At 41.5% G+C, this 144179-nt stretch overlaps 2 protein-coding genes across 5 annotated transcripts in view; both read right to left on the minus strand.

Annotated features, from left to right (window-relative positions):
• Positions 1–49888: 49888 nt before the first annotated feature.
• On the minus strand, positions 49889–107592 carry SMAD4 (SMAD family member 4). 3 transcript variants are annotated; one of them, XR_493336.3, is made up of 13 exons: positions 107180–107592; positions 89492–89867; positions 87933–88107; positions 87471–87500; positions 82124–82336; positions 79023–79142; positions 78810–78926; positions 77343–77393; positions 67598–67781; positions 66035–66203; positions 55048–55186; positions 54403–54515; positions 49889–53564 (listed from the first exon to the last, which is right to left on the minus strand). XR_493336.3 is itself a non-coding variant. In XM_007973983.3 (12 exons), exons 2-12 carry the CDS (start codon positions 89738–89740, stop codon positions 53353–53355), a joined length of 1659 nt encoding a protein of 552 aa, XP_007972174.1. In that variant the 5' UTR covers positions 89741–89867; positions 107180–107592; the 3' UTR covers positions 49889–53352. The 3 variants fall into 3 exon arrangements, 2 of the variants coding, with proteins under 2 accessions (XP_007972174.1, XP_007972175.1); XM_007973983.3 differs by lacking the exon at positions 54403–54515; XM_007973984.3 differs by lacking the exons at positions 54403–54515; positions 78810–78926; positions 79023–79142 and having other exon boundaries at positions 107180–107511.
• A 30908-nt stretch (positions 107593–138500) lies between these two features.
• Positions 138501–144179, minus strand: part of ELAC1 (elaC ribonuclease Z 1) — a 24393-nt gene continuing 18714 nt past the window's right edge. For both annotated transcript variants that reach the window (XM_073006288.1, XM_007973985.3), the window contains one exon: positions 138501–144179. This exon is cut by the window's right edge and continues 64 nt beyond it. In XM_073006288.1, coding sequence (XP_072862389.1) covers positions 143777–144179 — 403 coding nt within the window. In that variant the 3' untranslated portion in view covers positions 138501–143776.

Genomic DNA, 144179 nt, shown 5'->3' on the forward strand with positions numbered 1-144179 from the left:
TAGCAGTGTGAGAATGGACTCATACACCAATAGGATAGAGACGGATCTATGGCACATGCACACTTATGGAAAAGGCAGTTCTGCAGGGCAGTGGGAAAAGGGCACCCATTTCTATTCAATAGCTCCATGGATATCCACATGAAAAAGGAAAAGAAATGTGGCCCCACCGCACAACATACACAGCAATCAGTGTAGATGGTAGATCTAAAGATGAAAGGCAAAACAAGATGGCTTCCAGAAACTAATATAGGAAAATATCTTCATGCTGTCAGGATAGGAAAACTTAAACAGAACACAAAAAGTGCTGAACATAAAGGAAATGGTTGCTAAGTTTGAGTGCATTACATTTAGGAACTCCTGTTCATCAGAAGACACCACGAAGAGAATGAAAAGGCGAGCCGAGGAACTGGCAGTAATCATTGCTGCACATATTAAAGACCCCCATCTCTAGGATATAGAAAGCATTACCAAAAACTGACATCAAAAACCCAGTAGAAAAATAGACTAAAGTATTGAACAGGTTTTCAGTTTTAGCACCAGAGGACAAAGAGAAAAAAAAATTTAAATCGAACGGGCACTTCAGAAAAGATTTCCAAATGGCCAATAAACATGAAAATGTGCTAAACCTCATCAGTAATCAGCAAAATGCTAATTACAACTACAATGAGACACTATTACTCACCCACCCAGCAGCTAAAATTAAGAAGTCTCACAAGAATTGCTGAGTGTTGATAAGGAAGAGGATCAATGGAAGCTTCCAAAGACTGTGGTGGGAGTATACATTTGTACAACCACTTTGAATGACTGACATCATCTAGTAAAGTTAAATATGTGCATTCTTATGACCAGAAATTCCTCTCTCAGATATTTTTCTCAATGGCAATGTGTAACACCATGAGACTTGTACAAAAAGTTCATAATAGCCTCACTTATAATATTTTTTAAAAAAACTGTAAACAATGCAGCTATCCAACAATGAGAAAATAGTTAAATACATTATAATATATTCATACAATGGAATACTATATAGCACTGAAAATGAATAAACTGTACTCACTGAAAATGAATGAACTATATGCAACAACGTGGATTAATCTCCCAAGTTGCAGAAAAGTACTTATATTTCCATTTATTGAAAATGTAAAAATGCAAAATGAAAAATTAGCTTGTCCAGGCTGCAAACATATATGGTAAAAATAAAAGAAAAGTAGACTGATAAATACAGAATTCAGGGACATGGTTACCTCTGAAGGATAAGGGGCAGGGATGGCACTGGAGAGGGCTAACAGGGGACTTCAGAGAAAATAGTACTATGTTCTATTTCTTTGCCCAGGTGGTGAGTATATGAGTGTCTATTGTATCATAACTCTTCATACCTTACTTACATTTTATTGCTATTCTTTTATACATACTCAATATTTTATTTCGAAAATATTTTTTGAATAAGCTGTAAGCATTCACAAAAGGTGAAAATTGCCTATAATGACATTTTGGCCCGACCCCAGCATTAAATACTCTTCATGATCTGGCACTTTTCCAAATTTTGTTCTCTGTGCTCGACTAACATGTGTGTGTGTGTGTATGTGCATGTCTGTAGGTGTCTGTGTGTGTATTGGGTAAACTATACATTCATTTTCGCACAAGCAAACAAATGAGCATTCCCCAGATTTGGAGAACTAATGATAAGTTCCTATTAGGCACTTTTGGAGACAGAAACCCTACCCCAGAACCCATGCTAGCTGTGCAGGGGAGAAGGGGCTATTGGAAGATCAGGAGATTTGTAGGGAAGTTCCTCCTTGGGGACAAGATGCACATTTGTTTTTTAGTCGGCTTGCATTGTTGGTTTGTTTCATAATGCACTGAGTTGATTAAAAGGGCTCAGAGTCTGGTTGGGGAGATAGGCATTTATAAACAAACATCCAAGGATTCCTAGTAAATGAATGAACTCATTCACCAATGTTTGTTTGTATTTTTCTTTTTGAGACGGAGTCTTGCTCTGTTGCCCAGGCTGGAGTGCAGTGGCGTGATCTCGGCTCACTGCAAGCTCCACCTCCCGGGTTCAAGCCATTCTCCTGCCTCAGTCTCCCGAGTACCTGGGACTACAGGCGCGTGCCACCATGCCTGGCTAATTTGTTGTATTTTTTGGTAGAGACGGGATTTCACCATGTTAGCCAGGATGGTCTCAATCTCCTGACCTTGTGATCCACCCGCCTCGGCCTCCCAAAGTGCTAGAATTACAGATGTGAGCCACCGCGCCTGGCCTCACCAATGAATCTTAAAAGACAGCACAGGGCGGATGCGATAGTTCATGCCTGTAATCCCAGCACTTCGGGAGGCTGAAGTGGGCAGATGGCTTGAGCCCAGGAGTCCGAGACCAGCCTGGACAACACGGTGAAATCCCCTCTCTACAAAAAAATACAAAAATTAGCTGGGTCTGGTGGCATGTGCCTGTAGTTCCAGCTACTCTGGAGGCTGAGGTGGGAGCTTGAACTCGGGAGGTTGAGGCTGCAGTGAGCCATGATTGAGCTACTGCACTCCAGCCTGGGCCACCAAGCAAGACCCTGTCTCAAAAAAAAAAAAAAAAAAAAAAAAAAAAAAAAAAAAATCATTCTTCCCCTAGGTCACCCAGGAACACCTGCATGACAGGGCCTCACTTGACCACACCTGGATTGGAATGTCCCACACGTACCGGGCTCTGAAGAAACGTAAGGCGGCAGGACTGCTCCAGGGCCTCAGCTGGGATCCCCGCCCATCCCTGCCTTGAATGGAACTTGTAATAAACCTGATTTCCTAAAGCTCCCGGGGAGGCAGGATCAGTGGTTGAGAGCCAGGCTTTTGTGGCCGCGTTGAGTCCTAGACACAACTCGCCTGCTATGTGCACTTGGGCAAGTCACTTCATGGCAGCCTCTGCAAGCCTTCCGTTTCTCATCCATACAACAGGGAGCGGAAAGCCTCTCCTCCCAGGGTTGCTGTGAGGATTACATGATTCCAAGCATTGAACAATGCCCAGCATTCAGGGAGTCTTCATAAAGTTTTGGCTGTCACGCTCAGGGAAGAAAACCAAATCTAACTATGAAAAGCCAGTTTCCTCGGCGTAGCCTCATTGTGAGCTTTGGTGCCAAAGATGGACTCAGCTGAGTGGTGGCTTTTCTCCGTGAGCATCCTCTGGGCCTGAGAAAGGACAGCTAGAGGGACCTTTGGCCTAGGCCTCAGCCGACTCAGGTTTCGGCTGACATTCGGTGGCAACTTCCTGAAGAAGAGCCAGTAAGGCTTGTCACAAAGGTCAATGGTAAGCGAGGTCACCTACCCACACCGCTGAAGCTGCCATGGGCTGTGACCCCAGCGGAGGAACCACAGGCGGACCCAGGAGGTTCCTGCGCATGCGCTATGCTGCTCACTTCCCCACGTTGAGTCGCTGCACCCAGCCTCCCCTCCTGGCGGGGACCCTGAGCCCCAGACACAGCCACCGGCCTAGGCATGATTCAGTGTTCCAGCTTACTTAGGAGAGCCCAGGAGTTCATTTCAAAATGTCAAATGATCCTTGGTGACTAATGGCCCCTGCTGTGCTGAATATCTTCACAGAGGCTGTCCTTCCGCACCCCCAGGGCTCTGTACTCTGGGAACATCTATCTTGGTGTCTGTGGCAAGGAGCTGCCATGTCGTCAGATTGCCCAAAAAATCCAGGGAGCCACAGAACTGCCCAGATCCTGCTGGGGTGAGCACTGGGGAAGTCTTGGCCAGAAGGCATTCTCTAGGAATGGAGAAAGGGAACACATAAATTCAACCACCCAGAAAAAATAAGCAGAACATTGGACAAGTGATCTCACAGAGTGTACTCAGAAAACAACTGGATTATTTTATCATTTCCCCCTATAGTTTGCCCATTGAAACCTACTCTGTGAAGATAGCTCTGATCCCACCCATGCGTGAATTTCCAGCAGGTTCTGTACCTCTTCTGCTTACTCACAATTTTAAAAAGCCCTGTAGCCACTGTTTAAAATTTTTCATTATGGAAATTTTCACACATCACCAGTAAAAAAGACAATGGTATGGTGGATTGCCATGTAACCATTCACAGCCATGTTGTTATACGAATTCCCACCTCACCCCAATAAATTTTTTTTCTGGAACTTTTTTTTTTTTTTTTAATTGAGATGGAGTCTTGTGCTGTAACCAGGCTGGGGTGCGGTGGGGCGATCTCGGCTCACTGCAACCTCTGCCTCCCGGGTTCAAGCGATTACCCTGCTGAGTAGCTGGAACTACAGGCGCGCGCCACCATACCTGGCTAATTTTTGGTATTTTAGTGGAGGCAGGGTTTTACCATGTTGGCCAGGATGGTCTTGATCTGCTGACCTCATGATCCGCCCACCTCAGCCTCCCAAAGCGCCAGGATTACAGGCGTGAGTCACCACACCCAGCCTCTGGAATGTTTTAAAGCAAGCCCTCTGATTAATTTTAGAAACTCAAACTGCCTTAGTTCAGTAATGAGTAAATGCACCCCACAGAATGATCTAGGACTCTCAAACTTCATTTTCAGCTAAAGCTTATTCTCCCACCCGGGGCCAGGCTGCTGCAGCCTGGGAGCCTGCCTTTCTCCAGGGGGCCTGGGTGGGTGTTGCCTGCATTCCCCACCTCAAGTTTCTCTTCCTCACCCTCACAGCTGCCTATGGCTACTTCAGGGTCAACAGCAGTGGGATAGTGGCCCTGACCGGCTGGAGGGAGTGTCAGCTACAAGTCCCAGAGCAGGCTCTTACTCTCTGCTCCCTGGGTCTTAACTACTCAGAGCTGGCACCAGGGCTGACTGCTGGGCTGGACAACAGTACATACCTGGTAAGCTGAGCCCCGAATAAGGGGGTACTCTGATAGCTGATGGTGGAAATAGATACTGGAGTCCTCCCTTACCTGCAGGGGCTATGTTCCAAGCCCCCTAGCGGATGCTTGAAACCACAGATAGTATGAAACCCTACGATCCTATAGGGTAGGGTTACTACCCTGCTATCCTATAAGGTTTGTTTTTTCCTATACATACATACCTATGGTGAATGTTAATTTATAAATTAGCCACAGTAAGAGATTAACAATAACAATAATAAAATAGAACATTTATAACAGTATGCCAATGTCACTACTCTTGCACTTTTGGGGGCATTATTAAGTCAAAGAAGAATTACTGGGACACAAGCACTGCGATTCTGTGACAGTGGATCTGACAACTGAAGTGTCTCTAAGTGACTAACTTGGTGGGGAGTGTCTGCAGCATGGACATGCTGGAAAAGGGATGATTCACATCCCGGGCAGGACAGAGCAGGACGGCACAGTATTTCATCACGCTCATCACGCTACTCAGAACAGCCATGATTTAAAACTTACGAATTGTTTATTAGTGGAATTTCCATTTGGTGTTTTCGGACTGAGGCTAACCTCGGGTAATTGAAACCGTGCGTGGACTACTGATTGCTGGCCTGGACAGCAGTGTGTGCCAGGTAAGCTGAGCATGCTGTGGTGGTCCTTCACTATGAAGATTTTTTTTTTTTTTTTGGAGACAGCGTCTCGCTTTATCACCCAGGCTGGAGTGCAGTGACGCGGTCTCGGCTCACTGCAACCTCTGTCTCCTGGGTTCAAGTGACTCTTATGCCTCAGCCTCCCGAGTATCTGGGACTACAGACATGCACCACCACGCCAGGCTAATTTTTGTATTTCTAGTAGAGATGGGGTCTCAAACTCCTGACCTCAAATGATCCACCTCGGCCTCCCAAAGTGTTGGGATTACAGGCGTGAGCCACCGCGTGGGGCCCATGAAGACATGTTCTCAGTGGAAAGAAAAATGTGGCTGAGGGGCAGGTGGGGAGAATACAAACTGCTTTACCTACTCCGGGAGATGCAGGATTCTCTTCCCGCTTAGGTAATCTAGCGTCTCTCTTGAGAATGTGGCAATTGCTGGCACTTCTTGCCTTGGAACTGCACTTTCTGATATGGTAGCCACTAGCCACAGGTGGCCACAGAGCGCCTGAAATGTTCTGTGAGTGTAAGACACACACTGGAGTTCCAAAACTTGGGGTGAAAAAGTAATGTCAGATATCCCATTAATATGTTTATATTGATCACATATTGAACTGATATGTTTCTATGTTGCATTAAATAAAATGCATTAACATTAACTTTATTTATTTTTTATTTTTTAAATTTTTTTATATTTTTTTGAGACAGGATCTCTCTCTGTCACCCAGGCTGGCGTTCTGTGGCGTGATCTAACTCACTGCCACCTCTGCCTCCCAGCTTCAAGCAGTCCTCCCATCTCAGCCTCCTGAGTAGCTGGGACTACAGGCACGCACCACCACGCCCAGCTAATTTTTAATTTTTTAATGTGACTACTAGAAGATTTAAAATTACCTCTACAGTGCACTCTTAGAGACTCAGCTAAAACCATGAGTGAAGTTGTTACCTTTAGAAAAACTCCTTCCCCACCCCCCAAAATTGGTCTTGGAGCCAGTGAAGGTTGAGCTGGATGAGTGTCTAGTTGGACCCCTTCACGTTACAGATGATGGAACTGAGGACTAGAGAGGAATGACTTGCCCAGCTTGCAGTCACCCATGTGCAGGCACTTAAGCTATGTCAAGCTGTTGCTGAGAAACAGTGAAAAAGGTGGGTGACAAACTTGCAGAAAATCCTTAGTACATTTATATTTCAAAATGAAATCTTTCAGTGTCCCAGAGAATGACAGCTGTGGGGCGGGACGGCTGGTCTGCAGACCTTCCCCACGGCCTGTGGAAACAGCAGGCCCAGTGCCAGCCGGCACGTGGCTCCAAAGAGGTCTGGGTCTGAGGTCAGTGAACTGGCAGCCTGAGGCTGAAATCTGGCCCTCAGACCTGTTTTGATTGGCCCAAAGTGTTTGAAACTGTCTTGAATCATTTGCCAGCATTTAAACATTGAGAAATGTAAAAAAATAAATAAATAAATACAGGTTTCTGACTTCTCTTGAAAAGTTTGCCCTGCCGGCGAAAGCCTTGCTTTCCTGCCTGGCCATGACCTGCTGCTGCCCCTGGAAATGGCATCGCCCCCTCCGTCCCCACTGCCCATCCCCTGCCCGCACCGAGGCCCGAAGCAGTTGGCAGCTACAGTCAACTATACTCTCTAGTTTTCCTTAGAGCAGGATTGAGAAGGCAAGTGGTGTTTTTCATTCATATGTCTCTACCAAATGGCTAGGAAATCTAAGCGAAGCCAAAAGAGCTTCACGTTTCAAGAAAATAAATCTAGGAGTTCAAGACTAGCCTGGCCAACATGGCGAAACTCCATCTCTACTAAAAATAGAAAAAAATCAGCCAGGCGTGACGGCACGCACCTGTAATCTCAGCTACTGGGGAGGCTGAGACAGGAGAATCACTTGAACCCAGGAGTCAGAGGTTGCAGTGAGCCGAGATCGTGCCACTGCACTCCAGCCTGGGTGACAGAGCAAGACTCCGCCTCAGAAAAAAAAAAAAGAAAAAAGAAATCTATTCTCTTTTTAACCCAGCTGCCTTCCCCATTTGCTCATGGGAGGCACCTGAGTTTGCCATCCTGCTCTGACTTTTTTGTTGCATCCCATGATGAAAGGGAAGGCGGTTCTTGTACCCATCTCCCATGGGGAACCTGAGGCACTGAGACGTTGCCATCCACCAAACACAAGAACCTGGCTCTAGTGTGGTACCCAGGGTGGGGGTGTCCTGAGATCTGGGGCTTCTTCCCAGCTTTCTGATATTTCAGGGCCCAGTAACCAGGGTCTGCCCAGCCTAGGGAGCAGAATCCAGTCCAGTCAGCCACCTCATGGCTGTTTCCAGGAGCCACAACCAGGCCCAGAAAAGAAAGGGACACAGTTTAAGCTAAACCAATGACAGGAGACATTTGAGAGAGCAGTGGCCTCTGACAAATGTTCACCTGTTCCCTTTCCCGCTGCTGTGACATCCTCTGTCCCTGATGGCATCCTACCTTTGGGGTTCTGGAGTGCAGTTTTGTCTCCCAGGGTGTCTGGGGCCAGCCACACTCAGATGCTTCCAGCTCTCAGAACAGGGAAGGCAAGGTGCCACGCAAGGGTGGGACCCAGACTGGAACTGAGCAGCCTTCACAGCCAGAGGCGTCTCAGCTTTCCGCTGAAGGCCTTGGAAGCTCTTAATTGTCCCAAGAGAGTCAGGGATTTTATCTTATTTTGCAAATGGGCAGCCAGGACAGGGCAGGCTGGACAGGGCAGGCTACCTCTGCAGGGGAGGGAATTCGGCTTTAGTTATAACTAAGGCTGCCTATATTGTTAAAAATTAGTCCACTTCAAGAATTGTGGTTACAAGAGTGTGGGAAGGGTAAGGCAGAGGGGAGGGTAGAGAGAGATTGGTTAATGAATACAAAGTTGCAGTGAGATAAGAACAAGTTCTAATGTTCTATAGCACTGCAGGACGACTAGAATTAACAATAATTTATGTTTTCAAATAGCTAGGAAAGGATTTTGAATCTTTCCAACACAAAGAAATAATGGGTATTTGAGGTGATGGATGTGCTAAGTATGCTCATTTGTTCATTACACATTTTAGACATGTATGGAAGTATCACTCAGTACCCTGTGAACATGTGCAATTATTACATGTCGACTAAAATGTTTAAAGCAATAAGAAAAGAATCTTCTTTATTGGGAGGAAACAGGCCAGTAATTGACAAAGCAGAGCAGGAGATGCTCCTAGCTACTGACAGAAACCCATTGAGATCTGTTCCCAAAACTAACCAACATGGAACAGATACTTGCCTACTAGCCTGGACTGCAGATCAATGCTTGGTAAATGGCAAGGGACGCGAGCCTTTCATTTTACTAGGAGGTGAATGGGAAGACAGATTTAGGTTGAGGGAGGTGGCCGGGACCAGGTGAGCCTCTGCCTGCAGGATTCTCATTTGCCTGTTGTTTGGCAATCACAGCACTCACACATCTATTTGCTTATTTGTTTGGGATTTTTGCCTTTTTTTAAAAAAGTATTATGTACCGATACAAAAAGAAAAAGTAATAAAAAGGGGGGGATGGGCAAAAACTGCCTTGGGTATGCAGCGTTTATGTTCCAATGAGGAGAAATAATATTGTTCAGGGGCCGGGTGCAGTAGCTCATATCTGTAATCCCAGCACTTCAGGTGGCTGAGGGGGGAGGATTGCTTGAGCCCAGTAGTTTGAAACCAGCCTGGGAAATATAGTGAGACCCCCGTATCTACTTGTTAAAAAAAACGTAGCCAAGTGTGTGGCTGCACGTGCCTGTAGTCCCAGCTACTCTGGAGGCTGAGGCAGAACTATCACTTGAGCCCGGGAGGTTGAGGCTGCATGAAGCTGTGGTAGCACTACTGCACTCCAGACTGGGCAACAAAGTGAGACCTTGCCTCAAAAAAAAAAGCATATACATATACATATATATATATATATATATAGTTCAGGGTTGCTTATATTTGCATCAAGAAAATGCGGAAGGATGGCTGGGTATAGTGGCTCATACCTGTAATCCCAGCACCTTGGGAGGCCGAGGTGGGTAGATCACCTGAGCTCAGGAGTTTGAGACTAGCCTGGACAACATGGTGAAACTCTGTCTCTACAAAAAAATACAAAAATTAGCCAGCTATGGTGGCTTGCGCCTGTAATCCCAGCTACCTGGGAGGCTGAGACAGGAGAATTGCTTGAACCTGGGAGGTGGATGTTGCAGAGAGCTGAGATCGCGCCACTGCACTCCAGCCTGGGTGACAGAGCGAGACTCAGTCTCAAAAAAAAAAGGAAAGAAAAATGTGAAAGCGTGTCCAGAATTGGTGGGTTCTTGGTCTCGCTGACTTCAAGAATGAAGCCGGGGAACCTTGCAGTGAGTGTTACAGTTCTTAAAAGCAGCACATTTGCAGTTGTTTGCTCTTCCCCCTGGCTTCATGGTCTTGCTGGCTTCAGGAGTGAAACTGCAGACCTTCATAGTGAGTGTTACAGCTCATAAAGGCAGCATGAACCCAAACAGTGAGCAGCTGCAAGATTTATTGTAACAAGTGAAAGAATAACGCTCCCACAGTGTGGAAGGTGACTAAAGTGACGCTTGTTGTCGGCTGGCTTCGGCAGCCTGCTTTTATTCCCTTATCTGGCCCCACCCACATTCTGCTGATTGGTCCATTTTACAGAGAGCTGATTGGTCCATTTTACAGAGAGCTGATTGGTCCGTTTTGACAGAGTGCTGATTGGTGTGTTTACAATCCCTGAGCTAGACACAGAGGGCTAGACCGAAAAGTTCTCCAAGTCCCCACTAGTTAGCTAGATACAGAGTACCGATTGGTGTACTTACAAACCTTGAGCTAGACAGAGTACTGATTGGTATTTACAAATCCTGAGCTAGACACAGAGTGCTAATTGGTGTGTTTACAATCCCTTAGCTAGACATAAAAGTTCTCCAAGTCCCCACTAGACTCAGGAGCCCAGCTGGCTTCACCTAGTGGATCCTGTGCCAGGGCCACGGGTGGAGCTGCCTGCCAGTCCGTGCGGTGCACCTGCACTCCTCAGCCCCTGGGCGGTTGATGAGACTGGGCAACGCCGAGCAGGTCCTGAGCCCTGCCCCGCTGGGAGGCAGCTGAGGCCCAGCGAGAACTCCAGCGCAGCGCCCACCGGCCAGCAGTGCTGGGGGACTAGGCACACCTACCCTCTGCAGCTGGTGCCGTGGGTGCTAAGCCCCTCACTGCCCGGGGCTGGTGGCGCCTGCCAGCCACTCAGAGTGCAGGGCCACTGAGCCCACGCCCGCACCCACCGGAACTTGTGCTGGCCTGTGAGTGCTGGTTTCTGCTCGCACCTCTCCCTTCACACCTCCTGGCAAGCAAGGGAGCCGACTCCAGCCTTGGCCAGCCCAGAGAGGGGCTCCCACAGTGTAGTGGCTGTGGGGCTGAAGGGCTCCTCAAGCACCGCCAGACGGGACACTGAGGCCGAGGAGGCATAGAGAGTGAGGGCTGCTAGCACATTGTCACATCTCAGAAGGATATACAAGAAACTAACTAAAGTGGTTGTTGGGAACCAGGATATGGGGGCAGTTAGAATGTCTCAAGTTATACATTTAAAAACTAAAATAAAAAGTACCACAAGCAACTTCATGAATAGTTTGAAAAGCAAAAGAGGAAAACCTACCCTTAATCCTACTGCCATAAAAGCATGATACAGTGTGTTCATTTTGACATATTCTCTTTCTGTTTTTATCCAGATACTCGTATTTTATATATAGGTACAGACATGGAGCACATAAAACTGTCTCCTAATTGTTTCACTGACCATCCTAAGTATTTCCTACGTTATACTGGATTCATTTTGGCTGTCTGAATAAAATTCCATCGACTTTTTTGTTTTGTTTTGTTTTGTTTTGCGTCAGGTCTCCCTCTGTTTCCTAGGCTGGAATGCAGTGGCACAATCATAGCTCACTGCACCCTCGAATTCCTGGCCTTAAGCAATCCTTCTGCCTTAGCCTCCTGAGTAGCTAGGACCATAGGCGTGAGCCACTACACCGGGTGAACTTCTCATTTCAAAAGGCCAATAGTGCCTTTAAGACTCCTCCCCTATGCGAGGGATTACACATGCACCTGGAGGTGGGAGTATGGGCCTTTCTTTCCAACCTGAGCTCAGAGTGAGCAGGGAGACCTAGGTGGATGAGTCTGAAGGTTATCACTCAGCACAGTTATGGTTGCAACTGGAATTAATGGGAGAACAGAAAAGACCCTCTTCTCTCAGTGCACAGGCAGAAATAGAGCTAGCTGTCCCACCCTTCCCCCAGGGCAACTGGGATTTGGTCATTCACCTAGCACTGCCTGAGCCCCCACAGAATGGTAATTTCCCCCGAGGGCTAAGTGTTCTCCAGTATTTGTTTACTTTTTAGTTTGAAATAAATATAGACTGCAAGTTACAAAAATGGTATAGAGAGGTTCCATGTAACCTTCACCCCGATCTATGCCCAGTGGTTATGTCTTACATAAGTACGGTAAAACAGCATACCAGGAAATTGATATTGATACAATGTGTGTATAATGTTGTGCCATTTCCTCAGTGTGCAGCTTCCTGTACCCACCACTCATCAAGATAAAGAACTATTCCAGCTTACAAACATCTCCCGCACGCTACCCTGCCCACCCCTACCATCCCTAACCCCTAGCAATTCGTAATCTCTTCTCCCCCTAATTTTCTCATTTCAAGAATGTTATACAAATGGAATTATATAACTGTTATATAAATGTTATATAAATGTCACAATAGGTGACATTTTGAGATTGGCTTTTTGGGGACTATTACAAATGAAACTATTGTGAATGTTTGTGTTTAGGTTTTTGTGTGGATGTAAGCTTCCATTTCTCTGAGATAAATACCCAGGAATGGCATTGTTGAGTCATACAGGAAGTGTCTGCTTAGTTTTTTAAGAAACTGCCAAACTGTTTTCCTGAGTGTCAGTACCATTCTATATTCCTACCAATAACGGATGAGAGATCCAGCCTTTCCACATCCTTGCCAGCATTTGGTATTGAGCATATGACACACATGAGCCAATCAGAGCCTCCCCTGGACCTTTTTCTTGGCGGGGGGACAGGATCTCACTCTTTTACCCAGGCTGGAGTGCGGCGAAATGATCGTAACTCATTGCAGCCTCAAACTCCTGGGCTCAGCAATCCTCCTGCCTCAGTCTTCCAAATAGCTAGGACTACAGGGATGCACCACCACGTCGGGCTAATTTTTACAATTATACTATTTTATTCTAAGGGAATATTTCTGTGGTTTCTGCAAGGGGAAAACCTAAAAGTGGTTAAAAAACAAAAAATAAGAGAAAGGATGATTTAGATGTTTCTCTTTTTGTTTGTTTGATGTTTTTTCCCCCCTGGGGGAAAAAATGTAATTTTACACAATTTTCGTGAAATTAAAAAAGCAGTAATTGGACGCACACATCAACAACTACACTTATAAGAAATGACCAATAATTATCAATATTTTCTCTTATGAATAAATTCAGAGTTCTGGGCAATTCTGTGGACTAACATGCAAATGAAATCCTGATACAGTCATTTATCTGGGTATTGGTTGTTCTCAGTTAAAAGATACAAACTTTTTTTCTTTCTGATATTTCATAACAATTTACCTACTATGCTAACAATATTTGTTTTTTCATACCACTACAGAAGGGGAAAATGTTAGTGTTTATACAAACCATAAGATTTGTATAGGGGGGACTATTATACCTGCTGTTTCTGGATAGTCTATTGGCAGACTTATCAGGCAATCCAATTATTTGTCCTCCATATCAAACAAGGTACGGAAGTAAGAAGTTTTCCAGTCAGAAATGACAAACACAGATGGAACTAATCATACAGAATCAGGGCTTCTTTACTTCTTTCATACAGTTCTTGGTAATAAAAATGAGATTTTTTACCTACAGAAGGACAGAACCATCAGGCACAGAATGTCAAAAGGCCTACTTTTTCATTTTAATTTTACTTAAATGCCTTTTATTTGTTAAAAAAGAAATACATCTGTCACCCTCACCTAAAAAATGAGATATCCTGAAATATCTTTAAAGATTTAAATATTCTAAGAGGCTTTTTGACATCTCTCAATTTTATCATAGCATCAAATTAACCTTAGCTAAAGAAGTTCTGCAATTGGCAAACGTCATATAAAAGCTTCGAATCAAAATTTTGTGGGGAAGAAACTGAAAATGGAGATGAGGGAGATGGACTGATATCCCACACACACCTATGACTTGCAATCCTCATAGAACTACTGAAACAGCTAGAGTTTGGAATAATGCTGTAAGACCTGCTTATGGATATGCAAGACAATATCTTTGTATCCTCACCCCAGAATCCCTATTTTCAAGTTTCATGAGGCGATAAGGTTATCTTCCACATGCTTTGTATAGGAACCTACTAGGACCTTTTCTACCATAATTCAGATAGCTAAGTAATACCATGTCTTTGTGGAATCACTCACAGGTTTGCCAGGGTAAGGAAAGAGACTATTCTTTTTGAAATGACAAGGGCCTCCAGAAACTGGTGCAAAAGACAAAGAGGAACTATTTGGGAAGTAGGAAAGTAAAACAATGGGAGAAAAACTTCCATTGGGGAGAAAATGAAAATAAAGGGAGAACCCCCATTTCTGCATACCCCAGCTCAGGCTGTGAGACAGCAGAAATAAAGGCCCACACCCAGAGAAGTGGGCATTTTAGTAGGTTTCTACAACCACTTCAAGACACTTGGGGTCTGATGGGCTCCATGGATCTTCTGTGTGCATAGTTTGTGGAATATCATCCCCTTTACCTTACCCACATCGAGATCCACTGCTGAGAAGGCTTGACCCAGAAAATGAAAGGGACACATTACTGTTAACAGCATGAAGGTCATTTTCCCTGATGTGCGGGGCTCATAGCAAAAGTTTCTGTCTTTCACATGATTAGCTTGGCAGTGAAAATCAAAATCAATGAAGACCACTTCACTATCTTTGTTAACAAGTTGAGTATTTTTATTGGGTCTTCAAATCTGGCTTCCACAGTCCTCATTCGGTGTCACTCTTAGCTCTGTACTGAACTCTCCTCTGATTTTTATGCAGGGCTTGCCCAAGTAGCCTATTGCAGACCTCAGGCTAATTTTTAAAAAAAATTTTTTAGAGACGGGGTATCTCCTTGCTATGTTGCCCAGGCTGATCTTGAACTCCTGGCCTCAAGCAATCCTCCTGCCTCAGCCTCCCAAAGTGCTGGTGTGTCAGGAATTGGTGTGTTCTTGGTCTCTCTGACTTCAAGAATGAAGCCACGGACCCTCACAGTGAGTGTTATAGTTCTTAAAAATGCTATGTCCGGAGTTTCTTCCTTCGGATGTTCGGATGTGAACACAGTTTCTTCCTTCTGGTGGGTTCGTGGTCTTGCTGGCTTCAGGAGTGAAGCTGCAGACCTTCGCAGTGAGTGTTACAGTTCAAAAATGCAGCATGGACCCAAACAGCAGCAAGTTATTGTAAAGAGCAAATGAACAAAGCTGCCACAGTGGAAAGGGACCAAAGGGAGTTGCCACTGCTGACTCTGGCAGGCTGCTTTTATTCCCTTATCTGACCCCACCCACATCCTGCTGATTGGTCCATTTTACAGAGAGCTGATTGGTCCATTTTGACAGAGTGCTGATTGGTGAGTTTACAATCCCTTAGCTAGACACAGCGTGCTGATTGGTGCATTTACAATCCTTTAGCTAGACACAGAGTGCTAGACAGAAGAGTTCTCCAAGTCCCCACTAGATTAGCTAGATACAGAGCACTGAATGGTGCATTTACAAACCTTGAGCTAGACACAGGGTGCTGATAGGTGTGTTTACAAACCTTGAGCTAGACACAGAGTGCTGATTGGTGCATTTACAATCCCTTAGCTAGACATAAAGGTTCTCCAAGACTCAGGAACCCAGCTGGCTTGACCTAGTGGATCCCACACTTGGGCCGCAGGCAGAGCTGCCAGCCACTCCCATGCCGTGCCCCTGCACTCCTCAGCCCACCCCTCCTCCACACACACACACACACACACACACACACACACTCCTCAGCCCACCCCTCCACCCCACACACACACACACACACTCCTCAGCCCTTGGGCGGTTGATGGGACCAGGTCCTGCGGAGCAGGGGGCAGCACTCCTCGGGGAGGCTCTGGCCGCGCAGGAGCCCATGGCGGTGAGGTGAGGAGGCCCGGGCATGGTAGGCTGCAGGTCCCCAGCCTTGCCCCACGGGGAGGCAGCTGAGGCCCCACAAGAATTCGAGCACAGCGCAGGCGGGCCTGCAGTGCTAGGGGACCCGGCACACCCTCCGCAGCCTCTGGCCCGGGTTCTAAGTCCCTCACTGCCCAGGCGGCAGTGCTGGCTGGGCTCCCAGTGTGGGGGCCCACCCAGCCCACGCCCACCCGGAACTCGCACTGGCCCAGGAGTGCCCTGTGCAGCCCCGGTTCCCACCCTTGTCGCTCCCTCCACACCTCCCCACAAGCAGAGGGAGCCGGCTCCGGCCTCAGCCAGCTCAGAGAGGGGCTCCCACAGTGCAGCGGGCGGGCTGAAGTGCTCCTCAAGTGCGGCCAGAGTGGGCACTGAGGCCGAGCAGGCTCCGAGAGAGAGCGAGGGCTGCCAGCACGCTGTCACCTCTCACTGAGATTATAAGCGTGAGCCACCAGCCAAGAGAGGCAAGTTCTTTACTGAGGTGGCTAATTGTGAAGTGTGTTAAGTATGACTTTTTGTTTTGTATATTTTTGATACTTTGACATCTGGAGCCTTGCTGACCTTGAAGAGACTGCCCTCCCAGGGATAGCTAATTCCTAGAAATAGCAAAAGATTCTCCTGCTGGTGTGCCTTTCACATGCACATGAACCAGTCCAGACCCCGTACTCCCCAGCAGCCCCCTTTATTGGGCTTTCACACTCAGGACACTATCGACCTGCCCTGCTCATCCAGGCCCTGATGATACAAACAGGAGACAGGGAAATATTGGGTAGAAGAGGGCAGTTCCCCAGTGAAGGCCCCATCATTAAGCCTGGATAACCGTGGCCCTAAATGGAAACAGATATTCCTGTTTTCACGCCCAAAAAGTTGTCTTTTGGCCCACCATACCTTACTATCCTGTACCCATATAAACCCCAGACCCCAGGCTCCAAAAGGAGATGAGAAAACAAACAGAAGAATGGCAGAATGGTGTGACAGAGAGGAGAGAAGGAGCATCTGAACACCAAGAGGAGTTTGGCTGGGAGCAGTTAGAGAGGAGTTTAGCCACTGGATGACCAAAATCCAGATCATTTTCTGACTCCATCCCCTTTCTAGCTCCCCATCCATTCTGCTTAGAGCCACCTCTACCACCCAATAAAATCCCTGCATTCACCACCCTTCAAATTCATGTGTGACCTGATTCTTCCAGGACACTGGACAAGAGCTTGGGATATAGACACCTGTTACACTGGCCCTCCGCCCTTGTGAAAAGGCAGAGGGTCCACTGAACTAGTTAACACTTAAGCCATCTATGGAGGGCAAAGCTAAAAGAGCACACTGTAACACATGCTCCTGAGCCTGCCTGTCTGCATGCTCCCCCTCCCATAGGGGTTTCAGCGTACGGTGGCCAAACACACGAACCACACCCCTGTCACACATCCTCAAGAGGGGTCAGGGAACTCTTCCATTTCACAGACATCAGACATTTAGGGCAGCCTCTACATATTCAAGCTGGCCAATCCTACACCTGCTAAACCTGCTTACCTACCTTGGCCCTTCCTTCCCATGAAAACACAATGATGGCTCTTGCCCACATTTTCCCCTCACATCCTCTGCCTCCTAACCAACTCCTGCTTCCCCGGGTGGCCCTGTGTGATGCAGTGTGCCCCCTCCTCTTGGGAACTGTGGGTAACAGTCTCTTCAACGGCAGCTGTCTCCTGATCCGTCGGCCTCACCATACCTAAATACTAATGATAAAACCTGCATTTTATTTTATTATTTGTTTATTTATTTATTTATTTTTGAGATGGAGCCTCCTTCTGTCTCCAGGCGGAAATGCAGTGGCGCCATCTCCACACTCCAAGCTCTGTGGAGCTCCACTGAACCCTGCAAACCCTGCCTCTCGGGTTCAAGTGATTCTCCTGCCTCAGCCTCCCAAGTAGCTGCCACTACGGGCTACAGGTATGTGCCAATACGCCCAGCTAATTTTCGTATTTTTAGTAGAGACAGGGTTTCACCATGTTGGCCAGGATGGTTTCCATCTCTGGACCTTGTGATCCACCAGCCTTGGCCTCCCAAAGTGCTGCGATTACAGGCATGAGCCACCATGCCCAGCCAGAAAACCTGCATTTTAAAACACGAGGACCATGTAAGCCTGTAGTTGCTGGTGGCCACCTTACCCCACATGAAGAGAATGAACCCAAAGAATGCTGAGAATGAACCCAAAGAAACCTAGAGGATCTCAGCACTTTGGGAGGCTGAGGTGGGAGGATCCCTGGAGCCTAGGAGTTCAAGACCAGCCTGGACAACATGGTGAGATCCCATCTCTACAAAAAAATAAATAAATTTAGCTGAGTGTGGTGTGCATGCCTGTGGTCCCAGCTACTCAGGAGGCTGAGGTGGGAGTGACACTGAAATGCTGGGAAGGGAAGAGTGTGGTCCCTTTAAATGATACAGAAAAGGGGAAAGGAAGTGCTGGGTAGAGGAGGGCGTGGTCCCTGGCTAGGGCTCCACCCCCAGGGACCTAGGTGAGGACAAGCATTTTCTACCCAAATGTTGCATTCCCCAAGACCACCCTGGCCTGCCACGCCCCCATCCTGGGCCTATAAAAACCTGTGACCCCCTAGAGGGCAGACACAGAAGCAGCTGTAAGTCATGGGGAACACATTGAAGGAAGAAGACAAGCAGCTGGTGGTTGAGAGCCCACCGCCTGGCAGACCGGCCATTAACCAGTGGAAGGATGTGGAGTTTGGCCGGGGCAGTTGGAGAGGAGATGGGGCCGCTGAGCAGCCAGACTCCAAGTGAAAATCATCTCCCTTCTGGCTCCCCCGATGGCTGAGAGCTACTTCCACTCAGTAAAACTTTGTAGTCATTCTCCAAGCTCATGTGTGATCTGAATCTTTCAGTACACGGACGCGAGAACCCGGGATACAGAAAGCCTTCTGTCCTTGGGATAAGGTAGAGGGTCTAATTGAGCTGGTTAACACAAACCGCCTATAGAGGGCAAACTAAAAGACCCTGTAACGCACACCCACTGGGACTTCAGGAGCTGTAAACATTTACCCCTAGACACTGCAGTGGGGTTGGAGCCCCACAGCCTGCCCATCTGTATGCTCCCCTAGAGGTTTGAACAGCGAGGCACTGAAGAAGCGAGCCACTCCCCATGTCGCACACCCTGCCAGGGGCACAGGGGAACCTTTCCCGTTTCGGGAGGATCACTTGAGCCCAGGACTTCAAGGCTGCAGTGAGCCATGACTGTGCCACTGCACTCCAGCCTGGGTGACAGAGTGAGACCGTGTCAAGAAAGAAAAGAGAAGGAAAGGGAGGGAGGGAGGGAGGGAGAAATGGAGGGAAAAGAAGGAAAGAAATGAAGGGGAGAAAGGAAACACAGAAGAGACAGTGTCCTGATGGAGTCATTTCAGGTTCTGCCAGTCCCAGACGTCTTAGTTAAGGAACAAGTACATTTTTGGGGCGGGGAAGTTGGCTTAAACTATTTTGAGTTGGATTGTCTATCCCTAGCACCCTGACTGATGTGCAGCCAGCCTGTGCGGACTACCCAGGCGCTGCGCTGTGGTCAGACTCAGCCCCCAGCAGTGCTGTGGAACCCTCCTGACTGTGCCTCACCAGCAAAGAAAGGAGTGGGCAGCTGGGGACAGGAGGCCCTGGCGGGAGCGTCTACTCAGGTGTGGGTCGGGAGAGTAGCTCTCTGCGCTGTCTCCTCACCTTAAAGGGAAGCAGTCAGGCTGAATGTTCCCATGGGCTCTCCCTCTTCTCTTCCCTAATTTTCTGCAAGTTTTTATTTCGAAGAAAAAATAATACTAAAATAGAGCACTTACTACAAGTCAGGCACTGTGCTGAGTGATTCATACACAGCGATTCCTTGGAGCCTCATAACAACTCTGTGAGGGGTGATGGTCGTCCGGTTGCACAGATGGGGAGCCCGAAGCACCGATGGACAGAAGCCCAGCTTGCCTGGTGTTCCTGCTCATGGGCGCTGCAGAGCTGCTCGGCGTCCCTCTCCAGCGCTTCCATCTGCGGTAAATTCACCTGTAGTCTCATCCAAATCCTCATTTTCCTTCTTCCAGTCCTTCCTTCAGTCTTAACTCTCCCAGGCTTAATCATCAAAGAAAGCCTCTTTGGACTGTCCTCAAGAGTGTTAGCTTCCGTTATTTAAAACAGTTTCTCCCATTCCCCCTCATGTAATTCCAAACTGGGCATATGGCGGGGGACGTTCACGCTGGGGAACAGGTCAGGCAGAGGACCGCGGCAGTGGCACCTTACAGTGTTCCCAAAGGCCAGGCAGCAGGGCCTTGGGACAAGATGGCACTGGGAGGGCGGGGCTAGACTCTGGAATGATGCTGGGGCAGAGCGACTGAAGACCCAGGCGTCGAGGTTGCGTCTGTCTCCCGTTTGTGAATAGTCCCGTGATGGGTGTTCTTTTCATCCTCCCCTCAAACGCATGTAGCTTTCCTTCCCCACCATCAAGACCAACCACCAGCAGGCCGAGGCGGGAGGCTTGCGCGAGGCCGGGAGGTTGAGGCTGCAGTGAGCTGTGATTGCACCGCTGCACTCCAACCCATTAAATGCCATTTTTCTAATGTTCTTGTCCCCAGCGTGTCCAGAAATACATCCTCCTCAGCCCCCTGCACTTTGACTCTCACTATGAAATTTCTTCCATTTCCGTAACGATGTATCCCTGATGTGTTGAGGGGTTGAAAGCCTCCCTCCCGAGTCACAGGTCCTCTGCGCCCATTCACAGGCAGACTTCTAGGGCACTTCCCTTTCAAAACTGTTGATTTTCAGGAAACTGAGACCCAGAGAGACTTCAGATCTGTGTGCCTCACTTTCCTCAGTTGTAAAACAGTGATAGTATCCCCCCAAAGACTCTGAGAATGAAATGAGTAATGACATGTAAAGTACTTAGAACAGTGCCCGGCAAGGTTAGTGCTAAGTGTGAGCTGTTGCTGCTTTTAATTATTTTTGTCCCTCCTGGGCCTGGCTCTAGAGTTTCCCCTTTGGCTCCTGATGCTAGGGGCTCCCCCAGCCTTTCAGTAACAGGGTCTGTCAGGGAGCTGAGTCCGGGTGCGGGATGAGGACCGAGGAACAACTTTCCCAGCGATGCTCTGGGAGCTGCTCCCTGAGCACTGGGGGCCGCTGTCCCCTAGGCCCCTGGAGGGGACGGGGTCCAGGAGGCTTGAGGCCCGCAGGGTCGGGTGGGGCCTCTGTCCTGCGGAGGCAGACTCCGCCGCCTGCGGGTTCTGGGCGGGTGAGGCCCTGGCGTGGTCCCTCTGCAAGACCGAGGCTCTTGAGGCCCTAAATCGACAGCGGTCGCAGGACGTCTCCCGGAGGGCCCAGCACGTGGCAGCGACGATCCGGACTCCGCAGAATCCAGGTGCTGGGAGCGTCCGCGCGAGGCTGGGCCTGGCGGGCTTTCAGAAGGCAGCGGCCCGGGCCCACCTGGCCTCGGACTCTGCACAGGGCCGACCCCTCGGAGACCGCGGTGGGCGACTCCGGGCTGGGACCACTACGCCCACCTGGGTCCCGGGACATTGTCTAACCCGAAGGCGCTGGGAGGACCGAGGCGCCTCGGGAAATGCGCGCCCGCCCCCCTTCGCGGGGCAAGGGCGACACCCAGTGGTAGCCGCGGGAACCCGGGTGCGCGGCGTCCCCAGCGCGGGGCAGGCACCTGGGCCCTCCGACCCCACTGCCCTCTTCCTTCTCCTCCCTCCTGCCCGGCTGCCAGTACCCCGCCCGCCTCGCAGACCCTGGCCCAGGTCCAGGCTACCGTCAGCGCTGCCCGCCCCGACTCCCTCCGCCCCACAACTGGCAAACCCCGGCTCTTTCCCAGGGTCCACCGTCCAGGTCTCAGGAGGCCCTGAATACCAGGGACTGCTGCCCACCTTTAACTCCAGTCTCGCCCCGGGGTACGTGGCCCCGTTACCTGTGGGCCTTCGCAATCTACGCCACTCCTGCCAGCCCCTTCTCGCTGGGAAAATCCGCCGCCCCAGGGCATTGGGGGGACCTCGCGCTGTCACCTCGCAAAGGGCTCGCTCCACACCTAAAATCTGGAGCTCCCTCCACCCGCAGAGCCAGGACCACACCTGCCGCGGTGGTGAGCCTTAGAGGAGGCCACCATTCCCAGAGGACGCTGAACAGTCCCTCTGGGCCAAGTTTATGACCGGCTTGTCCACTTCAAAGGCCGCGGACATCTCCCAGACTTAACGTTTTTCCATTATGCCTCCCTTTCACTTTCGGTAGCGAGGCCTCAGGAATACCTTCCCAGGCTCCAGTCATATCGTTAAGAACGTTACGTACACTCTTCTCACTTTAAGCTCACGCCAAACCTAAGATGTTAGGTGTTTCCGTCAGTGTTTTACAAATAAAGATACAGAGACTTTCAAAGTTAAAAACGTTGTGAAGTTCCAACACGCAAAAACAGAGCTAAGATTTGACCTCGGGAGGGACGGAGGCCAGAGTCTCTTAATCTGACACCTGAACGTTCAGTTACTGATTCCTGTAAACCTGTGGGAAGATGTATTATTGTGGTAGTGTGGTCACCTGCGGCGGAATATTTTGCACCTTTATTCTTCCTCCTGAGTTGGTTTTCAGTGTACCAAGGACAGGTACTTCCAGCTCACCAGAGGTGGCAGCTAAGTCCTCCTGCCCCAGCTCTGCCCTGGGTGTTCCTCCGACTTGCTCTGATCCCACCGCATGTGCCTCTCAGCTTTGGCTTCTCCAGGCCAAGACTGCATTTCCAGCGGGGTCCCTTAAGGACATTGCAACATGGCCTGGCCTGGCCCAAGACTATAATAATTTCTCCTTAAAGAAAGCAGCCTGCCAGGGTGTGAAGTCAGCCACCATTTTGCTCAGCAGAGAGTCCACCTTCAGCCCCCAGCACAAAGCCTGGTTCACTGTGGGCACACGCTACACATTTGAAGGATGAATGACCCCAGGCTCAGATGGCTCATGCCTGTAATCCTAGCGCTTTGAAAGGCCAAGGCAGGTGGATCACTTGAGACCAGGAGTTTGAAACCAGCCTGGCCAACATAATAAAACCCAGCTCTACTGAAAATACAAAAAATTAGCCAGGCGTGGTGGCAGGCACCTGTAATCCCAGCTACTTGGGAGGCTGAGGCACAAGAATTGCTTGAACCCAGGAGGTGGAGGTTGCAGTGAGCTGAGGTCGTGCCACTGCACTCCAGCCTGGGTGACAGAGAAAAAAATGAATGGATGAATGAATGAATGAACAAATGAATGAATGCTATACCCATTTTCTAGGGTTGCCATAACAAAGTAACACAAACCAGGTGCCGTAAACCATGGAAATTTATCTTCTCAAAGTTCTGGAGACCAGAAGTCCAAAATCACGGTGTCAGCAGGGCCACGTGCCCTCTGGCACTGGGAGGGAAGGTCCTTCCTGGCCTCTCTCCATGCTTCTGGAGGTGGCTGGAATCCTGGACGTTCCTTAACTTGCAGGTGCATCACTCCAGTCCCTGCCTCCATCTTCCCATGGTGCTCTCCCTGGTATCAGTCCGTGTCTTTTCTTTTTCTAAGGACACCAGTCATAGTGAACTGAGCCCCACCCTAATGACCTCATCTTAACTCGGTTACTTCTCCAAACACCCTGTTCCCAAATAATGTCACATTCACAGGTACTAAGGGTTAGAATAACATCTCTTTTAGGAGGACACAATTCAACCCGTAACAGCAGTGAAGGGCAATGTGCCTGTGGTCTCACTGTCCATTGAAAGGAAAGCTCTCAGGGCTTGCTTTGTCAGAGGAAAGGTCAGCAGCGTTTATGAGGTTGGGTTGCTTTACACACTGCAGAGATGTACTGGTTTCCCCCATGACTCCTTTCACTTCTTATTGATCCATCAGTGATGCTTTTGTGGTCACTGTAATGACTGTATTTACTCCAGGCTTAAGTGCTCGTGTTTCTCTCTCTCTCTCTCTTTCGTGTTAGGTGTTAAAATGGACTATTAACTTGGAATATAGTCTCTTCTTCCTGGGAAGTGGCAAGAATATTCTAATGTCAAGATGAGTCAAGCTGACCTTGCATTTTTACTGAAATCCATGCTTCTCTGCCTGGTCCTTACCCCTCATCCTGGCCCAGCCCCAACTCTTTCCTGCTGCTGATCCTCCATTCTCAGCTCTACACACTGGCTGCTTGCCCTTCCTGAAATGCTCCTCGGGCTTCCACACTTGGCTGTGTCTTTCCTGGAAGCCCCTTTCCATATCCAGCTCATCCTGTTGGAATTCTCCCCAATCTTCAAGGCCAGGTTTGAACGCCATCTCCTCCAGGAAGCCTTCCCTGATCCTCCACCTTCCTCCTCAGAAAGTTGACCTTCAGTGCAAACACCAACCACGTGCTGCTTTAATCTGAAGTAAAGGTATGTCTCTCACCCTTCTCCCTTCTCCTACGCAGCAGTAATGTAGAGCATCTGGAGACCACGCATAGACGACATCACTGGGGCTGCTGGGAGGGTTTCACTGAAAAAGAGAACACTTCCCAGAGTCATGAATCATGTGCCCTAAGCTTCCTTCAACTGCTAATCATCTATCAGACTTTGAGCTCCTCATGGAAACTCTACCTGGGCTTCTTTGAAGGTCCTTTACACACACACACACAAATGCATGCACACATGCATACATACATGTGCACACACACACACCCCTGCTCCTAGCACAAGCAGTGCCCACATACAACCTCCTGTCTGATGTGAAAGGTCTCTCTTTTGCACCCTCTTTGGTAGTATGGTGGGCAGTATTCTAAGACGATTTCCAAAGCTTCCTGTCCCCTGAGTGCCTGTGCCCTGACCTGAAAGATCCCTGAGACTGTGAATATCATGGATTTTACTCCTGTGATTCAGTTATGTCAAATGGTAAAGTTGACCTTAAAATAGGGAGATGATCTGGGTGGCCCTGACCTCATCATGTGAGCCTTTTGGAAGCAGACTGTTTTCTTCTGTGGGTCACAGAAGGTGAAGTCTGAGAGCTTCAAAGCATGAGAGGGACTTGACGGTGGGGGGGGGGGTCCCATGGCTGAGCTGGAGGAAGTCACGTGGCAAGCCCTGAGAGTGGCCTCTAGGATTTGAGAACAGTTCCCAACCAACAGCCAGCAAGACAAAGGGATCTCAGTCCTCCAACTGTAAGGAAGTGAATTCTGCCAACAGCCTGAGGAAGCTTGGAAGCGCATCAAGCCTCCAGATGAGGACGCACCTGGCCAGCACCTTGGTTTCAGCCTTATGAGATGCTGAATGGAGGACTCAGCTACAATGTGCTGGCCTCCTGCTGGATGTGGAAGTTCAGCCTTGTAATCACAACTACTTGAGGCTGTAGTACACTATGGCCATCAGGTGTCTGGACTAACTTTGGCATCAATAAGGTGACCTCCTGGGAGTGGGGACCACCAGGTTGCTCAAGGAGGGTGAATTGGCCCAAGTTGGAAACAGAGCAAGTTAAAATTCTCATGCTGATCGGTAGTGGGACTTCACCTGTGAGTAGCCACTGCACTCCAGCCTGGGCAACATGGCAAGGCCTCATCGCTATTAAAATAAAACAAAACAAAACAAAACAAAAAAAAAGGCTGCACTCCTGACCTGTAGAACAGTAAGCCAATAAGTTGGTGGGGAGGAGTTATTTTCATCTGCTCTGCATGTTAAAATCATCTTACCTTAATACTAGTAAGGAAAATGCAAAGTAAAATGACATTATAGCATCGCTCTTAACCCAATGTGATTGACACAGATTCCTAAATATATAATATCCAATGTGAGCAAGGGCAATGGAATATATAAACACTTGAATACACATTTGGTGGGACTGCAAAATGATAAGGGCTTCTGGGAGACAATTAAAAATTTTAAATGGGCGTACCCTTCAATCCAAGAACCCCCCTTCTCAATATCTGTCCTAGAGAAATACACTCAGAGGCATGTGAGATACATATATTGTACCATCCGATACTATTTAGAAACAAGTTAGAGACCTACCAATAGAACAGTGGTTAGACGAGTTGTGGTAGAACCATACTGGGAATACTGCAGGTTTCATACAGTGTTTTAAAACAAGGTAGCAGCTCTAAATGGACTAACGTGAAAAGATCTTGAGCATATATCAGTAGGTGAGAAAAGGAATTGCAGGACAATACTTACAGCCCACATTTTAGCAACTGATTTGGAGACACACACTTACTACTTTTCAACAGCTCAGAAGGCACCTTACAATCGAGGGTGGCCCAGTGCCAGTCAAGCTACATATCCTGAACATATGTGAACACTTGAAATTTCAGTTAACAAACCACCTAAGGACCATTTGAGGAAGGAACAAGGAGTCCTGTCTGTTTCTGAAAGCTTTTTGTGAGATCAAGAAAGTACCAGCATCAAAAATTGTAGGCCAGGCCAGGCACAGTGGCTCACGCCTGTAATCCCAGCACTTCAGGAGGCCAAGGAGGATGGATCACCTGAGGTCAGGAGTTCAAGACCAGCCTGGCCAACATGGCGAAGCCCTGTCTCTACTAAAAATACAAAAATTAGCCAGGCATGGTGGCGCACACCTGTAGTCCCAGCTACTTGGGAGACTGAGGCAGGAGAATTGCTTGAACCAGGGAGGCAGAGGCTGCAGTGAGCCAAGATCGAGCCACTGCACTCCAGCCTGGGTGACAGAGTGAGCTGCGTCTCAAAAAAAAAAAAAAAATTGTAGGCCAGGTGCAGTGGCTCATGCCTATAATCCCAGCATTTTGGGATGCCAAGATGGGAGGATCACTTGAGCCTAGAAGTTCAGGGCCAGCCTGGGCAACATAATAAGACCCTGTCTCTACAAAAAATAAAAAATTAGGTCAGGCGCAGTGGCTCACGCCTGTAATCCCAGCACTTTGGGAGGCCAAGGCAGGCAGATCACCTGAGATCAGAAGTTCAAGACCAGCCTCTGCCTAACATGGCAAAACCCCATCTCTACTAAAAATACAAAAAATTAGCTGGGTGTGGTGGCAGGCATCTGTAATCCCAGCTACTCAGGAGGCTGAGGCAGGAGAAATGCTTGAACCCAGGAGGCAGAGGTTGCAGTGAACTGAGATCGTGCCACTGCACTCCAGCCTGGGCAACAAGAGAGAAACTGCATCACAAAAAAAAAAAAATTAGGCCAGGCACAACGGCTCACAACTGTGATCCCCGCACTGTGGGAGGCCAAGGCAGGCAGATAGCTTGAGTTCAGGAGTTCGAGACTACCCTGGGAAACATGGCAAAACCCTGTCTCTACAAAAAATACAACGATTAGCTGGGTACAGTGGCATGCGCCTGTAGTCCCAGCTACTTGGGAGGCCAAGGTGGAGGATCATCTGAGCCTGGTAGGCACAGGTTGCAGTGAGCCAAGATTGCACACCACTGCACTCTAGCCAGGGCAACAGAACAAGATCCTGTCTCAATAAATAAATAAATAAATAAATAAATAGCTGGGCATGGTGGTGCATACCTACAGTCCCAGCTACTCGGGAGGCTGAGGCAGAAGGATTGCTTGAACCCATGAAGTTGAGGCTGTAGTGAGCTATGATCATGCCACTCCACTCCAGGCCGGGTGACAGATGAAGACCCTGTTTCAAAAAAAAAATTGCAGAATGAGTGTTGGCAGCCGGGAAGACAATCCCTGGGATAGTAGTGAAGCAGTCTTTTCTTCTTTTTGTTGCCCAGGCTGGTCTTGGACTCCTAGGCTCAAGCAATTCTCCAATCTCGGCCTCCCAAAGTCCTGGGATTACAGGTGTGAGCCAGTGCACCTAGCCACTTTTTAATATTTTAGAAGATAATTGCCTGTTTAAACAAAAATAGTAACAATGTAATGCAGGGTCTATAACATATATAGAAAAAAAATGTACAACCACAGTAACACAAAGAATAGAAGAAGGGAAATGGAAATAAGGTTCACATATCGTAAGTAAAGAAATAGAATTCTATTTAAAGGTAGATTCTGTTAAAAGTACATATTGTAAGCCTTTAAAAAGCCACTAAAAATACAACAAAGAGGTAGTGCTAATAAGCCAGTAGAGAAGATAAAATGGCATCATACAAAATTCTACATTACTCCAAAAGAAATCAGGAATAGAGGGGAAAAGAACAAAGAAAACGTAGAATAAATAGAAAACAAATAGCAAGATGGGAGTTTTAAATCCAACTATATCAATAGTTACATGAACTATAAATGGTCTAAATAACCCATATAGAGAGATTTTTTTGAAAGTAAGCTGGTCATGCTCGATGAAAAAAACAAGACCCAACTATAAGTAGAAGGATGGTGAAAACATATACCATGCATATGAATCAAAAGAAATGGAGTTGTTACAATAACATCTGACAAAGTACAATCAGAGCAAAGAATATGATCAGGGGCCAGGTGTGGTGGCTCACACTTGTAATCCCAGCACTTTGGGAGGCCAAGGTGGGCCGATTGCTTGAGCTCAGGAGTTTGAGACTAGCCTAAGTAACACACAGAAACCCTACCTCTACAAAAAAATAGAAAAATTAGTTGGGTATGGTAGCATGTGCCTATGTTCCCAGCTACTTAGGAGGCTGAGGTGTGAGGATCACTTGAGCCTGAGAGGTTCAGGTTGCAGTGAGCCATGTTCGTGCCACTGCACTCCAGCCTATGTGACAAAGTGAGATCTTGTTTCAAAAAAAACAAAAAGAAATTATCAGGATAAAGAGAGACATTTCACCATTTAATTGTTAACTCATAAAAGGATGTACAAATCCTAAATGTAACCACAATCAATAACAGAGCTTCAAAACACATGTGGTTAATTGACTTTTTGTTTGATTTTGTTAAACTTGTTATTTTATGAAGTTTTAGATTTACAGAAAATTTTTGAAGATAATTCAAAAAGATTCCATATATTTTGCATGCAGTTTCCCCTATTATTAACATCTTCCACTGCAATGGTACATTTGGCATAATTAATGAAACAACATTGATACATTACTGTTAACCAGGGTCCATAATTTATTCAGATTTCCTTCATTTTTACCTAATGTCCTTCTTCTATTCCTGGATCCTATATCCACAATACCACATTCCATTTAATTCTCAAGTATCCTTAGGTTCTTCTTGGCTGTGACAGTTTCTCAGACTTTCCTTATTCTGAATGACCTTGGCAGTTTTCAGGAGTACTGGCATTTTATAAAATGCCCTTCACCTGTAATTTGTCTGATATTTTTCTTATGATTAGACTGGAAAAAAAATCAAAGAGGTAAATCACATTTTTATCACATCATATCAAGGGCACAGAGTATCAACATAACTGTTGATGTGAACCTTGACTGCCTTGACTGAGGCAGTGTTTGTTAGGTTTCTTCAGTGTGAAGTTACTTGGGCAATTACTTTTCACAAAGGTGCTAAGGTGACTTAATGGAGGAGACAGAAAGACTTTTCAATAAAAGGTGCTTGAACAATTGGATATACTTATGGGAGAAAATGAACCTTGACACCTTATAGCACATGTAAAAATTAACTTGAAATGTATCATAGACCTAAACATGAAACCTAAAAGTATAAAACTTCTAGAAGAAAATCTTTGTGATCCTGAGGTAGGCAGATTTCTTAGAACACAAACAGCACAAAAAATAAATTTTAAAATTCATAAAGTTGACTTCATCAAAATTTTAAAACAACTCTTTGAAAGTTGCTAAGAACATGAAAAGGCAAACTACAGATTGGAAGAAAATATATCTTTCTCCTTGATTCAGGTCTTTATCCAGAATAATTTTTTTAACTCCTACAATTCATTAATAAAGCAAATAATCCAATTTTTAAGTGGCAAAACTTTGAACAAATACTTCACCAAAAAAGATATGCAAATGGCCAAAAAACACATGAAAAGATGCTCATATCATTAGTCATCAAGGAAATGTAAACTAAAACCGCAATAAGATCCCGTTACGTACTCATTAGCATGGGTAAAATTAAAAAGACTCACCATATCGAGTGTTGGTGAGAATGTAGAGTCATGAAAACTTTCATTTTTCTCTGGTGGAAAAGTAAAATGAAGCAGTGGATGCAGTGGCTCATACCTGTAATCCCAGCACTTTGGGAGGCCAAGGTGGAAGGACCATTTGAGGCCAGGAGTTCCATACCAGCCTGGGCAACACAGTGAGACTCTGTGTCTACAAAAAATAAAACAATTATCTGGGTGTAGTGGTATGCACCTGTAGTCCCAGCTACTCAGGAGGCTGAGGCATGAGGATTTCTTGAGCCCAGGATTTCAAGGCTGCAGTGAGCTACAATTGTGCCACTGCACTCCAGCCTGGGTGACAGTGAGACCTTGTCTTAAAAAAGAAAAAAATAAATAAAATGATGCAACCACTTTAGAAAAGAGCTTGAAAAATGTTAAACATACATTCACTATACAACCAATCAATATTACTCATGGGGTTTACCCCGGAAAAATAAAAACAAATGTCCATCTAAAGACTTGCACACAAATGTGCATAGCAACTTTATGCATAATAGCAAAAAACTAAAAACAATTCAAGTGTCTTTTAACAGGTGAATGAACAAATTGTGATACATTCATAAAATGGAGTAGCACACAGCACAAAATGATATGAACTTCCAATACATACAACAGTTTGGATGAGTCTCAAAAGCATTATGCTGAGAAAGATGCACTAAACACGAGAGTGTACAGACTGTATGATTCCATTTCTAGAAAAGGTCACTCTATATGGACAGGAAGCAATGGTGGCCCAGGGCCAAGGGAGTTGACATACAAGAGGGAACACTTTGGGGTGATAGAAATGTTCTTTATCTCGACATTGGTCGTGCTTCAAAACTCATTGAATGGTAAAGTTTAAATTGACGTGCTTTATTGTCTTCCTCAATTAAGTTGATACAATGCAGTATCAGAAGTCAAGAAGCTCTGCTCCCGGGAGTTGACGGCAGGCCATAGTTTTCTGTGACCCTTGGCTCCACCCCAGGAGGTCATTCTTTCTCCATTATCATCCACTTTGGCTGCATCTGAAGAGAACGTTTGAAAATATGACCTCCTTAGGGGCTCAGCAGAAGACAAGAGCCTCCACTGTTGTTTTAGGTCTGGTGCAGTCAGTCTCTGGTAGCAACAGGACTCTCAAAACATTCAACCAAAGGCATCTTTTATTTCGGTTGGAGCTGCAGCAGTGGGTGTGATCACCAGCCCCTTGATTTGGTACTTACCACCTCAAAGAGATTGAACCAGCCTTTCTTCCTCAGGACACTTCTTCCTTCTTCTGTTTTGTCTTCTTGAAAGTGACACATTACTTCTGCTGCATTTCAAAGGTCAGAGCAGGTCATATGGTATCAACTTGGGGGAAAAAGAGTATAATCTTCCTGAAACAGGAGAGTTCCCTGATTCCCTTTGCAGGACATGTGACAGGGATGTGGCTCCCCTGTTTGGTCACCCTGCAGCTCAGACCCCCAGGGGGAGCATGCAGATGGGCAGGTGCAGAGGCTGGGGTGAGTGCTTTGGGCTCTCGGCCCCGCAGTAGTGTCTAGGGGTGGGTGCCTGCAACCCCAGTGTTACCAAGCTCTTCCAGCTTTGTGGTCTGCAGATGGCTTGTGTGTTAGTCAGCTCAACAGACCCTCTGCCTTATCGCAAGGGCAGAGGGCCAGTATGACAGCCTTCTGCATCCCGAGCTCTTGTCCAGTGTCCTGAAAGAATCCGGTCATTTGCAGGCTGAAAGGATGAGTGCAAGGTTTAACTGGTGGTAGAGAGGGCTCTCAGCAAGATGGGTGCGGAGCCAGAAGGGAGGATGGAGTGGGAAGGTGGTCTTCCCCTGGAGTCAGGCCACCCAGCAGCTGGACTCTTCCCCAACCGCCCTCTGCCAAACTCCCCTGGCGTCCAAACATCCCTCCTCTTTTCTTTCTCTTCCTTTGTCGTTCTACCATCACTGGTCTGCTGGTCTTGACATTCAGCCACTTGCGTGTGTGCCCGCTGAGCTGTTGGGTTTATATGGGCACAGGAAGGGTGGCATGGCAGGTCAGAGTGGTCTTGGAAAATGCAACATTTGGGCGCAGAAAGAGGAGTGCCTGTTCTCACTCAGGTCCATGGACACAGTCCCGAGGGTGGAGCCCTCACTAGGGACCCTGCCCTTCTATACCCTTCACTTCCCTGTCCCCTTCCCATATCACTCCCCCCATGGACAGGTAGTGGATTTTTTTAAACAACAATAAAATCAACCACATTCACCAAATCCTAAAATAGGAGTGTACCCAAGATTCTGTTTATTATTCGCAGTGAGGTAAGTTTTGGATAAATAAAATTAAGATGGCATCAGCCAAATATAGAGTTTGAACAAATCTTATAAATAGGTTACCTAGTTCAGGGTCTGTAGCCAGGCTGTGCAACATAATCCCCCAGGGAACTTAGAATCATACATACTATTAGGCCCCAGAGTCTGATTTAGTAAGTCTGTTGGGATACCAGGAAATCTGCATTTGTATAAAGCTCCCGGAACTCCTGGGACATTCGAGTGTCACCGGCCCTGCACCAGCACTGCTGCCAACCCCCACATCCACTGTCTGGAAACCACTGCATCCTCTGATCCAATTCACACCCAGCCCCTCTCATGCAGTGCAGGATGCTACTACCTTAAACGGGGGTATCAATGAAAAATAGAAGTGAAGTCAAATAAGACCTGGACCACAAATCTATAAATCTCAAATGGCAGCATAATGGGAAGCAGTGATGAGAACCTGAGGACTATGAAAGGGTCTTTAGTCCTGAGATTATGGCAGCCCTCCCATTGGCATTGCATGGGCACCAGAGCCCTAGACTGCTCAACACAGATCCAGAGAGCCAAGTAACTTTTATAAAACCAAGTAAGGAAAAAATCCTGAGTTGGTATCCTAGCTGCAAAAAAAGGCTAGCAAATGTCGTCTTTTAACTGGATCTTTTTCTACCCAGAATAAGATTGGAGTTCTGTCGCAATTGAAAAAGGTGAGAAGACGTATGGAGTAGGGAAACTCCGTAATATTGGTTGAATAAATGAGTTACAAAGAAATGAATAAAATATATTGATATGTTTCATTGGGATAAACATTTTACTGAAATATTAGGTTTCTGACATTCTTAATTGTGTCCAGGTAGGCTGGTTCAGTAAGAACCAATTAAGTTGGCTGGCTGAGGTGGCTTAAGCCCGTAACCCCAGAACTTTAGGAGGCCGAGGTGGGTAGATCACCTGAGGTCAGGAGTTCAAGACCAGCCTGGCCAACATGGTGAAACCCATCTCTACTAAAAATACAAAAATGCTGGGCATGGTGGTGCATACCTGTAATCCCAGCTACTCGGAGGCTGAGACACTTGAACCCAGGAGGCAGAGGTTGCAGTGAGCCAAGACCATGCCACTGCACTCCAGCCTGGGCAACAAGAGCAAAATTCGGTCTCAAAAAAAAAAGAACAATTTAAGTTGAAAACCAGAAATAGTGACGAATATGTGGACATCTGTTATTTTGTGGATCCTTAATCAGCAAGATTTTAGCTGAGTCATGCCCCAATCACAAATTGGAAATAACCCGCTTACTACCTATGCTAAGTATTGTTTAGGTGCTACAGAAAATACAGAGTATTCTTGCTGTAGCCTAAGTTCCCTCTTACAGAATCCCCACCTTCCTAAGCAGAGCCCAGCTCCTGCTACAAAACCTAAATGTGCCAAATCCCTGCTTTCCCAACCTCTCCTGAGGCCAAGACAGGCACACATGATCTTTGCTCTGCAACCACGTGTACCTGATGCACTTCACTTTGTAGTCAACAGAAAGAAGTGGGGACTATAAAGAATCTGGGCCTGTGGCAGGGCAGTTGCCTCCAGGCTCCAGAGGCAGCAAGGACAGTGATCTAGCAGTAGCATCCAGGCCCCAGTGTGTGCAGTGCGGGAAAAGCTCACTGTGAGTCTGAGTTCAAGCCCAGCAACAGCAGTGAGGACTCCACCAGACCAAATCCGCAATGGGATGAGGGGCAGTTCCTTCCTGACTTTGTGGACGCTAAGCCTGGGTGTCCTACTCTAGAGAATATTCTGATTACTAAGCTGTATCCTTGACATAAATTTCTTATCTGCCTAAATTAGCTAAAGTTGGTTTATTTGCTTACTAGATAAATCATGCCCTTAAGGAATTCATATTCTAGACAAGAAGCATAACACAGACTCCCTGAAACAAAAGGAAACAAAAAAGAGTAATTACATAAGTAAACTGGGCAGAATAAACTGGAAGCAAGAGGGATCGTGCGGTGATCCAAGGATTTTGACAAAGACTTAGTGTGGATGAGCCATTATCAAAGTAGGAAGTGAGCTAGGCTCCTTCCCATGGCCACATGGCTGTGAGACCTGCAGGCCCAAGGACCACCCTTTCCCCGAGGGTCCAGAAGAACAATATCAGAGTATCCATTGCTCTTCAGAGCCAGAGCTTCCTTGGCAGTCCTGGGATGAGCTGGGGTTCACTCCAGGCAGCTTCTTAGGGCTCATTCACTGAGCAGTGCTGCTGTGATCTGGAGAACCTGCTAATTTCATCATTCGAGGGAGCACAGCCCCCTCCCCAGAGCAAGTTCTTCCCAGATGTCTCTGTTTCCTAGAGGTCACCCTGGTATGAAAGTAGCACAGCACTGAGAGGGACACAAGCTCCTTGATGAGAAAGTTTCCAGTCCACCCATCAACACATCTCTTGGAGGACATACAACAAGGAAGCACATGCTAGATTTCATGTGTGGAACACTGTGATGATGTGAAATAATTAGAAATAGATATTAGATCTTCCTCTCCTGGTCAGAGTTTCTAGAACCCTTATAATTTTCTAAGTGCCGAAAGTGGAAGGAGCATCTTTTGTTATATTCAGTTTTGTCCCCAGTTCCTGAAATAGCTCCAGGGTGATAAATATGAGAAGAGTGTCTTGTTATTTTCAACCACAGCTGAGTTTACATTAATGAAATGATTTTTGGGAAGCCCCTAAGGATGGGGGAGCTGGTTGCCAGGGGAACCACCCACATGATTAGAGGACTAGATTTAGTTTTCCCCTCCACCTCCAGGGCTGGAGATTTACTTAATTACCCATGGTCAATGATTTTGTCAATCACACCTTTGTAACGAAGCCTTGTAAAAACCCGGAACAACGGGGTTTGGTGCCAGGATAGTTGTGTGAGTAGGTAAAGATAAACATTTTTTTGTTTTTCTTTTTTAAATTTTAGCCTATAATCCCAGCACTTTGGGAGGGAAAGGCAGGAGAAGGGAGGATTGCTTGTGCTCAAGAGCTCAAGACCAGTCTCCAGCTGAGTGCAGTGGCTAATGCCTATAATTCCAGCACTTTGGGAGGCCAAGGAGGGTGGATCACTTGAGGTCAGGAGTTCGAGACCAGCCTGGCCAACATGGTGAAACCCTGTCTCTACCAAAATATACAAAAGTTAGCCAGGCATCATTACATAACGGTAAAGAGATCAATGCAACAAGAAGAGCTAACTATCCTAAATATATATGCACTCAATACAGGAGCACCCAGATTCATAAAACAAGTTCTTAGAGATCTACAAAGAGACTTAGACTCCCACACAATAATAGTAGGAGACTTTAACATCCCACTGTCAATATTAGACAGATCAATTGAGACAGAAAATTAACAAACGTTAATTTTTTTAGATATTTAGGACTTGAACTCAGCTCTGAACCAAGTAAACCTAATAGACATCTACAGAACTCTCCACCCCAAATCAACAGAATATACATTCTTTTCAGCACCACGTCGCAATTATTCTAAAACTGACCACATAATTGGAAGTAAAACATTCCTCAGCAAATGCAAAAGAATGGAAATCATAACGAACAGTCTCCCAGACCACAATGCCATCAAATTAGAACTTAGGATTAAGAAACTCACTCAAAACCGCACAACTACATGGAAACTGAACAACCTGCTCCTGAATGACTACTGGGTAAATAACAAAATTAAGGCAGAAATAAATAAGTTATTTCAAACCAATGAGAACAAAGACACAACGTACCAGAATCTCTGGAACACAGCTAAAGCAGTGTTTACAGGGAAGTTTATAGCACTAAATGCCCACAAGAGAAAGCAAGAAAGATCTAAAATCAACACCCTAACATCACAATTAAAAGAACTAGAGAAGCAAGAGCAAACAAATTCAAAAGCTAGCAGAAGACAAGAAATGACTAAGATGAGAGCAGAACTGAAGGCGATAGAGACAAAAAAACCCTTCAGGCTGGGCACGGTGGCTCACACCTGTAATTCCAGCACTTTGGGAGTCTGAGGCGGGTAGATCACGAGGTAAGGAGTTCGAGGCCAGCCTTGCCAACATGGTGAAACCGTGTCTCTACTAAAAATACAAAATAGAGCCAGGCATGGTGGCGTGTACCTGTAGTCCCAGCTACTTGGGAGGCTGAGGCAGAAGAATCGCTTGAACCCAGGAGGCAGAGGCTGCAGTGAGCCAAGATCATGCCACTGCACTCCAACCTTGGCAAACCCTTCAAAAAAAATCAATGAATCCAGGAGCTGGTTTTTTGAAAAGATCAACAAAATTGATAGACTGCTAGCCAGACTAATAAAGAAGAAAAGAGAGAAGAATCAAATAGATGCAATAAAAAATGATAAATGGGATATCAGCACTGATCCCACAGAAATACAAACTACCATCAGAGAAGACGATAAACACCTCCATGCAAATAAACTAGAAAATCTAGAAGAAATGGATAAATTCCTGGACACATACACCCTCCCAAGTCTTAACCAGGAAGAAGTCGAATCCCTGAATAAACCAATAACAAGTTCTGAAATTGAGGCAATAATTAATAGCCTACCAATTTTAAAAAGTCCAGGACCAGATGGATTCACAGCCAAATTCTACCAGCGATACAAAGGAGCTGGTACCATTCCTTCTGAAACTATTCCAAACAATAGAAAAAGAGGGAATCCTCCCTAACTCATTTTATGAAGCCAGCATCATCCTGATACCAAAACCTGGCAGAGATACAACAAAAAAAGAAACTTTCAGGCCAATATCCCTGATGAACATGGATGCAAAAATCCTCAATAAAATACTGGCAAACTGAATCCAGCAGCACATCGAAAAGCCTATCCGCCACAATCAAGTAGGCTTCATCCCTGGGATGCAAGGCTGGTTTAACATACGCAAATCAATAAATGTAAAAATCCATCACATAAACAGAACCAATGACAAAAACCACATGATTATCTCAATAGATGCAGAAAAGGCCTTTGACAAAATTCAACACCCCTTCATGCTAAAAATTCTCAATAAACTAGGTATTGATGGAATGTATCTCAAAATAATAAGAGCTATTTATGACAACTCCACAGCCAATATCATACTGAATGGGCAAAAACTGGAAGCATTCCCTTTGAAAACCGGCACAAGACAAGGATGCCCTCTCTCACCACTGCTCTTCAACATAGTATTGGAAATTCTGGCCAGGGCAATCAGGCAAGAGAAAGAAATAAAGGGTATTCAAACAGGAAGAGAGGAAGTCAAATTTGTCTCTGTTTGCAGATGACATGATTGTATATTTAGAAAGCCCCATTGTCTCAGCTCAAAATCTCCTTAGGCTGATAAGCAACTTCAGCAAAGTCTCATGATACAAAATCAAAGTGCAAAAATCACAAGCATTCCTATACACCAATAATAGAGAGCCAAATCATGAGTCAACTCCCATTCACAGTTGCTACCAAGAGAATAAAATGCCTAGGAATACAACTTACAAGGGATGTGAGGGACCTCTTCAAGGAGAACTACAAACCACTACTCAAGGAAATAAGAGGGAACACAAACAAACAGAAAAACATTCCATGCTTACGGATAGGAAGAATCAATGTCATGAAAATGGCCATACTGCCCAAAGTAATTTATAGATTCAATGCTATCCCCATAAAGTTACCATTGACTTTCTTCACAGAATCAGAAAAAACTACTTTAAATTTCATATGGAACTAAAGAGCCTGCAGAGTCAAGATAATCCTAACCAAAAAGAACAAATCTGGAGGCATCATGCTACCTGACCTCAAACTATACTACAAGGCTACAGTAACCAAAACAGCATGGTACTGGTACTGAAGCAGATATATAGACCAATGGAACAGAACAGAGGCCTCAGAAATAACACCACACACCTACAACCATCTGATCTTTGACAAACTTGACAAAAACAAGCAATGGGGAAAGGATTTGCTACTTAATAAATGGTGTTGGGAAAACTGGCTAGCCACATGCAGAAAACTGAAACTGGACCCCTTCCTTACACCTTATACAAAAATTAACTTAAGATGGATTAAAGACTTAAATGTAAGACCTAAAACCATAAAAACCCTAGCATAAAACCTCGGCAATACCATTCAGGACGTAGCAATGGCAACAAAAGCCAAAATAGACAAAGGGATCTAATTAAACCAAAGAGTTTCTGCACAGCAAAAGAAACTATCATCAGAGTAACAGGCAACCTACAAAGAAAATTTTTGCAATCTATCCATCTGACAAAGGGCTAATATCCAGAATCTACAAGAAACTTAAACAAATTTACAAAAAAAAAAAATACCATCAAAAAGTGGGCGAAGGATATGAACAGACATTTCTCCAAAGAAGACATTTATGCAACCAACAAACATATGAAAAAAAGCTGATTATCACTGGTCATTAGAGAAATGCAAATCAAAACCACAATGACACACCAACTCATGCCAGTTAGAATGGCGATCATTAAAAAGCCAGGAAACAACAGATGCTGGAGAGGATGTGGAGAAATAGGAATGCTTTTACACTGTTGGTAGGAGTATAAATTACTTCAACCATTATGGAAGACAGTGTGGCAATTCCTCAAGGATCTAGAACCAGAAATACCATTTGACCCAGCAATCCCATTACTGGGTATATACCCAAAGGATTATAAATCATTCTACTATAAAGACACATGCACACATGTGTTTATTGTGGCACTGTTCACAATAGCAAAGACTTGGAACCAACCCGAATGCCCATCCATGATAGACTGGATAAAGAAAATGTGGCACATATCCACCATGGAATACTATGCAGCCATAAAGAAAGGATGAGTTCATGTTCTTTGCAGGGACATGGATGATGATGGGAACCATCATTCTCAGCAAAGTAACACTGCATGTTCTCACTCATAAGTGGGAGTTGAACAATGAGAACACATGGACACAGGGAGAGAAACATCACACACTGGGCCTATAGGCGGTGAGGGCCTGGGGAAGGGATAGAATTAGGAGCAATACCTAACGTAGATGACAGATTGATGGGTGCTGCAAACCACCATGACACGTGTATACCTATGTAAGAGACTTGCACGTTCTTCACATGTATCCCAGAACTTAAAGTATTTAAAAAAAAAAAAAAATTAGCCAGGCATGGTGGTGCACACCTGTCATCCCAGCTACTCAGGAGGCTGAGGTAGGAGAATCGCTTGAACCCGGGAGGCAGAAGTTGCAACACTGCACTCCAGTCTTGGTGACAGAGTAAGACTGTCTCAAAAACAAAACAAAACAAAAAACCTAGCCTGGGCAACATGGCAAAACCTTGTCCCTACAAAAAATACAAAATATTAGCCAGGCAAGGTGGTGCAAACCTGTAATCTCAACTACCTGGGAGGGTGAGGTAAGTAGGATCACTTGAGCCTGGGAAGTCAAGGCTGCAGTGAGCTGTGATTGCTCACTACACTCCAGCCTGGGCAACAGAGTGAGCCCCTGTCTCAAAAAAAAAAAAAAAAAAAGATTTTTATTTTAACATGAAGTGTAAAGTACACTCTATGCTCTCTGAGAACTCATGGGTTGCAGAGAGAGGTGGTTTACCTAACAAGCCCACTATACAAAACAGGAGTTAAAGGAGGCTTTGAAGAGCCCTGCAGGCTACTTCATGGTCGACGTGGACTTTCTCAGAGTTCTACAGGAACACCACGGGCACGGCAGCAGTCACAGGTGTCCCCAGCCCTGCCCTCTTCCTATGCTTCCATAACCTGCACTGCCCCTGATTTCTGCCTGAAGCAGCAACTGTGGCAGCTGATGTGGACCATGGTAGCTCTGCAGGTTTTCTTCAAGTAAATGCTTCCCCAGTGGTCCAGCAGCCCTAGGTCCCCAAACCCACAGGAGATTTGTAAAAGGTTGTTACTGTCACAACCATTCTAGTTCTGAAGGTAGAGAGTGGGTTTGTGGGTGCTCATTTTACTATTACACTGCATATCTTATATATTATGTTTTTCTTTATCAAGCATTACACAGTATGTATGTATGTATATATGTATGTAAATATGTATTTATTTATTTTGGGATGGAGTCTCTGTTGCCCAGGCTGGAGTGCAGTAGTGTGATCTCAGCTCATTGCAACCTCCACCTCTCAGGTTCAAGCGATTCTCCTCTAAAGTAGCCGTTAGAGGCTACTTCAGCCTCTAAAGTAGCTGGGATTACAGGAGCACACCACCACACCCAGCTAATATTTTTGTATTTTTTGTAGAGACGGGGTTTCACTATGTTGGCCAGGCTGGTCTCAAACTCCTGGTCCCAAGTAATCGATCCACTTTGGCCTCCCAAAGTGCTGGGATTACGGGCATGAGCCACCACCACACCTATCCCAGCATCGTTTTAATTGTTTTAAATGCCAATAACTATAGCCAAAGGGGTTGTTTGCAAAGTTCTAAGGAATTTTGCAAAGGATACTGTTGGCACTGGAGCTCTCACGGCTGATCCTCCTGCCTGTCAATCGACTCCTGCTTGTAGCCTGCGTCAGATGATGGTGATGTCAGCTGTCCCTGCCGCAAGGACGAGTGAGACAGATTCTGTCCTGCTTCCTGGGCCCATCAGTAGATACTTGTGGAGAGGCTTGGCTGCCTTCCCTAATTGAAATCCCCTACTCTTACTATACCTGCTGTTACATTTCTGTTTCAGGGATGTTTTAGATTTGCCCATTTCTATGTGTTTTCACTGGCAACTCACTAAGGTCACATCCTCCACCTCTTGCTTTCACCTTTTTGGTCCCAAAGAAGGAAACCTCAAGAATGCTGTCACTGATGGTGAAGAGATGTCCATAGATGACAACTATGAGGCAGCCCTAGAGAAATGCTAGTCCTAACTGAAGCTCTAAGATGGAGGGCCACCTCCAGAAGAGTCAATTAATCAATGGAACTGAAAGGTTGTCGGATGTGACTGACCGTAATGAAGAAATTTTATTATTCTGTTGCAAAGTTGGGGGCTCAAACAAGAGCTACACAGAAAAACAAGCAAATGAACATATTGAGGCAATTAACTTCCAGGAAAAGGCAAAAAAGTTGTGTAAGAAAGAAAATTTACAGAGTGGCCCAGCTGTGAATAACGAATTAATCAAAAGTTATGATTTACTTTCTTCAGTGAATGGGTAATAATGGTGGTAGTAGTGATACGAGAGAGCTATCTCATCATTTTCCAGAGTAAGAAGTCAGTAGATGTCTACATTTAATAATAAAAGAACGGGAGAAAGATATGGCAATATGAGTATGCTATTTACAAAGATGAAGATGTGGGTTAACCCAGAAAAAACAGCTAAGAAACAGGAATGGGAGTGGAAAATGGGGAGGTAAGAGACTGTTGTCTTTCATCATAAGCCTCATAGTAATGACTTTTTAAAATTAAAACTTTGAGATAATTATAGATTCACATGCAGTTCTAAGAAATGACACAGAAAAATCCCAGGTGCCCTTAACACAGTTTACCCCAACAGTAACATCTTGCTAAATGCTAGTACAATATCACACCAGGGTATCCATATTAATAGTCAAGATAGACAACATTTCCATCCCTAGAATAATCTGTTACCCTTTTAGATTCACACCCACTTACCTCCCATCCTATGCCATCCCTTGGCAACTACTGATCTGTTCTCCATTTTTGTAATTTTGTCATTTCAAGAACATTTTGTAAATAGAATAATCCATCTTTTGGGAATAGTTTTTTTCACTCAACATAATTCTCTAAATGTTCATCAAGGTTACTGCATGTATTAATAATTTGATCCTTTTTATTGCTGAGTAGTACTCCATGTGTGTATTACAGTTTATTCAACCATTCATCTGTGAAGGACATCTGTGCTGTTTCTAGTTTCTGGTTGGTATAAATAAAGCTGCTATAAACATTCAGGTACCTTTTCGTATTTCTCTGGGATAAATGCCCAGGATTACAATTGGTGGGTTCAATGGTAGGTACATGTTTAGTTTCTTTAAAAGGAACTGACAAACGGTTTTTCAGGGTGGATGTACCATTTTGCATGCCCACTAGCAATGTGCATATGTGGTCCATTTTCTCTGCATCCCCACTAGCAGTTGTCACTATTTTTTATTTTAGCCTCCCTGATTTACGTGTGGTGATTCATCACTGTGGTTTTAATTTGCATTTTCTAATAGCTAGTGATGTTGAACATCTTTTCATGTGCTTATTTGCCATTTGTACGTCCTTTTTGGTGAAATGCCTTTTGTCCATTTTCTAATTGGATTTTTTTTATTGTTGAGTTTTGAGAATTCTTTATACATTCTAGACACAAGGCCTTAATTGGATATGTGGCTTGTAAATATTTTTTCCCCATCCAAAACTTGTCTTTTTATCCTCTTAACACGGTCATTCACAGAGCAAAAGTTTTCCATTTTGATGAAATTCAATTGATCGGTTTTCCCATTTCTGAATTGAGCTTTTGGTGTCAAGTCTAAGAACTTCTTGATTAATTCTAGATCCCAAAGATTTTGGTTATTTTCTAAAAGTTTTATAGTTTTACATTTTAAGTATGTAGTCCATTTTTAGTTCATTTTTGTACAAGGTATAAGACTTGGGTCAACATTCATTTTTATGTGTGTCCACTTTCTCCATTACCATTTGGTGAAAAGGCTAGCTTTCCTCCACTGAATCACTTTTGCATCTTTGTCAAAAATCAGTTGTGTGTATTTGTGTGGATCAATTTCTGGGTTCTCTTTTGTTCCACTGGTCTATGTGTCTATCCCTCTACCAATAACACACAGTCTTGATTACTGTAGCTATATTATCTTAACATCAGGTAGACTGATCCCTCCCACTTTATTCTTTTTTCAACATTGTTTTAACTATTCTAGTTTTTCTTTACACATAAACTTCAGAATAATCTTGTTTGTATACAAAAATATCTTGTTGAGATTTTGGTAGAAATTGCATTAAGCCTGTAAATTTCAATAAAATTGAGGGAGAATCAACATCTTTACCATGTTGAGTGTTTCAATCTATGAACATGGTTTCTCCATTTATTTAGATCTTTATCAGCATTGCATAGTTCTCAGCATGTAAGTCCTATATATGGTTTTTAGACTGACACCTATTTCTTTTTTTAAGTGGTTGTAATTGGTATTGTATTTCTAATTTGTGTTCACACATTCATTGCTAATAATAGAATTTTTGTCTGTAGAGCTTGTATCTTGTGTCCTTGCTGGACTCATTTATTAGTTACTTGTTTAAAAATACATTCTTTGGAATTTTCTACATTGATAATCATATCATCTGCAAATAGGAACCATTTTGTTTCTTCCTTTCCAATCTGTATTTCCTTTTCATGCCTTATTACACTGGCTAGAAGTTTCAGCATTATTTTGAAGAGAGTGGTAAAATCAGACATCCTTGACTTGTTCTCAATCTTAGGCAGAAACCATTCAGTTTTCACCATTAGGCATAAAATGTTAGGTGCAGGTGTTTGCTAGATGCTCTTTATCAAGTTGAGGCAGTCTCCCCCATTCTTATTTTTCTGAGTTTTTATCATGAATGGTTGTTGGATTTTGTCACGTGCTTTACCTGCATCAATTGATATGACAACATTTTTCTCCTTTAGTCTGACAATGTGGTGGGTTAGACTGATTTTCAAACATGAAGTCTGGGATTCCTAGAATAAAACCCACTTGCTCATAATGTATTGTTTTTTTATAGGTTGCTGAATTCCAGTTGCTATTGTTTTGTTATTAAGGTAATACAAGTATCATAAAATGATTTGGAAAGTGTTTCCTTTTCTTCTGTTTCCTGGAAGACTACAAAATTGGTGTTACTTGGTAAGAATTCTCCAGTAAAATCATCTAGGCCTGATATTTTTGGGATTTTAAAATTAAGAACCTAATTTCCTTAATAGTTATAGACACTCAAATGATCTATTTCATATTGGATGAGCTATGGTGGGTTTTCAAGAAATTGGTGTTTCAACTAGTTTGTCAACTTATGTGTGTAGAGTTGTTTGTAGCATTCTCTTATTATCCTTTTGATGTCTGCAGAGTCTAGTCATCTCCTGTTTCATTCCTCATATTGGTAATTTGTCTTCTTTGTGAGTCTTACTAAAGGTTTTTCCAATTTTAATTTTTCCAAATAACAAGCTATTTCATTGGTTTTCTCTTATGTTTTTGCTTCAATTTTAGTTTCTGCTCCTATCTTTATTTCAGTCTTTTGGCCTGTTTTCAGTTAATTTTGCTTTTTTTTTTTTTTTTTGAGACAGTTTCACTCTGTCACCCAGGCTGGAGTGCAATGGCACAATCTCAGCTCACCGCGACCTCCATCTCCCAGGTTCAAGCAATTCTCCTGCCTCAGCTTCCCAAGTAGCTGGGATTACAGGCATGCGTAACCACGCCTAGCTGATTTTTGTATTTTTAGTAGAGATGGGTTTTCACCATGTTGGACAGGCTGGTCTCAAACTCCCCATTTCAGGTGATCTGCCTGCCTCAGCCTCCCAAAATGCTGGGATTACGGGCATGAGCCACTGCATCCGGCCTTGCTCTCCTTTTTCTAGGTGCTTGAAGTGGGAGCTTAGAGTATTGAAATTTTCCCTTTTTTCCCTAAGGTTTGCATTTAGTGCTATAAAGTTATCTTTCAAACTGCTTTTGCCATATTCCACAAACATTGTTTTATTTTCATTTTCATTCAGTTCATGGTTTTGTTAATTTTCCTTGAGACTTCTTTGACCCATAGATTACTTACATTGTTTTAAGTGTTTGGAGATTTTCCTGTTATCTTTGTTTTGATGATTCCTAGTTTGATTATATTGTGGTCAGAGAAAACTTTGACTTTTTACACTTTTTGAGTTTTGTTTTATGGCCCATGATATGACCTATCTTGGTTTATGTTGTTAGCATTTGAAAGATATATGAATGTTGCTGTTCTTGGATGGCTTATCCTATAAATGTAAGTTAGATCTTATTGGCCAATAGTAGTGAGTTCTTCTATATTCTTGATTTTATGTTTAATTCTATTGATTGCTGAAAGAGAAGTATTATAGTCCTCAAATATAGTTACGGATTTATCAGTTTTTTTCCTCCACATATTTTGCTGCTCTGTTGTTTGGTGCGTACACATTTAGGATTCCTATGTCTTCCTCATGGACTGACCCTTTCATCATTATATGTTCCTCTTTGGTATTTTCTTTGCTCTGAAATCTATTTTGATATTAGTATAGCCCCATTACTGTTTTCTTTTAATGTTTACCTGATATGTATCTTTCCATACTTCTTTCAGCTTGCCTTTATTGTTAAGTGAGTTTCTTGTAGACAGTATACAGTTGGGTCATGTTTCTTGATCCATTCTGCCAGCATTTCTTTTAATTAGTATAGACCATTTCTATTAATGTAATTATTGATATGTTAGCATCTAAGTCTCCAATTTTCCATTTACCTTTGTTCTGTTGTTTCTGTGTTCTTTTTCCTGCCTTATCCTAAGTTACTTTTTGAGAATTCTCAACATTTTTGAGAATTTCATTTTGATTTATCTGTAATGATTTTGTGTATACATCTTTGTATACTTTTTTCAGTAGTTGTACTAGGAATTTCATTATATATTCATAACATCACAGTCTACTATTGTCATTTTGCCAGTTTGAGTGAAATGTAGAAAACCTATATTACTATAGGTTCTTTTACTCTTACCTGTTTATAATTGTTTTAAATATTTCCTCTGTATACATTTTGAACCACCTCAGGCAGTGTTATAATTTTTGTTTCAACTATCAAATATAATTTAGAAAACTCAAGATGAGAAGGAAATCCTACTTACCCATATTTTTGCTTACCATGTTTTTTGGGTGGTTTTGTTTTTTCCTTCCTGATGTTCCAACTTTCCTTCTATCATTATTTCCTTTCCACCTAGGGAACTTCCTTTACTACCATTCGATTAAGGTAGGTGTGCTGACAATGAATTCTCTGCTCTCCCTAAACCCCTCCTGTCCATCTGTCTGAGATCCAGTGGTGGCCCAAAAAACTATCAAAATATAGATGTGGATGCCACTCCAAAAGTAGGTCAGAACTAATGGAATTACTCTTCTAGAATACAAAGGGCTGAGGAGAAAGGGCATTACAATTTATCAGTGAGACAACAGGGGTGGGAAAGGTTTGAAGAAGTGATGGAGACGTCCTCAGCTTTGAGACTGCCATTTGTGGGAGAGTTGTGATGTGGGAGGAGATGGAATTAAGCACAAAGAATTAAGGGTCAAGAGCAGAAGGCAGAGAAACACACAACTGCCCTTTCTCCTGAAGTGCTCCACAAAGGAATGTTTTTCCTTTTTCTCAACTTCATGCTAACCTACTATCCTCTTCAAGTTCTGGCCTAAAATATTCTAAATTTCAGGTTAGCAAACAGGTGAGAAGAAATCTCTCAGCCCGATAAACTCTCTGAAACTCATGTCAGCAAGCTTAGAAATCAAATGTTGATGTGGTCATGTTATATACAAGCCATTGCCATAGAAGCAACTTACCTGACCACCACTCCCCTCCCATTGACCCCCATTTCACAGAGAAGGCAGATGGAAGAGAAACAGCTTTCCTTATCCCTTAGCTGGGCAATGAAAGGGTCTCCAATTTCCAATTTGTACCGCTCCTTTAAGCATCCTGGTTCTCATAATCCCCTAGCACCCATCTCTCTGATCACCATCACTCCACCTTCTCCTTTTAAAAATGAAAAAAGGATGGGGATTGTTATTCCAGGGTCATATTTTAAATGTCACATTTCCCATTTCAATGGCCACAAGGCAATAAAGGAAAATGCTGACCTAAAGTTTGAAAATTCTCTAAGTGATTAGAAACCCTTTCCAGATCCAAGACATCCACAAGCTTAAGAAAAAGAATGAGCACATAATGATTTAGTTGGCTTTCTCTTTTAATCAAAAACATACTTTGTTACAGAGTTCTCAAGAAAGGTTCAACTATTTTTTAGCCACAGACTTTAACGAGGCAAAAGTATACAGAAAGCCACAAACAAACTCCTGGGACTTTCAACTGACCAGTTGTCCCAAAAGCAGAAGCTAAGAGTGGCTCTTCTCTGGCTTCTGGCATAGCTGCATTCCTCTGAATTTAGGGGAGGAAACAGTTGGGAAATACCACCACCAAATCTGTCCCCAACCCCCAACTCACTTCTTCTAAACTGGGCTCTGCAGCCCACCAGGTTTTCATCATCTATAAGCATTCACACTTTTCCCTTAAATCACATATCCAATGCATTGAACAGAACTCAATACTTGAAGAAAGTTTGCCAACTCCATGTTTAGTCTTAATCAATCCAAGCCCATGAGTCCTTCTATCAATGACAAGCAGCCTTTGCAACAGCAGCTGGTTTCATCCCTTCCTCTCCAGCTACCACAAAGCTGGCCTCTACCAGGACTCCCCAACCCCCCACCCTCAACCCAGCCCCCAGGAAGGCTCCCAGGTCCTTGAAAATACCAAGTTCATTAACTGTACTCATCCAAGGTAGACTAGAAGAGAGCTCTGAATGATCCAGCCAAAAGTCACTTAATCAAAATGGACCTAAAAAGAGCCAAGAATAAAGTTAATATTCATCTACTGGTATTGTTTTCTTGAGTCATATAAACCAGTTTAATTGATGTGGTTCAGGGGAATTTCCTTGTTTTGAGCATAATATCACTAGGCATTAACAAGAGGTTTTAAATCCATTTTCACTGAAAAAAAAAAAAAAAAAAAAATTACCAGCACACATCACTTAGGAGGGTGGTGTCACACACACCAACTCGAAAGCTAGAATGTTATGACTCAAAGAAAGCCTTAATAAACTCTGACCAGAGATGACAGAAAAATGAAAGCTTTTCCCTCTCAGGGGTGTGTGTGTGTGTTTGTAAAGTGTTTATTGCAGCTGCTAAGGTGGTGCTAGGCCTTTGGTTAAAATTAAGTCTTAAGGGCATACTATGTAACTTTTTGTCCATAAAAGAACAGTAATAAAATATCAAGCCCAGTCTCCTTTGAATAACATGGAAATAAGTAAAAAGCCCCCTCAAACAGCAGAACAAAGATAAGGAAGAAATCCAAAACTGCTGCAAGGTAGCCAAGGTCACTTAGAATTTCAGAGCTGGAATAATCAATCTATTCCAACTCCCTCATTTTACAGATGAGGCAACTAAGGCCCAGAGAAGATAAATGACTTGCCCAAAGGTCACACATCAAATTCGTGGCAGAGGGCAAACTAGAGAGTGCAACTGTCTGGCCCAACCCAGAGCCATTATTTTCAGGTTGAACAAGAACACTGGCTCTGGACCTATTGAGAAAGCATTTAAATAAACGGTGTAAAAAGTATCCACATCAACAGAGAGAAATGATTGTCTTCACCAAAGGTTTTCCTTAGTCCTTATTACATTTAAAAAAAAAAAAAAAAAAAAGGAAAAGAAGTTTCATTCATTCATTCAAGTCTGATGTTAAAAATCCCTGAAAACACTAGCAATTACTTTAGCTACTCCTTGGGGCAGGATGTTAGACCCTCAATTTTCAAAAAGGCACCTATAGGTCAAAAATATCTGTACAGGAGTAAGGCCAGAAGGCAGGGCTTAAAAGGGGACACCAAAACAAAACAAATGGCCTTAGTTTCCCAAGGTTTGTTTTGTTTTGTTGTGTGTTGTTTGCTGGTGTCCTCCAGGCAATGGTATTGCCTCTGGCTACTGATGCTAATTTAGTAACCCTTGTAACCCCAGTTTTTGTAAGAGCAGCATTCAAGTGGAAGCAATGAAACCTTTCAAAATATGATTCTAAGGGGGAAAATATGAATATGACTCACTTCTCTCTATCTCAACTACCTGAAACTAAGCAAGAATCAGGAAGCACTCTAAGCTACATCAAACTGGTATCAAATGCCAATGCAATGAGGTCCTTTTCAGCACTTCACAAGTGTCTTGGGTCCTGTCCCAGAGTTTGTACTTGTGTTTTAAAAGAAAGTTCTGCTAAGTTTGGTTATCTGGTTTCCTTGCCTAAGCAGTCAGAAATGAAGAATCAGAAAGAGAAGAAGAAAATGCTAAAAGGAGACACACTTAACACCCACATATGAATGGTAGCTATCAGAGAGGGAAGAGACCAGGAGGGGAGAAGTGGGTTAAAAAAAAAAAAACTAAAAATTCAAAACCATAGCTGTCTGAGACCATTTAGTAAAGGCAACACAGTCCTGCCTGTTTTAGAAGCCCCTGAAGTCCACGAAGATAGCCAAGCACAAAAAGAAATGTTACATGTAGTATATCCTCTGATATGCATATTAAATAACTCCACCAAAAAAAGGCTAAAAATTAAAACATTTTACTGCTTAAATAAGGCAATTCTGGATTATGTGGAAAATTTCATTCCACAGTGATTCCAGATAAACAAGATAAGCAACATAGCAGCACTGGGACAACTGCTAGGGATAAGGCTGGGCCTAGGATGCCACTTTGCAGATGAATGAGGCCATGGACTTTTTACATACTTCTTGGTATATTCAAAGAAATTACTTAGTTATCACGGAAAAAAAATGGAAAGGCTTGCACAAGATTCTCATAGCCTATTCTCTATAGTCTTTGCAAAAGAGGATAGAAGATTATTTAGATAGCTATCTGCAACAAGATGGATTCTGCCTTTAAGGAAAAAAAAAATGCATTTCTTTAAGATGAGTGTACCCCACCTACAAAATAATTGTTAACTGGCTTTAGAGGTAATTGCTTTCATATACTCATTTACCTCAGTAACCTAAATTTACCATTTTCCCAATCTGCTATCATTAAATAAAACGCCAATAAAATTGGCAATAATGAAGGGAGCAAACTAGAAATTGTCAACAAAAAGAATTCTGTTCCACTCAGAGAATAAAACTGCTTCTCCCAAAAGGCTCAGAAAGGGTGTGAACTAATATGACTCTGCATAAAATAGTAACTATTAACTAGTTACCATCAAACCAGGCACAGAAATATTTCTTTACCATTTTATTCTTTAACCTCCATAGACACTTAAGGAGCATTATAGTAAAATGTAAAATTTTCCTTCCCCAGATGACCACAGTCAAAGATACCTGCAACTCACCTTCCTACAATTAGCAATAAACTTTAAAAATAATAAGATACATATCATCTGGGAGACAGGACATTTTATTCTGCCTTCAAAACTTGTATTACAAACACCCCCCTTTACACACCACACCCGGCCCCACAAAAATGGATTTTAAGTCTGAAATGCAGCACAGCTAATATGAGTTCCATTTACTTGGATGTCTCAAGTATGGCTCTCCTTAAGCCAGACCATGCAACCTGTAAATCTGCACTGTTCACAGGAGGAATGGGATAGGCAACCTATTTAGTGGTTACAGCAATACAAATGAGCCATGTTTCTGGAAAAAGCAAGGTTATATGGCAGTGATTTATTGTCATTATCTTTGTATAACAGGGGCAGTAAACTATTAAAAATGAGATAGACCATATCCCACAAAAGGATCTACTCCCTGGAAAACAAAGGCAACACCATGAAGGATTTCCTTTGATAATGAACTGAAAGGCACTGGACAAACGTGGAACGAGGTCTTACGGTGGGTGAACATGGCTCATCTCTCATTCAGCTTGCACTGAAATTCAACATTTTGAGTCTTTGAGATATGAATTAGCTAGAGAAAACCCACCCAGAACCATATCCTCATAATTTTACCCTTAAAGTAGACATAAAATTTTAAACCTGTGAGAATCTTTAGTCTTATTCATCAAAGATGACTACCACTAAGAAATAGAAATATAGATTAACAACCAAGCTCTCAGGAATAGCTGATCATAACATATTAGATGTTTTCTCAAAAGCATGTGAGTAAATCTCGTACAAATATAAGCACTTAACAACTAGAAGTATTTCCATACTTTATGGCTCTTAGTAGAAAGAAACCAAGACAGGTGGCTTGGCTCCAAAGAGATACTTCTTAACAAATATTTTCCACATACTTTCCCCAGATGATTAAACATGAAAACTTTCCTTAAAGTAGAAAAGGGAGCAATGAGGCCACCACCACCACAGGTACGGTGGTGGCTCACGCATGTAATCCCAGCACTTTGGGAGGCCGAGGTGGGCAGATCACTTGAGGTCAGGAGTTTGAGACCAGCCTGGCCAACATGGCAAAACCCCGTCTCTACTAAAACTACAAAAATTGGCCAGGCATAGTGGTGGGCACCTGTAATCCCAGCTACCAGGGAGGCTGAGGCAGGAGAATCAGTTGAACCTGGGAAGTGGAAGTTGCAGTGAGCTGAAATCATACCACTGCACTCCCGCCCGGGCAACAGAGCAAGACTCCATCTCAAAAAAAAAAAACAAAAAAGATGCAATGAATTATATCAATGTATGATTAAGGTTTTAATCAAATCATCTGGATTTTTAAAAATCTGTTATTCTAAAACTCACTCCTATTCCTCATTCACAGTAAAATGGACCTAAAGTTAGCAATTTCTAGAGAAGATGTCTTTTTATAAAACTGCCAATAAAAGTTAAATCACCAAACTTTTACAGAAGAAAATTAGGCTTTTACTGAAAGAATCTGTAGTACTCAAGAGTACAAATGAGTTGGTAGATAAGTTATTTAAAAACAAAGGTCACATAACTTGGATCAAGATCTATGTTTAAATCACAGAAATAGGCAAACTCAGTGGTCTCCAGGATGGTCTATTTAAAAGACCTTCTGAGCAAGGCAGTAGAAGCTGTGTTCATTCCAGACGATATAAGGAGGACTATCATGACACAAGTGTTTCTATAGCTACAAGTCCTCCAGGCAAAAGTAGAAGCATCTGAAAGATAATCCTTGATTTTATTTCATACTATTTATCCTGTAGACAATCTATTTATCATCTTGTAGACAATCAGGCCTATTTCTGCTATAGTAAAATAAAAATCCAAAAAATAACCAACTCTACACATGATACACAATGTCCATGGGGAAGTCCTGGTAGAGTGTGAGGGAAAAAAACAAAGCTGCCCAATAGAACTGGCTGTTGCCTGTCATTTAGAAGAAGGTACCTCACCACTGAGATTGGACTCAAAAGTGCAAAAGAAAAAAATCTTAAAAATCAAACCTAGAATTCAACTTTGTATGTTGAGATTCAGTTTTATTTATGCTACCAGCTAGGTAAAAAGCATACATATTGTGTCTGTGGTACAGTCAATACATCTGCGACTTTTCTACTTAAATTCTCTATACAAAGTCACTGCCAATTGATATGATCATTGATGGCAAAGGGCTTAGAATAACCAAAAGATATAAAAAAGTTTGCAGTCTTGCCCCAAGATACAAAAACTGAATTTTAAACAATATCATAACATACATGATTTAAACATTATACCAAAAAAAGTCACATCAAATCAAGTACAAAAATATCCAAACTACCTATTATGAACTGTAATGTTTCCATTATTCTGCACAGTATTTAACATAGAATTTAGCAGTTTCCAAAATATTCATTATTTAGTTTAAGCATTGCCACCTTTGCAGAACAGTGAGATATTAGGTAGAGTGACGCTGCTTTTAGTGTTTTAAAAAATACAAAATCTTTCCCTATGAATGAAGGAAAACAAATTCCTCTTATAGGCTTCTTAGCAACCAACCTTGTGCCTAGAAATACAGAAGAATACAACTACTGTTTCACAGGGGAAATGTATACTTCTTGATAAACAGTCATCCATTAGGAATAACAAATGTAATTTTAAATGACTTTTTTTGTCTGGTAATTTTAAGGGATTCTCGATATACACACAGATTATAGAGTTTTTTGCCTTAGCAAAAATAAAACTGAGGGTGCAAGACAATCTGAATTGAAATCATCTTCACTAATATAACTTGCAAAAAATATTTTGGATGAAAGATTACAATACATTATTAACTTACTTTTTAAACACAGAGTAAAGTTACTCTTGGTAAAATTAACTCACCCACATGGCACATTATTTTTGAAGTATGTTCAACAATAACAACTTGTACACAAAATAACATAGGTGAATTAACTTTGAGAACTTCTCTGCCTTTAAAATCAGCAATACTGGATTTATTCTGTAGAATGATATACATATCGATGTTCTGCAGATAAAAGGCTCTAAGACGTTTTAAAGGGCTAAATTTTTTAGCACTGGAATGATTCCTTCATACGTAACAGGTGAAGAATTAATAAGAATGTGTTTCTCCTAATCTTCAAGCTCTGAGCCATGCCTGAAAAGTTCTAAATAGGAAAAAAAAAAAAAAAAAATTGTTTTAATCCAGTTTCTGTCTGCTAGGAGCAAGGCAGCAAACACATTTTCAACCCTTTATGAAAAGATAAAGCAGAACAAAAGTGAAATATATCTTCAGATTATAAACAGGATTGTATTTTGTAGTCCACCATCCTGATAAGGTTAAGGGCCCCAACGGTAAAAGACCTCAGTCTAAAGGTTGTGGGTCTGCAATCGGCATGGTGTGAAGTACTTCGTCTAGGAGCTGGAGGGCCCGGTGTAAGTGAATTTCAATCCAGCAAGGTGTTTCTTTGATGCTCTGTCTTGGGTAATCTGGTCCCCAGCCTTTCACAAAACTCATCCTGAGTATGCATAAGCGACGAAGGTCATCAACACCGATTCCAGCAGCTGCTGACAGACCTAACAGAAAAGATTTGGAAGACATTAGAGGGACAGGGTGATCTCTTCCATCCTCCCTACATTCTAAATTAATCAAGTGACCAGCTTTCTGTATTTCATTCTCCTCAGCATATAACTTTCTCTGCTAAAGTGCCAAGAAGTAACAATAGATCTAAACATTATCAACAAGTTGAACCCTTTTGGTTAAGGAACTTTACATTCCACATGTGTCTTCTAGCTACAACCAATTATAAAGTAAATTACCACAATCCACCAACACCTCACCTATTTTTCTCTTTAGAAGTGGAGGTGAAGGGATAAGAAACAACTTGTTTGTAAGAGGTAGTGCGTGTCCATAGGTTGCTTCTAAAAACCTTACTGTCTGAACAGCCTAGTTCAGAACAAGATATAACTAATAATGAAGCAGTTAATATTCTTAGTTCCACTAGGACCTCTTAGATGACCGAGATGAAGTCTCTCTCTCAATTTCAAAGTGTAACAGAGTAATACACTATTACTCAGTGGTGGCAACTGATGAGAATATGAAATTTAATAATAGTTCTGGATTCTTCAGTAAAAGCATGTTTATAACACTGAAACTAGCAAATTAATGGTTTAGATCCCCAAATTTTAAAAAATCAAATTATCTCAATGAATATGCCTAATCTACCTGTAAATTGTAAACTCCTGAACATAAGTCACAATGGAGACTGCATCTAATTTTCCAGTCAGAACATACAGTCATATAGTCCATCTGCATTCATCAATATTACAACGAAACTAATGGGAGGAATTTGCATGTACTGTAGAGAAACCTGCAGGGCCACTGCAGTTTTCTTAGCCAGTGTGATTTGCTTACCACACTGAAGAGGTTAAGAACAGGGGTTGAATGAATCACTAGTTATGCCTTCAGACGTGGAAGATGGGTGCCACGTGTTTCCATCATAAAAGTCTATAGTCAGGAGTTTAACTCTGCAGTAAAAAATTCCCCATCAGTGTGAAACCTGGCACACAGTTCAATTTTACCCTAAAATTAAAAAAAAGTCTACAAGTTATCAAAATACCACCCTCACTTAGTTTTCTCTCCACGTTTAGCACACTTTAAAAAAAATTGGAAAGGTGTCCAATTCTGAAATTGAAATATGCTTTCCTTACTAGAATAAAGCCAAGCACTTCGGTGATTACAACCCACCCTGGCTGGTGAGACAGGAATTATAATAAGCATCAACAAAAAAGTAGGAGATGGAACAGTACAATATAATATAATCATCCCCTTTCTCCTTTATCCCATACTCAATTTTTGATACAAAAAGAATGCAAACAGGGTCACAGGCAAAAAGCAACTATTACAGAAGAACTGATTTCACCAATTCAAAAATGTTATCGTCCCAGTAAAAAGAACTATAATTTCTATTATTGCTCAAAGAAACTAATCAACTGAGTAAATCAAGATAAAAATTTCAACTATTACACCTTTAAAAAAAAAAATCAAAAGCATACTTACTGATAGCTGGAGCTATTCCACCTACTGATCCCGGGCCAGGGATGTTTCCTGCCACGGCTGCTGCCTGGGCAGCTGCTGCAGCTTGTGCAGTGGCCGCCTGCTGCTGCATCTGTCGATGACACTGACGCAAATCAAAGACCTTTTAAGAAAAAACATTTCATGAGTCCATAAAGAAAAATTCCATACATCAAAAACCAATGCCTGACTTATTTAAGACTCAGTTTCATTTTACCTCTCACACGAAGATAATTAATTAAAACATGTAAACTTTTATGTACATTGTGATTGGTCTAAAACTAGTTAGGAAAGGTGGCTTGGAGCTGACCAAGAAGATCATGTCAACATCATGATGGCTTTGGCTGCCACACGCCTCTGTATCTTTTATCTAAGATGTTCAATGTGGGTCAGCTGTTACTGTCCTTGTGAAAATCTGTGTAAAATGAACAACTAAGAAGTCCCCCTCCCCGTTTCATAACCAAATAGCTGAATTTTCCTTAGGCTGGAGTTGATAGCTTTGGTCGCCTGGCCAACTTTTGGTCTTATTTTTATTTGGAGGAGTTTAACAAAATGGCACTGTCACTATATAAGAGACATCAACATTTTTCAGAGATGCGTGCTTTAGCAAATAGAAGCAAAATAATATCCAGGACTTGCTTTAAAATACTTGAGAAGAAACGAAAAAAAAAAAAAAAGACTAGATCAAACAAATACAAAATCATAACTACTTAATCTGCAGGATGGGTATATGGAATTTCATCAGTTTCTCTTTATATTTGTTTGAAAACGTTCATAATTTTTAAAGAAAAAAAAGTCCAGTTTTAAATCCCATCACTGATCTCTACTAAATATATGGGTTGAGTTTCTGTTATCTATAAAATTGGAATGCTAAGTGTACATACTTTCATGAGGTTGTTGCAAACTTGGCATAGTATACAGTTACTTATTTTGTTTTTAGCCTCCCCTGTAATCATTTATCTTTCAGGATAAGTTAAGGAGTTAATAAATAATTTTACTTTTATCAACCAAGTGAAGAACTGGCAAAGTAAGGAAGGGGTTGCCATACCTACCCTTATATTCATGAAAAGTACTGGAATGTTTTTTTAATATGGAACAAATTACACATAATAAATCACATCTTTTTTTCTGGGGAAAAAAATCTTCCTAAAATATTTGCTTATTTGCATTTTTAAAAAGCATTGGAAGATTACACAAAAAGAATTTGTAGGAAAGGAGGACAAGGATAGGGTAGAAGCAAGGTTGCTCAATGTCCACTGTTTTTAAATCACTTTAATTTCTGAACCATGTGGCTATACTCCCTATTCTAAAAGGACATGAATATTTTTTAAAGTCCTGTTATGTACATAAGGGGCCCAATATAAGCAAGCATAATTAATCTTGAAAATAAGAGAAATCTGAGAATGCATAATTTATTAGTTGATAAACAATAGTTTTAGAACTTAAACCATAATTTTCAGATGCTTGAAAAAATTCTATCTTCAACCGTGGTATTTACATGAACCACAAAAACATACAATAATATGCTCTCTCCAAATAACAAATCGCATTCCTACTTACTCCTATTTCTCTACTCAGTGTCCACCTCCTCAAAAAACCTTTCCCAATTAGCACCAGTGAAGGACAACAGTCAGACTACCCCATTCTTTGAAGAGAGACGAATGTGTCAAATATACATGTATGTATTTCCTGGACTATTAGGTCCTAAAATACTTTAGTAAGAAAGCAATGACAGGGGCATTGTGGCAGATGCCTGTAATCCCAGCACTTTGGGGGGTCCAGATGGGAGGATCACTTGAGCCCAGGAGTTCAAGACCAGTCAAGACCCCATCTCCACACAAAAAATTAAAATTTAAAAGAAAGAAAGCATGACAAAGTCAGGTTCCAGAAACCAGAAAGCCTCCAATACCCAGAAGTGAAATCACTGCTTTCTCGGCATTACCCAGTACAGAACAAAACAGGGACTCAAACATTTGAAAAGGTAAATAGCTCTACAACCACTTTTTTAAAGAAATAAATTAATGAACTTTACTTTTTAGAGCAGTTTTAGGTTCACAGCACAATTGAGCAAAAGGTACAGTGTCCCTGTCCCTACATACAACCTTCCCCCACTATCAACATTCCCACTACAGTGGCACAATTGTTACAATCAACGAATTTATGCTGACACATCATTATCACCCAAAATCCAGTTTACATAAGGGTTCACTCTTGGTGTTATACATTCTATGGGTTTGTACACATTTATGATGCTGAATATCCTTTCATATGCTTGTTTGCCATATGTGTATCTTTTTTGGTGAGGTGTTTGTTCACGTCTTTTGCCCTTTTGTTTTTTGGTTGTTAAAATGGGGTCTTGCTATGTTACCCAAGCTGGTCTTGAACACCTGGGCTTAAGGGTCCTCCCACATCAGCCTCCTAACTAGCCGGGACTACAGGCACATGCCACCATGCCTGGCTAATTTTTCTTTTTTTTTTTGTAAAGATGAGGTCTTGCTCTGTTGCCCAGGCTGGTCTTGAACTCCCGGGCTCAAGCAATCCTCCTGCCTTGACCTCCCAAAGTGCTGGGATTACAGGAGTTAATCACTATGCCCAGGCTATTCTGCCCATTTTTTAACTGCATTGTTTATTTTATTGTTGAGTTTTAAGAGTTCTTTGGGCCGGGCGCAGTGGCTCAAGCCTGTAATCCCAGCACTTTGGGAGGCCAAGACGGGCGGATCACGAGGTCAGGAGATCGAGACCATCCTGGCTAACACGGTGAGACTCCATCTCTACTAAAAATACAAAAAAACTAGCCGGGCATGGTGGCGGGCGCCTGTAGTCCCAGCTACTCGGGAGGCTGAGGCAGGAGAATGGCCTGAACCCGGGAGGTGGAGCTTGCAGTGAGCTGAGATCTGGCCACTGCACTCCAGCCTGGGCGACAGAGCGAGACTCCGTCTCAAAAAAAAAAAGAGTTCTTTGTAATTTTTGGATAACAGATCTTTATTAGGTGTGTCTTTTGCAAATATTTTCACCCAGTCTGTGCCTTGTCTTCTTGTTCTCTGACCCTGTCTTTCACAGAGCAGAAGTGTTTCATTTCAATGAAGTCAGGCCTATCAATTCTTTCCTTCATGGATCACGCCTTTGATGTTGTACGTTAAAAGTTCTCGCTTTTTCTCTTGGCTGGGCACAGTGGCTCACGCCTGTAATCCCAGCACTTTGGGAGGCCATGGCAGGCGGATCACTTGAGGTCAGGAGTTCCTGACCAGCCTAGCCAACATGGTGAAACCCTGTCTCTACTAAAAATGCAAAAATTAGCCAGGCGTGCTGGCGCAAGCTTGTAATCCCAAATACTTGGGAGGCTGAGACAGGAGAATCCCTTGAACTCGAGAGGCAGAGGTTACAGTGAGCTGAGATGGCGCCACTGCACTCCAACCTGGGCAACAGAGCGAGACTTCGTCTCAAAAAAAAAAAAAAAAAGTTCTCACTTTTCTCTCATATTATCTTCTAGAGGTTTTATAGTTTTGTGTTTTACATTTAGGTCTCTACAACCACTTTTTTTTAAATCATCACTAACCAAGTATGGTATCTATCTATAATGTTATTTGGGAGTGGGAAATAAAACTTAATTATAATATCCAAGATTCAAGTATGCCTTTAACATTAACACTCCCCTACCCCCACCATGAGTCATTTAAAAAAATAACCAAGTAATATGTCACACATAGGCTCTCTCCAATGTGTTGCACATAATCGCGATTAGGATTGTTTCAGCCTGAATCTGTGCGAACATCAGCAGTACATATTACAGGTCACCTACACGGATTAAACTTTATGACTTGCATCTGCAGATGTAGTAAAAATGATTCATCAGGCACCTCAGCAAGCCTCCCTTCCACAGATTATTTACCTAATTACAGCACTCAAATCAGAAGACCTAAAATTATTCAATTAGGCTCACTACTAACTAAAACCTGCGTTGCCTCCTGACTCCACACTGTAACTAATCCATTGATAACTGATACCATAACAGATTCCATTTGTTACACTAGATGATAAAAATTACAGCTATTATTGAAATGCTACCATCTTCCTTTCATAATTTGACTAAATTGTTGACAAAGGCAATTCAAAGTAACCAAAGGCTTAAAACATTCTTTTTGGCTCAGATCCAAACAATATTTCTGACCACCATTCCTGAGCTAATTTCTGCTTTAATTTACTTAACCATGTTTTGTGAATTTATTACAAACCCATCACTTAACAAAGACGCATGCCTCATAAAGATCACTGTCAACATCTTTAGGTCATTGTCTTTTACAACCAGGAGTCAAATTTTGCCATTTTCCTTTGACAAGGCTTCACTGCAATACTATATAATCTTAAATTAACATTAGGAAACAATAATCCAGAATGAAAAATGCATCTGAACATAAATAAGATTGCACTAAGGACATTCTAAGTTCTACTTGACTTAGGGAATCACAGTATGTGGTAACTGGGAATACATTTAAATGAGGTTCATAATACCCTCTGACCTAGCCCACCAGTGGTTTAGAAGCATCCACTGTCCCTTCCTTTAAAATAAATGTGTTCAAAAAAACAAACCCAACTCAGTATTACCAGAGAAAGTTTGCAAATCAAAACTACCATAGTAAGATTATACTTCACACCTACTACAACGGCTAAAATAAATAAGACAGTTAACAAGTATTGATGAGAATGTAGAGAAATTAGAACCCTCACACCCTGCTAGTGAGAATGTAAAATGGTGCAGCCATTTTGTAAAACAGTCTAGCAGTTTCTCAAAAAGTTATACATAGTGTTACCTTACAATCCAGCAATTCTACTCTTAGGTATGTACCCAGGAGAAATGAAAACACACAAACACTTATACACAAATGTTCACAGTAGTATCCTTCAGAATATAGCCAAAAAGTGGAAATCATGTCCATCAACGGATAAACTGATAAACAAAATGTGTGTGGAGTACTATCCAGCCATAAAAAGGAGGGAAGTATTGATATGTGCTACATGGATGAAGCTTGAAACATTATGCTTAGTGAAAAGAAGCAAGTCATAAAAGACGACATTACATAATTCTCTTCTATATAAAATGCCCTGAGTAGGCAAATCTATAGAGACTGAGAGTAGAATAGTGGTTGAATAGAGCTAATGGGCATGGAGATTTGGGGGTGATAGTTAAAAGGGTATGGAGTTTCTTTCCACAGTCATGAAAACGCTCCAAAATTAAGAGCAGTAATAACTGCACAATGTTGTGAATATACTAAAAATCATTGAATTGTACAATTTAAAAGGGTGACTTGTATGTCATGTGAATTATCTCTCAAAATCTCAATAAAGCTATTAAAAACCTGGAACGCCCAGTGCTAAACAACACAAAACAGATTTACTTTTGAAAGCAAAAGAACAAAGCCACTTAAAGAGAATTCAAACATGTGCTTCATTTAAAGCTTGTAAAATGTCATTTCATTACATCAGATTTTCACAAGTATAAAATGACTACTATGTCATGAGAGAATCAGGGGAAAAAGTCAACTTAGAAGGGGAAAAAAAAACCACAACTGAGTACTAGCTTCTTGGCTTATAAAATGAAATTATGGCTCTCCAAGTCTGTTTTCCTCATTTTAATTAAAAAGGGAAAAGTGTGTGTGTGTGCACGCACGCGCGCACGCACGCACAGGCCCAGGTATGTGTACTCAAAGTGTGGGCACTCCTTCCAGGAGTGCATGTTATCTACATACAATTTACCCCAATAATATCATCTCCCGTGAAAATCTGACAACCTACAAATCCCTTAGTTACTGCTACCCAAAAAACAAGTGAAGAAAATGCCAATGGTTAAATTTTAAGGTATATAGTAGTCCTCCCTTATCCATGGGGGATATGTTCCAAGACCTCCAATGGATGCATGAAACTTTAGATAGTACTGTGCATACTGTTTTTTCCTATACATACATACCTACCTCATAAACCTCATAATAAAGTTTAACTTACAAATTAGACATAGTAAGAGATTAATAATAGGTAATAATAAAACAGAACAATTTTAAAAATATCCCAGCATCATTACCCTTGCACTCTGGGACCATTATAAACTAAATAAAGGCTACTGGACGACAAGCACTGTGAGACCATGACAGTCAATCTGATAACTGAGCTCGCTACTCAGTGACTAACGGGTGGGTAGTGTAGGCAGCATGGATTTGCTGGACAAAAGGTTTTACATCCCAAGTAGAATGGAGTGAGATTTCATCATCTACTCAGAACAGTGCACATTTTAAAACTGATGGGGCTAATATCCAGAACCTACAAAGAACTCAATCATATTTACAAGAAAAAAAACAAACAACCCCATCAAAAAGTGGGCAAAGGATATGAACAGACATTTCTCAAAAAAAGACATTCATACAGCCAACAGACACACGAAAAAATGCTCATCATCACTCGCCATCAGAGAAATGCAAATCAAAACCACAATGAGATGCCATCTCATACCAGTTAGAATGGCAATCATTAAAAAATCAGGAAACAACAGGTGCTGGAGAGGATGTGGAGAAATAGGAACACTTTCACACTGTTGGTGGGACTGTAAACTAGTTCAACCATTGTGGAAAACTGTGGCGATTCCTCAAGGATCTAGAACTAGAAATACCATTTGACCCAGACATCCCATTACTGGGTATATACCCAAAGGAGTGTAAGTCATGCTGCTATAAAGACACATGCACACGCATGTTTAATGCAGCACTATTCACAATAGCAAAGACTTGGAATCAACCCAAATGTCCATCAGTGACAGACTGGATTAAGAAAATGTGGCACATATACACCATGGAATACTATGCAGCCATAAAAAAGGATGAGTTCGTGTCGTTTGTAGGGACATGGATGCAGCTGGAAACCACCATTCTCAGCAAACTATCGCACGAACAGAAAACCAAATACCTCATGTTCTCACTCATAGGTGGGAATTGAACAATGAGCTCACTTGGACACAGGAAGGGGAACATCACACACCGGGTCCTATTGTGTGGAGGGGGGAAGGGGGAGGATAGCATTAGGAGATATACCTAATGTAAATGACGAGTTGATGGGTGCAGCACACCAGCATGGCACATGTATACATATGTAACAAACCTGCACGTTGTGCACATGTACCCTAGAACTTAAAGTATTTAAAAAAAAAAAAAGAAACTTACGAATTGTTTCTGGAATTTTTCATTTAATATTTTTGGACTTTGGTTGACCATAAACACTTGAAGCCATGGAAAGTAAAATTGTGGAGAGGGGTTGTACTTGTAACTGTCTCTTTCTGACTAGTAAGACTCTTCTCAAGAACAGTAATATACTTGGTAAACAGAAATAATTATTTTAAAATCTTAGTTAATATAACCAAATGAGATTTTTTTTAACTTCAAATATCTTGTCCAACAAGATATTTATCTACTGTTCATGGTAAAAGTATGAGATCACTATTAAGATCTGTCCAAGACAGTGGTTTATCAAAGTGATGACTTGTCTCACACCTTGGGGGCTTTTCAAAGGCCATCTGTACCAAAATATAAGTAAGTCACAATATATTTATTTGACAATCCAAGAAATTACACTTGCAAGACTCCACATTTTAAGCCCAATTGTTTTTTGTTTGTTTGTTTGTTTGTTTTGAGACGAAGTCTCGCTCTGTCACCCAGGCTGGAGTGCAGTGGCCGGATCTCAGCTTACTGCAAGCTCCGCCTCCCGGGTTCATGCCATTCTCCTGCCTCAGCCTCCCGAGTAGCTGGGACTACAGGCGCCCGCCACCACACCCGGCTAATTTTTTTTTTTTTTTTTTTCTATTTTTAGTAGAGTCGGGGTTTCACAGTGTTAGCCAGGACGGTCTCGATCTCCTGACCTCGTGATCCGTCTCGGCCTCCCAAAGTGCTCGGATTACAGGCTTGAGCCACCGCGCCTGGCCTAAGCCCAATTGTTTTAAATACTACTCCATATCTGATTAAGTTTATAAATACTATCTGGCACATAGTATATATTCAACACTGTAGTTCTCTATCCAGTCATTTTAAATTACATAAGTAACATAAGAGACTTCTCAGTCAAGATGGGTAAGTGGGTATACGTAATCACCTTCTCTCTCTGCTCCAACCACATACAAATAACAGAAAAACTACAAAATAGTTATCCTCTCCAAACTGAGGAATTCATACAGAAACAATCCATACATCCAAACTGATGATAAATAAAACCCACAGTGGAGAGCAGAGACTAAAGACAGGAGGTACTAGGGGTACCAAGACCATAAACAAAGAGCAGGGGACAGGAATTTGACTTCTTGGAATACTATGGAGAGAGACAACAGTCAAACTCTCTGGCGGCTACAACTGGGCACCTGCCCATAAATCAAGTGCTGGCAAAATACAGCCAATTCAGAAGTACACCTAGGAATAAAATACTTGCCCATGGCAGGAGTAAGTTTCAGAGAAATCTAGGCAATCGGGAATTAGGCCCCAAGCATACCTGCAGAATGGAACCCAATTTCCTCAGGAGACAAAATCCCCCTAATTTACTTCCTAAATTCACAAGATTTGGTTCTGAGATGTGAATCCCAGATGCCAGGGTAAGGCAAAATTGCCACATGGGGTGAAGCAATGACAGGAAGAAAAAATAAAAAATAAAATGAGTGAATTCTCTCAAAACAACCTTGGCCAACAAATACAAAATGGACTACAAAACATATAAGGAAATCCAAAGCCATTAAAAAATAATAACAACAGGTTAGGCATAATGGCTCACACCTGTAATCCTTGCACTTTTGGAGCCGAGTTGGGCGGATCACTTGAGATCAGGAGTTCAAGACTAGCCTGACCAACACGGTGAAACCCCATTTCTACTAAAAATACAAAAATTAGCCAGGCGTGGTAGTGCACACCTGTAATCCCAGCAACCAGAGAGGCTAAGGCACGAGAATCCCTTAAACCCTGGAAGCAGAGGTTGCAGTGAGCCAAGACAGCAACACTGCACACCAGCCTGGGCAACAGAGCAAGACTCTGTCTCAAAAATAATAATAATAATAAAGCATAAATAATCAATATAAAAATTCCTTGTGGAAAAAAACTGCAAAATACAAACAATTTCCACCTCACAGAGACAATTGCATTATACATGCCACTCTAGACTTATGGGTACGTACAAACAAATACAAATACCATGATATCATTTAACAAAAATGGGATCATAGTCTATGTATTGTCTATTTATTTATTTATTTATTTTTGAGAAAGGGTCTCACTCTATCACCTAGTCTGGAGAACAGTGGCATGATCATGGCTCTCTGCCGTCTTGAACTCCTGGGCTCAAGCAATACCCCCATCTCAGTCTCCCAAGTAGCTAAAACTACAGGCATGCACCACCACACCCAACTGATTTTTTAATTTTTTTGTAAAGATGGGGGGTATCACTTTGTGGCTCACGTTGGTCTTAAACTCCTGGCCTCAAGCAATCCTCCAACCTCGGCCTCCCAAAGTACTAAGATTACAGGCATGAGCCACTGAATCAGGCCCTATGTATTGTTTAATAACTAACTTTTCTATACCATGGATATCTTATCAATAAATATAATATTTTGTTGTTTTATTCTATTGTTCTAACAGACTAAAACTATAACTAATGCTCTATTGTTGAAAATTTTAACAGGGAATTGATGCTAATTTTATTAAGTTTAATAAACAGCACAGAGATTATGTTTTTCAGAAGTCTGTATAGATTTGTGAGTCACACAGGCGTATTTTATGAGTTACACAGAAATATTTTATGAGTGACTATGCTGTTTGAAATTGGCTTTCAACGATGCCAGGAAAAAAAGTTGGGGGAGAAACACACTAAAGATTGGTAAAATGCTGATAATCGTTGAAGCTAGATGATATGTACAGGTGGTTTATTATTTTCTCTATACTTGATATGTTTTAAAGTGTCATATAAAAAAATTCCAATATTCTTTAACTGAACTATAACTGGAAATGAGAAACTGGGTTTGCTGTTGCAAGGCAATCAGGCAATTCCATTTTTATAGATACTATAGGGCTATATTATTTTTACCCTAAGCAACCTCCTGGGAATAAGTTATGAGATACAGTTAATTCCACCAATTTACAATCACTGACAATGAAAATGCTGAGGATGATGCAAAATTAAAAATATATTTAAGCTATCTAATTACAACTATCTTTCTCTTTCAAAAACAGGTTATATTATAAAGTAAAATTCAAATAGGTTGAACATATAATAACTAGTGAAAAATATTTCAGGTTTATCAGGTTCTTAATTTGAAAAGCTATTAATTTTAGAATTCCCTTCCATAAAATCCTGAAGACTGGCTAAGATGAAAGTCCAGAGTCTGATTCTTACAAATTTCAAGTTAAAGGAATACAACTTTGGAAATTTCACTCAGTATTTTCAAGAGCCTTTGTATTACTATAAAACATGTAACAGGCCTGGCGCAGTGGCTCACGCCTGTAATCCCAGCACTTTGGGAGGCCAAGTCAGGAGGATCACTTGAGGTCAGGCGTTCGAGACCAGCCTGGCCAACATGGTGAAACCCCGTCTCCACTAAAAATACAAAAATTAGCCAGGCACAGTGGCATGTGCCTGTGATCCCAGCTACTTGGGAGGCTGAAGCACAAGAATTGCTTGAACCTGGGAGGCGCAAGTTGCAGTGAGCCGAGATCACACCACTGCACTCCAGCCTGGGTGATGACAGCAAGACTCTGTCTCAAAAATAAATAAATAAATAAAATAAAAAATAAAACATGTAACAAACTGGCAACCACCAAACTAGATTACTGATCATGTCAATAAATGCCCTCCGCAAATGTGCTTTATACTTAAACATTTTTCCATTCCTTCCACCTGGATTTCAATTCTTTTGACAATAAATAGAGCTTTAAGTCTAAACTATTCAAATAAAATTGTAACTAACCTTTATATATGCACTTGGGTAGATCTTATGAACAGCATCTCCAGGTGCACGCCCAGCTTCTCTGTCTAAGTAGTAACTCTGTACAAAGACTGCGTGGTCGCTAAGGCACCTGACCCAAACATCACCTTCACCTTTACATTCCAACTGCACACCTTTGCCTATGTGCAACCTTAGGAAGAAAAAAGAAATTACATTTTATCTTGATAAATATTTAAAATTAAATTTTAGTTCAGACTGTATAGCATGCTTAATATTGAAAAATTAAAAATGATCATACAAAACCAAAAGATAGCTATTAATAACATTTTTGTATATTTCCTTCTTTCTTTTCCTGTTCATATCTAATAATGACGCACATATATACAACGCTTACTATGTGTCAGGAGCATGTAGTATGAATTCTCATTAAACCCTTACAACTCAATAAGTACTATTACTATTTTTTTAGATAAGGAAACTAAGGCATACTGTCCAAATTGATAGCCACTAGCCACATGTGACTATTTAAATTAAATTAAAACTAATTAGAAATCCTATTAGTCAATCATGTGAGCTATAATTTAAGTGCTCAATAGCTACATGTGGCTAGTGGCTACTGAACTGGGCAGTGCAAACATAAATCATTTTCTTCATCACAGAAAACTCTATTAGCCAGAAGTGGCGTAGTGGTTAGGTAATTTGCCAAAGTCACACAGCAAGTGATAGGGCCAAGATTATGTTCTTTAGCACACACATCCTTAAAAAGCTGAGATCATACAGTAGCTAAAATGGTATGTTCCTGTAGTATTTCATTGTAAGGATTTCCATTTCATTATATAAACTTTTTTTTTTTTTGAAACGGAGTCTCGCTCTGTCGCCCAGGCTGGGGTACAGTGGCATGATCTCAGGTCACTGCAACCTCCGCCTCCTGGGTTCAAGCAATTCTCCTGTCTCAGCCTCCTGAGTAGCTGGGATTACAGGTATGCACCACCACATACGGCTAATTTTTGTATTTTTAATAGAGATAAGGTTTCACCATGTTGGCCAGGCTGGTCTCAAACTCCTGACCTCAAGCGCGCTTCCCAAAGTGCTGGGATTACAGGCGTGAGCCACCGCACCCAGCTTCATTATACAAACTTTTAAACATTTTAATGACTATATAAAAAATGAAAAATTTATCATAATTTACTTAACCATTTCCCTTTTATTACCAATGCTTTTAACATTGTAACTAAAACTTTCAGAAATATGTTCTCATTTAATATTACTTCCTTTCAGTAATTTGTAGAAATGTATGATCACAGAAAACAAAATTTTCAAACTGAATTCCAAAAGGTATACTTACTATTTGAAACAGAAATCTACTAACATAAAAAAGGCTATCTTTTATCATTATATGTTACACAACAAAAACATCGACAATGAAGATGGAGTGCTTACAAATTCTGAATTTTCAACATGACCTTTATTCCTTTATTTATATTTAAGAACACATACAATGTAAACGGGGAAACATAACTTTGAATAAAAGACAATGTATTATGCTAAATTTTTAAAGTAACTATCTGACTATACAATCAATACCTTGCTCTCTCAATGGCTTCTGTCCTGTGGACATTGGAGAGTTGACCCAAACAAAAGCGATCTCCTCCAGAAGGGTCCACGTATCCATCAACAGTAACAATAGGGCAGCTTGAAGGAACCTTAAATGTCTCTCCTACCTGAACATCCATTTCAAAGTAAGCAATGGAACACCAATACTCAGGAGCTATAGGAAATAAATGGGAAAGAACATCCTCCCATGAGAGAAAGGTATAAGGCTTTCACTTGCACTCCACAACACAAAGCTTTTCCTAAAACAAAGGGTGAAGGAAGGGGAGAGGCAATGTAATGCCCCCAAAACAAGTGGATTAAAATAACATAATGCATTAAAAAGTAGGAATTTCCATGTCTTCTATTTTCCAGCTGAGTACCTAGCACTGTTCTTAAAACCCAAAAGTCATTTTTTTTTTTTTTTTAATTTCTAATTACCACTTATCCTCAAGTTCTAAAAGTCATTTTTTAAAATCTGGAATTTGGTTCTTACCTCAAAGGACCAGGTCAACTGAGAATTTAAAGAAACAGAAATAATCAGAATCTAAAATAAATTATTTTACCATGATGTTTCATTTGACTACTCATATTCTCTATGTAGCCTCAACTTTCATTTTTTAAAAACACACTGACTCTAAGATGTATTCCAGGGAACTGTCCTTGAATAACATCGATTCATGACATGTTTTTATAGATTCCCTAATTGAGAGAAAGTGCATAAGCAAATCAGCTATCCCATCCCTGAGTTAAGGTTAATTATACTCTAATCGCACAGTTGTTGTACACACAGATTCTCAATTGTCTCTTGGATAGAAGGTCATTTGTCCCTTCTATGCCATAGCAAAAGATATTTTTAGTGAAGTCAGGTCATGTTAACTACCATAATTTTAACTTTGAAGACGTATTTAGTGTATTCATTTGAACAGCAATATACAATTTTAAATAATTGGGAAAAAAAAGAGGTGCTACTTTGGTTTGCAAAGACAACTGATCAAGTATTTCTAATTTTTATTTGTATACAATAATTATTACATCAAGCCCAAATACATAAAAATTATTTGGCTTTCCTGTTTTAACTCATTTAACAGATATCTACAGAGTATCTAGGGATCTTTCTGGGCACTGCATACACAGTAGGAAACAAAACAGTTACAGTCCCCGTTCTCACAGAGGTGCAGGGGCAGACAAATAAGCTGACAAATAAAATAACTCAGGTAACGATGAACACTGTGAAGAAAATAAAACAGGGTATGGAACAGCAGATGACTGGAAAGAATACTTCAGACTGGATGGTAGGGGACATCCTATCTGAAAAGATGAGATCTGAATAACCTTTTATCTATGTGAAGACTGTAAACAGATTTCAGAGAAGCAAAAGCAAAGACCCTAGGGTGGAAATGGGTTCGACATATTTAAAAGATTTACCTGTATCTCAATATGCTATTTATGAACTTCAAACTAGAATTTGAAGCAACAAAACTTTCAACAATCTTACTTTTGACAAAGTTTACTTGGAATGACAAAAAAGAAACCCAGATCTTATGGGGAAAAAAAAAAATAACCTAAAATGAAGCATGATTGATGCTTAAAATTTTTTAAAAAGAAAACAGCTTGTAAAAGCTATGTACCCTAATTACTTTTCGAAATGCTGCCAAGCAATAAAGTACTTTCCAATGAGGAGTTACCAAAACAGATCACATGAAGACTGGATAATTCAAAAACTTAAAAACTCAAATGTTTTGCCATGTCACGCTAATGAACTCGTCACAAAGATAAATATTTGTTTAAATATATCTCATTATGATTAGAACACAAAAACCAGTGATACACTAAGTGTCTTCACTGAGTGTCTTCTTAAAAAGCCAGTTTTGAAGTATTTATGAAATTATTTTCAGCCGGGTATGGTGGCTCATGCCTATAATCCCAGCACTTTGGGAGGCCAAAATGGGCAGATCACTTGAGCCCAGGAGGAAGGCCAGCCTGGGCAACATAGTGAAACTTCGTCTCTACAAAAAATAGAAAAATTGGCTGGGCATGGTTGTGTACATCTGTAGTCCCAGCTACATACAGGAGGCTGAGATAGAAGAATCACGTAAGTCTGGGAGGTCGGGATGGCAATGAGCCATGAGAGTGCCACTGCACTCCAGCCCAGGCCACAGAGACCCCATCTCAAAAATTAAAAAACAAAAAAAAAATTATTGTCTATAGAAAATGTAATGTGAAGATATCACATTATGCTATGGACAAGAAGCTTCAGCGAACAACTGATAGGTATACTGGTTAAACCAAAACTACAGAGATTGTCTAAGACATCAATCACCCAATGTTTTGGCGACCAAAAAAAAAAAAAAAAAAAAAAACAGCAAAAAAACAGTAACAGCACTTAAAAGTTGTCTTTACACAATCAGTCCAAATGTTAAATTTAGTTATAAACAAATATTTATAATACTAGGTAAGAAGAAAACAAGGGCCAGGTGTGGTGGATCACGCCTGTAATCCCAGCACTTTGGGAGGCCAAGGCGGGCCGATCACGAGGTCAAGAGATGGTGATCATCCTGGCCAACATGGCGAAACCCCGTCTCTACTAAAAATATAAAAATTAGCTGGGCATGGTGGCACACACCTGTGGTCCCAGCTACTTGGGAGGCTGAGGCAGGAGAATCACCTGAACCTGGGAGGTGGAGTTTGCAGTGAGCCAAGATGGTGCCACTGCACTCTAGTCTGGCAACAGAGTGAGACACTGTCTCAAAAAAAAAAAAAAAAAAAAAAAAATGAGGTCCAAGTACATACATTTCCTGGTTTATACCGAAAGATACTAACCAGAAGCAAAGTTCCATGGTAAGTAATGTTTTTTCTGTGACAGTCAATTCGGGGGACGGGGGGTAAATGGGAGTTTTATAGCCTCCATGGTTAAGAAAAATATGTTTTTTGGGAGGAGGGGGGAGATGGGAGTCTCACTCTCTTGCCCAAGCTAGAGTACAATGGCACGATTACAGCTCATTGCAGTCCAAGCTATCCCGGGCCCAGGCTATCCTCTCACCTCAGCCTTCCAAGTAGCCGGGGATACAGGTGCAGGCCACCATGCCTGGCTAATTTTTTAATTTTTTTGTAGACATGGGGTTGGGTCTCCCTATGATACCCAAGCTGGTCTTGAATTTCTGGGCTCAAGTGATCCTCCTGCCTTGCCCTCCCTATGTGTTGGGATTACAGGTGTGAGCCACCACACCGGGCCTGAAAAATGTACTCTTATCATCATTATTTACAACATTTGCAACTGCACCTAAACCTTACTGTATTATTTCCTACTCACTCAAGTAACTGTTTTTGTTTGTCTTAATAGTTCAGACACCATAAAACAACAATGGTTATCTAAAGCTGCACTCTGAACAGGTTGTTTAGTTTGAGTTGACATGCTAGTACTGGGAAGACACGTTTTAAGAGACTTGAGAATAAAAAGAAACCAGCATAAGAGAGTTGCACTACCGATCAGTGACTTAAAAAGGCCTAGGAATGCAAAGGTAAGTGGGCTACCACTTAGGAGGACAGAGAAGGCTAAAGCTCATCTAAATGAGTCCCAGCAAATCTGACAGTACTGAGATACAAAGCACTATGTGAAAAACTTTTTTACTCCACTCTCAATTTGCTAATCAGTCAGAAGGGATCATTCTTATTTTAAAAACAGGGGAAAGTAATAGGAAACAACTATTAAACTTTTCTAGAATCTCTTTACGCTTTTGCCCACAAGGACTAATGCCATATAATGACAACTCCGCAGTTCTCAAAACTAGCATCAACAGAAGGCTGGAATTATTCAGCACAGAATGGGCTTTCTGAATGCCCCAACTCATTTGAAAGGGAGTAAGACAGTTATGAGCTAACTTTGATATTTTTATTTTTTTGCTCCTAAATTAGTGAAGTTAAGCCAGTCTCATGAAGTCCAAAACTGTTCATCACTGGCCAAAGAAAAGGTTTTAAAAGACTGAGTTAACAAAAAAATTGTTTACAATGAAAAAACTTATCTAAATACTTTTTGTAATGGGGAAATTATAAAGTACCGTCTTATCAAATAAATGCTGTTAAATTATAATGAAAGATTTAGGTCTCCAAAGTATTGTCTTCAATTTTTTGTTTTCGGAATTTTTACGTATTTGTTTTTGAGATGCAGGCTGGAATGCAATGGTGCAATCATGGCTCACGCAACCTTGACCTCCCCGACTCAAGTGCTTCTCTCACCTCAGCCTCTAGAGTAGCCGGGACTACAGGTGCACACCACCATGTCTGGCTAATTTGTTGGTACTTTTGTGTAGAGACGGGGTCTCATTATGTTGCCCAGGCTGGTCTCAAACTCCTGGGCTCAAGCGATCCCCTGGCCTGGGCCTCTGAGAGTGCTGGGATTATAGGAGTAAGCCAAAGTGCTCTGCCTATCTTCAATATTTTAAATAAAAATAAAGTCATTCCAATAAAGTGTAAAGATTTGCTTAAAGCACCTAAGTGACTCACTATGAATTATTACCTTTATTATTTAGATATGGATGAGATGCCCTGTGAGAATCTTTTATTAATACAAAAAGGTACTCTCCAAAGTCCAGAACACACCTGAAGTTGGAAATTTGTGGGTTTCGCATCCATTTGCGAATCTGAACAAAATAACCTCAGACACTGAAGAAATCTTTCACTTTAATTTGCAATCAGTATTCAATTTGATGAATACACTTCAGTTTTAAGAAAAAGCAAAAACAATAAGTTGGTAAAAAAGAAATGAGGTGATTAAACTTTTCCAAAGTCAACACATGGAATCACCAAGTATGCTGCCTATCTGAAATCTTTTAACACCAAGGTAATTATGACCAATCTTTATTTTCATTTTCTACAATTATATCATCTATTTCCTAAAACATTTATGTAACTATCTTCAAAAATAATTTCTCAAAATAAATTTACTATATATTATTGATGATTTTTACACATATAAAAGATTCAAAGGTATATGTATATTTCCTGTTTAAATAGTTCTAAATCTATGGTAGAATATTTTAGCACTGCTTCATCAGACCATAAGAGTCTACACTAACCATATACCTACACAAAGTTTTAAACTTTGGCTTCTTTTCTACATTAAGCAAGGATAGCGGATATGTAAACTAGTAATTATAATTTAGTACAATTATAAAGTACTAGGTAGCAGGGAAAAAGGATTAGGAAAGGCTTCCCATCAGTAGTGCACTTACGCTGGATTTTCAAAGAGCTCACCACATTTGGGAGGATAGGAGAGCACGGGAGCCAACATTCACGATGACCCCCAATGATTCTCACCTCCTGATATTCACATCCTTGTGTAGGCCCCTCCCACAGGACATGGACTCTTACAGATATGATGATGTGACTTCTGACGCTAAGTATTTAAAGACACCGAGACTCTGTCTTACTCTCTCCTGATCACTCGTTAGCTGTCACATTATAAGAGAAATCCACAAGAAGAGAAACTGGAGCCTCCTGCCAACGAGACCGCCGAGACCACTAACTTGTCAGGTATGTCAGTAAACGACCCGAAAGTGAATCCTTTAGCCTCTGAAAATGCCTTCAGATGATGGCAGCCCCAGCTGACAACTTCAGTGCAACCTCATGAGATCCTGAGCCGAAACCACCCAGCTACGCCATGTGTAGATCCTTACCTATAGAAACTAAGTGATATGACAAATTGTTATTGTTTCAATTTGCTAAGTTTTGGAGTAATTTGTTGTGGAATCGATAACTAATATAGAGTACGAGAAAAAAGCAGAGGGATGATATTCCTAGGTTAAAGCTTCAAGAGATGAGGCTAGAGAAGCACACAAGAACGAGGACCAGAAATTCTTTTCTGCCTAGCTAAGGAATTTGGACTTTATCCTATGGCCAAGCATTGAGTAGGGGAATAAGTTCTTTAGCAAAGAAATAACTAGATTCAAATTTTAAAATAAATATTGAGTAGCAGTAGAGATACAGTTGAGAAGGAGGGTACTAGAACTGGAAGCTCTCCTAACAGGGAAATCAGTTACAATATTCTTGAAACAGTACAAAAGGAGAAATGAAGAGGAACAGTTGTGAGATAGAACTCCTCAAGGGCCCATTAGTATCCACAGCCAAAGACCATTTGGGTTCTACCTGCTGACTCCATTAAAGGTGTGCATGCAGAGCAAATCCTCTGTGGCAACTACCTCGACAGAGACCTTTTCAGGAACAGCCTCCCCAATAAATCACTTCCTTATTCTACTCAAAGACAGAGGCCCATAGTGAGACCCGGTTTCTTAAAAAAAAAGACAGAGGCTTTAATGTCAATGCACACTACTATAAAAGCATAGCCTCAACTGATTAATGCTATTTTCTAACCAGGAGATGCCGTGCCTAAACACCAGTTCTACCATGAAAAGAATGAATTAAATCTACCAAGAGGCCAAAGGCAAGTACTGAAGAGGTCCAAATGACTAGCTAAATGTCACCGCCGCTATACCCACCTATGACTCTATCCAGGGTAGGTCTTTCTTCAGAGCCTTGATTACCCTCACTGCTGCAGACTACCTCCCACTAAGCTGTATGAACACTGAGATCCCTAAATTGCCAGGAGCCACTAATGACTCTCAAGGATAGCCAGCAAAAATTCTCATTCTTCAGACTCTAGATTTTCCCCTCTTGTCACAATATATTCACACACACGAATCAAGATCCTGATACAGTAATTCCATTTATATAATTTAAAAAACAAGTAAAGCCAGATTACTAGACTGTTTAGGGATGTCTTCATCACTTTAAAAGAGCATAAAAGGGCCGGGTGCAGTGGCTCATGCCTGTAATCCCAGCATTTTGGGAGGCCGATGGGGCAGATCACTTGAGGCCAAGAGCTCGAGACCAGCCTGGACAACATGGTGACACCCTCTCTCTACTAAAAATACAAAAATTAGCCAGGCACGGTGGCGGGTGCCTATAATCCCAGCTACTTGGGAGGCTGAGGCAGGAGAATGGCTTGAACCCAGAAGTGGAGGTTGCAGTGAGCCAAACTGCGCCACTGCACTCTAGCCTGGGCGACAGAACGAGAGTTCATCTCAAAATAAATTTAAAAAATTTTAAAAATAAAAAATAAATGAAAGAGAAAAAAAAAGTGCTTTTTATCCATAAAAAGCAGGACAGTGGCTACCTCTGGGGAGAAGAAAAGAGAAGGTTTTGACAGAGACAAAATTCATGGGGTAGGAAGGTTTCTGGGATGCTGTAATGTTTTAGTTCTCGATCTGGGTAGTGATTACATGAGTACGGGTTTTAGTGATGTTAGGCTATATACTTATTTGTGTTATACACTTTTCTGTATATTACATTTCTCAAAAAAAGTGTTTTATGAAAAGGCTAGACCCCTTGACCTACAAAAATGTTTAAAATCACAACACACAATATAACACAGAAAATCCGTTAAAGAAGATAATAAATATATATTGTTAAAAGAATGCTTCTGCCCCACTAGCATCACTTTTCTCGTAACCAGAACAAATATTTGCCTCTTAAAGCAGCAGAGAGTTTATTAAACTATCACATCTACTGCTAGCCAGCACAGTAACACTGGTTCTCACACTCTGATGTCACTGTAATATGGCCTTTCGATCTAGAAATTCTATAAATCTCTTGAACTAAAATATGAGAAAAGTTATAAACACAAAGATGTTCCCTTCTATTTTTTTAAACAGCTAGAAGAAAAACTGAAACCAACACAATCAATAACAGAACATTATTTACACAGAGAAAATTATGTGGGCCTATTTAAGAATTGTATGTTACCCTTTAAATTAATCATTATGGGCACTGTGTTTATGTTTTTAAAAAACCTTTACTGGAAGTATATACTAAGATACACATAAAACTATGATACAGGATTTGCTTCAAAATAATATAGAATGAAGAAAGAGAGTATGAATGAAATAAGTTTGGTCATTAGTTGATAATAGCTGAAACTGAGGAATAAGTACAACAGGGGAACTTCCTGTACTATTCTGGTATGCTTAAAATTCTTTATGCTTGACTTATATAAAGAACGGAGTTTTTATATAAAAACTTTTTATATAAACTTTTTATATAAAAAGTGGAGTACTGTTCAGCCATAAAAAACAATGAGATTCAGTCACTTGCGACAATACAGATGGAACTGGAGGCACTACGTTCAGTGAAATAAGCCAGGCAAAGAAAGACAAACATCACATGTTTTTATTTGTGAGATCTAAAAATCAAAACAATTGAACCCATGGAGACAGAGAGTAGAAGGATGGTTACCAGAGGCTGGGAAAGGTAGTACGGAGTTGGGGGAAGGTGTGGATGGTTAATAGTACAAAAGGTAGTTAGAATGAATAAGGTCTAATATTTTAGAGCACAACAGGGTGACTGTAATCAATAATTTAACTGTACACTTTAAAATAACTAACAGAGTATAGACTATAACACAAAAGATAAATGCTTGAGGGGGATGGATACCCCATCTTCCATGTTGTGCTTATCATGCATTACATGCCTGTATCAAAACATCTCATATGCCCCATAAATATATACATCTTCTACGTACCCACAAAGATGAAAAATAAAATCATTAAAAATTTTTTTTTAACTCTTCAAGCTTGGTGTGGTGGCTCACGTCTATAATCCCAGCATTCTGGGAGGCTAAGGCAGGAGGATCACTTGAGGCTAGGAGTTCAAAACCAGCCTGGACAACATAGCGAGATCCCATCTCGGCAAAAAATTTAAAAATAAATAAAATTATTAGCAGAAGGATTGCTTTAGCCCAGGAGTTCGAGACCAGCCTGGGCAACATGGTGAGACCCTGTATCTACTAAAATACAAAGATTAGCCAGGCATGGTGGCACCTGCCTATAGTCCCAGCTACTCTAGAAGCTGAGGCAAGAGGATTGCTTGAGACCAGGAGGTCAAGGCTTCAGTAAGCTGAGATCATGCCACTGCACTCCAGTTTGGGTGACAGAGCCAGGCCCTGTCTCAAAAATAAACAAGTAAAAATAAAAACATAATTCTTCATAATAATGTTACTTTAATTAGGAGGAAAATTGAGTTTATAGTTTCCAAAAAATTAAGGTGATTAGTTGAAGTAATATATTTGCATCTTTTTATGCTAAGAAAAACAGATATGAAGGGATGAGAAAAAATTTCAAAATCTATGTTTGTGTTACAAGGGACTTTCAGTATTTCATTTTCAAGTGTTTTCTGTTTTATTATCTCTATAACTTCAAAAATTATACACAAACTTTGAACTGAGGAAAGCTATTTAGCTATTTACTCTTTTGTATACAATTTAATCAAATAGTTTCTAAATTCCAGTTAACGAGAGATCCTGAATAATAGAGTGAATTATTTTTCTTTTCAGCATGTACTTAAGATTCTTTCCTGGCTTTTTAAGCTATAGTTTTACAGCTGTTCTATTTTGAAACCTAGTTTTATTCTGCTGCATATGTATGTATTCAATGCTGAAGCCAGCATTTCTGTAATTCTCATTTTAGCTGAAAAGACAGTTCTTTTCTTTCGGGGACAGTTAAACTGAATAAAATATAGACAGTCTATGTGTGACTATATCGGCTATTCATACTGTTGATTAACTCATGTCATGATGAGTATTGTACTTATCTGAGAAGTGACCCTATAATTCTGTTAAAGCCTGTGTTTGCAAGTTTCAATCACCACTAAATCTAAATACAGGGAATCAATTTTGAAATACACTTACCAGGATGATTGGAAATGGGAGGCTGGAATGCAAGCTCATTGTGAACAGGCCCTAAAGAAAAGACAACAAAAATTCCATTTTTATTTATTAAAAGTTGTCTAATGCTAAAACTTTTAGTAAATCTTACTTAAATATAAATATTATAGGTTAGGAATTGTTGAAAACAAGTTTATGCAATGTCTAAGAACTTAAAAGTTTACTTTACAATAAGCAAATAGTCTTAAACTATTAACACTTTTGTGGATATTTAATAACTAACATTTTAGTGCTATCTGCCAAGTGTTATTATTACACAATTTACACATAATTTTCCATCCAATATTTAATACAGATCATAAATGAATTATTCATGTAACATCCAATACAGTAAAATTTATAATGCAATGTATAATAATAAACTATTAGGTCTATTCTAAAAACAAGTGCTTACGTTAATTAAGGATGTTTATTTAATGGAATCGTAGCTAACATAATTGGAAACTTGTAATGTGTTAAGACACAGTGCTAAACACCTCACATAAATTATTACATTTACTTCTTACAAACACCCCTTGAGGTAGATACTAGTATTACTGCTCCTGAGGCTTAATGAGGTGAAATAACTTGCCAATGGTCACACAAGCCTGTTAAAGGTCCAAACCCAGCACCCTTAAACACTATGACGGCCTAGGCAGCCATTAAAAATTACATTCTCTTAAGAAATGGAAAAAATAGTAACATAACTGAAAAGAAGCAAGACATATACAATACACATAGAGTAGGAGCCCCCTGTCAATTTACATATACCTGTTTATATGACTGGAAGGAAAATGACAAAATATTAGAAGTGGCTATTTTTGAGTAGCAGGATTCAGGGTAATTTTGCTTTTCTTATTTACACTTTTCTGTATTTTCTAAGTTTTCTTTGGTACTATTAATATTATAACGAGAAGGAATTTAATGTATATAAAAGAGTTATACTCTTGATTTTACTAAGCCATATGAACAGTGCTCCTATTCTACCTGAAACTATAGGCTGTAGGGTATTCCTCCCAATCATGCCGGCACAAAGTTATCTATAGATTCAACATTATCCAAAGTACACTGAATACTACACTGAGGAAAACCTTGAGAACTCAGTGCTCAAAGGGTTTTAATCCATTATGGGTGGATATACAAGACACAGATGAGATCTAAGAACATATACAAAGTAAACAAACAAATGAATGGAAATCAATGTGATGTTAATGAAACATTAGCAACAGAGAAATAAATGTATTTAGCAAACATCACTCCTCTAAAATAAAAAGGTATGGTAACTATGAAAAATAATACTGTTTACAAAAAATACTGAAAAGCACTATTTAATGAAACAAAATCACAGGATGAATAAAAGATGTAAAAACATTTTTAAAAAATAGAAAACAAAGCCCTACCAAAAAAAAAAGGAAAAAAAAAAGAGCCCTTACAACAAAAACAAGAGCTTACAGTAATGTCCGGGATGGGGCGGCATAGGCGGGTGGTGCTGAAGATGGCCGTTTTGGTGGTGAGGCAAATTAGGTGTGTATGGTGCAGTCCTACTTCCAGTCCAGGTGGTAGTGCTGTCTAAAAATTAAGGCCCACATGGGTTAATTTGCTTTTATAAAGGCTGCCTACTTTTTTCTCAACTATTTAAAAGATTTTTTTAAAGTATGTACATACTATGATGGTAAGTAGCTGGCTGACCAGTAAATCCATTCTGCTGCTGTCCTGGCTGAGGCCCTGATGCTATCTGCAACAGTCCTTCACTATGGCTGCCCCCCAGTATACTGGTAGGCTGACCTAGAGGAACAAGAAGACATTAACATGGTACATTCATAGATGTCATCTTATGATTTCATATACTAAATGAAGGACTAATTTTATCTGATAATGCACAACTACAAAGATGGGCAAAAAGTGTAACTCACCCATGGCCTATCAGGTTAAAAAAAACCCTAAAGTCATCTATAAAGACAAACCTTAACTTGAAGAAGCTCAAAATTATTCCATTTTATGTAATGTCTTGCTAATTTTAGTGGCTTATTTCTTCACAAACGTATTTCAAATGCCAGCAAACCACCACTGTATGTCTGGCCTATCATATTAACTTCTTCAGAAGTATATCAGTTCATCCTGGCCACTCCAACCACTTCTCTCTCTGGACCTTTCTGATTAGGACCCCAAAAATTCAAGCTCAAGAAAATGTTGAAAACTGAAAAATTAATCATTGTCAGCACTGGTACTAGTAATGGCAGAATGCTAGGGTTTGACAGAGAAAAGCAGAGCAGAAAATTATTTTAAACAGGATGTGATGGTGAAGAGGAGGAAGTTAAAAAGATCTAGCTCTGCTGTCCAATCAATATACCATTTACTGGTTAAAAACAAACAAAAAACTATCACTCTACTTTCCAATTTTTTCAAGAGCTTTCATAAACCAAGAGTCATTTCTTTTCAACAACACCATCATATTCCCAGATTTACACGAAATTAGTTGCCCTCTCTGTATGCAATATACCAAGAGAAGCAAACTTCTCCTGGCTTCTATTCTATTCAAAAACCATCCTATGATATTGCTTACTGTCCTACATTTTTAAGGCTTTTTTTTTAAAGTGGAAATTTGATTTCTTAAAGAGCATTAATTAAGTCAATTGTTTACCCCATTTGGAAAGCACTAAATTTATAATTATTTATAACTGGCATCACCTCATTCTTTTCTAAATGGGAGTATAATCAGATGGAAGACAGTAAACGTCACCATTGCTCAAACTATCAAAGAAAAGGAATATTTTTCTTTTCTCTACATATCACATTTCCTTAAAGCTAAGAATTACAAAACCAAAACCTAAAGAGAATATTTCAATACTCCCCAAATTATTTATCTGTAAAAATGACATTTTAGCAACCTCCCTTCCTACTCATCCCCCAGATTCTGCAATTTATCTTTAAAGGTTAATTATGGTTTTGTTCGTGTTTTTAATAATTATACATGCAATACTCTTAGCTAACTTACAAAAATTGTCATTAACTACACAGGATAAATTATTTTAATTAACAGGTATTTAAAAGGAAATTCTTAAAATATTCAGGTGTCAAACGAACATAAAATTGTAAAGTGACCCATTGTAGTTATCCATACTGAATACTTCTCTTATGCAATTCTAAGTATGTAAAATACAGTTAAACAACACGACTCTATCAGCTGATGTAAAATAGCCTTTCAAATCTTCTATTCTAGTTCAACTTCTTTTTGTTCATTTAATTTCATCAATATACTTTTTGAGATCTAAGGGAACATTTTGACACAAGTCCTAAAACTTACAGTATTTACAGTATTTGATTATTAAAATCTACCCAATAAATACCAGGATAAAATTAGCTGCATTTCATTTATATCACTTTTTCTAATCTTTGCATAGGACTCAACCTTAGGGAACAAAACAGTCAAAATGAAGTCACTTTAGCAAGCATTAACAAAGGTATAGAAATTCAATCTCCAGATAATATAAACAGAAGTAGGTAGCTGTGCTCTAGCACTAATCTATGTTCAAGCAGCTATAATGTACCTTCTTTTATTTTCTATCACTATCCACTGTTTGTCAACCATATTCCTAATTTGGTAAATAAAAAGAAGACAGATAACAGAAGAACCAAGTGATTAAGGATCTGGGTTCTCAAGTGCTTAACCTATATGACCCATTTAGTATATGCTGCCTATAGTGAGACCATCATCTCTTATATAGCAAACCAAAAACATATTGCTTTGAAGTGGTGTAATGAATTAAAGAGGGGAAATTTTGGTATACCTCACTTGAAAACTCACAATTACAGAAATCAGTCCCCTATTTATTCCAAAGATCAAAATTTCTATGTTGAATCTAATCTGATAGTAAAGCAAATAGAATAATGGTACTTTTGGCAGCAACTAATACAGTATTAGACCAGAGCTGTCAAAAATCTATTCTGATGTAGGTTTACATATAATTCCTTTAGCAATTGCATGCAACTAACACCATACACATGCCAAGACAATGCACTATGATTAACTGGAAAAAAAAAAAAAAAAAGCAAAAAAACCTACTTCATTTGCAAGGCAGCAAACTATCAAACCTTTGGTTACTGTGAAAATAAGTAACAGAACCAGGTCATATCATCAGGCCCCAAAAAACCTAAACCTAGCAGCCCCTTTGCCTCCTATGACATGGCAGAAAAGAAGGATCCTTCTGAAACAGACTAATTTTTTAAAAATATAGACAAATATTTTTAAAAGAGATATAGAAGTTAGCTTACATCAAAATTGACTTAATTACTTAATGTCTATCTTGAGCAATACATAACAAATTTGTCAAGATCTCTTTGCACAGTGAGAAAATAAGACAACTACTATAAGGTAATATTCTCCCAGATAAACCAAAATAAGAACACTGGATTAAAAGAAAGGTTGCAATTCCATTAACACAGACCTTCATAAACATCTTGGATCAAAACTACTTCTTAATTATTTAAATATTTCTCCAAAATCTATCTGAGAGCTTAAGAGGCTACTTACTTCTACATGTAATAGTAAAGTTCAAATCAGATCACTAATTTGAATCAATATTCTAATCAAAGCCATTAAATTCCAAGCGATTGTACATACTTGTCTAACACCTGTTTACCTATGAAAGACACCACAGTTACTTTTAATGTTTATTTACTTGGAGTTTCCCCCCAAATGACTACACATAAATAAGCAATGATTAGGAAAACTCAACTTGCTGACTACATCTGATTCTAGAACTCACTTGTGGAAGCCACAGGAATGTTGGGAAAGTTGGCAGTGCTGGTAGCATTAGACTCAGATGGGGCTAACAGAGCTGGGGTGCTGTATGTCTCTGTTGACGCACGATTACTTGGTGGATGCTGGATGGTTTGAATCGAATGTCCTTCAGTGGACAACGATGGCTGTCCCTCAAAGTCATGAACATATTCATCCTTCACCATCATACTTGAAGGAGCTATGTAGAAAATTAAACATATTTTAAATTTTTATAAGCTTCTATCCCCAGAAAAAAAAAATCTTATTAGCAAGTAATATAACATCTAAAATCAATTACAGTGTAAGTAACTTTAAATCAGAATTTTTTCATATTATTTTAAAAGCATACTACTTTACCAGCAAAAGTCATTTATTTAATGGTAACAGCATCAGATATATTTTAAATCCATCAATCTGACTCTCAAATTCGAAGCTAGTCTATGTTCCAACAGCCTCCAGCAACAATCCTAAAAAGGTACTCCTCAGTTTCTTGAGAAACGTAGAATAATAATCACCTAAATACATAAGGCATGCAAAAACCAAAAGGCTGGAAAATGTGTATCCAGCTGAGAAAAACAATTATTCAGTCTAAATCGAGATTGAGTATTTAACTACATCCTTTTGCTAATTTCACACTGTGGAGATATCAGTGGGATCTGACAGATATCCAATTCCAGGATCTAGAATTATTGTTAAGCAACATATTCTTTAAAAATGAAGTGTACTGAATGTCCCCTATAGATTTAGAACCAAACAGAAAAATTCTAAATGAAAAGTCAAGCTGAAATTTCCCTCTAGAAACCCAACCCAAATAAGAATATTTGATAAACATATGGTGTGAGAAAACTCAGTAATCAATCTTTCACCTATGTGGTTACACCTTCATAAGTAAAGCTAGATTCCAGCTGATATAGCATAACACCTTTCCATTAACAAACCAGGAAATAGTTTGCTCTGTTGTATGAGAAAAAGAAAACTGAAACTGAACTGCATAAATGTTAATTCTCTGCCTGGAACCTTCCTTTTGGTTTTAGGTTATTGTTTTAAGGTTTGTTTTTTATCTTTAACAACCAATCCTTTATTGCTTCTGAACTAACACTACTCCAGAACTTAACAATCCACTGAACTAATAGTAGGTTCTCTTCTTAAAGCAGTAAATTAGTAGACCACAAAAAGACATTCCCTTTTTCATTAAGAACTAGCATATCATTTCCCTTATCTTTCCCTATGTCAACCTTCAAAAAAAATCTACATGTAAATATCAGTTAAGTTACATGGGTATTTTTTATTAAATTGAGACTATTTCAAGGCAGTAATAATCATCCATTGTGCAAGTTTCTATGTGCAACCTCTTAAAAACCTCTTAAGAAGTACGTTCATGCATCAAAAGTCATGATGATGATATTCTGAAGACCCATAAATCCCATTCCAAAGTTCCTCTTTAGAAATTTTACGGAAACAAAAAGATAATCAAAAGGATGTTTAACAAATTATGTATCGATAAAAAAACTGAACACAATCACTCATCACTAACATTGGCCAAATTATAAAAATAATAAAAAGAAAAAAATTGGGGCATAAAATTGGTATGTCTACACTTATTCAGCCTTGTATTATACCCTTCAACAAAGTTCAATGATTTTCTTCATATAAATCCTGACATCTCTAAATAATTCCTGGACATTTTAGGTTTTCTGTTGTTATAACGACCAGGATCTTTTTACCGACTTACTGGTTTTGCTAGCTGATTTGAGGATACAACTGGTCAACTTGGTACTCACTGCTTTTGCTTTTCAGGTGACTCTTTAGTGTAATCAGTAATCATAACATCTTTAAGTACCTACTGCATTCTGCTTTTAAACAGTTATGACTCATAAATCTTTCTTGCCTTAAATATGCTGGCTAAACTTCCCAAATGTAAGTTTGAAACCTCTACTGGTCTACAGATTTCTTTAACCCCAGATAATCCATAATGTTTCTCAGGTAAAACTGAAGGTATCAACAAGTATAGAAATCTGCAATATATTTTTGCCAAGAGAAAAAAAGCAAGTTACAAAACACTATTGTACACTAATGATCATATGCATGTTTAAAAAATCATATACTCTAAGTAAAAAAGCAAGGTCCAGAACAGTATGCACAGTATACATTTTGTGTAAGAAAGGAGGTATGTATTTTTTGCATATAGAAACCCTGGAAGGAAACACCAGAAACTAAAAAAAGTGATTACCTGAATTAGGGGGGAATGGGGGCAGGGGTGGGAGCACTTCTTTTCACTGTATACCTTTTTATAGTATTTTGATTTATGGACCATGTATTGCCTATTCAAAAAAATAAAATTAAAAAAACATATAGTATATATTTTTTAAAGTCCAGAAAAACAGACACCAAACTGTTAAATATTTCTCTTTATGGGCTAGCATTCAACAAATTCATTCACTGAAAAAATATTTCTTGAGCACCTATGTTCCAGGTACTGTTCTAGTACTTGGGATATAGCCATAAACAAAACAAATATCCCTGCTGTCATGGAGTTTGCAGTCTTTTGTAATATTTTCCCATTGTTTAAATATCTAATAGCAAACACATATTACTCCAGCTCCTCCTAGTTGTCTATTCTTGGGCAAGTTCCTTCACCTCTCCAGGTAGCAGTCCCTTCATCTGTTAAAGTATAAATAATCCCACCTCCCATGTAGAAGTATCATGAGAATGACACAATACTCAGAAATCATTTAGCTCAGTCTGACCTGACACACAATGAGTACCCAGTGTTAGCTATTATTATTTAACCATATTTTTAGAGTAGTTTTACATATATATAGTGATTATAAAATGTTCTAAGAGGGCTGGGTACAGTGGCTCATGTATGTAATCCCAGCACTTTGGGAGGCTGAGACAGTGGATCGCCTGAGGTCAGGAGTTCGAGACCAGCTGGCCAACATGGTGAAACCCCATCTCCACTAAAAATACAAAAATAATAATAATAATAATAAATGCTGGGCATGGTGGCTGGCGCCTGTAATCCCCGCTGCTCAGGAGGCTGAGGCAGGAGAATCGCTTGAACTCAGGAGGCGGAGGTTGCAGTGAGCCGAGATCCCACCATTGTACTCCAGCCTGGGCAACAAGAGCGAAACTCTGTCTCAAAAAAGAAAAAGAAAATGTTCTAAGAGGGTCAAAGAATATATTCTCTATAGGTGACAAAAAAGCTGAAACCACTGGGCCCACCCTAGGTCTGTATTTTTTATCATCACCAGCAGCCAGGACATAGCACCTATCTGATGGTATTATCACTCTCTTATTTACTTTTTCTCTCCTCCACTAGACTATAAGCTCACTTGAGCAGACAAAACATACCTTATTATCTTAGCATCCCTGGAAACTAACACAGTACCAGGCAATACATGCTCATTACATATTTGTTAAAATGAATACACAGGTCGACGTGGTCATAGAAAGTTTCATGAAAGATAAAAGGCTGGAAATGACTACCATAAGACATTAACTCAAAAATGAAGGAACCGTCCTATTTTCTTAACTTTTAGTTACCTGGTCTTATATTATTCCTTTGTCCAAATCTAGAAGGAGCTGTGAGAAATACCAGTTGTTTTCTGAGGAAATAAGGCACTGAAGACAGCCTTTACAAAACCACCACTAGGGGGACCTACAAGGCTGAATACAGTCCTACAGTCACTAAAGAAAGGCTAAAAAACCCATACAACCCCATCAGTAACGGTGCATCAATAATTTTAGAATGGGGAGGTGTGTGATGAGCATTCAGAATTTGAATCCCCTCACAAACAGCCCCATAGAGAGATTCTGATACACTTATCATTGCAGTCTCCCAACCTTTAACACCCACTGAGCCAAATGTTTTCTCCAAAAACATGGATGGAAAACGGTGAAGATATGAAGCGTGTTTCCTTTCAAAAAAAAGAAGTGATATAATATCAATGTCTGCATAGCAAAGAGGCAGAGTTTTAACCAATCTTAAAGCAACCCTTCCCAGATCACCACAACAGCTCCTAACAATAAACCCACACTTGTCAGAAACCTACTAGTCACTAACGAGCACAACAAGGCACTGAGTCTTCCTCCATTACTAGTGGTATGGGAGAAAGGTGGAAAATAAAATCAAGTAGAACTGCATACTCTTCCTAAATTTTGGTTAAGGTCACCTAGTATTTCTGACTCACCTATAAAATTCTGCAAACAAAAAAGGTGCTAAACTACTACTAATTTCCCTCCAGAGCAACAGCACACCTTTTCTAAGACGACAATGGTTCCTTTTTTTTTTTTTTTTGAGACAGAGTTTCACTCTTGTTGCCCAGGCTGGAGTGCAACAGTGTGATCTCAACTCACTGCAACCTCCACTTCCAGGGTTCAAGCGATTCTCCTGCCTCAGCCTCCTGAGTAGCTGGAATTACAGGCGCCCACCACCACACCTGCTTAATTTTTTATATTTTTAGTAGAGACAGGGTTTCACCATGTTGGCCAGGCTGGTCTCAAATTCCTGACCTCAGGTGATCCACCCGCCTCAGCTTCCCAAAGTACTGGGATTGCAGGCGCGAACCACCGTGCCTGGCTGACAGTGGTTCCTTATAAGAGTTTCTCCGCAAATAATTAGTTCTTACAGAAATCTGAGTTTATTAAGTTCTAAGTAACAGAGCTAAAGATTTAATAAAACTCCATTCTCAAATATTATAATAAAAAACAAAAACACACACCCCCATTCGCATTTTATTTTCTCAATTACCTTAAAACAGTTTTTCTTTTAAAGAATACAATTAGGTAAGCTGTGATGGGCATATGCTTTTAAGTAGCCTTGATTTATTTACTCAAAATGTAACAAGACTGAAAAAATACAAATGAGCGCGATTTTAAACCATTCTCAACATTATCATTCATAAAAATGTTAGGCTGAAATGAAGGAAAATTAGAATACTGGCATTTTAAAAGGATATGTTATACGTGATTCCAAATTACCAAATGTTCTGGGTACTTAACATCCATTAAAACTGGTTCTGTGAGATTTTCTTCAAAAATGGGTCTTAACTCAAAAAATATTCTTTGTATTTGTTTTTGGTACATTCCTCTATCATGTTTTTTACAGTACTTTAGTTCATAAATTGCAGTTCATATACAAAGAGCAAATAGCCAATTTAAATCCAGTTTTAAATGCTGACGTGCCCCCAAACCCCAAAATCTAAATTTCCAAATCAGTAAGTTATTTTCTTGTTAATGTTACTGCCGCCCACACAAACTAATTCTAGGTCAACAAAAAAACAGAGAGGATAGGACAAAAGAAAGAAAGTAATAAGAAACAGATTACCTACCATTACTCTGCAGTGTTAATCCTGAGAGATCTTAATTGTTTAAAAGGGAAAACAAATGAAACATTAATCATTACAATGAAAATATTTTCCATTTAACAGAGAATGTCAAGTTAAACCAGAGATTACAAAAGTTCATGAACTATTTCAATTCAGAAGTAGCATAAACACTATCTAACAATACACACACTAAGTATTCAAATTTATAATGCTTTCCATCTTATTTCTCAAAAACAATGTTCTAAATGGGCAAAATATCAACTATAATACTTGGTTTTAGCAGTCAAAATATAAGTTTGTTCCTAAGTTCAAATTAAAACACGTATATTAAAAATGTCTGATTCTTTAACCTTATTTAAAGTCGTGGGCTATCTTCCAAATTTATAATTTAACTTACAAAAATTAAAACACTATTGAGATCCTTTTCCCTTTATGTTTCTTAGGATAAAAGCAAAGTCTACTTACCAATTCCAGGTGATACAACTCGTTCATAGTGATATGGATTCACACAGACACTATCACATTTTAAGTCAAATGCATACTGACAATATTTAACATGTTTTAGTTCATTTTTGTGAAGATCAGGCCACCTCCAGAGACGGGCATAGATCACATGAGGAAATCCTTTCCGGCCAGCCACCTAGAAAAATAAACGACCATTTATTCATCTGTCACATTATGCAAGACACTTTTATATATATTCTGATTTAATCCTCACAATCCTACCAAGTCAGTATTACAATCCCCACTTCATAAATGAGAAAACTAAAATTCAAAATAACTAACTTGGCCATGTCATGCATCAGACCTATAATTTAAACCTTGGTGTAATTTCAAGGCCTGTGTTCAGGTTTTAAAAATGCAAGAAGTGGCTGGGCATGGTGGCTCACACCTGTAATCATATCACTTTGGCAGGCCAAGGCAGGAGGATCGCTTGAGCCCAGGAGTTCATGACCAGCCTGGACAACATGGCAAGGCCCTTGTCTCCACAAATAATAAAAAATTACCCAGGTATAGTCGTATGTGCCTGTAGTCCTAGCTACTCAGGAGGCTAAGGCAGAAGGATTGCATAAGCCCAGTAGGTCAAGGCTGCAGTGAGCTATGTTTGCACCACTGCACTCCAGCCTGGGCAAGAGTGAGACCATGTCTCAAAGAAAAAAAATGAAATAAATATTTAAAAAGACTGTGTTGTAGAAACCATGTATAAAGTCTTGAAATAAAACTTTAAAATTTAAGACATAAAATGTCTGTAAGATTTATTTCAGCAAGGGAGATTATGAAGTTCTACCTGAAAAATGTGATCAATGAAACATTTGGTAACAGTCAAACATATCAGATTTCTAAATTATAAAAAGACTAAGTGTAATCCAACTGTTTAAATGTACATACGATATCAAAAAAGAAAGCAACATGGCTGGGCACGGTGGCTCACACCTGTAATCCCAGAATTTTGGGGGGCCAAGGCGGGTGGATCACCTGAGGTCAGCAGTTTGAGACCAGCCTGACCACCATGGTGAAACCCCGTCTCTACTAAAAATACAAAAATTAGCCGGGCGTGGTTGCACTCGCCTGTAGTCCCAGCTACTTAGGAGGCTGAGGCAGGAGGATTGCTTGAACCTGGGAGGTGGAGGTTGCAGTGGGCCAAGATCGCACCACTGTACTCCAGCCTGGGTGACAGAGCAAGACTCCATCTAGGGGGAAAAAAAAAGAAAACAACAGGCACAAAAATGAAAACCAAAGTGCTAAAGGTAGTTCTTGCAAAGTGTGGGTTTTCTTCTGCTTTTTATTTTTATTTTCCAAATTTTCTCCATTGAACTTTTTTCTGATAGAACATTAAAAAACTTTAAAATTTCATCTTTTGCATATTCTTCCACAAATTCCCATAACGCGTATTTGTACAGGATGCACAGTATCTGAAGAGATGGAGCATGCATTAAATTACCCTGTAGTAGCTTGAAAGGAAACTTAGCAAGTTTTTAAATCTGCCAACACAGAGGGTATAGAAAAACTCTTGTAAGACTAACCTGAAGCCTCCCATCCAATGTTCTCTGTATGGTAACACATTTACTAGGATGAGCTCCATTTGTAGTTATAGCTGTTATTAAAGAATCCAATTCATCTTTTTTCTCCTTCAGCTTCTTTACCAAACTTTCAATTGCTCTTTTTGCAAATGTTTCACTTTCTCCACCTTGTCTATGGCACATCAAACTATGCACAATGCTCAGACAGGCATCATTACTTGTTGGTGTATTCGTAATAGACATATTGTCCATTTGTTCAAGTTTTTCCTTTTAAATCAAATATGTCTCCAATTTCTGGAGCAATTTTGATCTTTTGGAAACAGTGAAAAACAACAGCTAAGGTTGCAAGGAAAATTGTTAGTCATGTATTCAGGATAACCTAAAAAAGAAAAAAAAAAAAAAGACACACATGAGAACACATTTCACGAAGTAGATTCAACTACTTGGGAAAAAATGAAATTGCTCTGGTTAAGTCAGAGATTCAATGCACATAATTAAAATTTGATGCTCAGAGTTGAAAATTGCTTAAAATTCTTATAAAATATTAACCATTAAAAATAATTTAAAAAAATAAAATTACTTAATTAAAATGTCACTGTTTTTGACATTCCAAAACTATTAAAGTTAGGTCTTCTCATTATGATAGTGGCACATTCAATCAAGTCTTACTGACTTTACTAGTCACCCTAAAGGAAATCTTACCAGCACTTTTTTAAAGAATTACTTATGAGGATCAGCACTAGTTAAACCTAAAAGTCTATTACTAATATTTATGAAAAATTTACCATACCCTGATATTAAATGCTACCTAGCAGTTAACACTCACCTTTGTTAAAAGAGACTGATTAAAAAAAAAAAAAAAAAAATTTAGAAATGAACAAAAGGATTCTAAAAGATACTTCTCCAAAGATGGTGGCCAGTAAGCACATGAAAGATGCTCAACATTAGACATCATGGAAATGAAAATCAAAACCACAATGAGCTACCACTTCATACCTACTGAGATGGATAAATCAAAAAGACAGTAAGTACTGAAGAAGCAGAGAAACTGGACCCTCATTCATTGCTGCTGGGATTACAAAATGGCACAGGTACTTTGGAAAACAGTCTGGTATTAATACAAAATGTTAAACAGAGTAAATATGACCCAGCAATTCCACTCTTCATACTTCTACTTGAGGGAAATGAAAACCTATGTCCACACAAACCTGTACATGAATGTTCACAGCAGCGTTGTTCATAATGGATACAACTCAAATGTCCATCAACTGATGAATGCATAAATAAAATTCCATACAACGAAATATTATTCAACCATAAAAAAGAATAAAGTACTAACACATTACAACATAGATAAGCCTTGAAAACACATATTAAGTGAAAGAAGTCCCTGACAAAAGGTCACACGTTATATAATCCCATTTATATGAAATATACAGAATAGGCAAATCCACAGAGACAGAAACTAAATCTGTGGTTGCCAGGGCCTGGGAGAAGGGGAATGAAGAATGACTGCTAATGGGTACGGTGTTTCTTTGTTGTAATGAAAAACTCCTAAAAATTGATACTGAAAATGGTTGCACAACTCTGACTATAGTAAAAACCACTGAATTGTACACTTTCTAACAGTGAATTTTATGGTACGGAAATTATATCTCAATACAGCTATTCTTTAAAGAGATCACTAAATTCCTCAAAAGATTTTACCTGTAAAAGCATCACGGTAAATTATTTTCAAAAAACTTAAAAATAACAAAAAGTGAAGATTAATAAAGAATCCATTCAACAGGTAGAAAACTAAAGTAACTTATCTGACCCCAAGACCCCACAGAGAATAGGAAAAGGCCATTAGCCTAAGAAGACAAAGCAGGACTGGAGCGTGTACTGTGTGTGCTTGGTTGTATTTTACTTGTTCACTGAAGTTGCATTCCAGATTCACTTTGCTTTCATCTTCTTTTGCTGTATAAAAGCATCCTCCCACAAGATTAATAAAACTCATCATACTACCAAAATATCTTCCTCTTCTGAAGACCTTTGTTAAAGTATCGATTCCACTCAATTACCCAGCCTTGGAAAGCTTTGCAAAAGATCTTTGACCTGCCTCTTTCTTTCACTATCCCTACATTCCCTCACAGTTACAAGATTCTTTACCTCAGTCATTTCTATCTCTCCTTCCATTCTCCTTGCCGCTGTTGTAGTTTGGAGCCTCTTCAGAATGTACATCACTTGATATTTAAGACTTGCTTCTCCCTCTGTTGTTACCCCTTTTACATAAATGTCTGTCTCAACTCATAAACCCCATGCAGAGAAGCAGTTTTTCACATGTCTTATAGCACTTGCTCACATTCAATACACACACTGAAGGTACACCTTCCAGATAACCAAAGATAACCTGCATGGGAGATTTTGGAGTCAGAGATCTGGATTAGAATTCCAGTTTTCACGGTAGTCAGAAAATGAAGTTACTCTGAATCTGGGTTAAAAGGAGGGTATACAGAAGCTCAAAGGAAAAATTCTACATAACATGTCTGATACATAGTGTTCAGTGAAAAAGCTACTGTTGAAATATTAAAATGCTTAATTGTGGCCGACATGGTGGCTCACACCTGTAATCCCAGCACTTTGGGACGCCAAGGCAGGTGGACTGCTTGAGCCCAGGAGTTTGAGACCAGCCTGGGGAACATGGCGAAACCTGATCTTTACTCAAAATAAAAAAATTAACTGGGTGTGGTGGCACACACCTGTTGTCCTAGCTACGCGGGGTAGCTGAGGCTCGAAGATCACCGGAGCCTTGGGAGGTCAAGGCCGTGGTGAGCGGTGATTGTGCCACTGCACTTTGAGATAGAGCCACTGCACTTTGAGATAGAGCCACTAGAGTGAGACTCTATCTCAAAAAAATAGTAGTAGTTTTACAAGGATATTTTTTCCTAAAATGCATTACGCATTTTTCTGCATTTTCTATTAAAATCTGTCTCAAAAATGTAGGTTTGCCAGGCATGGTAGTGTGGGCTTGTAGTCCTAGCTCCTCAGGAGGCTGAAGCAGGAGGATTGCTTGAGCTCAGGAGTTGAAGGCTGCTGTGAGTTATGACTGTGCCACTTCACCCCAGCCTGGGCAACAGAGTGAGACTCAGTAGAAAGGAAAGGAATTGGGGAATAGGGAAAAGGAAAGATATGTTAAATTACAATTTAACACATTAGTTATTTGATTACATACCTGTCTCACATTTTTGCCACTAATTAGAAATCCAAGGAAACAGCAACAACACTCTCATTTTAGAAATTCCCAGCACTATGCACAGTTCCTGACAAATACCAGGCAAGTATTTCTGGACTGACCATAGCTTTTTATCTGTGGAATTGTCTTACAACAAATAAGAAGACTGCATATACTTTTGAAGTCATTTTCTGATATTATATTCCAAAAGATGTGCATGTATCTACGATGTAATTAAAATGTTTAAGTGTAATTATTTCACCACAATCTCACCATCACATGTCATCATTTCTAAAATTTATGCTATTCTGGGGCCTTAATGGTATCTCAAAGTTGTTTTAATATCAAGTTGCTTTGAATACAAATGATAATGACCTTGCTTTCTTAAACAAACACAGCTTTCTCATCTTTCTCTTTATTGTATTCCTATGACCACAGTGCCTCAAACATAATTAGAAGTTATGCATATAAAAAATAATACCAGCAGGAATATAGAGATGTATTCCTACATTAAATGGTTCTAGATTATGGAAGTATGGTAGGCGAGGGCATAATATCAATATAAATAAAATTATATATTCTAAGTAAAGGTCTAGCAGCATGACTGAATGTTAACATCTCTTTCAATTCTCTCATCTATAAAATGAAAACACCTGCCCTGCCAACTTTACAAATTTACTGTGGTAATTAGATGCAACAATGTACATAAATCTGGGAAACATAAATTGACCAATTCAACAAACACTGTATATACAAAGCACTACAGATACAAAAACAGGTAGCCCACAGTAAGAAAGTGGATCTGGACTCTCTCAGAGCAACATCCCATTTTTTTCTAACAAATAATTTATATTACCACCTTAGCTTTACTGAAACAAAATTCTAAACTACTTACACATATTTTGAAAATTTAACAATGCCCTAACTATAACAAAAAGGAGTAAAAGCTTAATATACAATGTGTACTTTCACCTATACTCAGGCATGCCAACTAAGTTAGAATGTATAACGAAGAAGTTAGATGCCAGCACTTATGTACAGAATCATCACAAATATGACAGCTACAAATTCAGACCTTCCAAGACAGATGTGTTATACTGGCAACTCAAATAGCATAATGGCACTGCAGTCAGTAACATGGATTTTCCCAAATGGTGAACTCTTAAACAACCTGAACTAAGAAAATGAATTAACAAGAGGCTGAGGCAAGAGGACTACTTGAGCCCAGGAGACCGAGGCTGCGGTGAGCTATGACTGAGTCACTGCACTCCAGCCCAAGTGACAGAGTAAGACTTGGTCTCAAAAACAAAAAACAAAAAAACAAAGGCAGGGTGGCTCATGCCTGTAATCCCAGCACTTTTAGAGGCCAACATGGTTGGATCACTTATGCTCAGGACCAGCCTGGCAACAAAGTGAGGCCTCCTCTCTACAAAAAATACAAAGAACTAGTGGGGCATGGTGGCACATGCCTGTACTCCCAGCTACTCAGGAGGCTGAGGTAGGAGGATGGCTTGAGTCTGGGAGGCAGAGGTTGCAGTGAGCCAAGATCATGCCACTGCACAGTCCCAGCCATTCAGGAGGCTGAGATGGGAGGATGGCTAGAGCCTGGGAGGCAGAGGTTGCAGTGAGCCAAGATCATACCACTGCACTCCAGCCTGGGTGACACAGCCTGAAGGAAGGGAGGGAGAGAGAAAGGAAAAAGACAGAAAACAGAGAAAGAGGGAGGGAGAGAGGGAGGCAGGCAAGAAAAAAAAATGAATTAAAAGAAATTTAACTCCTGGCAAAGTGAATATACATTATAGAGTTAGGTTCTGGGCTAATTATGTTTTCCTCCTACAAGAATTTCTGGGGCATCTGAAAGTCTTGTGGGATGCAAGATAATTACTCACTCTCACATTGCAGGATGGCATCCCTGGCCCCCAACCCACCAAACCCATCCACAAATTTCCACAACATCCCTTAAAGAGCAGTACTTACTCCACTGAGAACTACTAATCTGGAAGACCCAAACATATTATTACATAAGTAATAAATGCTAAAAGAAGTAGGTATCAGGGCCAGGTGCGGTGGCTCACGCCTGTAATCTCAGCACTATGGGAGGCTGAGGCGGGCGGATCACAAGGTCAGGAGATTGAGACCATCCTGGCCAACACAGTGAAACACCATCTCTACTAAAAATACAAAAAATTAGCTGGGCGTGGCAGCATGTGCCTGTAGTCCCAGCTACTCAGGAGGCCGAGGCAGGAGAATGGCGTGAACCCAGGAGGCGGACTTGCAGTGAGCCGAGATCGCGCCACTGCACTGCAGCCTGGGCAACAGAGCAAGACTCCGTCTCAAAAAAAAAAAAAAAAAAATAGAAGTAGGTATAAAGTGATTTGGGACTATAAATGAGGGAGCATGGAAAGTTCATAGGTAACCTAGGTCTTGGCACGATGCATCAGTCAGGACTGGCAAGTCTATGCTGCAGTGACAACCAACCCCCAAAAGATCAGCAGCTTAAAACAAAAGCTTATTTTCTGCTTAAGATATGACACACATTCATCAACTGTGGGCACTGCTCATTGTCATCGCTCAGAAATTAGACTGACAAAGGCTCCATTTCTACACATGTCCTTAAATGGCAGGAAAAGGGAAAGGGCAGCTTATGTATCTTCTTTTAAAGGCTACTTCTTCTGCTCATGTTTGACGGGCTAAAGTTATACGGCCATGCCAAAAGTTCTCAACCAGGGGCAACTTTGTCCCTCAGGGGACACTTGGCAGTATGTGGAGGCAATATATGGTCACAACTGGATACTACCGGGCATCTAGTGGCTAAAGGCCATGGTTGCTGCTAAACACCCTGCAAAGCACAGGACAACCCCCAAAACAAATTATCCAGCCTAAAATGTCAACAGTGCCAATGCAAGAAACACTGAGCCATGCCTAATTTCAAGGTAGGGATAAGGGAGACAAAGAAGCACAATACTACCATGTGCCAGGGGAGAGCCATCAGAATACTGGTACAATAGTATTAATGGATTACTACACATGAATAAGAATTTGCCAGGCTGAAGGAAAATGATGAAGAAAAGCAGAGACAGATAAGAGCTTTGTCTAGAGTAGGTTCATGGTAGAAAAAGAGGAGAAAAAACAGCATTAGATTTGTATTAGAAAGAAAACTTCAGTGAGAGCCTGGAGAACAGCTTTGGAAAAGGAAATAGAAAACCAGTTAAGAAACAATTATCAGAAATGTGGTAAGATCCTAGACTAGGGCCATGGGCAATGGGCCAAAGAGGGGAGGGGGAAATCAGTGAGCTATTTCTAGGTAGAAAAGATTGGAGTCTTTAACCAACTGAAGCATGAAAAGTGAAAAAGAGGGGACAATTAAAAGATGACCCATTTCTAGAAAACTCAATGATAAAAAAATTTAAAAAGGGCCAGGCACGGTGGCTCATGCCTGTAATCCCAGCACTTTGGGAGGCCGAGGCGGGCGGATCACGAGGTCAGGAGATCGAGACCATCCTGGCTAACACGGTGAAACCCCATCTCTACTAAAAACACAAAAAATTAGCCGGGCGTGGTGGCAGGCACCTGTAGTCCCAGCTACTTGGGAGGCTGAGGCAGGAGAATGGCGTGAACCCAGGAGGCGGAGCTGGCAATGAGCCGAGATTGCGCCACTGTACTCCAGCCTGGGCCAAAGAGCGAGACTCCGTCCCAAAAAAAAAAAAAAAAAATTAAAAGGCGGTATGTAACAAATTCAGTTTTAGATATCCTGAGTTTGAAGAGATGAGTAGAGAAGTTAGGCCTATATGAAAGGCACTAACATATACAGGTATTACAATCAGTCAAGTAAAGAGTAATGAGAGGCAAAGAGTCAGCAGGAAGAGACAGCTGATTCTTGTACCTGCCTGCTATGTTTTTCCTCTAGCCTTGCTATTAATTATAAGCTGTCACCTGATGTTGACCACAGGTATAATAATCAATGGACTAGAAAGCCAAATAACCAAATTAAGATACTCTCTAAAATTAAACAGGCTGAATACTGGCCTGAGAGAGGCTCTCATGTAAATTCATACATTTTAGGTAAGGAATGTTGACATTTTTTCTCAGATGTTAGTTTATTTTTGAATTGACTGTATTATGTGTGTCAAACATATATTTTCTAGAAGTTATAAGTGTCTTTTTTTGATCAGTGATCAATAAACTACTTACTACGGGAATATTTGCGAAAAGTGCTTAAATTTTTTTTTTTTTGAGACAAAGCTTCACTGTCGCCCAGGCTAGAGTGCAGTGATGCAATCTTGGCTCACTGCAACTTCTGCCTCCTGGGTTCAAGTGATTCTCCTGCCTCAGCCTCCCCCCGAGCTGGGACTTCAGGGGCACACCACGCCCGGCTAATTTTTGTATTTTTAATAGAGACAAGTTTCACTATGTTGGCTAAGACGGTCTCGATCTCCTGACCTCATGATGCGCCCACCCTGGCCTCCCAAAGTGCTGGGATTACAGGCATGAGCCACCATGCCCGGAGGAAAAGTGCTTAAATTCAACTAGGGGAGGGAGAAAAAAGCTGGGCCTGGTAATATATCACTAGGAAGAAACTCTAAACTTAGGTTTACCAACAGGAAAAAAAGGTGTTCGTGGTTAGTGCAACTGTCTGCAGCACAAGCTAAAGACTAAACACTGGACAGCAAGTTGAGGTTCTTCAAACTGAGGGCAGTTGGCAAACTTCCAAGAGCACAAAGGATTTATAAAGCAATAAAAGCAACAAAAAGATTTTTTTTTTAACTTTTAAGATGAATTACAAAGGACAAATTGAGAGGTATGCTTCTTGTCTACCCATGAGTCTTAAGTTTAAATGTCATTTTGGTATGCCACCTTCAGTTTAAATGATCTTATTTAAAAATTATCCTTTTTGGATTAATACAGGCTGTTAAAAGAAGAAATAACAAAGTACTACAGGTGGACATCAGTTTCTGTGTACCAGCGTATATTTCCCCATTTGTAACACAGCTGTCTGATTTTCCAAGGAGAATCTCCCAATCTGGCCAGGTGGGACAATTCCCAGACTAACCAGAGCCACCCCCTGGCCACAGTGTTGTTTCTGATGAAAAAGAACCCAAGGCAGGCCAGTGACATAGCGCCAGCACTTCCGATGGAACTACAGAGAAAAAAAAAAAAAAACAAAAAAAAAGCCCTCTTCATGCTTCCTTGAAGCTGGGAGTAGCTAGCCTGCAAACTAGCTGAAAGGAAGCAAAGTCAAGAGCCCTGGTGATGTTGCTTGAAACCCTGGATATAGCAATCTGAGGTCAGCTCTATCTCCAGATCAAGCCAATGAATTCCCCTTTTTACTTAAGTCTACTACACGTTCCCTGATAACAGAAACTGAATGACTAACATCCTTAGAAATAACAGCAATATAGTATAAACCACATAAACAATTAAATCAATCAGTAATTTAGTCGAGAATACATAGAAATAGTTACTTTAAAATAGCAGCTGTCAAACTCTCTGATCTCAGGATCCCTTTATTCATATTATTTTTCTGAGACAGAGTCTCAGTCTGTTGCCCAGGCTGGACTGCAGAGGCATGTTCTCAGCTCTCTGCAACCTCCGCCTCCCAAGTTCAAGTGATTCTCGTGCCTCAGCCTCCCAAGTGGCTGGGATTAGACATGTACCACCACGCCCAGCTATTTTTTGTATTTTTAGTAGAGACAGGGTTTTGCCATGTTGGCCAAGCTGGACCTTTATTTATATTCTTAATTATTAAAGACATCAAATAGCTTTTATGTGGGCTATATACATCGATATTTATCATATTACAAATAAATACAGCTACTAAAATTTTTGGTATTTGCTTTATTAATTCATTTAAAATAATAAAAAACCCATTACATGTTAATATAAACAATAAGTTCATGAAAAACAGAATTTTCTAAAACAAAAAAGTTAGGAATCAGAGTAACACTGTTTTACATCTTCGCAAATTTCTCTTAATGCCTAGCTTAATAGGAGACAGCTGGATTCTCCTATGTGCTTCTGCACTAAATCTGTATTGATATGTTGTTTTGGTTAAAGTACATGAAGAAAATGTGCCTCACATGGACAGCTAATTAGAAGACAGGAGTATTTTAATAGCCTTTTCAGAAAGCAATGGATATTCATCTTTTATTCAACACCAAAACTCAAGTGGCAATTCTGAAAAGTTAGTTGCAATGTAGAATTCACTGTATCAATGAACTTTTTGGCTCTGGTATATAAAAATCCATTTGTCTATGTTGTACTTTGAATGGATCGCCTACCCATGCACAATTTTATAACATGAATTGGTCATTTGGGAAAATATTGGTCCAATGAGTTACACAGATCTTCCCAGTGTTGACACACTTCCTCACACTGCCCCCCCCAACCCCAACCCCCACACACATACACACACCGTCTCACTCTGTAGCCCAGGCTGGAGTGCAGTGGTGCGATCCTAGCTTACTCCAGCCTTGAACTCCCTGGCTCAAGCAATCCTCTCACCTGACCCTCCTGAGCAGCTAGACCTACAGGCACATGCCACTACACCTAATTTTTTATACGTTTTTGTAGAAACAGGGTCTCGAACTCTTGGCCAAAAGCAATTCTCCCACCTCCGCCTCCCACAGTGCTAGAAATACGGGTGTGCACCATTGGGCCTGGCCCAACATAATATTTTTAATCCCATTCCTTAATATCACCACCCATCTCATCAGAAAAGTCTTTAAGTATTAAGAAACTGGCAAGTCATAGTGACAGGAGTTTCCCAAAAATCTAATTTTCACTTGAAACATTAGATTTTAGCACTGGCTATAAATGTTTTCCTCAAAGTGGCCAGCTCACTTTATTCATTTCCAACGAATTACCTGCCAAATACTCAAATCTAAATAGCTATCTGAGCTTATCTGTCATCCTGTTAAATAAAAATGGTGTCCCACTAAAAAGCAGCTAGTTCAGCTTGCAGCTCAATCACACACGTGCCTTTCCTAGAAAAGAACACTGTACTTCAATGTACAGAAATGCTTTATGCATACTTCCCATTTAATCACACTGAATATTAAAAAGACAAGTACTCCAGGGTAGAGATTTTTAAAATTACACCTTTTTACTGCTGCAGCAAGGGGATTATTAAGTGAAACCGGCATTTTTTTCAAATGCTTAATGTGTGTTTGACTATAAAGACTCATACGTTTGGCACAACTGCCTAGAGTCATTTTAAAGTGCCAGCAATTTACCCACCACTGTTCCTTCACCATTCATACAAATGTCCTCACACTGAAAGGGCAAATAACATCTCAGTTTCATTATGAAAATAATTTTGATTTTGTGAACCCCTTAAATATAAGGATCCTAGGGATCTCCAGGAGTCTGTGGACCACCCTTTGGGAACCACTGTTTCAAAAGATGGTGGAAACCAAACTGAATTTCAATAACTGATAATTGAAAAATACATTTCATAAAACTTTTCTTGCTTTTTTTTTTTTTGGAGACAGTCTCGCTCTGTCGGTCAGGCTGGAGTGCAGTGGCACGATCTCGGCTCACTGCACCTCCGTCCACTAGCTCAAGCAATTCTCTTGTCTCAGTCTCCCAAGTAGCTGGGACTACAGGCATGTGAGTAGCTGGGACTACAGGCGTGTGCCACCGTATCCGACTAATTTTTATAATTTTAGTAGAGTCAGGGTTTCACCATGTTGGCCAGGCTGGTCTTGAACTCCTGACCTCAGGTAATCCCCCCACCTCGGCCTCCCAAAGTGCTGAGATTACAGGCATGACTCACTACACTTGGCCTCATTTCATAAAACTTTTAAATGAATGAGACTTTCAAGCCATCTAGCTTATTCTTTCAAAGGGGGATGTATCAAAATCCCCTGCAGGTTAGGCCAGCTCCACTAACTAGAATCAAGGGTGGGGCTGTACCTTTAAAAAGTACCCTGGAAGGCCAGGCGCGGTGGCTCACGCCTGTAATCCCAGCACTTTGGGAGGCGAAGGCGGGTGGATCACGAGGTCAGGAGATCCAGACCACGGTGAAACCCCATCTCTACTAAAAATACAAAAAAATTAGCCGGGCGTGTTGGTGGGCGCCTGTAGTCCCAGCTACTGGGGAGGCTGAGGCAGGAGAATGGTGTGAACCTGGGAGGCGGAGATTGCACTGAGCCGAGATTGCGCCACTGCACTCCAGCCTGGGCGACACAGCGAGACTCCGTCTCAAAAAATAAAAATAAAAAAAATAAAAAGCACTCTGGAAGTCTGAGGTAGTGTTAGTTTTACAAAGCACTGATCTAGTCTACAATCTTTACTTTACAAATTAAATACCATGAATATACACAACTGATTAAAAACACTAATTACACAGAAGTTGTATCATTTTTCCTTACAATTAGCCAGCCCTTCATTATTGCAACATCTATACACGTTCTTCCTTCAACTAGTTTTAGTAGGCATATTTATGACATAAGACACACCTAATGTGTTTATGTACAATGATTCCTGGCTTAGCTTACCCCATTATTTCCAGTCATCCTTTCACTAGATTATTCAATTTTTACAATGACTGGCCATCTACTGATAACATATGCTCTAGAATTCACTAGTAAATATCACTGACAAATATCTTTAATTCAGTTTATATTTAGAGATACATTTTTACTTGAAAAGACCTAAATAGCATATCTTCATCCATATTAAGATACAGAAATAATAACTTCCTATAAAAATAAATATTCAGTAGCAGTCCTAGTTTTAAATCATAAATAAGATTTGGCTAGCCTGGGCAACAAAGCAAGACCCCCATCTCTACAAAACAGTTTTAAAAAATCAGCCAGGCGTGGCGGTGCATGCCTGTAGTCCTAGTTACTCTGGAGGTTGAGGTAAGATCTCTTGAACCCAGAAGTTGAAGGTTACAGTGGGCTATGATGGTGTTACTGCACTCCATCCTGGGCAACCTGTCTCTAAAAAATAGATAAATAAAGCAATAAGGATAAGCATACTAAAATAAACAAAACCTTTAGAATCAAGAGGCACTTTTTAAAAATAACACAGATTCCCATGCCTCCTCCACTCCATTCCCATTCTGAAGCAAAATGTGTGTTGAAATCAGGTGGGAAAAATTTTTTTATTTTTTTAAATAGCTCTTCCAGAGACAGAGATGAAACTACTCCATAGCCCAGCACTTGGGAACTACTTCAGGTGACGTAAATGGAGAGCTGAACATGCCCTAGATGATCTCTAAAGAAACTAGCTAGCTAGCCTAGCTGAGCAACTGTCTCGCAGTGTATAAGACAAGCCCTGACGGAAAAGGCCCAATGCAACCTGCCTCTCAGAAACCAGTTAAGTGACTAGTTAATTGGAGGCGCAAAAATGTATGGTTTACCAAGTAGATTAACCCCTTAAGACGACAATTTGCATTGAGAGTTTGTTTTATTTATTTATTTATTTTAGAGACAAGGTCTCACTTTGTTGCCCAGGCTGGCCTTGAAATCCTGGGCTCAAGTGATCCTCCTGCCTCAGCCTCCAGAAGCGTTGAGATTATAGATGTGAGCCACTAGACTAAGTCCACGGGGAGTTTAGATGCTAACTTGGGGACTTAAAGTAATTAGTCTCCAAAAGGAGTAAAAGTAAGCATTTGAGAATATACTTTAAAAGAAGACCAACTTCCTATTTAAAATAGTGATGATATATTAACTTCTCATCATGGGAAATACAGCTTCCTAAAACTTACTACCAGACAGTTCAAATAAACTGAATGCGAAGAAAGAAACAGAGGAGAAAGGAATAGGTGACAGGAAGGGAGAGAGAAAGAAAGAAAGAAAAGAGACAGACACAGAAGCAAAGCAAATGTGGCAATACTTTCAAAAGACACATTAAGATAAATGTATGAGATGACTACACTGTACATGCGTGTATCACTGCATTAAAGAATGTAAAGCTAACACAAGTGAAACAGCTCAAAAGAAAAAGTCAGAGGACCCTAATGGCTCAATCACTGTCGAGGGCTAACCTGGCTGCACCCCAGACCAACCAAATCATAATTTCCGGGGCTAGAATTCAGGTATCAGTATTTTGTAAAGCTCCTCAAGGGATCTAAAAGTACAGCCAAGATTGAAAACTACTTGCCAGGCATGGTGGCTCATGCTTGTAATCCCAGCACTTTGGAAGGCTGAGGTGGGAGGATCACTTGAACCCAAGAGTTCAAGACCAGCCTGGGCAACAGAGGGAGACCCTGTCTCTACAAAAAATTTTCAAAAAATTAGACAGGTGTGATGGTGTGTGCCTGTAGTCCCAGCTACTGGGGCAGCTGAGGTGGGATTGCTTGAGCCTGGGAGGTAGAGGCAGCAGTGAGCTATGATTGCAGCACTGCACTCCAGGCTGGGGCACTGAGCAAGATGGAAAGAAAAAGAAAAAAAAAGAAGGCTGGGCGCAGTGGCTCATGCCTATAATCCCAGCACTTTGGGAGGCTGAGGCAGGTGGATCACCTGAGGTCAGGAGTTCAAGACTAGCCTGGCCAAAATGGTGAAATCCCATCCTCTACTAATAATACAAAAAAATTAGCTTGGCATGGTGGCGCATGCCTGTAATCTCAGCTACTCGGGAGGCTGAAGCAGGAGAATAGCTTGAACCCAAGAGGTGGAGGTTGCAGTGAGCCAAAATCGCACCACTGCACTGCACTCCAGCCTGGGCGACAAGAGCAAAACTCCATCTCAGGAAAAAGAAAAAAAAAAAACAAAGAAAAGAAAAGAAGAAAAAGGGAAGGAGGGAGGGAGAAAGGGAGAGAGAAAGAAAGACAGGAGAGAAGACCATTGCCCTAAACGTTGGGAGTAAAAAAGCAATAAAAAGATGAATTCAACACATTTACAAGTTTTCCAAACTGCAAAAAATTCTCATTTGAAATATAAATAATGAAATACATTCTTTGAGCCGAATGGTCTTTACTGTTACCACCAATTTTAAACTGATTAAAATGTTAACAGACCCTCTTTACAATTGGTCTTTGGTACTTATCTGATCTATGATATAATTTGCAGTAGCAACTTATCAAGGCTTAGATTATAAGAACCTTATAAACTGTAAGAATCCGACTATGCATAATCTTAGTTTTACGTATGTAAGCACTATCCTAGTTTTCATTCTCTCATAATTAAACACAAATATTCCCGGATGCCAATTACACCATGCAATAGTGTCAAGGTGACACAACCTAAAATACCTTGTTCCTGAGAAACTGGAATTCAGTCAAATTTCCCATTACCAAAATTACACATTTTAGAAAGAGAAAACAAAATCCAAAAATTCTAAATCTGACTTACGATCAAGCATATGCTTGGCATATGTGATTTTACAAAATGTGATAATTTTACAAAACTGTATTAAATGCTGTATTATAGGACAGGCACAGTGGCTCACGCCTGTAATCCTAGCACTTTGGGGGTCCACGGCGGGCGGATCACCTGAGGTCAGTTGTTCAAGACCAGCCTGGCCAACATGGCGAAACCTCATCTCTACTAAAAATACAAAAATTGGCTCAGGTGTGGTGGCACATGCCTGTAATCCTGCTCGGGAGGCTGATGCAGGAGAATCGCTTGAACCTGGGAGGCAAGGTTTGCAGTGAGTGGAGATCATGCCTCTGCACTCCAGCCTGGACAACAGAGCAAGCCTCCATGTCAAAGAAAAAAAAAAAATGCTGTGTTATGCTGGTCTAAGTCTTTTAACTGTAGAAAACAATGAAACATTTTAGTCAGGTTACTTTTATACACGATTAATGGTCAACTCGGAGTCACCATTCATCATCGCTTTAAGAAAAAAAAATTTTTTTGGCATAACTACACTGTCTTCTAGATCAACAAAATAAGAGAAATCCAAACATACATAATGAGCATTGAAATGGCTAATACAAGATGCTTAAAGAACCAGTCACTCTAAAAAAAAATCACTGAATTAAAAATGAAAAAAACGGTTAGTCATGAACTAGAGAGGGATAAAATGAACTAAGTTTAAACATCGGCAGAACAACATGTTTTCACCAAAATAGGCAAAAATTTAGACAAGCCTAAATATGCAATTTAAATATAATGAACCCTGCAGATTCTGTAGGGTTAACCTCCCTAGTAGAGGCCTCAGTAATTCACACCTCAATTAGAATAGTGCCTAATGATGTTACTATAACACTGGCTCAATCAGAAAAAAACTGCTTCCAAGTGAGAGAGCTGGAGTGTAACTGGGCAGCGTAAATTAGATTAATTCTTGCTCCTTAATTTGGGGGGGAAAGAAAAACTGAAGGGGAATACAGAAAAAGAATTCACAATCACTCGACTAAAATGTAGCTTAAGAAAGTGAAGCACAGGCTTTTAAAAATCTTTCACGTAAAACTTATTCCAATTTTTTTTTTTTTTTTTGAAACGGAGTCTCACTCTGTCGCCAGGGCTGGAGTGCAGTGGCGCGACCTCTGCTCACTGTAAGCTCCGCCTCCCGGGTTCACGCCATTCTCCTGCCTCTGCCTCCCAAGCGGCTGGGACCACAGGCGCCCGCCACCAGGCCCGACTAATTTTTTGCATTTTTAGTAGAGACGGAATTTCGCCGTGTTAGCCAGTATAGTCTCGATCTCCTGACCTCGTGATCCGCCAGCCTCGGCCTCCCAAAGTGCTGTGATTACAGGCGTGAGCCACCCCGCCCAGCCAACTTACTCCAAAATATTTCAAAGTGACTTTCTCAGTACAAATTTTCATTAAGTCTGAAAAACATTTGCAGTTTGGTTTTTTCTAAACTCAAGATTTACACTGAAGGCAGTTACCTAAACAGACATACACTCTCACCTCAAAAATAAAAAAACTAAGATGCAATAATTCTTTAAAACTCACCCAAAAACCTGGAAAGCAAAGAAAAAGCCACTTCTATTAATAGTCGCAAAATGTTACAACAATTTTTATCTAAAGCAGCTTTTAGTTTTAATTCCAACAACTTAAAACCTACATAATTCACCACTATCTTTAGATCTAAAGCTACTCCAAATTATAAATGCTTGGCCTATCTATCTCTATTATATTTGTTCTGTAACAAACCCATTTAAGTAAACAAAATCATGACAGCATTATGGAAGAAACACTAATTTAAAAACCTGTATTTTTAAATGTTAATCATTTTACAGTTTGGAATATTATGTATTAATCATATCAGAACTTTCCAATATAAAGTCCTCAGCATTTAAAAAAAAAGGTACATTTTAGAACTTCCTATATTTCAACTGAAATGTATATATTTAGGCTCCGCAGGGTATGGCAAAAGCAATTTATGAAATCCATAACAATTATTCAAATGCCATGTTCTAAATCTAATTACGAAATTATGCATTTCATTTTTTTTTTTTTTTTTTTTTGGAGACTAAATGGTTTTTGCCAGCAAAAAGTAGTGAACCTACTTCTTAAACACCCGAGTAACCAAGCTGCTACTAAGACTAAAAGGATGCTAATTCTGGCAAAAGTCAAAGGTTATTAACAAAAATTAGCTAAGATCATATGTTTGCAGAAAGGCAATTCAGGATAATTCCCCTATTATCTTGTTGTATTTATTATTCCTAAATAACTGGCAATTCCATCTTAAACTACGGTGCAAAAACTAAATGCATTAAGAAACTAATTTGGAAATAATAGTTTCCAAATTATAATGCATAATAAAATGGTTTTTTTAAAATAAAAACGTACTTAGGTTTTTGAGGGGAAACAGCTATCAATCTTCAATAGGGCTTTTTAAAGCCTCTGCACCAGCAAATAAACTTTTCACGTTAACTACACACTTGTCCCTTTGAAAATCTAGTTTGAGAAATCCTAACAGCAGTTTGGGACAAGTGATGGAGCCACCGCCCTCCACCCTACACCAATTTCACTCTCAGTACATGTAGTGCTAACAGTAAGATCAACTATGTCTTTTAATAGGAAGCATGTTTTATTGGGGGCAAGGAGAGGTTCAGTTAGGTGCTAAGAATGTGTCCTGCATACCGCCGTCACTCTCAACACTCAAAAAGTAAACATATCAAAGCCAGAAGCGTAAACTGGCATGACAAGACTAGGAAGAGAAAGTAGGGGACAAAGAGAAAACCGAAATTGGCTGGAGAAAATAAATTAAGACAAACAATTTACAACTTTCATTTAGACCCTAAGGCAACACATTCCAGCCGACCCAACGCGCTCAGCCGGGGCGACCGAGAAACTACTCGAGAACAACAAAGAGGAGCGGCGGCCGCGGCAGGAGTCCCGTCTGACTTTAACTTGATTCTCCCACGAGCTGCAAGCGAAGCTGGGGGCCGGACGGACGCAAGGCACCGCCGCCCGGCCCAGCTCGTCAGGCGGCCGCGGTCGCCCTCCCAGCGGATTCCGCGCGCTCCCCGCCGCCGCCGCAGCCGCAGCAGTCGGGAGCCCGCCCCGGGGCGGGGAAGCCGCGGGCGGGGTGCGCGGGCCCGGCCGGGGGAAGGGGAGGGGACATGGCGCGGTTACCTGGGCTCGGGCGGTGGCGAGGAGAGTCCGCTCTCCCGCCGCTGCTGGTCCGCGGACGCGCCGGGCCCGTCGCTTTCCCCGGCGGCCCGGAGAGCTCCTCGGCCCCCGCCCCGAGGCGTCCCGGCCAGGCCGCCCCTCCTCAGCGCCGCGCCGCTGCCCGCGCGCGCCGGACCGCCTCGAGCTCCCGGGCCGCCCCGCGGCGGGGGGCCTCTCTTGCTGGGCGCCTGGCTCCCCTCACCCGCTCCCACCCCCTGGGCGGCCGCGGAGCCGAGGGGAGGGCGGGAAGGGCCTCCCGAGGAGAGCAGGAGGGCGCCAACGCAGGCTCCGCCACCCGAGCCGCTCCGTTACCGCAGCAGCGACGACGACCAGGGCCGTGTTGTTGCTGCCAACTTGTCGAGAACACACTGAGCATGCGCGCGCGGGGACCACATCCGGGTAATTTCAGGGTTTGGCCCTTTTCCCCCGCAGCTTTCCTTTCTCCCGGCTGTCGCCGCCTCCCGCCCCAAGTGACGGCGAGAGTCGCTCTGCGCAGGCGCCTGCAGGGCAGCGCCAGCCGAGGGGCGGCTCTGAATCCCGGTCTGGGCCTGGGCCTGGGCCTCCCCGCGGGCAGAGGCGAAGGCCTGCTTGAGGGAGTGGTCGCCGGGAAAATTGGCATCTCTTGGCAAAAAAGTTTCCAAGGAGCGCGGGAGAGCTCGGCGTAGAGTGGGCGTCCAGTAAGTGTTTATAAATAGCTATTAGCCCGGCTTTTGTTGTGTATTTGTTTTGTTCTGTGTGGAGGACCTGCGTAGGCACAAAAATTGGCCTTCAACCACCGGTCGACAGCTCTGGGGAGAAGGTGGCTAGGTTGTAGGAGTTCACTTAGGGAAGAAACAGACGCTGGCCGCGCCTTCCTTCCCTTTCTGGCAACCCCAAATCACGAGCCGCAGAGGTGTTTGAACTCCAGAGACGCACAGAACAGTCAAGGAATCACATATTGAAGAGCCTTGCCAGGCGTTGCCAAGTGTGAGTGGATTTTGTTGGAAGCGATGTAGGTGCACTCTCTGCTGGAGGGGAACTTCCAATCCTACGACACGCCAGTTAACTAGGTTACCTGTTTGGTGGGGGAAGGCACAGGCTCTGCTTTTGACTTTATGCTTCTTTTATTTCATATTTTTTACAAGACGCATGCATTTCTTTTTCATTTAAAACACATTAATGATTTATTTTCACCAACCAGGAACTACTTTGGAACTACTTTTAGTCCCTCCAAAACTAATGATTAGCCAGTTCTAAAGTCATTTCTTAGGTCATGTCGCCCAGAAACTCTCTACATCCACCGCACGCCTTCACCACTCATACTCAGTGCTTCATTCTATCCTCCACATCACTGCCTGGGCCAGTCCCTCTTTTACCAGAAAGCTCCTTAAGCTCCAAACTGGTGTTCTCTTACTCCTGGGCTTTATGAAGACCAGTTTTAAGGGAATTCATTTCCACATCTTCCACTGCTGTATGTTCTATTTTCGAAAATTGCCCAGCTTAAGAAAGGAGCTGAGGACACAGCATCCCCTTTCAAAACTGTCCTCCCACCTTACAAAAGAAAGTCAAAATTCTCACCCATACTAATGTGCATTGGATCAATGCAGTACTTCCCCAGCAATCCAAAAGGGACAATTCAAAAATCGGTATCTATGCTGAGAAAGTAAATGACTTTAGTGAATGGATATTAAATTATTTTTCAGGTCAGATAGTTTTCAAATCTTTTCTGTCAACGAAACTGAAGGAAGATCTGTCAGCTGATAGATTACAAAACATGATTTGGTAATAGATCAATATGTGATTCTTAGGTAATATACCTCAGAAGAAGGTTTTTAAAAATTAACACATAGTTATAACTAAACTTCTTCCATTCCATCTGTATTAGTTACCTATTGCTGTATAACAATATCACCACAAATATAGAAGCTTGAAACAACAAACATTTATGGTATTACAGTTTCTCTGGGTCAGGAGTCCAGGCATGGCTCAGCTGGGTCCTCTACAAAGTGAGGCTGGAACAAAGGATCTGCTTCCAAGCTCATGTGGTTGTTGGCACCATTCAGTTCCTTGCATGCTGCAGGACTGAGGGCCTCGGTCCCTTGCAGGCTGTTGGCTGGAGACCCCCTCTGTTCCTTGCCATGTGGTCCTCTCCATAGGGAAGCTAACAATATGGTAGCTTGCTTCTTCAAAGCCAGCAACGGGGAGAGTCTCAGCAAGACACTGGTTTCAATCTTATGTAACATCATCATATACACAGTGTCACTCATACTCTGTCACCTTTGCCATACATTGCTGGCCAGAAGCAAATCACAGGCGCCACCTACACTGAAGGGGAAGGAAACACAAAAGCTTGAACACTAGGAGGCGGGGATCATTTGGGGCCTGTTCAGACTCTACCACACCATCTATTTATTTATGCAGATGATATTCCCTATAAGTTCAACCTCTTCTCAGAATTTCCCTTCAGGTTCCCTTCACCTTTTTACTTAAGGGAAACCCAACTTTGCCCTGGGACACTGCTCTTTCTTCTACCTATCAAGTAGTGGCAACGGTGTTTTCAACCTTCAGCCTCTTAGTGCCTGGAGGTGAGGTAGGTTTCCTTCTTGCTTCTCAACATTGCTTCCAGGCCGTCCCCCTCCTCCTCTAAACCAGCAGCTTTAAATCTTGCTATCCAATACCTCTGTCGCTGACCTTACCCCACTTCATCTCTGCAGAATTTGCTCCTGTCAGTCACTCCAATGCCACTTCTGTCCTAGTGCTAGGTGGTTATAAGATCTTCCCAGTACTCTGGCCTCTCAGTTCCTTTTATTCTTCAAGGATTTTCTCTCATTGCTTCAGTTTTATGATCTTACAGTTTCTCTGGGTCAAGAGTCCGGGCATCACTTGGCTGTGTCCTCTACAACGTGAGGCTGGGATGAGGATCTGCTTCCAAGCTCATGTGGTTGTTGGCAGCATTCAGTTCCTCGCAGGCCTCAGGACTGATGGCCTCAGTCCCTTGCTGGCTGTTGGCTGGAGACCCCCACTGTTCACCATTAACTTCAGGTAGACCGTTAGTGCTGTCCAGCGATTATCTTACACTTCTCTGCTCCACTCTTCTGGATTTTGTACCTTGTCTGTCCTCTTACACATCCTCCCCTTGATCATTCTGGATTTTGTACCTTCTCTAACTTCTAACTTGCACATTCCCTAACTAAGCCACTTCCTCCCATGGTCATAATCACAGTAGCCTTATCGAACTCTGCAACTTCTTCATTATCTCAGTTTCAAACATCTCATACCCTGATCACCACCTCAGTTTTCTAGGTCACTCCCTGTAGTACTCTAACTGTGACAATTCTTTAACCCCTCATATCTGCTCTCACCCAGCCTCAACCCCTGGCCAATCACAATCACTCTTACACATGCTCTCAGCCCCCTTGCCTTTCTCTCCCTTTGTTGTGCTTGCCTGGCAAAGCCACAACCCTGATTCAAGCTAGCGCCCATGCATCTGAATGTGGCAAGAGAAGAACGCAATCACACTGACTACTTTCACTTTAATTTCATCACCAAGAACCTCAGGCAGACCCCTTAGTGCTGTCCAGCAATTCTCCTTCCCTCCTCCATTCTTCTGGAGTTTGTACTTTCTCTGTCCTCTAAGTTGCACATCCTCCCCTCCATCATTCTCAATTAACAGCCTTGTTTGAGAAAATTGAAGCAATGAGAGAAAAAATTCCACAGAATCTCAGCATCACCCACACCCACATGCCAGCCTCTACTTTGCCTTCCCCACCCTCACATGGTTGAATTGCCATGCTCCTAGCTAAAGGAGCATTGTCACCAACACACAGATTCCAGTCCTATCTTGCCTAATCAGTATCCTCACTGTCACTCCAGCAATTATCCCCTATTCTGTATTATCAGTATTTCTCTACTGTGTCATTCTGGTAAGTTTACCAGCAGCTGTGATTTTTCCAATCCTACAGATTTTTCTCTTGGACCTATTTCTACTGTCAGCTATCACCCATTTCTCTACTCCCTTTACAAGAAAACTTCTAAAAGAGTTTTCTATACTTTATCTGCAGTTCTTCTCCCATTCTACAACAGCAGAATACATCCCATACAATACCATTTATATAAAGTTCAAAAACATGTCAAGCATGATATGTATGTTAAGACTCCATACATACATAGTAGAATCATTACATGTGAGGTACACATGTGGCGTATTTTAGGTCATCAGCTGAGGGTTAGGTCTCCCATCCTCTCTTAAACTCCGTTCATGCTTTCATCCTTACCACACTATCAAAACTACTCTTGTGAAGGCCAACAAAGAACTTCACGCTGGCTAAACCTAATGATCTAGTCTCAGTTCTCATCTTGATTGACTTATCTGTAACAGCTGACACAGCTAATCACTTGATTCTCTTTTTTTAACCACATCCTCTTGGTTTTTCTCCTTCATTCATGGTTCCTCCTTCCCTGTCATCTTTGCTGGATTTCATCTCTTCTCTCAAACCCCTTAACTGGGGCTCATTCCTTGAACTCTTTTTCTTTTTTTTTTTTTTTTTTGAAACAGAGTCTCTCTCTGTCAACCAGGCTGTAGTGCAGTGGCATGATCGCAACTCACTGCAACCTCTGTCTCCCAGATTCAAGCAATTCTCCCTGCTTCAGCCTCCCAAGTAACTGGGATCACAGGCACCCGCCACCACACCCGGCTAATTTTTGTATTTTTAGTAGAGACAGGGTTTCGCCTTGTTGGCCAGGCTGGTCTTGAACTCCTGACCTCAGGTGATCTGCCTGCATCAGCCTCCTAAAGGGCTGGGATTACAGGCGTGAGCCACTGTGCCTGGCCCCTTGAACTCTTTTTAATCTATATACATTTCCTTGATCTCATCCAGTCTCCTGACTTTCAATACCATAAGATATATGATATCATCATATATGATGACAACTCCTAAATTTATATCTCCAGCTCAGACCTCTTACCTGAACTCCAGATTCTGATATCCTCAAACACGTCACAAACTGAACAATATTCTCCCTCAAACCTGTTGAGCCCACTAGCTTTCCGATCTTATTTGATAACTCTATTGTGCAAGTTGTTCAGACCAAAAACCCTGAGTAGTTTCACTTTAATTTCATCACCATGAACCTCAAGTAAATCCTTAGTGCTGTCCAGCAATTCTGGATTCCCCTCGTTTTCTCACATGCATGTCTAATCCACAGAGCATCCCTAACCACCTCCACTGCTACTCCCTGGTCTGAGCCGCCATCATCTCATCTTTGGATTCATCTTCTAAAAGCTCTCCCTCTTCTCATGCTTGCCTCTTCCCAATATAATAGCTAGAGTGATCGTTTTAAAACGTAAGTCAGGGCTGGGCGCAGTGCCTCATGCCTGTAATCCCAGCACTTTGGGAGGCCGAGGCGGGTGGATCACGAGGTCAGGAGATCGAGACCATCCTAGCTAACACGGTGAAACCCGGGTCTACTAAAAAACACAAAAAAATTAGCCGGGTGTGGTGGTGGGCGCCTGTAGTCCCAGCTACTCGGGAGGCTGAGGCAGGAGAATGGCATGAACCTGGGAGGTGGAGCTTGCAGTGAGTGGAGATTGCGCCACTGCACTCCAGCCTGGGCGACAGAGCGAGACTCCATCTCAAAAAAAATAAATAAGTCAGATATCTTCTCTCTGCTTAAATCCCTACATTAAATGATCCTCACTTCATTTAGAGTAAAAATCTACATCCTTACAATAGTCTAAAAGGTTCTATAAGATCAGTACCACCACTCCACCCCTGAGCATTACTTCTCTAATCTCATCTCCTATCAGTCATTCTCCAATATGTTCTAGCCTTCCCAATGTCTTTTCTAGTCCCTAGAAGATGTCAGCCATGCTCCCAAGTTAGGGCCTCTGCACTGGCTGTGCCCTCTGCCTTGTACATGTTTCCCCCGATATCTGCATTGCCAACTCTCTCACCTCCTTTGGTCGAAAGTTACCTGATTGAAGCCTACCCTGACCTTTTAAAAATCACAACCCATTCTTAACTTTCACAGTACACCTAAAGCCCCTTTACCCTGCTTTCTCTTTTGCTATAGCACTTCTGACATACTATATGATTTACTCATGTGTTGTGTTTATTGTTTATTGCCTATTACCCCCGACTAGAATGTAAGCTCCATGAGGGCAAGGATTTATCTGTAGTATTTACCAGTGTATCACAAGTGCCTAAAGTAGCTATTAACACGTAGGAGATGCTCAATAAATATTTGTTGAATGAATGAACAAGGTATTTTGTGTTTCTATCCATAGAAGTGAAAACTAGGACTAGGTTTGACCCAATTCTATTTCACTCAGCAAAAATATCCTTTAATTTTAATAGATACCAAAATATGTAATACTTTGTATCATTTAGATCAATTAGGTATTAAAATTATGCAATCAAAATGAGCTTTTTAAGCTTATCAGAGTCAGTCAAGAATTTTCTTTAAAAAAAAAATTGTAGGGAAATGCGGTAGGTTGATCAATAAAAGACTCTCCAGCTTAAAATATTATATTAAAATGTTCAGGTATGAGTGGAATGGAAGTACAAGATAAGAAAAATAAAGACTGATGTAAAATTTACTTTAAAGAAAAGCTTGTTCATGTATTTTTTAAATGGATGATAGATGCATTATGATCTTTAAATTTCCTTGGATACATTTAAAGAATGATGTAGCAATCTTATTTTAAAATGCCAATACTTAAGCCAGAAATAACAAACCTTATTAAATAATAGGTTTGTTAAATAATAATTTAAACTTGTGATGAAACATTTTAGATATGACCTTTAAAAGTACGAGAAGAAACAGTTTTAGCCAAGCATGATGGCTCATGCCTGTAATCCCAACTACTCAGGAGGCTGAGGCGAGAGGATTGCTTGAGCCCAGGAGTTTGAGGCTGCAGTGGGCTGTGATCATGCCACTACACTCCAGCGTAAGTGACAGAATGAGACCCTATCTCTTATTTTAAAAAAAAAAAAAGAGAGAAGGAAGGAAGGAAGGAGAGAGAAAGAAAGAAAAAGGAAAGAAAAGAAGGAAGAAAGAACAAAACACAGTTTTTCAAATTTCTTGTGGGAGAAAAGCAAGCAAGAAATCTTGAAGACCATAGTTCCAAAGCACTCAAAGGGAGCCAAGCTACTGCCAGTTCCACATAGATCTTTGATGGGGCAGGCAAAGGCTTGAAAGGTTTATATTCCTTTTGTTTTATTTAACGCTTTTATGAATAGGAGCTTTCTAAGGGTGAAGAGAATATAGAAGTTTAATCTTTTCATCCTAGGGATGGAGACAGTGCTCCTCCCTCAAGCAAAGGACCTCCTGGCACAGGTTAGCATCATGATATTTTAGTGTCAACCCAATGTTTTGGGTTTGGTTTGGTTTTGTTTTTTAGAGATAGGGTCTTGCTGTGTTGCCTTGGCTGGACTCAAACTCCTATGGTCAAGTGATCCTCCTGCCTCAGCCTCCTGAGTAGCTGGGGACTACAGGCACGCACCACTGCACCCAGTTTAACCCAGTGATTTTTAAAATAATTCCAGTTACTCCCGAAAATTACTTAACATTGATTAACCTAAACATTACAAGTGATTCCCACATTCCTAAAAGCACTAAAATAAACTCTGTCATCTCTTTGGCTTAAAGTATACAGCCATAGAAATGTATTACCTATTCAAAATATTAGGTTGAAACTTGATTCAAACTTGAGATTCAAAATGACTGGAATCCAGGCTGTGTCTGGAATATCTTTGTTCCTGTCCTTTGGATTCAGTGGTCCTCTAGGAAGGGTGCCCTGCTATGTCAGAGTTGGCTGCCCTTTCTTTCTGCTCCCAGACTAGGCTGTGAGTTCCCTGAAGATAGAGGTTCTCCTTCCTCCACATTCTCTGAGTGCCCAACACTGGGCTTGCCCATGGCAAGTGTCAGAGAAGTGAGAGATGAGGCTGGGAAGACCGATCTGGGGCCAGGCAACAAAGGAAGCTGTGCTGATGAATTGAACTCCATTCAGGATCAGATATGCTTAGATTTTTTTCTTCTTTTTTTACAATCTTATTGAGGTATAATTTACATATTATAAACTTGACACAGTGGACAATTTGATGCATTTGGGCAAATATATCCCATGTGCAACCACCACTACCAATCAAATATTAGAACACCTCTATCCCTCCAAAAAGTTCCCTTATGCCCCTTTGCAGTCAGTGCCACCTCCCAACCATACGTTCCTGTCCCCAGGCAACCACTGCCATGCTGTCTGTTCCTAAGGCTTTGTTTTTTCTAGAATTTCACATAAATGGAATATTTCCATATGCAGTCTTTTGTATTTGGGTTCATTCACTCAGTGTGGTGTTTTTGAGATCCAGAATGTTACTGTGTATCAGTAGTTAGTTCCTTTTTATTGCTTAGTAGTATTTCATTTTATGTATCTGCAAATCCACAGAAACAGGTAGATTAACAGATTAGTGGTTATCAGGGGAATTGAGAGGTATAGGGTTTCTTCATGAGGTGATGGAAATGTTCTGGAATTGGATAGTGCTGAGAGTTGTACAACATTTTCAATATACTGAGAGACACTGAATTACACACTTTGAAATGGTTAAAATGGCGAACTTTAGGAAAATTTTATGCTTAAAAAGCTAGATTTTAGCAAGCACCACAAGCATGTTACAAGTGAATAATCTTTGCAGTCTCACTGACTTGATTCAAGTCCCCATGTCACTCCTTACTAGCTATGAGACCTTGGACAAATGATTCTAAGTCTCAGATTCTTCTTCTGTGAAGTAGGGGTAAAAATACAGCCCATCTCACAGAGATGCAGTAAAAACAAAATGAGACAATGCGTGTGAAGCACTTGGCATGGCGCTGACAAGTGCCCGATCAGTGGCAGCTTCTTGTTTAATCCACCTGCACCTGCCATGTGTCAAGCCCATTACGTGTCTTCATCTATTTGATTCAACAAGAAGGAAGGACTATTCCCAATTTAATAGTGATAAAACCGAACCATTAAGAGATTAAAAAGTAACTTCTTCCCATATTGAGGGACATTCTGTAACATAACTAGTCTATAATTTTCAAAAATATCAATATCATAAAAGACAAAGCCTGAGGAACTGTTCCAGATTAAAGGAGACTAAATACACAGGATAATTAAATGTCATACATGATCCTGAATTGAATCTGGGGAAAATTTTTGCTACAAAGGACCTTATTGGGACAATAGACATGATTGGAAAATAGCTTATAGATTAGACTATAGATATATAATAGATTATAGATTAAATATAATAGACTATAGATTAGATAATAGTATTGAGTCAGCGTTAGGTTTCCTGATTTTGATAACTGTAGCATGCAGGCCAGAACTAGGGCGAGACAACAGAGGTTCCTAGGGTACAAAGTTGAAGGAAGCCGTCTTGAAGGGCCACCCAGGCTCAGGCCTTGTTAGCCTCCCTCTAGTTCTAGCCCTGGTGTTGTCGTGTAGGGAAATGTCCTTGTTATCGGAGCTACACACTGAAGAATTGAGGGTAAAGACATGCCAGTATATACAATTAACTCTCTAATTCAGGAATAATCATCATACATAGGTAGAAAGAAAAAAAAAAGTATACGTTGCAAAATGTTAATAGTTGGTGAATCTAGGTAAAGTATTTACAGAAGTTCTGTGTACTATTCTTGTGACTTTTCTGTGAGTTTGATTTTTTTTTTTTTTTTTAACTTTAGGTCACTTGTCCCTGTGATGAAGTTCACAGCAGAGCTGGAATTTGAACTCTCTGCCCACAATGTGTGGCATGGTGCCACCCTGCAACCCAAATAGCTCTACCCTGAAGCCAGGGCTGGGAGGGCCTCCTGATCAGATGCTCAGAGCAGCGTTTCTCCTACTTTATAACATGCACACAGATCACTTGGAGAGCATGTTAAAAAGTCCATCCTGATTCCTTGGATCTGAGGGTGGGCTGGAGACTCTCCATTTTTAATAAGCTCTCAAGTGAGGCCAATACTGCTGGTTCCAGAGGCAGAGTCCTAGACTCCAGGGTCTAGACCTATGTAGGGCCTAAAATCCAAAATGTATTGGGAAGGGGAATAATGGAACACTAAATTATTTAGGAGACAGTTCACAGTCATGATTATACCCACCTAAAATGCTTTTTGATAAAAGCTGAATTTTCAGACATCATTTCCATTGAATAAACATGTAGAGTGACCCTACTGGGTGCCATATCTTAGAATTCAGAATCGAATGGCAATGGATATGAACTGAAACAGAGTTTACTCAGTCTTTCCCTTCCCCCAGTAGATGCCAGATCAGACTTACATCTAGACAGATTTTAGTCCCTCAGGTGAATTTGGCATCTAACAGTTTCCCTCAGTGTCACAGGTACAAGAGAGAACATCGCAAGCAGGGAGTGCTGGAAATGACAAGTTCATCAAAAACAAAAAACCTGCCAAGCACAGTGGCTCACGCCTGTAATCCCAGCACTTTGGGAGGCTGAGGCAGACCATTTGAAGTCAAGAGTTTGAGACTAGCCTGGTCAACATGGCAAAACCCCATCTCTGCTAAAATACAAAAATTAGCCAGGCATGGTGGTATGTGCCTATAATCCCAGCTGCTCAGAAGGCAGAGGCAGGAGAATCACTTGCGCCAGGGAGGCAGAGGTTGCACTGAGCTGAGATTGCACCACTGCACTCCAGCCTGGGCAACAGTGCTATGGTGTCATTTCAGTGATAAAATCTAGTGAATATCTGTGTTACTTTTTTTAGCTTTCAACTCTGAGGAGGAAAACAATCTACCTAAACAACACCAAATTATTTTCATATTCTTTAAACATTTTTCTTATTTATTTATTTATTTATTTATTTATTTATTTATTTATTTTTGAGAGAGAGTCTCACTCTGTCACTCAGGCTGGAGTGCAATGGCACGATCTTGGCTCACTGCAACCTCCGCCTCCCAGGTTCAAACAGTTCTGCCTCAGCCTCTTGAGTACCTGGGATTACAGGTACTCACTACCACACCCAGATAATTTTTGTATTTTTTAGTAGAGATGGGGGTTTCACCATGTTGGCCAGGCTGGTCTTGAACTCCGAACCTCAGGTGATCCGCCCACCTCGGCCTCCCAAAGTGCTGGGATTACAGGCATGAGCCACTGCGCCCGGCCTCTTTAAGCATTTTTCTTGGGAGACAACCTTGAGGAAAAATGATTAACTTTAGCTTAGACCAAAATCACAGTTATTATTTTTTAAACTTTTAAGAATAATCAAGAGTTACCTTTTTGAGGTAAGAATTAGGCCCAGCAAATGGGTATTGAAGAGAGAAGGAGACTGTGAGTTCTTGGGTGAGCACAGACCACATGTCTGCTCCTCAGGACAAGCTGTGTGTAAGGGACAGAGAAGGGAGGGGATTCCAAGATGGAAAATCCATCACTGCTCTGAGGCTCCCAGAACACTTGCCCTTCTTAAGGGTCTGTTGTCCCTTTCTCCCAGAGCTGCTGCTGCCTCTCTGCTTTTCCCTCTTCCCCTTTCCTTTCCCTAGCCAACTTTTGCTTCCCCCGGCACTTCTGACACGCTTCTCCCAGCTGCTGCCGTTAAACTGCCACCCCCTTCCTTCTCTCTGTGCCAGCTCCCAGGATGAGCTGGGGCACAGTGCTTTCTCAGGTTGAAGGAGCCTCCTCCAGGGCTCAAGTACCAAGGCATCTACATCTTTAATCAGGAAGGAAATAAGAGCACCACATAACCCTGGCCATAGGTGTTTCCCTCCCTCCTCTTCAGGGAGGCTGGTTCCCGGGTCACCTCCTACCTGGTTCAAAAATAACATCCCTCATGTTTAAGAAAAATGCTGTGATTCAAAAGCCCCTCTGGGCCCAGCTGCCTTCCCCAGTACACAGATCATCCCCATTGCCAGGGAGCTGCAAAGTGGCTCTGAACTTGCCGGAGGCTACACTTTTTAGTTAGAATGCGGGTCCTGACTGCAGGCCTAACCACAGTCCACAAAAGCTCTTCAGAAAGTGTCCTTTGTTGGTAGGTATGACACAAAGGCCCAGGAATGCGGCTTACACAGTGCTCACCCTACAGCTGGCCCTCCATCCTCACTGCTCTCCCAGGAGAAGGTGGGAACTGGCTTCTTTAGCCAAGGACAAAGCCACGGTGGACAATCGCAGGTCCAGGCCCAAGGTTTGCCCTCCCTCCTGCCTCCATCTTTACAAATCTCACTCATGCATGAGGCCAACTCCCCTCCTACTAATGACTCCATCTCCTCTGCTGATCTCATCCAAACAACCTGAAGCCAGTCCACTGGCACTTGATTTTGTAGTCTTGTGTGTATACATTCCACTTCATTATGAGACAGTAGCATAGAGGCTAAGATAATGGATGGGCTTTGAAGTCAAATGGACAAGCATTCAAATCCTGGCTTTATCTTGTTGCTAAAACAGAATACCTGAGACTGGGCACTTTATAAACAATAGAAATTTATTTGGTTCATGGTTCTGCATGCTGGGGAGACTAAGAGTATAGAAGCAGCATCTGGTGAGGGTCTTTGTTCTTCATCATAACCTTACCTCTTAATGCTATCACAATGACAATTAAATTTCAACATGAGTTTTGGGGGGATGTTCAAAACCATAGCAATGGAATACTAAACAATAAAAATGAAATGAGTTACTGACACATTCAAAAACATGGTGGTTGGGCCACCCAATTGGGGCATCTATATATTATATACAGTTAAGTGATTAGTTAGGCTTATATATAGGGAATTTTTATGTTTGGAATATTTATGTTGCACTTGTGGTGTTAACCATTCCTATGGTGCTGAAGCGGTATCATTGTCTGGGGTAAACACCTGGGGTTCATTGTCTCGTGCTAAGAAGATTAAGGACACCGACACACAAGTAGTGAGTTTGGAAGCAAAGATTTAATAGGCAAAAGAAAGAGAAAGGAGAGCAGCTCTCTCTTATGAGAGAGAGAGAGAGGCATTGTCTGAAGGGAAAAGCTGGCTTGCTGCAAACTGCAGCAGATTTTATAGGCAGGCTTAAGGAGGTGGTGTCTGATTTACGAAGGGCCCACAGATTGGTTTGACCAGGTGTGATGTTTACATAGCACACGGAGATGGCTGGTTGCTCCACCCTAATCTTATTATGCAAATGGCTTTCCACTTGGCCAGTGCCGTCTTGTCTGCTCCTTACTGTACACATGGCTAGCAAAGAGAAGGAAACATGGAGCTTATGCAAATGGCTTTCCACTTGGCCAGTGCCGTCTTGTCTGCTCCTTACTGTACACATGGCTAGCAAAGGGAAGGAAACATGGAGCTGCCATTTTAATCATTCCTAGTCCCAGGTAGCCTTTTCCTATGGGCATAACTGCCGGCATTCACCTGTGCAAGCTTCCAGCTTGCTTGTCTATGCCTGCAGCTTGATTTTACAGGCTACTCTTTGTTAGAAAAGAAAATGATTTGGGGGCTGCTTTTCATTAAAAGGAGAACCTTACCAAGGACGTCCTTACCTTCACAACCTGCGTAAGTAATTTCTTTTTAACTCCTTTATCAGTATTTCTCAGATTTACCTGATAATAATTACCTGGTGCAGTAGGCTGAATAGTGTACCCACTATGTCCATGTCCTAAACCTTGGAACATGTGAATGTTACCTTGAATAGTGTTTTTAACTGTTTTCTGTTGCTATAACAGAATATCTAAGGCTGTGTAATTTATAAATAAAAGGAATTTATTTCTCACACTTCTGGAGTCTGGAAAGTCCAAGAGCATGGCACCAGCATCTGCTCAACTTCTGGTGAGGGTTTTCATGAATAGTGTTTTTGACTGTTTTCTGTTGCTATAACAGAATACCTAAGGCTGGGTAATTTATAAATAAAAGAAATTTATTTCTCACACTTCTGGAGTCTGGAAAGTCCAAGAGCATGGCACCAGCATCTGCTCAACTTCTGGTGAGGGTTTTCATGGTGAAGGGCATCATATGGCAAACGAGCACAGACATGCAAGCTCAAGTCTCTCTTCCTCTTCTTATAAAGCCACCAGTCCCATCATAGGAGCCCCATCCTGATGACCTCATCTAATACTAATTATCTCCCCAAATCTCTGCCTCCAAATAGCATCAAGATATGAATTTGGGGATTTAGTTTTTAACACAAAATTTGAGGGACACTTCCAAACCATATAGCATATGGCAAAAAGGAGTTTGCAGATGTGACTGAGTTAGGATCTTGAACTTGGAGATTATGCTGGATTATCCAAGTGGACCCATGTCCAATGGTCCTTGTAAAAGGGGCACAGAAGGAGTCAGAGTTTGAGGAGAAGGTGATGTGATTATAGAAGCAGTAACTGGAGTGATGCTCTTCCAAGATGGTGGAACGGGACACACAGGCAGCCACCAGAAGCTGAAAAAGGCAAAGACATGGATTCTCCCCTCAGAGCCTCCAGAAGAAACCTGTCAACACCTTGAACTTTAGCCCAGTGAAACCGATTTTGGGTTTCTGACCTCCAGACGATAATAAATCCATGTTGTTTTAAGCCACTAAATTTGTGTTAATTTGTTACAGTGGCAATAGGAAACTAATACACCTCGGGTACTTGCTAAATATACAAATTACCATCCTTCTATATAAATTCTGATTATGGAGGTCTAAGCTGGGAACCAAAGAATCTGTTTTTTAACAAGGGTCCAGGGGATGTTTATCTTCAGGTCAATTTGGGAACTGTTGCTGTAGTTAACTGGGATAGCTCAGCTGAATTCTTTACCACTTTTCTGGTGATGGACTCCATCTGCTTTGGCTACAAGTGTGAAGACATAACCAAGGATTGGCCAGTCCTAGCACTCCATTGCTCAAGAGCTTGAGACTGGTTCACAAGCAGACATGTGGTCCACACTGACCAATCACAATCTTTCTCTAAGACATTACACATGGAAGCCATCAGAGAAAAGTGTTCTTTCTTTGTGCTGGGATTTCATTTAACAGTGGTACCCTAGCATGGAGTATCGGCCTGCCACTGCTGGCAGCCAACTTCTCTGACTACATCGAGGAAGCTCATTTGCAGTAGGAAAGAAAATAATAAACAAGAAAGCAGAGTAGAAAGCCAGAAGGAGAGAGAAGGAAAACCCTATGATCCTTTGAGACAATTGCATTTGATGCTGGTACCATCCCTGTTTTTGTTTTTTTTTTTTTTTTTGACCTATGAGAATCAATGCATCTTATTATTTTTCAAGCTCATTGAATTGGTTTTCAGTCTCTTGAAATATATGGGCTCCTAACTCTCACAATGGGGTGTTATCTGGAGTGGAAGGGGAATAAATTTTTTACATTGTCTGGCTTTCTTTTCTGCCATTTCTATGTCCAACATCAACTGCTTCGTATTTGTCTGTGCTAGTTTACACTAGTCTGATCAGAATTTACATACTAAAAAAAGAATTTATATAGTAATTGTGTAGAAATTTTAGTCACCCTGTCTCTACCACTCATACCAATTCCTCACAGCATAAACATTTTCTGCCCCAACCACATAGTCCCCAGCATCTGTAGGTTCAGGCTGATTCTCTTTTCTGCTTCTAACTCCTGCTCCCTCCCATCTATTCAATGACAAGAAATTCTGGAGCGGTGGTTCTCTTCCAATAAAAACAAACTGTAAAACTCCTATGATTGCTTTTGTGCAAAGTACTACCTACAAAATATCTTCTGTGATTATATTATATGGAGTTTTATAGGCATCTTTAGCTTCAAATTTAAGGACCAAGGAGATTGAGTGTTGACTGGAAGATTCTCTCCCATTATTTGAGTTACTTCACTGATGATTCTTCTTTTGATTCCAAAGTTTGTCAGCTCTAGCACATGCAGCTAAATACTGTTATCTGCAACATTTGCCTGATATAAATCCTCCTTGCCAGGGGGATGGTTCTATAACATTTACAAATTGGGATTAAGCATACGAGACCCATACCTTGCCGAAGGCTCACAACAGACCACTATTGGCAAGGTTCTTTGTAGGGTCAGGCTGTAAATATCAGTGGAAGAAAATGAGAATTCCTAACACTTTCCTCTACCAGTAAAGTAAAAAGGGCATTGGGCTACCAGTCAACAAACCCAAGTTGATCTTGGCTCTGCCATTTGTTACCATGTAGTAAACTTAGACAAGTCAGTTAAAACCTCTAGGTTCTAATATCTTCATCTGTAAAATGGAATTCATGATACTTCCATGCCTGCTTACCTCACTGAGTGGTTGTAAGAATTAAATAAGGTATACAAACGTAAGGTATTATTATGCACTATACAAATACAAGGTGTAATTATGATGCCTTAGTCCTAGACATCTTTATTTATCTTTATTGGATTGTGACTATTCTACTTACCAAGATGGAAAAGAGTGAATTGCTTCTCATAACCTAATTTATTTAATATCCATATGTTATGAGTTAGGAATTATGCAAGCCCACGTATAGCATAGTAGCAAATTTGGAACATCAGTTAGGATACTACTATATGCAAAGGGTTGACAGTTCAAAGTATGGAAACACATAATAATGTAAATAGATGCTATAAATTTCTGCAAAACATGCCTAAAAATGGTCTTTAGCATATGCTTCCAAACTCTCTCTGGATGACAGCTTTCAAAGAAAACAAAAAACCTAATGGATTTGGACCAGAGATCTTTAAAACCTCCTCCACCCCCACAACTGGCTTTATTTAGTACTAAATTTAGAGCAGATGGAAAAACCAGCAAGCAAGACAATGCTACATCTGCTAATATATTAATACTGCTGAGCCAAGCAACTAGAAAAATCTTGAGTGGTCTGTACATGTTAGCACAGCTACAAATAATGTAAGGCTCCTTCTTTTGAGGAATTTATAATTTATATGGTTTAGACATAGTGTTGTTAGCTAACATTTATTGAGGATTTACTATGTATCAGGCACTATTCTAACTGCTTTACTCAAATGGACGCATTTAATCTTCCTAACAACCCTGTAAAATAAATAGTTACATTATCCAGTCTACAGGAACATACTGAGTCTCACAGAGATAGTGACTTTGCCCAAGATCACCTTGCTAGTGACACAATTGGGATTCCAAAGCTCACACTCCCAACCATATGCTAAGCTGCTCCTTTAGAAAGCCACAGATAGGGCCAGGCACAGTGACTCACTCATGTCTGTAATCCCAGCATTTTGGGAGGCTGAGGTGGGAGGATAGCTTGAGCCCAGGATTTCAAGACCAGCCCGGGCAACATAGCAAGACCTCATCACTACTTAAAAAAATTAGCTGGGCATGTTGGTGCACACCTGTAGTCCCAGCTACTGGAGAGGCTGAGGCAGGAGGATCACTTGAGCCCAGGAGTTGGAGGCTGCAATGTGCTATGACCGTGCCTCTGCACACCAGCTGGGATGATAGAGCAAGACCCCATATCAAAAAAAATAGAATTAAAAAAAGAAAGACACAGATAGGAAGAAATAGAATGCCCTATGACTTCATTTCATACTTACCATGTATTATTTTTTAGAAGGGCAACCTACCCCAGTTAGAATGCTCTACAGGTCTGTATCATAGCACTTACGGTAACCTTTGCATACAGTAGGTGCTCAGTTAGTATATATATTGATTTGATGACCAACAATATTATTTTAGATCCTTAGGTTGCTTTGAACATAGAATTATCACAAGATCTTAAAGTAGCTGATCAATGTCATGACACACGTCAGATCTTTGAATTCTGGCAAGTCCCGTATCCAATACATGTGTTCGGACTGCAATTGCCATTGCCATCTTCCCTTCTGCTTTCTCCCTGAAGGTTGTAAGTTCCTTGAGGGCAAGGATAGTGTCCAGGTCATCACTACATCCTCAGTCAACAGCCTGGTGCCTGGTGCATATTAGTGAGGAGTTTTAATCATGAGTAACAGGAGCTCAGTTGGTATTTGTTAAAGCAGCAAAGGAAGTTGGAAGTATGCTGGGAAACTCCTAGGTTCCAGCATCCTGGAACTGCAGGAAGAGCTGTAGGAAGCAGAGGAGCTCCAGAAACTGGACCCAGGGCTGCATGCTGCTGGGACTTTCTTTCAAGCCATCTCTTTCTCTGCCAGGGAAAAACACATCCCTCAGAGCCCTTAATTCACAGCCTTCTAGCTCAATAATGTGACACATGTCAAGGGGCTACTTCCTCTTCCCTAACTCCAGTGAGAATGATCTTGAGGAAGTCATGGATTGGCCAAGCTTAGGTGGTGAGCTCATTTCTGACCAATCATCTGGAGCATACCACTTGGCCATGCTTAGAGTGTGTGCTTATTCCTGGGGATAAGTGGAGTGTGGGATTAGAGTAAGAATGATGTGGAAGCATGCCAGGTAGCCAAAAATAGTAGCTATTACATACCAGTAGGTAATTGAGGTAACTGATAATTGAGGATATGGGCTGGGAGTGTGGAGTGAATTATTTCCTTAAAGAGTTGATTCCATATTAAAAAATAATAAGGCTTCCTTGTTATTCAACTTATATTCACTCATTCAACCAACAGTTTTTAAGTGTCTTATCAAGGGCCAGGCCTAGTTTTAGGTGCTAGGTGTACTTAAGGAGACAAAACAGTCCCTATCCTCCTGAATTTCCATTCTAAAGAAGGGAGACTGACAATGAATAAACAAATGTGTAAACACAGAATATGTCAGCTGGTAGTGTTAGGAGAGTAATTAAAGCACAGTAAAGAGAATAGAAAGTGCAGAAGTGTGTTGCTGCTTTTTACAGGGAGAACAGGGTAGGTTGCTTTGATGTGACATTTGAGCAGACACCTGAAGATGAGAGGGTGAGCTCTGTGGACAGCTGGGTATGGACCATTTCAAGCACAGGAAAGAGCAAATGGAAAAGCTGTACAGTGGGCACCGGCATGGTGAAAACAAGAGTAAGGAGGCAGAAAGAGAGGGGAGGTCAAAGGCAGTGAGGTCAGAGTTTCAAGGCTCCCCTTAGCCTGGGCAGTTGTTGTTGGGGTTGTGGAGAATTCTAGATGGGGTAAAGGGGAACCAAGTTGCAATCTGGAAGCATTCTTCCAGATATATATTCTTCCAGATATATATATATAAGGGAGTTTATCAGGGAGAATTGGCTCACATGATAGCAAGGTGAGGTCCCACAATAAGCCATCTGCAAGCTGGAAAAAGAGAGAAGCTGGGAGTGTGGTTCAGTCCAAGTCCAAAAGCCTCAAAAGCAGGGAAGCCAATAATGCAGCCCTTAGTCTGAGGCTGAAGGCCCAAGAGCCCCCAGGAGGCCACTGGTGGGGGTCCCAGAGTTCAAAGGCTGAAGAACCTGGAGTCTGATGTCCAAGGGCAGGAGAGTAAGCAAGCATCCGGCACACGAAGAGAGAGAGCAAGAAGACTCAGCAAGCTGCTTTGTCCCCCTTCTTCTGCCTGCTTTGCTCCAGCCTCTGTTGGCAGCTGATTGGATGGTGCCCACCCACACTGAATCCCAGTCCGACAACTCAAATGTCAATCTCCTCTGGCAACACCCTCACAGACACACCCAGAAACAATGCTTCCCCAGTCATGAAGTCATCCCTCAATCCAATCAGGTTGACATCTACGTTAACCATAACAAGTCCACCCCTTGTCAACTTGGCACTCACACCTTCTTAAATCATACTTATCTCCAAATAAAGACAATAACAAGGTCATAATTCCACCCAACATAATGTAACTATCCTTTGTACAATTGAAAATGCACTAATCCTTAACTTAAATACTATTATATAAAATTAACAACACTTAAGTGCTGATGTGAAGTCGGTAAATCTTATGTTACATCATAAAGGAACAAGAAAAGACATAAAGATATCTGCTTAATACAGGTGTATATATGCACAAACATATTATTAACAAAATAAGGAGTATACTCATGACAATTACAGTCCTCGTTTCTGAAATGGGTCATGTAGTGGTAGCTGGTATTGATAACTGTAAGGTTAGTAGAAAGAAAGGACGAGAGAGAGAGAGAGAGAGAGAGAGAGAGAGAGAGACCCAAGGTCAGGCAAGGAAGTTCATTAACCTGCCGGGCTGTTACCACCACCATAGTCAGAGGAGGCAGCCCTGAGCTTACAAAATGAGGGGTTTATATGGGGGAGAGAGACCTGGGATTCTTTGTCAGTTAACTTTACCACATATCATCTCGTGACAGTGACCGGCTTACAATATATTGTCTTGTGAAAATAGGAATTTACAAGAGGGTGTAACTTAGGTTTCTTGTGACCTCTCCAGTGCCGCCCGGGGGCCTATAATCAGGGTTTGCTCAGCAAGTCTGGTGACCTTGCTGTGGCACCTAGATAAGGGTTCAGGAGTTCAGCTGCAGAGTATTCAGGGTAAGGGTCAGCTGCATTGCTGGGGAGGGTGGGGGGGAATCCCTGAGGCAGATTGTCCCTAACAATAACTACCTTCTTCTACTACCCATTCTGTATTCCCTTTGCTATCAGCAAGCACCTCAGCTGGTTGTAGTTTTTTTACCTGGTGGTGTGACCGAAACTTTCATTTCTGAAGTCTGGGCCATTTGTAGTCCTGCCTGGATTGGGTTGCTGTAGTTTCCCATTGACCTTAATTACAGGGCAGGGTGATACTAAGAGACACCCTAAGGGATCTCCTAAATTCCAGACATTCTTCCTTTCTTCCATTGTGGAGTAACAGTCTGATTTCATCTTGACAGTCTGGCTAAATCGTCCCAGGCAACACTGTAACTCTCTTCTTAACCTGTTGACTGGGAAGCTTGAGGAACCTAAAGTATCCAGTGGCAGTCTTAAATTCCAGTTCAACACAATTGTATTGTGTCTCCTGGTGGCAACATTTCTCCCTCTGGAACTAAGACCTCTAGGCAGCAGAACATGATGTCACTGGAACAAGAAGCAAAAATTTTGCTAGTATGTCACTAGGGGTGATGGTGAGTGGTGCCACTTCCAATTCCATTCCTTGGTTCCTGGACCTGTGAATTCTGGCTATGAGAGAAGCAGTACCATATACTAGACACTGGTTCAGAGCATATACAGCCTTCTGGAGAAGACTTCAGTCCCATAAAGTATTGTCACCTAGTTGGCATTGTAATTGCAACTTCAAAAGGCCATTCTGCCATTATATCAAGCCAGCTGCTTCAGGATGATGGGGAATATAGTTAAGACCAGTGAATTCCATGAGCATGAACCCACTATTGCACTTCTTTGGCTGGGAAGTGAGTTCCTTCATCAGAAGCAATGCTGTGTGGAGTACCATGGCAGTGGACAAGGCACTCTGTGAGCCCACAGATGGTAGTCTTGGTAGAAGAACTGCATGCAGGAAAGGCAAATCCATATCAGAAGTAACTGTCTGTCCCAGCCAGACACGGTAGCTCACGCCTGTAATCCCAACACTTTGGGAGGCTGAGGCAGGCGGATCACGAGGTCGGGAGATCGAGACCATCCTGGCTAACACGGTGAAACCCCGTCTCTACTAAAAAAAAATACAAAAAATTAGCCGGGTGTGGTGGCGGGTGCCTGTAGTCCCAGCTACTCGGGAGGCTGAGGCAGGAGAATGGCGTGAACCCGGGAGGCGGAGTTTGCAGTGAGCCGAGATTGTGCCACTGCACTCTAGCCTGGGCGACAGAGCAAGACTCCATCTCAAAAAAAAAAAAAAAAAAAAAGAAAAAGAAAAAGAAGTAACTGTCTGTCCCAACAAGGATAAACCGCTGCCTCTTCCATGATGGAAGTAGTTCAATGTAATCAGCCTACCATTAGGTAGGTGGCTAATCACTCCAAGGAATGGTGCCATATCGAAGGCTCAGTGTTGGTCTCCACTGCTGGCAGATTGGGCACTCAGTGGTGGCTGTAGCCAGGTCAGCCTTGTGGGGTGGAAATCCATGTTGCTGAGCCCATGTATAACCTCCATCCCTGCCACCACGGCCACTTTGCTTATGAGCCCATTGGGCAACTATAGGGGTGATGAGGAAAGAGGCTGAGTAGTGTCCACAGAATGGGTCATCCTATCCACTTGACTATTAAAATCCTCCTCTGCTGAAGGCACCCTTTGGTAAGCATTCGCATGGACAAATATCTTCCATTTTTGACCACTCAGAGAGGTTTATCCATATACCTCTTCTCCAGATTTGTCACCAATTTTCCAGTCATGATCCTTCCAAGTTCCTGACCATCCAGCCAAACCACTAGCTACGTCACATGAATCAGTATATAGTCACACATCTGGTCATTTCTTCTTCCAAGCAAAGTGCACAAGCAGGTGCACTGCTCACAGTTCTGCCCACTGAGAAGATTTCCCTTCACCACTGTCCTTCAGGAATGTCCTGGAAAGGGGCTGTAGTGCTGCAGCTGTCCACTTTCAGGTGGTGCCAGTATATGGTGCAGAACCATCTATAAAGCAGGTATTCTCTTCTCTTCATATGTGAACTGATCTTAGGGAACTCCTCATGAAGCCATAGGTGCAGCTTGGGAGAGAGAAGGCTGGGTCACAGGAGTGGGAACCATGGGCATTTGGGCCACTTCCTCATGTAACTTACTTGTGCCTTTAGGACCTGCTCAAGCCCAATCATGTATGTACCACTTTCATTTGATGATGGAATGAATGCTGCTGTGCACACCCAACTTTATGGTTAGATGGGTTAGAAGGCACCCAGGTCATGATAGGCAGTTCAGGTTGCATGGTAACTTGGTGACCTGTGGCCAAATGTTCAGTTTCTACCAAGGCCCAGTAGCAGGTCAGAAGCTATCTCCCAAAAGGAGAGTAGTTACCTGCTGAAGAAGGTAAGGCTGCCCTTTGAAATCCTAGAGGCCACCACTGTGATTCACCTATGGGGGCTGACCAAAGGCTCCAGACAGCACCTCTATCTCCCACTGACACGTCAAGCACCATTGGATCTGCTGGATCATATGGCCCAGGTGGCAGAGCAGCTTGCACAGCAGCCTGGACCTGTTGCAGAGTCTTATCCTGTCCTGGGTCCCACTCAAAACTAGCAGCCTTCTGGGTCACTCAATAAATGGGCCAGAGTAACACGCCCAAATGAGGAATGCATTGCTTCGAAAATCCAAATAAGCTCACTAGGTGTTGCACCTTTTTCAGAGTTGTAGAACAGGCCAGATGCAACAATTTATCCTTCACCTTAGAAGGAATATCTCGACAGGCCCCACACCACTGGACCCCTAGAAATTTCACTGAGGCAGAAGGCCCCTGAATTTTAGTCAGATTTATTTCTCACCCCCGATATGCAAATGTCTCACCAAATAAGGCCAGAGTGGTTGCTACTTCTCACTCACTAGGTCCAATCAGCATAATGTCATCAATGCAATGAACTGATACAATATCTTGTAGAAGGGAAAAGCAATCAGGGTCTCTGTGAAAAAGATTATGACATGCAGCTGGAAAGTTAATATACCCCTGAGGTAGGACAGTGAAGGCAAATTGCTTCTGGTGGGCCTTATGGACAGCAATGGAGAAAAAGACATTTGCCAGATCAATAGTTGCATACCAGGCACCAGAGGATGTGTTAATTTGCTCAAGCAATGAAACCACATTTACTATAACAGCTGCAATTGGAGTCACCACTTGGTTAAGCTAATGATAATCCACTGTCATTCTCCAAGATCCACATCTTCTGCACAGGCCAAATAGGAGACCTGAATGAGGATGTGGTGGGAATCACTACCCTGTGTGTTTCAAGTCCTTAATTCACTATTTTCCCAGGTAGAGGCATTCTTAATGGCTTCCATTTGGCCTTTCCCACTGTAATAGCCCTCACCCCACAGGCCAGGGAACTAATGTGGAGATTCTGCCAGCTACTAAGAATATCTATTCCAATTATGCATTCTAGCACTGGAGAAATGACCACAGGATGGATCCAGGGACTCACTGGACTTAGTATATGTCAGACCTGAGATAAAAACTTCATTAATTGCCTGACACCTATAAGCCCCTACTCTAATTGGAGGGCCACAATGATTTTGTTTGTTTGTTTGTTTGATGGAATCTCATTTGTCACCCAGGCTGGAGTATACTGGTACAATCTTAGCTGACTGCAACCTCCACCTCCTGGGTTCAAGTGATTCACCTGCCTCAGCCTCCCAAGTAGCTGGGACTACACATGCATGCCACCAGGCCCAGCTAATTTTTTGTGTTTTTAGTAGAGATGGGGTTTCACCATTTTGGTCAGCCAGGTCTTGATCTCCTGAACTCAAGTGATCTGCCTACCTCAGCCTCCCAAAGTACTGGAATTACAAGTGTGAGCCACCATGCCCAGTCCCACAGTGATATTCTGGCTCCCCTAGAACCAATGACAGTTCAGAGCCAGTATCCAGTAGCCCCCCAAAAGTCTGATTATTTCTTTCTTCAGAGCACAGTTACCCTGCTAAAAGGCCAGAGGTCTCCTTGAGGAAGGTTAGGAGAAAGATTAACAGTATAAATTTTCAGTAGTATAGTGGGGTCCTTCCTCAAGTGGACCTGGCCTCCCTTTCATTCAAGGGGTTCTGGGTCTGTAAACTAGCTCAAGTCTGGAAATTGATTGAAGGACCATGATTCTCTGTTTTGTAATTCCAATTGGACTACTGTTCACTTGACCTGGAAGTTTTCTGCTTATACAGATCAGGTAAGAACATAGTAGGCTGCCTGTTGACTTCACTTCTAGGAAGACCATGATAAATTAGCCAATGCTAGAGCTGTACAGGTTTCAGACTATTCTGACTGCTGCTTTGCCTCTGCTATCCATTACTAACCATGCCCACCTTGCCTTTGATGGTTGAGTACTCTACTTGGCCTCTGCCACCTCAGGATCCAATTATTCCCATTACATTTAAGTTTTCCAATTGAGTGGCTGCAGTTCCCACTGTAAGATCTGGCATACAGAAAAGAGCAATCACAGAGCTCTTCAAGGATGCTGGTGCTCCCTTCACAAATCCGTTTCACAAAGTACTGGTGAAAGGTGTGTCTTCTGGACCCTCCCAGTTGGGATGAGTAGGTCCTCACCGACAAATCCACTCTAACATTTCAATCTCCCTAAGCCTTTGGATCCTTTCTCTGCATTAAACCAAGGGAGATCAGGCATTTCCAGCTCACTCACAGTGGGCCATCTTTTGATCCATGTTTCAGCAAACCAAGCAAATAAAACTATTAGAACCCTTTTTAACTCCCTGAGCTGCAACATTAAATGCAGAATCTTTAGTGGACCCATAGCAATAAGTTCAGCTTGATCCAACTTTATGGTCCTTCCTCCATTATCCCACACTCTTAATATCCATTCTCATACCTGTTCCCTGGATTTCTTCTCATGTAAATTAGAAAACTCGAGTAGTTTTCTAGTAGTTTTCGAGTAGCCAGCATCCAGTAGCCCCAAAAAAGTCTGATTAGTATGTGAAGCGTAACACGCCTTCTCATGAGTCATAACCTGAACCTCCCCTCTAGGGGCCTGTAGGAACTGGAGTCCAGTTAGAGTCCAGAGGCAAAGATGGGTGGGGATGGGTCCCGAGGAGAACCAGCATTGTCTTTCCTGGCAGCTGCCTCAAGGGAGGACATCACTATTTCCCCAGAAAATGCAGGGTTAATCTCAAAGATAGAAAGGCTAGTACTGGAGTGCATGGGTAAAAGCATGTTGCCACTACTGGGGGTGGAGATGCCATTTCCTCTGGCAAAAAAAGGCTCATCAGAATTTAGTTGTTCAGGTGTCCCCAGCTTCATCAGAGTCCCCCATATTCCCATCCCGACTTACAGGGTCCCACTCTTTCCCAATCAAAGCCCTCCCTTTGACAGTAGACACTTGGTGAGGCTAAGCATGAACCTTCCATTGCAGGTCAGCCACTTGCATAAGAGCTTGTGTCTGATTTTCCGCAATTTCAGCTCTTTGTCCACAGAAGAGAAGACTCTTACCTAGGGCACCCTGAGAAACTTTTTGGCTGTGTATGTGTATCTAGAACCAGGAAATAGAATCCCTGAGCTCATCCTTTTCCTTCATCACTTTGCCCAGTGAACTTAGGAGCAACCAACCAACTTCATTATATTCCTTGGTTCTCCACAAATGTTCAAAGGTATCATGTATAGAGTCACCGAACTCCTTGCCTCTTAGGAACAGGGAATCAGAATATCAAATGCATGTATTTTGCATAACTCTCTAAACATTTCAAGCCAAGGACTATTAGTGCTATCCATACTATTAGAAATAGAGTGTTTAGCATTTGGGTCTAATCAGATGAGATATCCAACTCCAGAAACCCCAAAACCAACAAAGGAAATTTATGCTTAAAATTATGTTCCTTTAGAACCACTCCTGGTACCAGAACCTGTTTTAGGGTTCTCCAGAGGGACAGAACCAATAGGATATATGTGTATATATATAAAGGAGTTTATCAGGGAGAATTGGCTCACAGGATTAGCGAAGTCCCATGACTGGCTGTCTGCAAGCTGGAGAAAGAGAGAAGCCAGGAGCATGGCTCGGTCCAAGTTTGAAGGCTTCAAAACCAGGAAAGCTGACAGTGCAGCTCTCAGGCTGAGGCCGATGGGCCGAGGGCCTCCAGGAGGCTGCCAGTGCAGGTCCCAGAGTTCAAAGGCCGAAGAACCTGGAGTCTGATGTCCAAGGGCAGGAAGACAGGAAGCAAGCATCCTGCACAGGAAGAGAGAGCGCCGGAGAGGACTCCGGAAGCTGTTTCTTCCCCCTTTCGGCCAGCTTTGTTCCAGCCACTCTGGCAGCTGATTGGACCTTCCTCTCCCAGTCCAGGGACTCAAATGTCAATCTCCTCTGGCAACACCCTCGCAGACATATCCAGGAAAAATGCTTCCCCAGCCATCCAGGCATCCCTCAATCCAGTCAAGTGGACACCCAGTACTAACCATCACATTACCTAATTCAAAACTCATAATCTGGCTGGGCACGGTGAATCATGAAACCCCGTCTCCACTAAAAATACAAAAATTACCCAGTCTGTAATCCCTGCTACTCAGGAGGCTGAGGCAGGAGAATTGCTTGAACCCCGGAGGTGGAGGCTGCAGTGAGCCAGTATCATGCCACTGCACTCCAGCCTGGGGGACAGAGCAAGACTCTATCTCTAAATAAATTAATTAATTAATTAATTCATAATTTGTACTTAGCAAGAACCCATCTTCATCTCCCCTTCCTTTCCCCCATGATGTAAACTTCAGGTTTCACAAAATCTGGAACTTGATTTACACTGAACCTGAGAGAGAGGGGGTGGGGTAGAGGCTGATCACACAAGAACTGGTAGACTTTGATCTGGATTTTGACTTACTCTTGAGTGAGATCAGATATTACTGGAGGGTTCTGAGCAGAGTAGTGGCATGATCTGAATTGTATCTTTAAAGAACCACTCTGCTGGCATTGAGAAAGACTGTCTAAAGCAGCGCTGTCCAGTTGAAATACAATGTGAGCCACATGGGTAATTTTAAATTTTCTACTACCCACATTAAAAACTGCAAAAAGAGACAGGTGAAATTAATTTTAGTCATGTCTTTTATTTAACCTGATATGTCCAAAATATTATTTCAACCTATAATCTAGCTGTGGCTAGTCCAAATTAAGATGTGCTGTAAGTGGAAAAAGTCACTGGATTTTAAAGACAGTATGAAAAGAAGAATGTTTAATAATAGTTCAATCATTTTTTACATTGATTATAGGTTGGAATAGTATTTTGGACATATCAGGTAGCAATATCTTACAAACATAAGATCTGTAGCAATATCTCATTTTTCATTCCTGATACACGTATTTTGTAGACAATATTTTTCATAATCTATTATTGGATCAACTGATGAATGGATAAATAAAATGTGGTATCTCCACAGAATGGAATATTATTTGGTCATAAAAAGGAATAAAGGACTGATACAACATGGATACATCTTGAAAACATTATACTAAAAGAAGCTAGTCACGAAGGACCACATAATGTATGACTTCATTTATCTGAAATGTCCAAAATAGGCAAATCGATAGAGACAGCAAATTAGTGGTTGCCTAGGGATAGTAGGTTTGGGGGATGGAGAGGAGTGGGAGTGAGTGCCAATGAGTATGGGGTTTATTTGGGGGATACTGAAAATGTTCTAAAATTGATAGTGGTGATGGTTGCACAACTCTGTGACTATATGAAAAACTACCAAATTGTATGGCATGTGAATGACATCTCCGTAAAGCTGCTTAAACAAATATATCATTGGACAGATTAGATCCTCCTTCAATTTTGTTCAAAACAAGTTGGAGACTACCTAACTTATAAAAGAAGGTGTTAATCATTCATTTTTTTCAACCTCAATATCAATATTTCAATTATCCCTTTCAAATGGTATCCCAGAGGCTTTTCGTTCTGGAACAATACACAATCTACAGCAAAACACTTTGATTGCAATAGTTCTCAGGAAAATAAACTTTGGGAAATATTTCATATGAGAATATGCCTATGTATCCTTAGAAAAGTCTTTACATATCTCCAGGAATACTATTACCTAGCCTGAAGACCACTCTACTAGGCTATACTGCCTCTTGGTATAGGCATGCTGGGGAGGATTGTGCCCTATTATCTGCTCGCTGTGTGAAAATGTATTCCATGGGAAGGCCCTTTGTATGCCAGTTGGGATCAGTATTTGAGTTGGGTACCTTAGAAGTACCCATGTCTGGGTCAACAACTGTAATCCCAGCACTCTAGAAGGCAAAGTGACAAGGTCACTTCCAGCCCAGGATGTGTCAAGGAGACATAGTCAGACAAGCCTATGATGTCTGGAAGCCACAACAATGTAGAAAACAACCCCAATAACCTTGGTTTCATTTGGTGACAGTGAACTAAACATTGTGTAGTTCTCTACCTGAGGCTGCCTGAACCATTTCTGGCAATTAAAGGTAGATTTATATAGCTGGAAAACTTGATTCCTTGCCTTTCCCCTTTTACTTTTTCGTGGGTGCATGTCATCTTTGTACCTTCCATGTCTGCTGGGTGTATAATTAGCATCCTGACATCTGAGCAGCAGTGCTTCTCAGCTAGCTTTATTTAGGGGTGGAAATATTTTTTACTTTGGATAAACTTAGGCACTGCTTCCCCGCAAAAAACTTCCTTGTTATACTGGATATGACAGCCTTTTAACCCTTGAAACATATCAAGGACACAGAAATATCTGTGTCTAGATGTCAGGTGGAGTTACCCTGTCCTTTAAGATATACATGAAATTGGCTTAACCCCGACACTCTCATTCCATAGACTATGTTAAGGTAAATGTCCTTCTCACAATTTTCTGAAAATAACTGGGAAACACTGGTTCATGTAATCACCTCTGACTTCAGCTCCTGTGAACTGTATGAGTTTGGGGATTGTCTCACTCTCTTCCCTGCTGTCCTTTGCCCCCCGCCAGGTCAACCTAGTCATGGAATTTAGAACTTGTTCTCTTTTGGTGGTGTGCAGGGCGGGGAAGCGATCCCCAAGTCATGTGTGTATAGCAGACTTCAAAGAAAGTCAGGTAGAAAGTACGGATTTAATTCCAAGCAATGCAGGAAACATGAAATTGAGTATCAGATATCTGCGTTCTTAAAGTTTTCCCACTTTTCCTACCTGCACAGAGCTCCAGACTCCTGCCTAGGGCTTGGCTGTCTCCTCTCTGTTCTGATCTCCCTACACATTGCAAAAGCTAACATCCCAACTTTTTAGGCAGAGTAAATCTTTTTTCCAACCCTTCCCATGGGTCCAGGTTTCTGTCTGCATATCGTATGACACAAAATTAAAGCTTTAAAATTAGTACTTAAAAGGATTCACCCCACTACAGTCACAGACAACCATTATCCTCCTTCCCACTTTTACTTCAGAGACTAGGGATGGAAATTTTGTTTGTTTTTAATATTGATCAGGAAGAATTCCTAGGAAAACAAGGCACTGCATATTAACTGAATAACAAGATGACAGGGAAAACTGAACCAGTCAACACTATTTATCGAGTGCCTAATATGTTCCAGGCACCAAGCTAGGCACAGAGGGAAACAAAAGGCACAGTTCTGCTCTTGAGAAGCTTACAATGCTAATGGGAAAGAGAAACATCGCTCACAGAACCAACATGAAAATAGTAAGTGCCAAGCACCAGGAAGGTCAGGTGCAAGTGCTCTAAGAGTAATGTGCGGCCGGGCGTGGTGGCTCACGCCTGTAATCCCAGCCCTTTGGGAGGCTGAGGCAGGCAGATCACAAGGTCAGGAGATCAAGAACATCTTGGCCAACATGGTGAAACCCTGTCTCTACCAAAAATGCAAAAATTAGCTGGGCGTGGTAGTGCACACCTATAGTCCCAGCTACTATGGAGGCTGAGGCAGAAGAATCACTTGAACCCGGGAGGCGGAGGTTGCAGGGAACAGAGATTGCGCCATTGCACTCCAGCCTGTTAACAGAGCGAGACTCCGTCTCAAAAAAAAAAAAAAAAAAAAAAAAAAAAGAGTAATATGCTACCTAGTGGGGAGGCCAGGGAAGGTTTCCATGAGGCTGTGACTGTAGGGCTGTGATCTGAAGGCCCAGTAAGGGTTAACTTGGGGACAGGAGAAAGAGCATTCCAGGCAGAGGGAGCAGGCCTAGCAAAGGCTTCATGACAACAGAAAGTCCTGACAAAGGACTGAAAGAAGACCCACATGGTCGGGGCTGCAGAAGTATAGAGAAAGATTAGATTGGGAAGGTGGGTAAGATATGGCCACTAAAAAGTTTCAAGCAGGGGGAATGTGAGACTCAAATGTGCGTTTTGAAAAAAACAAAACACACAGACTCAGACTGCAGTATGGAGAATGGGACTGGAATGTTACAAAGGCTTGAGAGCAGCTGCTAACTGCCTGGAGTACCCATGGGGAGACATGCAGTTGATAAGATTACTCAGAGCAGCATCTTATCTGTGTGTGCGTTTTAATGTAATTTTTGAAGTAAATGAATACACACAAATAGTTTAAAATATCAAATAGTGCTAATATTATTTGGCTAACAAAAAATAGCGGTCCCCTGACCATCCCACCCCACCCCTTGACCCTTCTGATCCCTTCTTCCACTCTTAACTATTCATCTAGTAGTCCCTCCTCCCCTCCTTCTGCTTTTTAAAAACATACTATGCTTAGAGTACTATTTATTTTTCACTTTTAGACATTGTTTACTTCCTACTAAGGAAGAAATGAATTTTGCGATCTTACTCGCTCCCTGTTCCTCCCTCTCCCCCCCCCCCCCGCCCACCCCCCGCTCTATTCTTATCCTGCCAAGAGGGAACATTCAAAGCATTACCAGCGCTTCCTTTTTAGTCTTCCCATGTAAGAAAAATGCTGACTCATTCATTACCTGAAAAATCCATCAATCAGTAAGGACAGAACCAGCACATTTCATGATAAATTTATACCTTTGTTAGTAAAAAAGTACCTTCACTGTACGTCTGTCATGGACATATTTGAAGCAAGGATTTTTACCCTTAAAGTAAAAACTACCAAATTTTTAAGTTGGCATAAGAATATTCAAGGAAATCACAATACGTCCTACTTGCAAGACATAACAAAGTTATTTGCACTGGGAGGTGAAAATAATCTTCATAGGACTAATGTCTTGGGGAAGAAGAGTTAGCAAGGTCATGAGCTCATGATACTCCATATCATCTCCAGATAGAATACCGAGACAGGCCACTCCTATTCACTGCTGCTAGGAGTGTAAAAGAGCAGGGAAACCAGTGGGCAATTCCTACGCAGAACCTCCAAAAAGAAGTCAGATTTTCACCCTCAGATAAATCAATTCTAAGGAACGAAATACTCAGAGATAAAGATTTATGCATAAGAATATTCGTGATAGTATTATTTATAATAATGGAAAACAATCTCACTGCCTCCAAACAAAAAAATGGTTAAATGATACTGTATCTACAGAATGCAATAATAGAAAATCATTAAATTCATGCTTTCAGAGAACACTTAATGCCGTGGGGAAATGCTCATATATGCTAAATGAGAAAAACAGTTGAGGTCAGCCTACATGTAAAAATATACATGTGTACATGTGTATAATGTACATATATACAAACATAGGTAGAAGCATATACAAAATATCTAAACATACACAAAACTTTAAAAATGAATAGAATACACAGTTTCTTTCTCCCAATATGGTCTGTCACTCATATACCTCAGAATCACCTTGGAGGCTTATTAAAAATGCAGATTCTTGGGTATTACCCCAGACCTAGTGAATTAAGTCTTTGAAAGCAGAGCCTAAGGATCTCTGTCTACCTACACACCCTGAGTAATTCTCACTCACTCCTCAGTTTGGGGACCACTGGATCAGAAATAACAGCTCTCTGTGGGTAAAGGAATTATGAACACTTGTCTTCTTTTATTGAATGTTAAAAAAATTCTCAGGCCGGGCACAGTGGCTCACGCCTGTAATCCCAGCACTTTGGGAGGCCAAGGCAGGAGGATCACGAGGTCAGGAGATCGAGACCCTCCTGGCTAACAAGGTGAAACCCCATCTCTACTAAAAATATAAAAAATTAGTCGGGCGTGGAAGTGGGCGCCTGTAGTCCCAGCTACTTGGGAGGCTGAGGCAGAAGAATGGCGTGAACCTGGGAGGCAGAGGTTGCAGTGAGCCGAGATCGCACCACTGCACTCCAGCCTCGACAGAGCGAGACTCCATCTCAAAAAAAAAAAAAAAAAAATTCTGTACCAAGCATATGCTGCTTTTATAATTCAAAGTTCATTAAAAGTGCATTAATGAGGCATGAGTATTAAACAGAGCTGATTTAAGGTCTATTTGGGAAAGTGTAAACAACTTTGGAGAATTAAAACGTGCACTTTTTTCTTAAGACTGTCTTGCTCTTTTGCCCAAGCAGTGCAGTGGTGTGATCTCGGCTCACTACAACCTCCTCTCCTAGGTTCAAACGATTCTCCTGCCTCAGCCTCCAGAGTAGCTGGGATTACAGACACCAGCCAGCACGCCCAGCTAATTTTTGTAGAGATGGGGTTTCACCATGTTGGCCAGGCTGGTCTTGAACTCCTGACGTCAAGTGATCCGCCCACCTTGGCCTCCCAAAGTGCTGGGATTACAGGTGAACCATGGTGCCTGGCTGCAAGTGTACATTTTTAAAATCTAAAATACAGGGCCAGACTCTGTCTCAAAAAAAAAATAGTAATAATAATAAATCTAAAATAAGTAGGTATCTATGGATTCCTCACAATTGACTCAGTTTAGGACAAAGGAAGTAATATATTAAGTTTAGACATGGAAATCATTCCTCAATAAATTGTGCAGGTAAAAAATATAAATAGAATAATTTTGCGACATATGGAGAATGGCTTTTCTAAAGTTCTAAAGTTCCAACATCTTCCTTGGCAAAAAGAGGATTCAGTAATCAAGTAAATTTGGGGCACAATGCATATTATGGTCACCCTCCCCACTTAAAAGTCAAATCCTTGGGTAGATTACAGGTTCTGAGAAGTCTAATATAAACTTTCTTAATTCTAGCTACACAAATTCTTAGAATGTCCCTATCATTGAAAACAAATTTTAGCCCAGAAGAGGGTCTAGAAAAAGTTATCATCATGGACTGATACTCTACACTTGACCCAACATATCGTTTCCACATTCCCATGGCCTCTGAGGGCTTAGCCCATACGTATTTATAGAGCCTGATTCTAAGGGCATGGCTCAAGTCAGCTACCAAGTAATGTTCAGGAACAGCAAAATTCGAGTGCCCAGGCTACAAGATTAGAACATGTGAAGCAACTACAGATTTACTTTTATCTACTGGTCTCTTTCACTAGGCTGTGTGCTTAGGGCTGGAATTTTGCCACTTGTCTATTCATTTATGTACTACCAATACAATAAAGTCTGGCACTTATTTAGTACTCAGTGAATGAGGCACCACCAAACCGGTGGTTTAAATTCTTTCTGGTAAGTTCTGCAATGAAATGGGCTAGTTTCATTACTGAACTTAAACCATTTCTGAGTACTTACTATAAGTAGGCATTTCTTTTTTTTTTTGGCAGGGGGTGGAATGCAGTGACGTGATCTCAGCTCACTGCAACCTCCACTTCCTGGGTTCAAGCAATTCTCGTGCCTCAGCCTCCCGAGTAGCTGGGATTACAGATGTGCACCACCACGCCTAGCTAATTTTTGTAATTTTAGTAGAGACGGGGTTTAGCCACGTTGCCCAGGCTGGTCTCAAACTCCTGGCCTCAAGCAATCCATCCACCTCGGCCTCCCTAAGTGTTGGGATTACAGGTGTGAGCCACTGCTCCCAGCCAAGATGGAGTCTTGCCATATCGCTATGGACTTAAACCCCTAGGCTCAAGTGATCCGCCCACCTCAGCCTCCTGAGTAGCTGGGACTACAGGCACACACCACTGCACTCAGCTCTAGGTAGGCATTTCTAAGGATGTGGCGGTGACTAAGACATAATCTCTATCTTCAGGGGCTTCGTGCATTAGAGATACTCATCTAAGCCATTCTAGTCCTAGAGCCATTCTAGTCCTAGCCTCTTGCACAAGTTTGGGTACATATTAAATGTCTAATGTTTATTTGAATTGAATTTAGAAACCATGACATGCTTTATGCATGATCAAAATTTGGCATTTTCTGGGGGCAGAGTCTACAGTAAGGCAGACCATTCTAAAGACTACATCAGGATGATCACATCTTAAGTAACCAGACCTATCTTGATCATTGCTTTTTTCTTTTCTTTTCTTTTCTTTTTTGAGAGAGGGTCTTGCTCTGTTGCTCAGGCTGGAGTACGATAGCATGATCATGGCTTACTGCAGCCTCAACCTCCCCAGGCTCCCACCTTGGCCTCCTGAGTAGCTGGGACCACAGGCACACCACCATGCCTGGCTAAGTTTTGTATTTTTTGTAATGATGGGGTTTCACCATTTGCGCAGGCTGGTCTGTAACTCCTGGGCTCAAGCAATCCGCCTGCCTCCGAGTGCTGGGATTACAGGCACGAACCACTGCCCCCAGCCGATCATCACCACTTTGGAGTCTCCACAACTAGCCAGGAGTCAAAAATTTTGGCCAGAGAAGCCCCAGAACCCAGAGGAATCGAACAGTAAGTACTACAACAGTGTTTCTAAATATGTGTGCTGTAAAGCTCTCCAGGTTCCTGAGATGTTAATTGGTAGTACCTGGTGAAATAGGACTGAGAAAGGGGTTCAGTAGAGCTGACAGGCCTCTGTACTGCAGGATTTCTCAACACATTTAAGCAATGTGCTATGCCCCTTATATATGTTGTCTTGTTTAATAATCTATGACATGGGTCTTACTGTTTTTCCCATTTTTGAAATTAACAAGCTGAAGAAACTCGGAGAGTGCTCCAGACCACACAGAGGTACCACCATAAGTCACAGAACGGGACTGTAGGATCAGGTCTTTCTGGCATCCAACACTGGTTTACGATCATTTGAAGCAATACTGTTTTTAACATGTTGATGGGCACTACACCACTCCTAGAAGGGCAGACAGCAATAAAGTGCTTCCCAAACTGATTTGACTGAGGAGCCCCTTTGAGTGATCAGCACTCAAGTCTAGCCATGGAGCATGTTTTAAGAAACATCGTTGGGCAAATAATGTTTATTAATAGGGACACATAAATGAAACCTTAGTTTAATAGATAAGCATTTTTTACCTCCAGGTTCATAAGCTTCACTTGATGGCTCATTTCTTTTGAATGTTATTTGGTATGACATTGCAATTCTAACATATTCACTCTTTTGGATTTGACTTACCTAGTAATTTGACTCATTATGTCACTAATTTTGGTAAACTATATTCACATCAAGAGTATAAACTTTAACTTGCTGCGTATCTCAATGGGTCTGCAATTTGCATTTCAGGGTGAGATGATTCTTTATTGTACATTACTGACCAAAACTTTGCAGGACATCTAGCATCCCTGATCCCTGCTGACTAAATACCAGTAGCAGTAGTACCACCATTACCACCACTACCACCACCACCACCACCCACCCCCACCATACTCAGTCACTGTGACAAGAAAACATCCCCATAATTTCAAACCTGCTTCCAGAGGAGCAGTGTCACCCAAGCTGAGAACTATGGGTTAAGAGACAAACAGAAAGTTCAATAAAATGTGAAAATAAACACCTAGCCAAACCCTGCATTCAGTATTCCAGCAAAGCTATGGTCATGCTATCGTCAATCCTGCGTGTCCAGCGTTTCATGACATTTCTCCTTATTCTGTTAATAACACAAACAGATTCAATACAAACTGCCAAAATACCATTTTTAGCCACGAGGGCTGAGTCCTGTGCTCTTTGCCAATAGCAGCAATAAAGCTGGGCAGAAGCTAAACCCAGGACTGCATGGAATATTGGCTATCTGTGGTAGCAGCACAAAATGAGACATATACCTGAATAGTCTATCATTTTGTCAAATCTGGACTTTAAAAAGGATGCTGGGGTTTTTTTTCTCTTAAAAAGATTTATTATCAAAAAGCTTGCTCCCTTTAAATACTGAGCCAATTCATCAATGCAGCTCCATTCTTTTTAGGATTATTAAGACCCAAATAATCTCAGACTAAAACAAGAAATAAAAAACTGGACTGTAGGTTCAGTAACATATTCACAGACATGTCAGTATGCACCCAGGAACACTGGTTTCATTTCTTGATGGGAATGCTTATCACCATAAAATCTTCTGCTAGAGTCACTTCTTGGAGATCTAACACTGATTCAGCTTGCTTTTTTAGTTCTGCAATGCCATCTGTTTCTCCTTCTCTGGCCAAGGCAACTGGTTTGTACCTCTGACTGAAGTGAGTCAGAACCAGCCTCTTTGCACGGCACAACTTTGCAAATGTGGCTGCCATCTGTGGTGTGCTGTGGCCGTGCTCCTTTGCTTTGTCCATCTGGGCATCATCCAGGGTCGCTTCGTGAATCAACAGGTCTGCTTCAAAACACAGCTTTACTCCTCCATCACCCACAACCCCAGAGCAGTCACCCAATATGCAGATTTTTCTTCCAACAATAGGCTTTTTTAAGACATCTTGGGGAGAAATTGTAACC

Source organism: Chlorocebus sabaeus, chromosome 18 (assembly GCF_047675955.1).
Source record: "Chlorocebus sabaeus isolate Y175 chromosome 18, mChlSab1.0.hap1, whole genome shotgun sequence".
Taxonomy (NCBI): domain Eukaryota; kingdom Metazoa; phylum Chordata; class Mammalia; order Primates; family Cercopithecidae; genus Chlorocebus; species Chlorocebus sabaeus.

What these genes read in the sequence shown, in the direction of transcription:
- SMAD4 (XM_007973983.3), bottom strand. Translation starts at nt 89,740, where the DNA reads ATGGACAATATGTCTATTACGAATACACCAACAAGTAATGATGCCTGT. An exon ending in GAAGCCATTGAGAGAGCAAG is followed by an intron (nt 66,204 to 67,597) that starts GTATTGATTGTA and finishes TTTCTTCCTAAG; the next exon opens with GTTGCACATAGGCAAAGGTG. An exon ending in TGGAATAGCTCCAGCTATCA is followed by an intron (nt 53,565 to 55,047) that starts GTAAGTATGCTT and finishes CTTTTCTGTTAG; the next exon opens with GTCTGTCAGCAGCTGCTGGA.